Source organism: Watersipora subatra, chromosome 4 (assembly GCF_963576615.1).
Source record: "Watersipora subatra chromosome 4, tzWatSuba1.1, whole genome shotgun sequence".
NCBI classification, from domain to species: Eukaryota; Metazoa; Bryozoa; class Gymnolaemata; order Cheilostomatida; family Watersiporidae; genus Watersipora; species Watersipora subatra.
The window spans coordinates 56,082,228-56,226,406 of NC_088711.1; the positions used below are offsets into that span (position 1 = coordinate 56,082,228).

The window sequence follows — 144,179 nt, forward strand, 5'->3', positions numbered from 1 at the left end:
TCTATGTTTGCATTTATTTGTCAATAAAGGGTGAAATGAGGTCATTTTAGCCTTACCTCACCAAATAATATAGCCAAAACTTTTACTTATTCTATTGGGCTATATTTCATTTCTTCTGCTAGTTTGGAACAGTATTTTGTGGTTGGCAGCATCTTGGCCAGCATTGCATCCTTATATGTTGCAGCATTGATCACTCTTTCATAGATGTTAAGGTGGTTATTTCTATTTGCTGTAATATATTATCAAACCATAACCCTAGTACGGTGTTTGATAGTGAGCAAAATATACTGGAGACTGAACTTTTCAGATGGTCCTATTGTAACACAGTTATTACCCACATAGTTTTAGATTATGAACCTGCTTGACTTACTCCATCTTTGCCCGCTGCTCCTTCATCCATGTCATATGCTCTCTTGTCAAGATAAATCATGCCTTCCTCTCCCTCTCACTAGCCATTTAGTTTCCTTCTTTCCATAAATTCTCTCCACTAAATCTCCAGCACCTTGTTTTGACTGGTAAACAAGTTACATCAATATCATCTGCCTCTTTCCACTCTTTGCAAAAGTCAATTTTTGTTAAGCTATGTTTGAGCGAAAAGTTCTTCCAAGGTGTGTTCTTGGCATTTAGAAGTGGAACACTCTTTCCTCTTCCAGATTTCTCATATAGTAGTTTTTACACCCGTTTTTAAACACCCAACTTCTAATGCAATCATCCTTTATGCAAATTCCAGTCTCGTGAAAATAGATAACCAGATATCGCTGCTCTGAAGTGAAATTTTGATGTATATGATATCGCAAGTAGTTTTCTGAGTGTAAATACCTGATATACGTCACAAAGAAGTTAAGTATGCAGAGTTAACACTCCACATTGAACATAAATTGATAACAAGGCCATATTTTATCTCCAACAAGTTTTGTAATCTACTACTAAAGAGATAACTTGATGACTCTAATTATATCCATTTTGCTGCAAAAGGATAATAAAAGAATTTTGCTTCCATTTGCTAAAATATGGATCAATTCTGCCATCTAATAATTAGCAATACGTGGTAACTTATGGAACAACGTGGTTTAAGTAATGATGTGAAAATGAAGAACAAGAATGGGGGGTCTCATAATGTCTGACAGCACTCTAAGCAATGTGCTGTCAGACATTGCAAGGAATAAGCAATATAAGGTATACACCTGATTGTACCATTCATAAGCAATGAAAGGAACAATGAGGTGTATACTACTTTGTGTATTGTGAAACTAAATATGTTGAAATAACGCTACTGCCGTGTGTCAATATATTTAACTGATAAAACCTCAATCAATAAATTGAGGTGAGTTGCTGTCATTATATTCTGAACCTTTGTAGTATTAGTTTTGCCAATAGCCACACATTGTATGCTGTTAGGAAAGATGCTAGTTTCATGCATTAGTTGTGGCATCATCAGTACCTCAGTGATTAAACTCATGCTCCATAAATGATCATGATATAATGTAACTCACATCTGTTTGTTTTCTGCATTCGTGGAGTTAGTGTCACACGAATATTGAGAACTCATAAATGACTATATACATCTATGGTAGATTGGTTTTATAGCTTTAGTAAATTGAAATTCGACCTAGAATCATTGCATCAACAAGTTGAAAGCAAGAAGCAAAGTCTAGCTCAATCCAAGTTACTGCTGGCGTCTTCAGCTGCGTCATCAATCCCTCCACTTACCAGCAATGAGGATCTACTACTTATAGATTTTATATGATGTTAGACTCACATTGTCTCACCTTTCCAATTTTTGTTCAATTTATAAAGTACATTTTGTAATAAATGATTGTTATACTAAACATATATAATTGCTATTTGCATATAGATGTTATTGTTGCCACTCAATTATAACCTAGCTATTACTTTATATGGTGCAAACCTTTGCTAACAGTAGAATATGCTATCAGAACCATATCACTCCAAAAGTTGTTTAGTTGATTTGGAGAATATTCAATATTGTGTTAAGGAAATTTGTTTATTTTCACTTCAACCTTTTTTGAGTTAATTATGTTCAAAAGTTATTATTGTAATCAGGTTATTATATTACTGTTAAACAGGGATAATTGTAATCGGCATGTTTGTCGCTCACTCAATCCATCCACTAACATTTAGGCTTGGTTTTATATGTAGAAAAAGTGCTAATAATTACTGTTAAATATATTTATATTTATTTCCTTGTCCGCTAGTGGATACTATTCATTTCTATAATAAATGTCTACATGGGAGTCCTGCTGATGGTTTCGTCTACAGCATCACACAAGTGTTGTGTAGCTCTCTGCTACAACTGTTGAAAATGTATGATTAGAAATTGCATGGCACGGTAAAGGTATAACAAAGGGCTGAATTGTTAAAGGTATTTAATCATATGACTAGGAATGTTTTACCATGAATAGCACCATAAATACAGCAAAAATTATATTTTCCTACATGCAATCTTTCAACATGGCTTCAATTCCACACTGTTACAGCTATTATAGAATACCACAGATACCAGCTATCATAGAGGTACCATAGGTACCAGCTACCATAGAGGTACTAGCTACCATAAAGGTGCCACAGGTACCAGCTACCATAGAGGTACCACAGGTACTAGCTATCATAAAGCTAACACAAGTACCAGCTACCATAGAGGTATCACAAGTACCAGCTATCATAAAGGTATTAGCTAGCATATGGTACTACAGGTACCAGCTATCATCGAGGTACTACCGTTACCAGCTACCATAGAGGTACCACAGGTACCAGCTATCATTGAGGTGCCACAGGTACCACCTATCATAGAGGTACTACAAGTATTAACTACCACAGACACCACAATGGCCAATGACAAGCTATGCTAAGCTTGCAACGATTTGCTGAGGAACATACAATAAAATTAATTGTTACAAAGCTATAACCATATCAGCACTATAAGTACAGACTTAGTGGTACTTTACTTTTATCATATCTCAAGCTTCAAGTGGTTTCAACATTGTACATCTGACCAACTTATGATAGAAACTATTTTATGACTATTTCAATTGCAGTGTCGATCCATTGATTGCATGTAAGAAAGTAAACAGTATAAAGAAGTAATTCCTACGTATGATAGAAGTAGTACTCTTACATATTCTTATCCATCAATAACATGGAGAGAGAGTTGTTAAAAACATGACTAGCTAAAGTATAACAGAGCTGTTGATTGATTTCCTTTCGTGTTGTCATTTCCAAAACATCATCAACCACCTTCCTAACGGGAACCTCCAAAAGTGCAGCTACCGGAGATGGAATCTCATCGATCACGCACTGCTTGGCGATCTGTTTCAACTTCTCAACATCGTATTCAACGAGAGTTTCCTCCGTCTCTGGCCAGATAGTCTCTCTGAATAGTCTAACTAACTGTGAGAGTTCAGGGGGAGAACTGTATCACTATTGACTATTGCGTTCAAATTGCAGTGTTACGCATCTCTATTCAGTCGGTCTCTTGCTAGCTATAGATGTCATAATCACACCTCTGGTTAAATCTGAGCATTCTTAAAAATGATTTCACCCAAACTATTATATGTCTGAGCTGGGTAGGTGTACAGAGACAAATATTACATCAAATTGAAGCTTGATGTCTTAGCTCTATATTAATATTATTCTTATTTGCATCACTTCAAGGGTGTAAGTTCATCTTCATCACTTCAAGGGTGTAAGTTGATGCAGATTTAAATCATTTGCAGTAGGGAAATATTTTTAGAGTTAAGGCAGTTCGCACTCTGAACTGCCTTGTAGAGTGCATTGAGGTCAAAAAATAAGATTGGACTGTGTTCTTACATTTTTCATTACTCGACTAAAACCTCTGCAAATATTTTATTTGAAGTTCATTTCAAACTATGAATGCCACTACCCAAGCAATCCGGTGTGCTCTAAGAAATTATCATTTGGCACATACGTCTTTGGAATACATGCCAATCTTTCAAGGCTTCAAGTTAAACACTGCAGCTAGCTTTATGCGTAAAGCCATACTACAAAAAAGATCCGTGAAGCCATACCCGAAGAAAAATGCATGCCCATAAGTGAAGAACAATGCATAAACTCATATAGCCAACAAGACCATTGCAATCGGCATAGATCTGTAGATGAAATAAATACATAATATAATAATAATTCATAATAAATAAATAATACACAGAAATAAAAACAGTAAAAATAAACAGCACAGTTCACAGATATAAACAAACACCTTGACTTAAAAGTTAAAATAGTAAATGATAATGTTCATTAAAAGCAAACTTTTCTTCCAAAACTTTTTTTATTACCCATTCAACGTCGGGTCTCTCGCTAGTGTATATGTATATATCTCTATGACTCAGAGAGGAGATTGAAAAGCGCTAGAATTTAAGAACAACTGCAAGTTTAGTAGTCATCGGAGCGTTAGATTCGATAACACCTCAAATATGGCATGCCCAAATACCAGCAACAATCAACACAAGTGAGTCGCAGAAAACCGGGCTAAAGGAAATGGCTAAGATCCTGAAGTGAGTGCTTAAACCTCTAAAATTATAATGGAAATAAAATTTTAGTAGACTTTTACAGCGGATTTATTATATATACGATTAAAGTAGCAGGTATCAGTGTAAGAGTAATAGTAATAATTATAAGTAATAGTAACATAAGAGAAGGTAAAACAGTGTTGTTATGTTTATATAGTGACACAAGCGGATGCTCATCATGTGATTAGAAAGGAAAGTGGAAAGCAATGAAAGGAATAAAGAGGTGCATACTACTTTCTATATCTAACATTGTGCAACTAAATATATTGGAATAACGCAACACCTGCCTTGTTGCGGTGTTTTTGTTGCCTTGTTGTCAACGGCAACGCTTGCCAGTTGACACCTTCAACCAATAAAACCATGATTAAATGAATGGCTCCAATACATTAGCAACGCAGCATATCAACCTTAAGTTATTGTGCCAGCAGTTTGTGTGATTGAATAAGTGGGTACTAACCATAAATAAAAAAACACAAAGACAAGCTACTAGCTTGTTTTTGTCATTAATTCAGCTATAGCTAACTAGAAATTCCCCTGTCATACAGCCCACGACCAAAGAGATATTGGAAAAAAAGAAAGGGTACTGAAGGTTGAGAAATGCAATATTAGCAGTCAAATGGCACTGCAGTGCAATAGGATAATTGCAATGGTAGCTGTAATGTACTGGGTGTGGGTGTTATTATATACAACAAATAGCAATAATAAAAGGAAAAGATTATATGTTTATATCTCTCCCCCTGCAATAGGAAAAATGCAATATCGGCCAATATTAGAAATATTAGAAGTAAAATGGCAAGCTACTGTGTACTATACACAATTTGAAAGTTGTTTGTGCTGAATGTAGAATGGTATTGATAGCGATCTTTAACAGAGAGCAAGTATGAGCGTTCACGCGTCTCGAAGATTTCTGCAAACTGCAGCAAAATAAAAGCTGTTATAAAAGTGTTATAAAGCTGTAGGCCTAATCTACTGTAATGTATGTAATTTAACAACAACAATAAGGAAATATGTTTATTATAACTCTGAAATGCAAAATTAGAAGTAAAATGGCAAGCTACTGTGTACTAACTATACACAGTTTGAAAGTTGGTTGTGTTGAATGTAGAATGGTTTTGATAGCGATCTTTAACAGAAAGCGAGTATGAGCGTTCACGCGTCTGGAAGTTTTTTGCAAACTGCAGCAAAATAAAAGCTGTTATAAAAGTGTTATAAAGCTGTAGGCCTAATCTACTGTAATGTATGTAATTTAACAACAACAATAAGGAAATATGTTTATTATAACTCTGAAATTCAAAATTAGAAGTAAAATGGCAAGCTACTGTGTACTAACTATACACAGTTTGAAAGTTGGTTGTGTTGAATGTAGAATGGTTTTGATAGCGATCTTTAACAGAAAGCAAGTATGAGCATTCACGCGTCTGAAAGTTTTCTGCAAACTGCAGCAAAATGAAAAATGTTCTCGTCATAAAAGGGCATTGTAGTTCGGCCCTAGCTTGTACATAAGTTGTAAATAATTTTGGCTAACGTTTTAAATAATGAAACCTTCGGTGATTGGACAAAAAACATAGGCTGATGAACTGTGTACCACAATTTCGTACCTGTAAATCGGTCTACGCCTCAAACGGTCTACGTTTATTACAGAAACCTTTGAATAAATTCGATTACAAAGAAAAAATGCCATAGACTGGTGAAATGAGCACGGTTTTCTTGTGAAATGCGCACTGCTAATTAGTTCTACTATCTGTTGCACAGCTTTATTGGCGTATCGTAGGCCGGTCTTAACTTTTATTAAACCAAGCTTTTCAAAAGTTTTGTGGCAATTTTCGGCCAAGTAAATCTGTCTATTTGTGTATAATCCGTTCAGATGGGTAGGTTTTAAGAGACTGTCGACAATTTAAAAACACTTGATAACATATTTAAATAGGCTTATATGTGTTTTGTATCATTATTTTACTTTAACGACTCTACAAAATGATGGTTAAATTTGTTGATGAGATTTCGAGACAAGGGTTTGTGACGTTGTTGATGAATAATTTTCATAAGTTGTGTGCACATGCATTTGTCATAAAAACTCTCAAACTTTGCTCCCGCTCGTTTGGTCAAAAGTAATACCAAAGAGTTTGCGACTTTGTTGATGAATCATTTTTGTAAGTTGTGTGCACATGCATTTTTCATAAAAACTCTCAACCTTCGCTCAGCTCCTTTGGTCGTGGGAAAACCACTCTGTAGCCCTCATACCACAGTGTGTAAATTAGTTCATAAAATACCAGACAGTTCTACCAAATCTGAGTCTGGAACCATAAATTATAGCCTAAGTTTTACAATTGATGTTTGCATTGATTTGTCAATAAAAGGTGAAATGAGGTTATTTTAGCCTTAACTCACCAAATAATATAGCCAAAATTCTACTTATTATATTGGACTATACCTCCTCTTTTACTAATTTGCAACAGCATTTTGTGGTTGGCAGCATCTTGGTCAGCAGTGCATCCTTATATGTTGTAGCATTGATCACTCTTTCACAGATGTGGTGGCTAATTCATTTGCTGGAATATATCATCAAACCATAACACTAGTATGCCGTTTGACACTAGTACAGTGTTTGATAGCGGGTGTTTGATGCTACTGCGCTGTAAATAAATTGTAATCAATAAATTGAGGTGAGCTGCTGTCGGTATTTTCTGCATCTTTGTAGTATTAGTGTTGCCTATAGCCCCACATTGTATGTTGTTAGGAGAAATGCTAGTTACATGACTTCATTGTTGCATCATCAGTACCTCAGTGGTTATACTAATGTTCTATAAATTATCGTGGTATAATATAACTTAATTTATTAAGTTATATTAACAGTTTAACGTATTAACGTTTAATACTGCTAACAGTATTAGCAGTTTAACGTAATTTACCATTGTTTGTTTTCTGCATTGCATGGTAGAGTTAGTGTCACATGATTATTGAGAACTCATGAGATAACTACATACATCTATGGTTGATTGGTTTTATAGCTTTAGTAAATTGACATCCGACCTAGCGTCATTACATCAGCAAGTTGAAAGCAAGAAACAAGCTCTAGCTCAATCCAAGTTACTGCTGCCGTTTTCAGCTGCCTCATCTGTCCCTCCACCTACCAGCAATGAGGATCTACTACTTATAGATTTTATATGATGTTAGACTCACATTGTCTCACCTTTCCAAGTTTTGTTTCATTTATAAAGTACATTTTGTGATAAATAATTGTTATACTAAACAAATATAATTGCTATTTGCATATAGATGTTATTAAATTTAATGTTGCCACCCAATTTTTACCCATTTGTTATTTTATACGGTGCAAACCTTTGCTAACAGTAGAATATGCTATTACAAACATACCCTTCAAAATGTTGTATAGTTGATTCGTAGAATATTCAATATTGTGTGAAGGAAATTTGTTTATTTTCACTTCAACGGTATTTAAATTATTTGTTCAAAAAATATTATTGTAATCGGTTTATTATATTAATGTTAAACAGTGATAAGTGTAACTGGCATGTTTGTCGCCTACATAATCCATCCACTAGCATTTTGGCTTGGTTTTATATCTAGATAGAGTGCTAATAGTTTCTGTTAAATATATTTACATTTATTTCCTTATCTGCTAGTAGATAGTGTTCATGTCTAGAACTATGTCTACATGGAAGCTACTGCCCTGCTCATGGTTTTGTCTGCAGCATCGCACAAGTGTTGACAAGGTCTCTGCTACAACTGCTGAAAATGTATGATTAGAAATTGGATGACATGATAAAAGTATAAGAAAGAGGTGAACTGTTAAAGGTATTTATTCATTTGACTAGGAATGTTTTACCATAAATAGCACCATAGATACAGCAAAAATTATCTTTCCCTATATACAATCTATTAACCTATCTTCAATTCCACACTGTTACAACTATTATAGAATAACACAGGTACCAGCTACTATAATAGAGGTACCATAGGTACCTGCTACCATAGAGGTACCATAGGTACCAACTACCATAGAGGTACTAGATACCATAGAGGTACCACAGGTACCAGCTACCATAGATGTACTACAGGTACCAGCTACCATAGAAACCACAATGACCAACGATAAGCTTTCCCAACTTGCAATGATTTGCTGAGGAACATACAATAAATTGTTACATGGCTATAACCATTATACCAGCACTATAAGTACAGACTTAGTGGTACATTACTTTTATCATATCTCAAGCTTCAAGTGGTTTCAACATTGCAGATCTGACCAACTTACCATGATAGAAACTATATAACGACAATTTCAATTGCAGTGTCAGTCCATTGATTGCATATACGAAAGTAAAGAGTATAAAGAGTTAGTTCCTACATATGATAGAAGTAGTAATCTTACACATTATTATCCATCAATAACATGGAGAGAGAGTTGTTAAAAACATGACTAGCTAAAGTATAACAGAGCTGTTGATTGATTTCCTTTCGTGATGTCATTTCCAAAACATCATCGACCACCTTCCTAATGGGAACTTCCAAAAGTGCAGCTACCGGAGATGGAAGCTCATCGATTACGCACTGCTTGGCGATCTGTTTCAACTTCTCAATATCGTATTCAACGGGAGTTTCCTCTGTCTCTGGCCAGATAGTCTCTCTGAATAGTCTAAGTAACTGTGAGAGTTCAGGGGGAGAGGTGTAAACATCAACCTTTCTGGTGAGCCACTGGGTAAGGTAGGGGACTAAGAATGACTTGACTGTTGATACTATTCCCTTGTTTTTACTTGTTTCTAAATTCTGCTGCAGAAGCAGAAGGACCAGCTGAAAGATACTCTCTGCCAGCTCTTCACCTGTCTCTGCGTAACTGACACCATTCTGGAGGATTTGAGTTTGATTTCCTAGAGAGAACTGGGGAGGTATGATTTTATGAAAATCCGGATTGGATAGCAGACGAATGAGATCGGAAGGAATTGTCTCTTTGACGGAGATTACTGGAATCTTTTCATCGATTGAATGGGATAGCTCTGCAGTAGAAATATACCCTGGATTAAAATATTCAACTTTGAGTCCTTGTTCTCTGTAACTTGTTCTATTTAACCCATTCACATATTTATTCCTAATCAGGTACAGTACAACCTCAATCTTTGAACACTTCTGATCTCAAACAAAAACATTTCAGACAGTTTTTCCTTCAAAAGCTGAACAAAAGCTCAAAACTTGAACAACCTCAAGAAAGGTCAAAGATACCTGACAACATGGTCAGAGCTACCTGACACTTTCTCATTTTCAGTACTCAACTGCTGTGTCCAGATATGTTCACAGCGGTTTACAAAATATTTCATTTTGTGTGTAGCGCGTATTTTATTGGTGTATTATTCTATTTTTCTTTTACTAAAATAATCACATGAACTATTTCTACATGTTTTGATTTCATACAAACATCTGAGGAAATGAGACTGTGTTATGAGCTGCTACAGATATAGCCATATATTTTCCAATATATCCTCCTCTACTAATACTGTTTATGAGAAATTCATTGTTCATTATATCTGCTTTCTTATTGTATAGCACATGGTGCTTGAAGAATGCTTAAATATGGACTCACACAAAACTTTAGTATATTTGATCTGAAAGTATCGGGATTTTTGTATCAATTGCGATTGTTTTTAATGTTTTAGCTGATCTCACTGCCAGGATGTTTCAAGATTAAAATTGACCAAACTTAATTGAGGTAAAAAAGGTCAGCCGCAAAATATGTCTTTGCCAAAATGACGTTGCTAGATGCGCAGCAGCCTGTCTCTCTCATTATTGATATCGGTTTTTGCGTCCAAGTTGCGCATTACGAGTCCCTTTTCTGTGGGTCCCTTTGCTGAAGTGCAACTATTTCTAGTCTTGGAGCTGATTTAAATAATTTGAAATGTGAAAATAGTTTCAGAATTCAAACAATTCACTTTATGTATATCTATTCATTGGCTAAATCCTCTGCAAATATCTTTGTGTTTCAAGTTCATTTCAAATTATGAACACGAGTATCCAGGCAATTTGGTGAGCTGTGAGAGATTGTCATGTGTGCGTCAATAAAGCACATAGAATAAGTATGCGCACAAGACATCTAAAACAAAGGAGAATTATTGGAGCAGGTGATATAATGCTCAGCGGTGAAGCCCATTGTTATGGGTTCGAATCCCATATGATGCAATTTTATTCCTGATCTCCAACTGTGGTCCCACCCATATTACAGTATTAGCCCCACTCATATTACAGTATTAGCCCCACTCATATCACAGTATTAGCCACGCCCATATCACAGTATTAGCCACGCCCATATCACAGTATTAACCACGCCCATATTACAGTATTAGCCACGCCCATATCACAGTATTAACCACGCCCATATCACAGTATTAGCCACGCCCATATTACAGTAAGGATTAATACCAACTAGAGATGAGGAAGATGTAAACATGGCAAGTTACTACTGTACTCCTCCATTATTTTAGATGAAACACAAATGATGACTTCTAACTGCAGACTGATAACAATAGTCTCCTGCCCAAGCAGGCACTTATTTACAATGGATACGCTGTTTATATAGCATTACCTATACATTACACTAAATAATTAGATAGCTAGTTTTGTAAATGAGTTTTTATAAATGAGCCTACAGCTGCAGCCTTGGCCTATGGTCTTCACACAAAAAAGGGTGTTAGCACTGTTCTAGTCGTTGACCTGGGTGGGGGTACCCTTGATGTGTCCCTCCTGTTAGTCCAAGGTGGAATGTTTCTCACACAAGCCATGGCGGGTCAGTGTTTTATGTAGACAAGCCATGGCAGGTCAGGGTTCTATGTAGACAAGCCATGGCAGGTCAGGGTTCTATGTAGACAAGCCATGGCAGGTCAGGGTTCTATGTAGACAAGCCATGGCAGGTCAGGGTTCTATGTAGGCCTCTTGATTGATTTTTATATACAAACTAGTCTACCATGAGCCTGTAAGATTATTTATAGATAAATGGTTTTAGATAAGTGGTGTTGGTGGAAAACTCAATACTAAACCAATTTTTATATTTAGAAACTGTAGTTTTGTATGTATTTTATATTTATTATACATATATTCTATATTTATTATATATATTTATTGTTACATACATAAATATAACAATAATTAATTATGTATATAATTTATATAGCATTACCTATACACTACACTAAATAATTAGATAGCTAGTTTTGTAAATATTGGCTTTGCTTAGATACCGATAGATAGAAAAATATAACAATTCGCATATAACATTGACAATTAAAGGACATGTGTGCAATTAAGGCCAACGGCTACAAATTTTTGTGAAGCTTTTTTGGCATTCTTATCTTTTTTAAATCAATCATTTCAAGTTGAAATCATCAAATCAACATTGAAATAGGCGATTGTGAGACAAAGCATTACAGAAAAAAACAGATGAATCCTTGTAGTTGTCTGCACTTGTTATATACAGAATATACACTAACTCCTACTATATGTTACTAGCCACAGCAATCATAGCTGGTATTTTTCCATATTTCAGGCTTAACAATTACATCTCAATATGATGCAATGAAGGCGCTCTCAGCGTGCTGATACAGCTGGCTAAGTTACTTAGATGTTGTATAGGGGTGGTTCCCATGATGCCACCAACATTTAGTTTCAATGAGATGTATAAGATATTTTAGTCTATTACTAATGAGCAACATAACCAGCAACTTCATTCAGTGTGTCATTAGAAAGTAATGTCCTGTCGGCAACCATTTTTCATTTCTTTGCCAGTTTCAAATGCCCTCAGTATTTGGATGATATCTCGAGAATTAGTACTCCAATCGACTTCAAACTTCGGAATTACCGGTTTATGTAAAAACCTATTATGCACCAAATGATCAAAGCTTTATAATCCTACCTAAACTGGAAGTGGAAGGAAACAAAGCGAAAATACGCGAACAAGGTTTTTTCAGGAGTAAGGTGTGATAATAAAACAACTCAAGTATCTCAGGTCCCGGCATCAAAGTATTAAAGAAGAAAAGGCTCCATTATCAAAGCCTCAGCGTGACTAGTTTTGTATAACATCATCAGTAAGATTCGTCTGCCCTTAGACCTTTAGTGTCTTACCAAACTTTGGCCGCTTGTGTTCCTTTTTGTCCGATGACTGAGAATAAGGATGGGAGAGTTTATCAGAGACCTTGTCAAACACCCCTGTCACAGTCCTCATCACCTTCTGTTAGCAGACACAAAACTTATGGTGGCTAAATAATAATAAAAATGGCCAGTTAAAGAGCAAACCAAAATAAATTCAATCTAACCTGCAGAATTTTCTTAAGAAATCATTTATTCTCATACTAAAATGAACAACTAACATAATAAATAACATTTGTAGGTAATTAACCATGTAAACGGGATTAAAGAAAGTTTTTCAACATTTTAGAGATTTTGTAAACGCATGCAAACTAGGAGTTTGCTTTCCCATGAGCCCCACTTATCCCTTCAGCGTACTTGGGTATATATGGAGTAGATTTTATTTCCATCTGTTCTATTTTCATCATCGGCTAGCTGACCATTACGATTTTTTAAAAAGATAGACTAAATGTGCTGAAAGAAACTAGCTAAGCTTATAAAAAAAATAGGTCATTTAAAAATCATATGCACCATGCATAATAAAAATTTTTGCGTCACATTTAGATTAAAAATACTGTATAAAGTAAATTAGTAAAAAAAAGTGCAGCTACCAGGGTTTGAACCCGTAGTATCCGGCTTAAGGACAAGAAAAGGTTTAACGCAGTATCAACACTCTACAGTAGCTCTTCACAGATAGAGCAAGACAAGATTATATACCATATAAATACTACATGCAATATATATCTTCACAATCTAATAAAACAGATCTATTTTTAATCAACCCAAATCCTTCAAGGATTTATTGAGAAGTTTTGCAGTTCTGGATCTTCAACTAGTATGAATGACCTTATTGGTGGCACTTGTAATAACTACAGAAACCCATTTGTGTCGATATTGTGACACAAAATCATACCGATAGTTCGCATTGCGCTTGATTTTGAGAAATTACCTATTTTGAAATTAAGTAACAACACATAATGACTTTTCATTTTCATCCACCAGTGACAAGAACTGTTAGTAACTGGATAGGCTGACCTTTACTTTCCATTATTTTTATTTAAAGGCTCATCAATTTTTAATATTTGAAAAAACAATCAATTTAGCAGTTCGACAATGACTTTTATTGGCTAATACTTTAAAGTAAACCAATCAGACATCAAAAATCACTGGCGTATATAAAAATAACATGCCAATGCATAGTGTGACTTTGTTGGTAAATTTGGTATTAAGTGCCAACGCATAGTGCAATTTTGTCGATAGATTTGGTATCGATTGCCAAAGCGTAATGCCATATGATCGATGAATTCGGTATCCAATGCCAATGCATGATGCAATTTTGTCAGTAGATTTGGTTACAAAAGTCACCTAGAGTAAAATATCTTAAAAAATTAATTACTAACATTCAATGAATTTTATCCACATGAGTTTTTCCAATGAGGAATGTGAACATACTCCAACAAAGTCGTCAAACCCGATGCTGCCACCAACAACCAATTAACTAGTACTAGACTCGATGGGTAACCAACAAAACACACAGAGGCAACCTACCTTGTCTAAGCGAGCAGCTGGAGGAATTATCTCCACTTTCTCCTGAACAAACTCAATCTCAGCCCCACCATTATAACCAAGGAACTCTTCTAAATCCTTGGAAAGGTGCAACACTTGCTGCCAGACAAGCTGTAAAACATAATTGGACATTATAACCTAGTCTCAAAGGAATATGGGACAATACTACCAACCGAAAAAATAAGCTCATCAGAATAGATGCGTTAATGAACAAAATATCTACTGGCTTAATTACGACCTTCGTGCAATCCGCCCACCTGTATTTATGACCACATTCAGCAGATTTCGTGATTTCCAGATATTCAGATTTTCCAGATTGAGTGGATATCGTCATGGAAACATAAGCACAAACAGGAAATACTGTACGCAGAAGAGAAATGTAGATGGTGTGCAACTGAAAATTGTATTTTAATTTTTGGTCTTTTTAGTCTTATTTTCTAGTTTTAATATTATAATATATATATATTTAATATATATATTTTGTGTTAATTTGTATTTTCAATTTCTAACTGTAAACATTTGAGCCGGATTCACAATCCACATCACATGTGCTTGAGTAGACACCTTCAAGGTTATAACCATGTTGACTTACGATTGGTTGATGGGATTTCGATCTAGGTCATAACTCAGATAGTGAGTGTATACTACAAATACTTAACTAGCCGAGGTTAAGACAAACTTAGTCAAAACAGATACTTTGTATTCTTTCTGAGGAAAGTATATTAGGCTATTGTTTAATTCATCATTAGCGTATAACAATTCTTGACTAAATATCTAGCTAGTTTTTTGATTTTTGATTTATTTTCATCAACAATAGTAATTAAATAGAAGAAAAAAAAGTTTGAAGAGTGATGAAACCCATAATACGCAATAGCACAGCTAGTTGGGGCGTCGGGCTTGTCTTCATCGCGTACTCATAATCAATTTTTTGAGCAATTAGGTTTTATTCAATTGTTACAAGATGTAATTTAAGTTTTTTCTTGAAACTGGCCACATTATTTATGATTTTTATAGTTTTAGGGAGTTGGTTCCAAAAAATAGCCTGTTGGTAAGCCACTCTGCAATGGCTTGCATGGGAAGAAGATTGTGGGAGGTTTAGACAGAAATTTGAGAATTGGGTATGATATATTGTGCGAGGGATGTAATAACAATAAAATTCATGATGGGCTAAAAATATAATGCGGTATGAATATAGTGAACTGATAGGTAGTATGGATGGTGATTTAAAAAGAGGTTTGTTGTAGGCGAGACAGGGTTTTTTGCGAATGGTTCTTATCATGCGCTTTCGAAGTGTTATCAAATTTGTAAGTTGGGTAGGAGGCGTGTTGCTCCATGCCTCAATGCAATATGAAAGTTTAGAATTAATTATTAACCATAGAATTGTATAATAAAAGCAGAGGTTTGTGGGGTAAATACTCAGATGTGCGGTAGAGTAAGCCTGATAAGGGTCTCAGTTGTTTTAGTAAATATTCCATGAGTTTTTTCCAAGTGAGATTAAAATCAATGAGAATACCTAAGAATTTAGATAGATCTGTCTGACAAATTGGTTTGTTGAAAATGAAAAAGGAATGAGTGTTAGCTTCCAATTATATCATCAAACAAAAAGTTTGATGATATAATTGTAACAAGGATGCTGAATGGAATGGGCATAAAATGGAATCGCTATCATTCAAATCGCAAGTATGTTAACTACAGTAAATATTGTTCCTCCAAGAAAGCTGTTCAACGAACACAAACATTTCGCAGCAGTGCTGATCTGCTCAACACAACTAATTCTTGGTAATGTAGGAAAACCTGATGGGGAAGACAATTGCTGATCTTAATCTTGTCTCATCTTTCCGTGCCAGGCCTGCCTTGGATGTGAGTATGATATACCCTTAGGATCAGTTTAACAAGATACTATTATAGTTTTTGTATCTACTTGGTTTTTACATAAAAGGAAAAAAGATTTACTACAAACCCCTCTGATGAATTTCTCGAGAGAAACTCTTCTTTTTTCCACCTCTTGAAGCTTTCGAGTGTTTATTGTCACTTGTTGCCACCAAGATGGACTCTGAATAGCCCTAAGAGCACTCTGGTACTGCGGGTCTTTTTTTAATCGTGCCCGTAAGTTGATGAACTCTCGGAATCTCCTATAAACCATAAAACAACTAGAACTTATTTGCATAACTTAACAACCAGATTCATTTTAAACTGACACAACATGGTACAGAGAATCAACACCTGTTGGTTCTCTGTTACAACACAATCAAACATCTACTTATCTTCACCTTTACATTTGAATTTTTCAAACACATAGAGTAAATATTTTACTTTGCATCTAAATTAATTTTAAATGATTATGTGAAGGCTTTTTAAATATAGCAGTTTGGTAAGTGTAAGTGAAAAAGCTGGTGAGAAAAAGAAGAAAGTGGCCGTATGCCATACTATCATAGATGTACCATACTATCATAGATGTACCATACTATCATAGATGTACCATACTATCATAGATGTACCATACTATCATAGATGTATAACGTAAATTAGAGTAAACCTCATGCGGTGTAAGTTAGAGTAAGTTATGTAATGTACCTCTATCATCACATCTAATTTCAAGCCTACACTACCGTTTGCATGTCTCTAAAAACTAATTTATCCCTTTAGTTCTTACGCAAAATCATTTTTGTAAGAAATGTCATTTTTGTAAAATCATCTACTTCTATACATCTATATATATATTTTTCAAAGTCCGTCTGTTGGAAATCCGTCTGTTGGAAATCCGGCTATAGCTATTATTAGAACAGCTGAGCTGGACAACAATACAGACTCAAAGTCATGGCTTACCGGCATTGGAAGCCTAACCTTATCAACTAGCTTAGTGGAGTTTTCCGTTGGCAATATGCCAGGCTACTACTAGCTTGAAAGGTACACTTGTTTGTCAAAGTTTGAAAACCTTTACAGTTGTTTTTATTTTTCTCTTAATTTATTTCAACTGCACGACACACTTCTCTCATGATTTATAGTTTGAAAGTTAGAATGGCAAATGTTGTTATATGTTAAATTCAAATCAATTTTCTGTCCAAAAGCATTTTTTACTACCCGGGCAACGCCGGGTAGCAAAGCTAATATATATATAAATCTCAAAGACTGTTGTTCAGTTTGTCCAGCTATAGCTGATTAGCATCTAGCAATGAAAAATCCGTATCGCAGAAGATTTGATCTCAGAACTTCCTATTCACCAGGCGATAAACTAACCAGTTGAATGGATTTTGCAGTGGATTCATCCGGCAAAATGAGTCGTTATCTGGGTTAAAATACGCATAGCACTCTGTGTTACGGTGCAACGTCACTAAATCTTGCTCTCATGGCTCTTACTACTAAGCTTAGCAATAGGGATACTAGCGTACTCAAATTAGCCGTTGGCAATGGGCCAGGCTAACGGCAAATGGCAGGCAACTACATTACCTGCCACTGTTTATAAGCTGATTTTTAATACCCGCGCAATGCTGGACGTTCGGCTAGTAGTTTCTATATAAAAAAATACCTACAGTATTTATTTAGGAGCTTAATTAACAGCTGTAGAATATAGTAAGCAAATTACAAAGTACTGCTATGGGAATATTTACAGCAACATCAGATTGCTTTAACGTAGGAAGTAGATTTCGTAATGAACCAAGTTTTGTATAGAGGTCTTGTATAGATAATGACATCAAGTCAGTCTTGAAGATATCAATGAATCTATGAGCTGAATGTAAACCATACACAATTCATAACAAAGGCCGCTCTATGACTAGCTGAATCACTTGATAACAAACTGCAGCACTCTATGTGTAGCATTATCACTCTATGTGATAATGCTTTACTGATAGTACTCTATGTGTAGCATTATCACTCTATGTGATAATGCTTTACTGATAGTACTCTATGTGTAGCATTATCACTCTATGTGATAATGCTCTACTGATAGTACTCTGTGTAGCATTATCACTCTATGTGATAATGCTCTACTGATAGTACTCTATGTGTAGCATTATCACTCTATGTGATAATGCTCTACTGATAGTACTCTATGTGTAGCATTATCACTCTATGTGATAATGCTCTACCGATAGTACTCTATGTGATAATGCTACACATAGATAATGCTATACATGATTACACAGCGAATCATAAGAGTATAAATGTATTATCACCAATACAGCAAGTAGGCTGCACCAGAAGATACATACCGGTAAGTGTGGAAGGGAAGCATGTAGCGTATTCATAGCCAAAACAAGAAAAAACCCACTCATAACTGAACTTGCTACAATAATGGTTTGCTAGCAAATGGACTTAAGGTAGGGACACACGAGACAAAATTCTCACGAAATCGGCAAAATTTGGACGAAACGATTCGTACGAATTGACATTTGAACGAATTCGTCCATCGTTGGTTGCGCACGATGAACGAATCCTGAATTGGACGAAACATGAGAAATTCCTACGAATCGTTGTTTGATTGGTCGGTTGAAAAGGTTAGTTGAATGTTGAAGGTCGTTTTCTTTTGCGCATGTTTGTACTGGAGCAAATGATTGAAACGGAATCAGCTTCAATTTATCACCGCGTTCTGATTGGCTAGTTGAAAGTTAGTTTCGTACGAATCCGTGGTGGGGAAACTCCGTGTGGCAGGTCAGAAATTTCGTACGAATGGAATTTCCCAGATTAGTTGAAATTACACGATACGTGTGGCCTTACCTTTACTAAGAAAGATTGGCAAGCAACTTGGCTCACTGAAAAAAGATTGGCTAGCAACCGAACTCACAAAAAAGACATTGGCAAGCAAATGGACTTGCTAAAATAAGTTGCTTAGCGACCGAACTCACTAAAAATAAATTAGCTAGCAAATGGTCTCACTAAAACAGATTAACTAGCAAATAGGCTAACTAAAAATATTGGCTAGCAACTGGACTCACTGAAAATAGATTGGCTAGCGAATGGACTCGCTAGCAACTGGACTCACTAGCAAATGGATGGCATTTACCTTCATACTGGCACCATATGCACTGACCAACCTTGAAGAAATGTCGATAATGACGGCCAAACTTTGGTTAACATTTTGAAAAAAGTTAAAAACTTATGCAAAAGCTTCAGGAAGATGATCAAATATCAAAGTATAAACTAAAGTCAAAAATATTCTGCTGTAAATCCTGCGAAAACAAGGAAAAAATCTGGCAGTTATGTAAATGTGATTTAGTCAAGTCTTATTTTCTGTGGTGATAACAAAGATGAAAAGTATAGCATCACAAAAGTTTATCCTATAAATCATATATTAGCCTACGACTAGTTTTCCAGCAAACTGACTTGAGAAATTGCTACAAAAGTAAACACCAAGTTAAGAGTATCTAGCTGAACCTTATGAAAGACTGATTTTGGATCCATAAACTTGCTATTGCAACTGTACAATCTCTGCTGCCATACCAGTGACGGCATCATTGACACCTTTCTATAATTTCTACCCTGATCAGATCAATTAGAAAACTTTTGCCTTCACAAGGGGATGAAAAATAGTATAAAAAAAGGTCAAAGACCTACCTGAAGACTTTACACTCTTTGCTGTAGGTCCCAAGGCCATTCTCGTTGCGATAGACTCCCTGATAACATATGACATAGAGCGTGTACTTGGCAGAACTGCGTCGCTCCGTCCTCGTCACTGTCGACGGAATCGACAAATCTCGAAATTTAACGACTAAAGGAAGAAATATTTTTGATAAACACAACATTAACTTCTTCATTAACACAATCATTCAGTTTACAAAGAAGTTCAAGCCAATGTAAGAAGTTGGCAACTAAATGTATTCCAGGTCGACGTATAAATATACTGAAATATATTTTATATCTTTAATCTATATATATATATATATATATATATATATATATATAAACTTCAAAGTTTGTCATCTGTCATTCGTCTGTCCAACTATAGTGATTAGTATCAATGAAAAATCTGAATCGAAGAAGATTTGATCTCGGAACCTCCCGTTCACCAGCCGATAAACTAAACCATTGAGCTACGCAAAATGCAATGGATTCATTGGGCGGTATGAGTCGTTATCTGGGTAAAAATGCGCATAGCGACCTACATTACGCGCAACATCACTAAAGCTTGCTCTCATGGCTCTTATTAGTAAGTTTACCAATACGGATACTAGCTTACTCAAGATAGGCATTGGCAATGGGCCAGGCTAATAGCAAGTGGTAGGCAACTATATTACCGCCGATGTTTATAAGCTATTTTTTAATAACCGTGCAACGCCAGGCATTCATCTAGTATATTAATATACATCAAAATGACCACAAACACGCAAATAGCTATATATCTAGGGATTATATGTTTGTTTCATTGGCATCATGCTGTTCTACAAGCAATAATATGGCAACTTGCCAATGCTGTTATCTACCCTGACGACAGTAAATTTACATACATTTACAAAACTTTGTCACAGACATGTGCATCCATCTGCAAGAGTTACACGAAAAATTAAGAATGACCTCTTGATACTCTGCCTTTAGTAAAAACAAATGAAACTTTTATCGCAGAATTGAACTAGTAGCAATAAAAAATTGTTCAAGCAGTGCTTTCCTTTGTCTTTTTCATCCAACGCTGGTACTTTGGAGTTGTCTTAACGCATTCGGAATGAGGATTCTGAATGAAAAAGAACAAAAGACGTGTCCTAAAGAAAAGTAAAACAGGGATATTTGCGGTATAAAAATATTGCGATATATATCGCAAAAAATTTGCGATATACCGATTTTAACTCACATAAGTCATTTGATTGGGGAAAACTTGATCCAATATCACTTGATGGACTATCCAAAGACTTCACTCTTCTGAATGTATGATTTCTTGCTGGTACGCTGTCATTGTCTTGAACAAAAGCATGCGAAGAAGTGCGAGTTCGAGAGCTCATTGGGGCATTGCCAGAACTGTTGACATCAGTAAATGTTTGCACCGAACCTGGGTCATCAGCAATTGTATCAGTGTTTTGGACACTGACAGCTGGCATCATCATAAGTGCGGGCATGGTTTTCGGTCGCTCTGGCATCCTGGAATGTTTCGCTAAGTCGCTGTCAACCGATGCGTTTCTTTGTTCATTTGGTAAGCCTGCACTACTAGGCGCAATTTTAAAATATTTCATCAAATCCTCGGATATGTATTCGAATCCACCTTCACTGTTTTCAGCATTTACAGTCTCTACTTTTTTGTTATTTTCAAGGTCAACGTCATCATCGGATATCGGAGTGTCTGCCCTAGAAGAGTTTGAATCATAACTAGTTGACTCCCTCTCTGTATCTGAACTCACTTCCACTTTTTTTATTTCTGCTGACTTGAGCAAATTTTCAAAGTCATCGGAAAGAACCCGAATCAATAGCTTCAAGAGATTTTGTTGTTGACTTAAATATTCTACAAGTTGTAGGAAAACATTGTCAGAAATGATTGCAGCTATAGCTTCCAATGCAAGAGGGGACAAATCCTCAACTGGCAGATACTTCCATAGAACCTGGTACATGACTTCCCTAAAATAACCTTCTTGTTCTATGTCATACGCTAAATTCCAATCAGCCATCGAGGAGTTGAGAAACCTGGTGCTGACAGCGAGGCTGGCATCTGAGGGAGTGAGCTGCTTGCGAGGCATTGGATTAACACTGGCCTTCTGGTAACTGTAACAGAATAGCAAGCAACAAGATTAGCCAAAGACATGATAGTTTTGTCCTCTCAATAGAACGGAATTTTTACGGAAATACAGAGCATGGGCATTTCTGATTCTGACATAAATGCTAGTATGCTGTGTATAGTACTAGTATAGTCTATTACTGCTACTATTACTACTACTGCTACTATTACTACTACTACTATTACTCCAACTACTACTCCTACTACTACTGCTACTACTACTATTACTACTACTATTACTACTACTACTACTACTACTATTACTCCAACTACTACTATTACTCCTACTACTACTAATACTACTACTATTACTACTACTACTACTATTACTACTACTACTACTACTATTACTCCTACTATTACTATTACTCCTACTACTACTAATACTACTACTATTACTACTACTACTACTATTACTACTACTACTACTACTATTACTCCTACTATTACTATTACTCCTACTACTACTATTACGACTACTGTTCCTACTACTAATACAGTCATACCTTGACATAGGAGTGCCCAGACATACGAGAAAATTGAGATACGAGCAAATTTTGGCGCAATTTACTGCCTTGAGATATGAGAAACTATTGAGATATGAACACACGAGTTGGTTGTTTATGACCACTAACTGGCTGAGTATGCGAGAGGCCGCTTTCATTATAAACAGCTTAGTCTCTCTCGTTGTATCAGTTTGAAAATCTCTTTAAAAAGGTCAGCTAAACGTTACAGTGAAAGCGAGGCAAAAAGCGCTAAACCGGAAACTGATAACAACAAATTAAAACGATGACAAAATTAAAATAAGTAAAATATTAAAACTTAGCTTTAAATGTGTGTTTAGTACGCTAAATACATTTAATTTAAATTCAAAGTTTATACGGTGTTATGTAACATCACAAAAATGTAGTGTAACGAATGCATTGCTGTCAAGACTCTCTCACACCGCTGCTAGCCACAACTTCTGTTTCCAAGTTAAAAACTCCATGCAGTACTGTACATAGTATACATTTTATTGCAAATTATAACCACTAAATAGGTAATTGTTGCACTTTAGGAACATAGGTACCCAATCAAAACAATAAAAACATGTTTTTCAATCGTGATATCCTGTTTAGGTGGTTATTCATTGTATTGGAATGGATTAATTAGTATATGACATTGAGATACGAGCGGATTGACATGCGAGCTTAGTCCTAGAACGCATGTCGAGGTATGACTGTACCACTTTTAATGAGATTAATCTAAAGCACATGTCGTTTAACCTGTGAGTTCAGCTCATAGGAGATAATGGAAAAAGGGTAGTGAGCGATGCACCTACCACAAAATATGTAAATGTGTTCCATGGATGAGATCTCGGAGAAAAGTGAAAATGTTGAACTTTTTGGTAGAGACTAGAGCTAAGATCCGATCGATAGCTACAAATGTAGTTTCAGTAACTTTCTGTTGCGTCCGCTCGTCCACACCCAGCGGTTCAGTCCAACTTTCAATGAAGGACTTGGAAATCAATTTCTTGATCAGCTCCACCTCATGCACCACTCCTGGGAAATAGCAGAAGAAAAAAAGAGTATGAGATTAGACCTTTAGAATCAGTAAACTTCCAAGAGCCAATATTTTATTATTGTTACAGAAGGTTTTAATAATTTGACATAAGCTTGCAACCTCAAGAGAATTTTGACATGCCAAATTTTTGACAAGAGAGCTATCAGATCTCCATCAGACTTGCCGAAGAATTAACATTGATTTAATTTATGAGCAGTTGTAGCCAAAGAAGAGAGTGAGTATTTTCTTATAATAAGAGCTATCTATAAATATATAGCCCAATTCTCCAAACTCAGTTTCTTATTACAATAGAACATGCAAATATACCCACTCTACGCATAACCAATTTTGAACAATATATTTCTTGAAACTAAATAATCAACGCCGATGCATAATGTAACTTTTTGCAGTAGATTTGGTAACAAATGCCAACACATAATGCAATTTTTCGGTAGATTTGGTCACTAAATAAAAAGTAAAAATTCTATTCTAATAGCATTATATTTCAAGGAAACCTAGTACTTCCATGACCAATTTTGTTAATCATCAGTGATATTCAAAGACTACTATCTCATAGAAATTCTGTAAATGACACCGGCTATCTGTGAAGAAACTTGTGTACAAATTCTTGCAAAAACAAAGATTTTTAAATAAGCAATTATCTATTTTTGCCAATATAAATTTGTGTCCAATTTTTGAAACAAAAATATTATTCACTCAACTGAACAGAATATTTTGCATACTAAAAATCATTAAGAAAAATATATTGTCGAATAAATGTGAACATTAGCGATGAAGAAAGAAAACGCATCTTAGTGCGCCCTGCAAGCCCTGAAAAAATACATTCTTAAAAAAACTACAATAATAAAACCTGCATGTCCTGATTGTTTGACTTATTTGAGGAACGCTTCGATAAAACTTACAGATGGTAAAGGCTCACATTATTTGTATAAGCAAGACATATAATGCATTGAAACTGCAAATGCATAACATTAATACAATTGATTCAGGATATTGATATCAATTGATATCAAAAGTGGCAAATAATGACACAAATTTGAAGTCATCAGTAGAATGAGTACCTGAGTAGTTGCGATGTTTCTTTAAGCTGTAAAACTGAGGCCATGTGATCCAATTAAGGAAGCTGGTGAGGTTGAGGTGCCAGAAAAGAGTAGATAGAATGTAGCTTGCCAACACTATCCCAACAAACGTCAGCTGTAAAAATAATTCGAGTTGGCGATGAGATTATACTAACACGTATAAAAAATAAACAACTACCAACTTTTAAAACATTTCTGTTTCTGTGTCTTTTTATTTTCTCTCTCTTTTAGTATGTAATGAAAAGCATTATTTTGTTGATGATTGCCGATACAAAGTTATACGCACATAATAGCCAGACTATGCACTGTTTGAAAGCTCTGATAGTACCAAACTGCTTACTAAATTGAGAAAGGCTTTTTCTGTCTATTTTCAAAATTACATGAAATTAAATTTTTTCTTACATTAAGTTGCTGTAAGCTAATGCAGCCTTGCTGACAAGACTAAAAAGCAATTTGTCAATGGACAGTAAAAGCTAGATCAAACATACTACTAGATAAAATGCTGCCTCTGGCTGGGATTGGACCTGCAATCCTGCTGTTGTTAATTCCTATTTTTAGAATTATTTAAGCAATATTTAATTTCACAGCCATAATTCCATATAGTTAAGTATATGACCAGAAAACCTGATTTATACCTTGCTACATGCTATGACTTTACCTCTAATTCCACAAATTAACATTCAATTCCATGAAGTTACTTCTAATTCCATGAATTTATCCCTACTTCCATGAATGTACCTTTAATTTACCTCCAATTCTATAAATTCACCTCTATTAAATTAATTAAATTTAATTTATGGAATTCCATAAACTTACCTCTAATTTACTGATTCATGTACAAAATCACTTATACCTAACTGAATCTTTAGTTAATCGGTGAAAAGGCAGCTATAGTTACCCACCCCAAAAGGAATTGCCAATAGAAGAAGAATAATAGCAGAAATCAAGAGCAGCTGGGTTGTTGTATAAAGCATAAATGCATCCCAGATCTTGTTGCGGAGTGGCATAATGTCAATAAGCCAGCAGCGAGATGGTGAATGGCGAGGTGGTGAAAGCCATGCCTCTATAACAATATCATCACACTATAATATATAATTTTCATCGAAATTACAGTGATCCCTCGATACTTCTGCGGTTCAGCTTTTACAGTTTTAGTACTTTGTGTGGTAAAAATATTTATTTGAAATAAAAATGAGTGAAATATATAAATATCTCGACTACTAAAATATCTAGATCAAGTGAAATCGCCCCGCGAGTATCGTGGTAAAAATCGCTGTGGTGCACTATCTTTCTGTTTTGTGAAGTGTAAAAATGCAAAGCGCTTGTGAAACCATCCATCATGTCTCTTAAACACCCTGACCCCCCAAAATGGTTCATTAAACCTAAGAAGGGAGAAAAATGTTAACAATTTTCATCGGAAAGCAGAAAAGTTGCCGGTGCTGATTAACCTCGAAACATGAGGGATTACGCTAAATCTCTATTGTACAAAGTTCTTATGCAGATATTCTCAATATCTTCTAAACAAAAAATGTATAATATTCAAATAAAGATAGCTAAAAAAAACTATTTTTTGTCTCTTTAGTATCATCTCTTAAAAACATATTTTTATTCTAAATACAAAAGTGAATCAATGTGTGCCAACTGCAAAAGAGCTAAAAATATGCAAACCTTCTCCCGATTATACATAATTGAAAACAAGGTCACTATTTTTGCTAAAAGCATATTTTTGTGTTTATCAGCTCAAAGCTTGATCAGTCTTAGCCATAATAGGTGCATCGGCACAAAGTTCAATTACTTGGGGAAGCCAATGTAACAAAAGTATCTAAGATAATTTTAGTGCTGCAAGTTAAAGAGGATAATTTTAGCAACTAACAAAGTTGAGTGGCTCTTTCTGAAACTGATGAGTGAAAGGAGAGCAGTCAGTATTGCAGTTGCTCGAACAGACAAATCTTAAAAAATTGGAAATAGCTTGAAACTGATATCTCTTGCGATATATATGAAAAATGGTTTTTAAATAAAAAAAATTATTTTCTGATCAAAATTGCTATACATAAATGCTATACATTTTGTATAGCATTTATACAAAATCAGGTTGACTTACTAACTAACAATCTCAAGCAGATTTTTGTAACTAATCTTCTTTACTTTTATAGATTGTTACATAAAGAGTTCTTACAAAAAGCTTAAAATTCTTAGCCAGCATCATCAATGTTTGCAGGCTAAGCTATTGTTTTAAAGCGACATCACTTGTCAACCTATAGTCTATCTTTCATATAAGATGGAGGTATTTGATCCTTTGACAAAATGCTAGACAGCGTGATAGCAGACTGGAAAAACCTTTAAAAAATTAAATATCGCACATTGGTTAACTAGCAGTGAACCAAATACAATCTGGACTAATCTTTGTCTATTAAAGCTGGCAGTTTTCGAGTTAGAATGCGATGCAAAATTGAACAAGCAAAGCTTTTGAAGAAAAATGGTCTAAATAAAATTGATTTCTGTTTTTTTTACTACACTGCCCCAAAATATCGGCTATTTACTAGTAGTATTACTCAAAACGTAACGCACAGAAGTCGCTCAACGTCCTATATTTGCTGAGTTAAAGTAAGATTTGAATAATGATAGTTTAGTAACCGACAGTTTATTTAATTACAGTCAAAACTGAAATTCCTCCTAAAGCAGAGTTTCCAGTATTGTAATTTTAGTTCTAGCAAATACTGATGCAAATGCAAACATAAAAGGTATACATAATGAATTGATAAACTGCAAACGCAAGTTTCAGTTGTACATATATTAGGTACTTGCAAGAATCAAATTACAGCAATAAGTGATGGCAAGCAAATTTACCACGAGCTTTAGAACGCACGTATAAATAATTAATCGTTGAAGGTTAGATAAAACAGTCCTAACTCAAACAAACGCTGTTGAATTTGATATCAAAGTACGTATGTGCCACAGCAATATCAATTCTGTGATGATCGTGTGCATTAACTGCTGCAACTTTACCAACTTTTAATGATGAAAAACTTGAGTCGCAATTACGTTGACACTGATTGGTCAATAGCACTCATATGATGACTTTATTGGTGGAAGTTGTATCTATAGAAACACAGTGTTAAGGTTATCTTTATTGCTTTCTGAGTGCAAGGATTTAGAAATAATATTGGAAGTGAAAGCGTAGAAGATTTACTTCTTTAAACTCGTATTATTCGGTACAATTTTAATACAGAAGCTTGCGAAAGCAAGAAGGAAAATATGTCTACCAAGGAGAAAAAAGTTAAGAGTTCAAAAGGCAGTGATGATAAGAAACAGCAAAAGAAAGGTGAAGAGATCACGATAGTAGTAGATCGTTCTAATACCGAAGCTATACCGTCTCCTACGAAAAATGATTCTGACAAAACATTAGAAAACTTAAATCAAGTTGAACAAACTCCAGAAACCGACTCCCAGTCTGTCGTAGAAGAAGCTCCAAAAACTGAAGAAGAAAAACCGTTATCTGATGCCACAAAGCTGACAGAAATTCTTGTTGAAAGGTGATTAATTGACCACGATTGCCTATAAGCAGTTAAAATTAATTGCTATTATACCACAAACAAATGCATTTTTTGTAGTTTTGACGGGCAGCTTGCAAGAGGAATGTATGACGGACCTGGAAAATGCACATTTTATGGTGGAAATTCTTATGAGGTAGGGCAGATATAATTTATTTGTCATTAAACGATTACCTTGGCGGAAAACAGTCCCAACATCGACAATTCCGAACTTAGACAAGTCCCAATCTCGACAGAGGTTGGTCCGAATTGTAATGGACTGAACAAAATAGTTATACTTAGTTGTGTTACCAATATTGGAGTTGTGTGTTTTTGTTTTTAGTTTTTAACTTGACCGGAAGTCATGTTGTTACTCGGGCTTTTGAGCACGGACGTTTTTCCTAGCACGTGCTGACATTAGTGTTTCGACTGTAATTAGTTTACCAATTAAATAAACATATTGAAGTCAATCAACTACTGACTTTATTATGGCGTCGTAGGCAGGATCTAATGTCAATGACATTAGATTGTATAATATACTATTGGACAATCCTGTAGTTAATTTGGTTCCTATCGCTACTATTGAAAGCTGCCGGTGCACAGTGATCGATTGAAGTGTTGAGATTTGCATTCAAACAATCTCCAGACAAATTACTTCCAGACTACAAGATGCCAGGTGGACTTGAAATACCGAAGGGACTAGATTTTTCAAATACACAAAAGGCCTGGCCTGAGTACAAGCGCAGGTTCTTACGATATCGTAGTGCTTCAGGTTTATCAGAAAAGCCTGCACAGCAACAAGTTGACATGCTAATATATTGTATGGGTGAGGAGGCTGAGTCTATCATTCCACACCTACAAGTTCGACCTCCACAGGAAGCAGATGAAGACAACAATATACCTGCGGAGGATGCCGATGAAACCCTATTTGATCGAACTGTGGAAGCTTTTGATACATATTTCAATCCTAGAGATAATCATCTGCATTATGCAGTGCTTTTTGGCTCTCGTATGCAAGCTCCAGAGGAGTCAAATGATCAGTTTATTCGTAGCCTGCATGAAATGGCAGCAAAATGCACTGGCTGGGACCAAAATCACAGAGATGATATGATACGGACTCGCATTTTAGCAGGCATGAGAGACAAAGACCTGAGTCGTGAATTGCAACTGAATGCAAATATCACACTCCAACAGATACAGCAGCAACTAAGAACAAAGGAGATAATATTAGCCAATCAGAAAGCGGAGCAGGACGACCACATGGTGATGGCAGTACGCAGCACTAGGCCAAAGACATCACCACCAGCTAAGTATCAGCATCAATCAAAATCAGTAGAAACTAGGACAAGTGGTCGAAAGTCTGGTCAAATGATTGATAGTTGTCGATATTGTGGGAGCAGTCATGTGCGTGGTCGTTGCCCTGCCTATGGTAAGCGTTGCAAAAACTGCCGCAGGATGGGTCATTTTGAAAGGGTATGTGAATCAGGTCATGATAAATCGGATAGAGGCTATAACCAGTGTAGCATTTCTCTTGAACATGACCAGGCCTCTAATTCTGGAGATGATGATTATTTCCATGTTCAGGCAGTCAGCAACACCACTTGTCTAAATGATAGGTATGTCATTCCAATTACTATACAAGGTAAAACTATTAATGCAAGAATAGATACAGCTGCAGCTGTTAGTACTATGTCTAAGCCTACTTTCCTTAGCATTGGATGTACTCGTGTGACTCGTACTAAGGCTAAACTGACAGGGTATGGTGGGAGCCACATATCTGTCATAGGAAGGGTAAAGCTGCCCGTGGTAGATCCAAGTGGGAAAGAAAGCGTGGTAAAATTTTATGTAACAGATGATGATAATGAAACTCTGATTGGGGCCCCTGCAATTGATGATTTACAATTGATCAGAGTAAAAGGCAGCAAAGTAAATCAGGTTACATCAAATAGTCTTGAGATGCCAGCAGAGCTGTCGCAACTTATAGCTGAGTATGATATAGTTTTTTCAGGACTTGGTAGGTTTGGAAAGCCAGTAGAGTTAGAGCTCAAATCTACTGCTGAGCCAAAAACTGTACCATCCAGGTTAGTACCGCATAAATTGAGGAAACCCCTGAAGCGGGAGCTGGATAAGTTGGTTAAGCTTGGTGTGATAGTAAGAGACACAAACCCCTCACAGTGGATGTCTCCTCTAGTAATAGTTAACAAACCCAACGGTGATGTCCGCTTGTGCCTAGACCCCCACAATTTGAACCAAAATCTTATTCGTGCTCAGTGTGCAATACCTACCACTACTGAGATATTTTCCAAAGTGTCTGGCTCTAAGTATTTCACCACCCTCGACGCAAATCAATCTTTCCACCAAATTCCCTTGACAGAGACGTCAAGCATGCTTACTAGCTTCCTCACACCGTATGGTAAGTTTCGTTATAAACGATTACCAATGGGCATATGTAATGCCCCTGAGATTTTTCATCAGAGGATGGCTGATGCAGTTGAAGATCTTCAAGGTGTTGAGGTGTACATTGACGATGTTTTAATTCATGCTGCCACTCGTGAAGAACATGATATTCGTCTTAGGAAAGTGTTGGATCGTTTCAAACAGGTTGGTCTTACTCTAAATCCAGCCAAAGTGGTGTTTGCGAAACAATCAGTTGGTTACCTAGGTCATGAGCTTTCGGGTAAAGGCATTGCCCCGTGCCACTCAAAAGTAGAAGCCATACAGCATATGGTTCAACCTCAGGACAAGAAGGCAGTTCAGCGGTTCCTGGGATTTGTGACATATCTAGCTAAATTTATTCCCAACCTCGCCGACCACACACTACCTCTGCGAGAAGTAATGAAGAAAAATGTTCAATTCTATTGGGGACCTGCTCAATCTGAGGCTTTTGAAACCATTCGTAACCTGATAGTAGAAGCCCCAACTCTTAAGCTATATGATCCTGAAAAACCTGTCTATCTTTCAGCGGACAGCTCTAAGAGTAGTCTCGGAGCTGTCATTCTTCAAGACGGCCGCCCTATAGAATTCGCAGCCAAAGCGCTGACAGATTGTCAGAGCCGCTATAGTCAAATAGAGAAGGAGTTGTTAGCATCTCTCTTTGCTTGCAAGCGCTTCAAATATTATTGTCTTGGGCAAAAAACTATTGAGGTGGAGACAGACCATCTTCCACTTCTAGGCTTGATGAACAAACCGATTAATGAACTGTCTCCTCGACTTGCAGCTATGAGACTTGAGTTGCTGCCGTATCCAATTGCACTCAAATACTGTCCAGGTTCGGAGATGGTGTTAGCAGATACCCTCTCACGATCCTGTCCAGCAAAAATGAGCCAAGAGGATGACCTGGGGTCAGATCCTCTGTTGTCAGTTTGTTCAGTAGTCATCCGTAGCGCTGATGTCATGACCAAATATCAGAAAGCTACATTAGCTGATGAAGAGCTTCAGGTAGTCATGAGATATATTCAGGAGGGATGGCCTAGTCATAAGAAATCATGTGCATCGAGAGCTCTCCGATATTTCAATTTACGACATAGCCTAAGTATAGTGAATGATGTAGTATTTTATGGTAGACGACTAGTTGTACCAGTGTCCTTACAAAGTGAAGTTGTTGATACATTACATTGTGCCCACCAAGGGGTGACTAAGACTCTCCAACGTGCCTCAAATTCAGTTTTTTGGCCTGGCCTTCGTCATCGGCTAGAAGAGAAATGTCGTTCTTGTGAACCATGCATGTCTGTTGAGAGAAATGAAAGAAAGGAACCATTGATTCCGTTTGCTATTCCTGCTTATCCATTTCAGACATTAGGAGTTGACTTGTTTGCAATAGGAGGGAAATCGTATCTCATGATGGTCGATTATCTTACAAAATGGCCTGTGGTGAAACAGCTAGGCTCTGGTACTGGTAGTGCTGTGGTGATTGAGTGTTTACGTGAAGTGTTCTCTGATTTTGGCCAGCCTGAGTCAATAGTGTCGGACAATGGTCCTCAGTTTTCTTCGCAAGAGTTCAAGCGGTTCTGTTCTTTGCTTGGTATAGTACATAATACAAGTTCACCACTCCACCCTTCGGGGAATGGTCAGGTGGAGCGGGCCATTGGGACAGTGAAAGGTATGATGAAGAAATGTATAGAAGATGGATCAAGCTGGCTAACCGGCTTGACCACGCTACGAAATACCCCTATAGCCAGTAGTCTACCCTCCCCGGCTGAGCTTTTGCAGGGCAGATATATAAGAGACAGTCTCCCGGTATGTAGAGACCGATATCAAGTTACTGGTTATTCTTTGGAACACATAAGAGAAAAGTTAGGTGCTATAAAAAGTTCCAACAAACATTACCATGACTCGCATGCCGGCCCACTGAAGACAGTGCTCAAACCAGGCCAACAGGTCTATTACAAGGCTGCTCAAGGGAGGTGGAGACCAGGGGTGATTGCCAAAATCCTGGGTGAAAGGTCTTATGAGATTGATGCTGGGGCATTTAAGTTAAGACGTAATCGCAAAGATCTGCGTGAGTCACAGGTGAAAGACAAACCTACTAGATCTATCATAGGGTTAGGAGTGAGAGACAGTATCACTGATACACCTTCAAACTCTAGTGACAATCCCAATGACTTACTCACAAATATTGAACCAGAAGATACTTCAGCCATGAACTGTAATATTGAGCAAGCGGCTCCAACTGTACCTGTCATGCCTGCAGGCGAGTCACATGAGGCTAAACCAATGCGAGTTCATAAGAAACCAATCTGGCATAAGGATTATGATTTTAGATGGTGACGAGCTGGAGAGAAGAATAGATCACAAAGAGAAAAGGGAGATGTAATGGACTGAACAAAATAGTTATACTTAGTTGTGTTACCAATATTGGAGTTGTGTGTTTTTGTTTTTAGTTTTTAACTTGACCGGAAGTCATGTTGTTACTCGGGCTTTTGAGCACGGACGTTTTTCCTAGCACGTGCTGACATTAGTGTTTCGACTGTAATTAGTTTACCAATTAAATAAACATATTGAAGTCAATCAACTACTGACTTTATTACGAATCTAGACAAAGGTTGGTCCGAACATCGACAAAAGCTGATGCAGTTTTACAATAATTTAATCTTCAACAAATAATAAATGTCTTTTTGCAGTTATATCCTCACGTCAAGAAATAACGATCAAAGCTACTCACTGAAGTTTAGATTTCAAATAAAACATTTTGCTAGCTTAACAGTCAACCATATTTATGATTGTTACTTGTTTTAGCATTCGTTCTATATTTAGGTTGGGCAAAATATTGTTAGGCCTACAAAAGCTGGAGAGTGCTGCATCAAATGGATCACAAGATATTTTTGCACAAATAAATCTTTTACATATAAATCGCTCATTTATTATGAAAATAGTAGATGGTAAAATAGTAAAACTGCTGTCGAGATTGGACCAACCGCTGTCGATATTCAAACTCGTCGAGTTTCAAACCAGTCGAGGTTCGGACTATAAACCACCTTGGCTAGTTTAAATTTAATTGTTGAGCAATTAAAATTTTACTGCAAATTAGATAATTAAAGTAGCATTTATCAGTATTCAGTATTATTCACAATAATCTCAAATGTATCAATCTCTCATTTTGAGTTTAAAAACACAAATTCAGATTTATTAACTGTCAGTTTAGAAAAATAAAACAATAAGAGGGTGTGCTAAGTCACTCATTTTACATTAGACTCATTCTGTAATATTTGGTCTACCAAATATTAAGTCCATAATCAACTAAAGATCCTGGGTGTCTTTTGGAGGTAGTGTATCTAATATAAATTTGCTTAGAATATTTAAAATCTTAACAAACCTTGTTGTTATTCCAAAATCATTTTAACAAAATTTTTAGGACACTATAATTATTCTACAGTGCTTTGCAACTTTTTCAACAAGCAATATTATACATTTAGGGAGAGTTTAGTGAAGGAATGATGCATGGAAATGGAACATTCATTTGGGCTGATGGGTTGAAGTACGAAGGAGAGTTCTTCCACAATAACGTGACTGGCAAGGGAAGTTATACTTGGCCAAATGGAAGGTAACATGGTTGGCCAGCTATTTGAGAACGGCGTAGTTAGTGGTGGAATAACTTATGCATACTATTGTTCAACTTATAAAACTCACACTAATAGACAGCCAGTTTTAATTGTGCAGCATTATTGTTGAGTGGTCTCTGTCTGTACAAAAAACTAAAACTGATTACATCATTGATTAATTGTGTAATTATTCATATAATTAGGTTGCATTGTTTAAAAGCTTTTACTGAAGTCACTGCTTGTATTATGCTGTTTTAAATGATTTGATCGAACGTTAGTATAGGTTTTTTACAGATTGTTAGTATGCTCTAACTCATAAGTTGTGTGTTGGTAGGAGCCTGTCACCAATCTAAAATAACACAAATTGAATAACATAAATTGGGTGAGAGCAGGATGGAATGCAAACTAAAAGAGTATTTGAATGAAAAAATACAACAGAATATTCTAATGGTACATTGCTGACTTTCATAGCATTGCTGACTACATTGCTGAATTTTCATAGCAACCTAGCTGCCGCTTTTCTGTGATTAATGTGTTCTGGCTGTGTCAATTTTTATTCAAGATGGTTTGACAATGTAAAAGTGTTGTATTTAAACATTCTAGAATAACAAAATATTTTACGGTAACTCCGGTAGCATTGAGTTTTAGAATAAAATATCAAAGAAAAATTCATGCTTTTATGCATTAATAAAATATTGAGTCTCGTGCAATTTTTTCTGCTGAAAGGCCATAAATGGTAGTTGAAAAAAATAATGCATCGAGCGGGCTTTGAACTTATGCCCTTTTGCATCATCCCTTAGTGCACTACTATCTGTGCCAATCATTCACCTTTCAGGCATTAAGAATGGCTGTACATGTAGTTATTACATCGGACGATATCTCACGGCACACTAGACTGCCAGGGTACTAATTCTGGTTATAACGAGAACTTTAACAATAACTGAGAACCTTAAGCTGATTATTGATCTTTTCTGGAGAGGTTTCAATCTTATTTTTAGCACATATGTTGGAGACGTGAGCAATGGACTTCGACACGGTGTAGGAACTTTTGTGGATGCAACAGGCACATTGAGCTACACTGGAGAGTGGGTCTATGGAAAAAGACAAGGCAAGGTAAGTTCAGTGATTGGTACAGAGTGTATTCATAGAGAAATAGTTAGAAAACAACTAGCAAGCTTGTTCATGATTTCATAGAGGTGTACTGGTTGCTACGGTAATGGGTGTCTGTTGTAGGGTTGTATGAACTATGGTAATGAAGGCAATTCATACTATGATGGAGAGTGGGTGGATAATATTCGTCATGGGCATGGTACTAGACAATATCCTTCTGGTAACAACTATAAAGGGATGTGGTTCAACAATGTCCGACATGGTAAGTTGGCAGTGATTGACTCATTAGCTTACTGTACTTATTTGTTGCATTTGGCTAAACAATCAGCTAATTATCTGTGATTGATTTTTAATAAAAATGAATTTTTATTGGTTTTAATTGGATCACACAATCCCTGCTTAGTCATGACAAAATTTAATGTAATTGGTTATATTCATTGATGTTTTGGAATATGTGTTAGGTTTTTATTATTTGCTATTGATTGTTGACTATTATTGATTACTGAGTAGTCATTATTAATTATTGCCTTTGAGTTGCTTTTTATTGTTTATTGATTTTTGAGTATTTTTGGGGGTTATTGTTTATTGGTTTTTATCAATTGTTATTGTCCATCAGTTATTTGATATCGATATATCCTTGTTGACAATTTCTTATTGATTACTGATTATTGGTTTTTGATTATTTATGGTTGGTTGTTTAATTATGATTATTAAATATTAGCCATTTTTATTGGCTATTGCTATTTTGTTATTTGTATCTCACAACTTTAGCAGTTTGCAAGTTAGCTAATTATCGGGAGCGTATAAATACCACAATTTCAAAAACAAAAGGTTACATATCTTTCTTGATGTTTAGTTTAACCTGGTTTCACACTGTAATTTTTCTCGTACATTTATATTTATCTGAAAATCAGTTTTTAGGGAACAATTTCCCAATAAACCTGGAAAAAAAGTGAAATCTACCATAACACTGCTGACAAACAGCAAACCAAGGTTTACAATTGTTAATCCATTCTGCGAGTTTTAAATAAAAATGTTTCAACTCGGCAATATTTTTATAATGAACTTATCTACTTTTCAAACATTTCATCTTGATTTCAACATCCATATAGGTGTTGGTACAATGAAATGGGTCAACACGAATGAGATGTACATTGGCCAATGGGAAGATGGAATACAGCATGGGCTTGGACAGCATGTTTGGTTTGTGAGGCGTGTGCAAGGTTCTCAGTACACCCTGAGGAACGCATACAATGGAGAGTTTGTCAAAGGCATTCGTCATGGTTACGGAACATTCTACTATGCAAATGGAGCCAGGTACGAGGGATACTGGTACAACAACATGAAACATGGAAAGGTAATTTTGTTGTATAGATAGTTTATCATAAACCATAATTTATTGGTGAGGTATTTTAATTAATATTGTAATTCCTCGAAGTTCGCAGATAAAAATACACAAACTGAAATATATGAACATCAAATTATGTTTCTAAAAAATTGCTGAAAACTGTGGCAATTTTGCAAAATCATAGTGTCACATAAAAATTTTGCAAATGCGAAAGTTCACTTAAGTTGCTGGAATTTATGAGCTATTTAGAGAAATCACTTGTTTATGATTTACAAATGATACCATCTTGTTTTGTACCATCTACATTTTTGTGTAGTGCAGTAGATGTTCTCTCAGTGCTAGATATGGTAACTTATGTTACTAAATTGTTGAATTCAAAATACTAAATGGTTTAACACCTTCATACATCACTGATAGGTTTTAATTCTCAGGTGCCAGATATCCATGACATGATGATTTTATTTTGTACCTACCAAAATATGCACTCAACAATTATATTGTCAAGTTTTTTAATATTTTGTCAAAAGAGTCAAGATCTATCTATACCTATACTGAGTACTTTCAAGTTTTCCTTATATAATTTTTGTTTTTGCATTTATGACACAACATGGCTTTACTTTTCTTTTTATATTTTTATGGCAACTTTTTTGTTACATATTTTGCAATAATAATTTATATTGTTGCAAAATACTATTTTACAATCATATATTTATTAAAAAAACATTGTAAAATGTTTTTTTAATAAAAATAGTTGTAGATTACTCAAAAAAAATCAATTGATGGTTAGCATGTTTTATGTATCACAAATTTTGATATGTAATTCCGAGTTCGTGTGATTGCCATTTTTTCTGTTTATTTAGTAGAATTTATGATTTTGACAATTTTTTAAATGTTTATGAAATAATGTCTTTGATATAACAATCAGCCTAAAACGTTGAAGTATTATTTATTTTATGAAATTTCCAGGTTTTTAGTTGTAAAAAAAACACATAGCTTTTGCAAACTGTTTAAGATTTGGAAAAAATTTATTTTCCATTTTTTCAATTCGTAAAAAATACATTTTCAAAAGAAATCTTGGTCAAAAACTGATAACGGTAATTTATTTAGAATTTGTAGAGTAAAACCTTTTGCAATACGTCTATGTCTATGTCAAAAAAATACGTCTATGTCAAAACAATACGTCTATGTCAAAACAATACGTCTATGTCAAAACAATACGCCTATGTCAAAACAATACGTCTATGTCAAAACAATACGTCTATGTCAAAACAATACGTCTATGTCAAAACAATACGTCTATGTCAAAACAATACGTCTATGTCAAAACAATACGTCCATGTCAAAACAATACGTCTATGTCAAAACAATGACGGGAGTGATTTATTGACAAATTGTAGAGCATAACACTCTGTGATACATTTCTGTGTATGCCACGATAGGGGCGGTTCACTTTCAAAAATGGAAGGTATTACGAAGGACAATTTGAGTCAGACCACATCAAGGAGTATCCTAACTTTGACATGGATGGTAGGTGTACCCCCGACGAAGGAGCCATTAGAACTAGAACACCTCTACCCATGGGTAAGTTTGCATTAAATGAATGAATCTTCTTAGTTGACTCACCATCTCTAAATTTCACACAATCTCTCCTAAATAATTTTTCTCCATTCATCAATTATTGCGTTTATTTGAGCTACAAAAGTGTGTTACTGCTCCAATGATATGTTAGTATAATTACAAGTTCCATTAAAAAAATTTAACATATTTGGTCATTTTTCAAGTATGAAAAATTATTTTGTTAGACTATTATCATAATTATATTATGGTTTATTAATACATGTATTTTATGCTTCGTTTGCAGAAAACATGTCTGTGCACAGCAACATGTCCGCCAATACTCTTGGTCCAAGCTTTCGAATAGATCTTGGAGCTCTCATCTCTACTACTAAGTTTGTCTGCGGAGAGGATGATGGGAAACAAGTAGCCAATGTCATCAAGCGCCACATGTCTGCCCTCAAAAAGGTTAAACTCTCAGTTTTTATAGTAATGTCAGTAGAATCCCTTTTGCCTTATAAACCCTGGGTTCTTGCTAGTCAGTTATGTCAGCAGACAGGTTGTTGGTCTTGCTATCTACAAGGTTACGAGTTCATCCACAAAGTCAGCTTCTTATAGCAAAGGTTAACTGTAAGCTTAACAGTGCTCAAGGTTTCTTTTATGTTTTACCAAATAGCTAGCAGGTGGTTGTTTAAGAAAACAGTTCTCAGTAACCTGATTGAGTTTCGAAGACAAATATTTTAGCGATTTAACAGAAGGCGCGTGGAGTATGTGTGCGTAAATTTTAAATAGAATCGACAAAAAACTGTAGGAACGCATAGCGTTTATGTCAACTGTCACACACTTTGACATACTGAGACTTGGTAATATGATCTATAATATACTATACGGTCCATATTAATTATCTTTGATACCGGAACAGGCATACTAAGAACTGATTGACTATACCTACAGAGTCTTCAGTTTAAAAGTATAACTACTCTATGCAGGTGTATGACTACTATTTGCAGGTGTGTGACTACTAATTGCAGGTGTGTGACTACTATTTGCAGGTGTGTGAGTACTATTTGTAGATGTGTGACTACTATTTGCAGGTGTGTGACTGCTATTTGCAGGTGTGTGACTACTATTTGCAGGTGTATGACTACTACAGCTGTCTGGGCTATTATGAGTCATCAGATAACACATTCATTCTGAGTCACATTCAGTTCTGGAGAATGATGAAGGACTGTCAACTACACCATAGACATCTAACACTCATGGACATGGATAGACTTCTGGGTATGAAAGATTTCTTGTTCTTGTATACTGACATATAACACCATTAAAAATCTGGCTGTTGATTAGTTCAGCATCCTTAAGTCATAAAACCGTGTCTGGAAATACAGCATAAATTTATATTTTAATTGGCCCAATCTGTACAAGAATGTACAAATTCGATTTGAGCATGATGTCTTCATTTACCGAAACAGGAATTATCTATGGCCCTAATGACATAGATATAGTTTTGCTTTATCATTAAGAAAAGTCATGGCATTAGTAAAGCTTCTCATTTTTAATAAAAGAGGTCATGGTATTCGTGTTCAGTAGTTTCTCTGTCATAATGAAAATGGTCATGGCATTGGTATAGTTTGCATTTCACAATTAAAAGTGGGCATGGCATCAATATAATTTGTCTATCTATTGTCATGACATACAGGTTGCAGTAAAAATTAGGAATTAGAATGTTTACCATATTTGAAAAATGTTGTGGCTTTTACTTTTTTAAAAATTTTTAACAAAACCACTATAGCTACAAGATTCTGCATGAAACTATTGAAATGATTGTTGAGATATTTCACCAGTATCAATAAAATATATACATTAAAACAAAAATCATTACTAATCAAAAATAATTTATAACAAACTAAATACTTATCATAAAGTCTTTTGTTATCATTTCACAACCCTTATATTGATTTCTCTCTTGAGTTTTGTCAAGTCGTCAAACAAGTTATTTTTGCTTTAACATAGAAACTTTGCGTCGTATTCCACGGTGTTCATGCCTTACCAAAATGTGAATTTGCCAAACTTTTTCATCATTTGCCCCGCTGTCACTCAACGCGTTTTATAAAATACAACAGATTCAGTTATGGCTGTTTTATAAGTTGCTATTTTAGCTTTTATTTAGAGGTTTATGTTTTTAGTACTAAAAATACAATTATCAGCCATATTTATCAGACTATATTTCTGGTACTAACTGTATCAGCCATTTGGTTTGTACTTTAAAAGAAAGTTTTCTATGCAACTTACAAAATTCTATACAATTTATAGTTCAGATAAAGATTTGGTTGCGCGGATTGCTTCAAGTAACCTTTAACATATAAAACTGTTATTCCAGGACAGACAACCAGACATATGTTCAGTAAGCATAGAATAGTTATAGCATAGCTATTGGTTACAAAACTGCTCATATGCATCTTTCCTTTCTTTTGGCACAAGCTATAGCCTGTGGCACATACAGTTACTTTCCAAGCTATAGCCTGTGGCACGTACAGTTACTTTCCAAGCTATAGCCTGTGGCACATACAGTTACTTTCCAAGCTATAGCCTGTGGCACAAACAGTTACTTTCTAAGAGCTTCTTCTCATGAAAACATTTTTAGGTTCTTATTTGTTCTCTCTTTCTACTCTTGTGTTTTATGCTACTCGTGTGCCTTAGTTGTACCTGCGTGTAGATAGTATATTATTACATGTAGCCTGACATTGTGTGGGCAGTAGGTAATGCTATATGCTCAACTTATTGAGTGTTATATATATATATATCAGGAAGTATAACAGTGTATATATATATATAGGTATATATATAGGTATATATATAGGTATATATATATATATATATATATATATATATATATATATGTATATATATATACGGATATATATATACGTATATATATATATACATAAAACAAAAAGTTGTACATTATGCGCATATAGTTATTGTGTGATAAGAGTGTCTAGATTCTTCTGCTATGTTAATGAGCGATAGAGTAGCATTCTTCTGCTAGTTTTTATGGATTGTACTAGAAACTAAATTGTTTGTTTGTTGGTGTGCTTATATATTGTCTCCTCAATTCACTTTTTTAAATTGCACGAAAAGGTCATACCTATTTTGGTACCCTTTCCTCAACAGCGGCCCTCATGGTGGTTATATGAAACGCCTTAGGTCCTAGAAATTTCCACTTTTGTTGACCAGACTTTCTTACCACACTTCTACAAACTAAATTAGTTGTATGTCAGTAACAATCATAGACCTATTAACTATACATAGTATAGTTAATAGGTCTATAACAGTTAATAGGTTAAGTATAGTTAATCGGTCTATGACCGTTAATAGGTTAAGTATAGTTAATAGGTCTATGACAGTTAATAGGTTAAGTATAGTTAATAGGTTAAGTATAGTTAACCTATTAACTATACTTAACTATACATAGTATAGTTAATAGGTCTATGGTAACAATAGACTGATATCTCACTTGCGGACTTCTTCATGAGTTGTATTCGTTGATTGTTTGAACTTTTAACATACCGATGTTTCATGCGCCTGGTTTAACCTGTTACTTTGTTTGATAACTGAAGTGATCGTCATTGGTCACTCTGTATATTGAAACACAGTTAAATCAAGCGAATCTGTGTGTAACATTGATCACTTTTTTAGTTTGCTGGCTGTGTGCAATGTAAAATTAAAATGGCATTGCTTTATCAGATTTTAAGACGAATTCTTCCTGTAAATGTCCCTTACATTCATTACTAATATTGCTAGGATCCAGTGTTAAATTAAACTGACATCTTTAGCAGGTGTTTGTAAAACACTAATAAGAAATCAACAAATCTGGGTGGTCTGTGATGAGAGCACTAGCTTTCTGTGAATACCTTGTCCCAAATAGTGTAAGCAACCATGAAGATTTGATTGTCAAATTGAGGCATTTGGAAACTGATTTTTTCCACACTCTGTTTTCATAAATTGTGTAACCAGATTTGACCTGTGTCTGGCATGAAAACATTGCTCCATAGGTAAATTGGACTTTCAGCTTCAAGCTTGTACATTATATCTTGGCAAGAGTTTTTATATTCAGTAAGCTGCACATGTTATACTTTCATCCCTTACCGCAGACGTCAGATGTGGAGTGGACTGAAAAAAGCAAAAGCAAATATTTATACACCATTAGCGTCTTAGCAGTTGCACACTGCATGTAAATGTATAATATATTATATATATTTATATATATCGATATATATATATTTATATATATATCGATATATATATATCAATATATCAATATATATATATATATATATATATATTGATATATATATATACATCGATATAAATATATATCGATATATAAATGTACATTCACTATAAGCATATATATATGCACATAAGCGTATGATGTCAACATATAGGTATAATAATATGCATATATAAACATACAATACATGCATGTAAACATATGTGTCATTTATTATGTTTAGAGTATGAGAGTGGTGAAGCACAGAATCCACATGACAGAATTCTCTTTCGTCAATTCATAAACCACCTCATCACACTCTCTGTACATCTCTTCAGTAAAGACTACACGTGAGTTACACACTAAATACAACTTTTATTGTATGCCTCTACGAGAAGGACTACATGTGAGTTACACACTAAATGCAACTCTTTTTGAATGCCTCTAAGAGAAGGACTACACGTTTTGCTAACTGTACTCTATTTCAACAAGGACTTAGCTTCAACCACATTGTTATAACTACTCTTTAGTTGTTGGGTCGTATGACTGAACAACTAATTTTTAGAAATTGATACAATATAGATGGCCTTTTGAATAAAATAAACAGTCTTTTCAATTTTTCTTTTATTCAAAAATTTGCTTTAGATCATTAAATGTTTTGAAAAAAACAAACATTACAGCTATTTGGAAGCTTAGTATAATGCTTGGTATTTGAAGACACGTTTAATACTACACCTGATGTCCGTCATTAATTGCATACCGATTTGTCGAGTTTCTCTTAAAAGATGGCATAGCATTAATGTAGTTTCACATTGATATAAAAAGAGGTCTTGACATATTTTCTCTTCCATAACAGCAAACATCATGTCATTGTTATAATTTCTCTTTCATAATAAGAAGTGTAATGCCATTGTTATAATTTCTCTTTCATAATAAGAAGTGTAATGCCATTGTTATAATTTCTCTTTCATAATAAGAAATGTAACGTCATTGTTATAGTTTCTCTCTCATAATAAGAAATGTAACGTCATTGTTATAGTTTCTCTCTCATAATAAGAAATGTAATGTCATTGTTATAGTTTCTCTTTCATAATAAGAAATGTAACGTCATTGTTATAATTTATCTTTCATAATAAGAAATGTAATGTCATTGTTATAGTTTCTCTTTCATAATAAGAAATGTAATGCCATTGTTATAGTTTCTTTTTCATAATAAGAAATGTAATGCCATTGTTATAGTTTCTCTTTCATAATAAGAAATGTAATTTCATTGTTATAGTTTCCCTTTCATAAAAAGAAATGTAATGTCATTGTTGTAGTTTCCCTTTAAATAAAAAGAGGTCATGAAATTGTTGTAGATGTGTATGATTGCAGATCAAAATACAACATCTCTGCAGATTCTTTAATTATATATTTAAAATAGAAGTACTAAACCTAATTCTTTCTTGTTTCCTATTAGAACTTTCTTTTTTAAAGTGACTATAAAAATTTTATATTTTTTATCAACAAAGATTTATAAAGCTTAAAATTAAAGTTCCCTGCTAAAATTACTATGTTTTCACTATAAACAAACTTCAGATGTTATTAAATTCTTGTTAAATTAGTCCCAACTGTCTATTATAATGAGTTGAAGGAATTTATATAGTGTATTGATTAGATAACTCCATACTCGCAGTTTGTGACTTATCTGAAATGCTATCGTTTGCAAAGCTTGCCACCTACAGTGTTATTCTATATCATTCAAAAAGCTACTCTTTCCTTGTAAGTGGTTTAGAAGCAAACGAATTTGTTCATGTATTCTTTTTAGTGTTGATGGAGTCGTGCTCTACCCAGAATGCATCAGTCGTCTTGTAACAGAATTGATACTGAAGAATGCATGCAAAATAAGAGGTCCGGTGTTTGGCCAGACAAGACGAGCCGTAACTGCGTTGGACTACTTGGATGATTCATATCAAATGTACAAGTCTGCTTGCAAAGGCCACAAAGTGAGTTTTGTATGCACCACCCCTTATCTTGCTTTTTGATGGCATGGAACATAAGCTAACACAACAGGTACATTTCCTTTATAAATAAATTACCTTTTCAAACAAAATGTAAAATTAGAATAAAAAGTATTAGATGAAATTAAAGCTAACGAGGTTTGGAACATTTGGTGACCCACTCAGCATCTCAAGGTCGTTGCATCCACAAGCTGACCTTGTTTCTAAACCCTCGTTGTTAATCTCAGGCTAGAAGGCTGACACCTTTATTTTCTTTTGTGCTTGAAATGTGCTTGTTTTTATGCTGACGATATGACCAGCTACTTGACTAGATCGTGTGAAAGAGCATAGCGTGAAGGAGTAACATAGACAGCTGGATTTCTAGCAGGGTGCTACAACTCCCATCAGATTGGTATGAAAATTTATTTGACCATTTTGTCAACAATCATGGCTGTAAATTTTTTAGAACAACCAATCATGGCTGTCGATGAGAATGAGAGACTTCCTATTTCTAATGAGAGACCTGAAGCTTATAACTGAGAACTTAACTGCCAGACATATAGTTCAGATCCTCACTACTGATAACCCCAATGCTACAGACGAGCAAGATGGATACAATTTAGAGTTGGAGGTCTGCAGGCTATAAATTTGCTTTCAGTTTTTTAGCTCTCTCTCTCTGGATTGATCTTAAAAGATTAGCTCACAATGCACCTGATAGTTTCGTTCCGATGATAGCCATATTCATTATTATATGTGAGCAATCTCTCGAAGATCAAGTGTGATGCCTGCTTAGTGCAAGCAGAGGCTGTGCTTGTTTTAAGAGTATTGTTGCACAAGCAATTGCTATGTGATAATGGCTGGACATGTCTGAGTTCGGAGGTCAGGCAACCTCACTGACAGAGTTCAGTACTCTGAACAGAGGTAACTCAATTGAGTTCAGAGTTACCTCTGAACTCAATTGTTGAGGTTGCCTTACTACCTGAGCATGTGAGCATCGTTCTCAAGTGCAGAAAAAAATTTGAGGTTAGAAGTCTTTTTAGTCACCACAGGCGGTTTTTTGGGAATTGAACTTTAACATGGTATGCCAGGTGAGGTGAGATCCGGCGCTCTAGACCACTAGGCCAAGGCTGCTCATTATACCAGGAAGTTGTTGGACTATTACTTATATTAATGAAACAAAAATGCATTTTTAACTCTGTTACAAAAACATTAGTTTTTTTACTTGAATTAGACTAATTATTTAAATTGAAATTTCAAATGTTTTTATAATGAGAAAAATTAGAATTTAAGAAAAGCATCTGGCTTGAGGATACAGATTAAAGCGTGAAACAATTTTTCGTCAGAGCTATATTGATTTCTGACAAATCTAAGCATAGAGTTTAAATAGCATTAGGATGCAGGAACTGTATATGACAATAGAATTCCTTCTTCCCTTTTCCTTCATCTATTTTACAAGCAATGACAACTCCAAGTTCATTTGAAATTCACTTTTTGCAGATAACATTCCTGGAATTTTTCGAAGCTCTGGTAAGCTGTGCTGAATACTTTGTCACAGAGAGTGTGGCTAAGGATCCGACACCACCTTTAGGATCTTCACATGGACTAAAGTCAGCGACCCAAATAGGCAATGCAGAGCAGGGCAGCACTGTTTCTGATGCCTCTGATAAATCTGCAGTAAGCATTTGTTTATGTCATCAATCATTTAAGCTATAGATCAATAGAATGCTGGAGATGACTCGCTCTCTGTGCAGTTTTTAATGGCATATTTTAGTAAATCGAGTACGTCAGTGTGATCTCTACCTTTCCTGAGTGGTCAGGAGAATGCCAATGCCAACTTGTTTTCTATTGAATGGTCAATAAATAGCATATGACAACTCGCCCTTTCCTGAACGGTCCATAATCTATGACAACTTGCCGTTTGCTGAATGGTCCATAGTTTGACACTATCCTTTGCTGAGGAGTTAACAAAAGGTCAAGGATATCTTGCTCCTTGCTTAGTGGTTTATAGAATGTTTGTAATAACTTTCCCTCCACTGGTATTAAAATTAAACTTCTTTCTGTTGATTTGCTAATATAATATTAATGTTAGCTTTTCTTCAGTTGAAGAAGCAATACAGAATTCACATACATGGTTGCATTTTGTATTATCTCTTCATCATAATGTTCCATTTTGTTGAGATTGCTTGAATATACTTGTTACATGCATTGTATGTGTAAATTTTAAGTGATATGCCATTTTTCATGGTTCACTGATGTTGTTTCATTGTTAAAGATTTACCTTTTTTATTTACACTCAAAATAATGTAATTTCACACGCTTATTTTTAGTACTTTCAATGACAGATTGGATAGAACCATGTTTACAGTATGTCTTAATCTTGCTCTAACAAAGCATTTTTTCAGGCAAGCACCCATGCAATAATTTCAGGACAAATTATTCATTTCCGCTCTTAAGAGTTGGCGGAGATGATAGGATCAACAAATGAGCATCAGACGATAGCAGAAGAACTTTATGAATGATAACATATTTATCTGCCGAGTAGCTAGAAGTATACTCATGATAACTTGTGTGGTCTACCTACGTAAACTCTACCTGTGTGGTCTATAAAATATGTGCTTTCTTGCAGGCTGTTGGAGATGGTGATGAAGATGCAGACGGTAAGTCTAGTATGGCACCAATGATCTCTCCTCGGTCAATGACCCCTGCTGTCGTCCCTCAAACTGCCACTTCTACAGCTGATAGAGTCCAATCATCCATAGGTAAAACTAATGATGTATTTAACTCATTTAACTGATGAATTTTTGGGTGCTAGGCAGACCCTGGGACTGTTGGGTATCACCTTTTTAAATTGGTCGTTAAAAACTTTAGAGACATTTAAAGACAATTTTGTGTCTCATGTTCACATTAATGTTAAACATTGCTGAATTGCTTTATACTTGCATAATCTACCTATATATATATATATATATATATATATATATATAAATAAATCTCAAGGTTTGTCTGTATATAGTTGGGTTTGTCCAGCTACAGCTATTAAAATTTAAAAATGAAATCTCCGTTTCATGCTGGATTTGATCTCAGAACCTCCCGTTGGTCAGGCAAATATCTTACCAATTAAGCTACGCAAGATTAATGGATTCCTTGGGCGATATATGTTGCTATGTGGGGGAAAATACTTCTAGCATTACATTACGGTACAACGGCACTAAAACTTGCTCTCATGGCTCTTATTAGTAAGTTTCGCAGCACTAACTTACTCAAATTAGCCATTGGCAGTATGCCATGCAACTACAGTCAAACATGGATAACTCGTCCACGGATAGCTCGAACACATGGTTAATTCGAACATTTCCTTTGGTCCATTCCCACGTAATGATAAATTGCTATAGATAACTCGAACTCAACACTGTTAATTCGAACTGTTTTTTTGCTTAACGGCTACCGAAACGGTTGTTATCGCTTTAGAAAATCACTTTATTCAAAGCCATAGAGGTAAACTTCATCTTTTCGTAATTCATAAGCGTCGTTATTACCACCATCGGCAAAATATTTTTGTCAACGACTTTTCTAAAAGTTTGGTGAAATTTGATTTATACTGCGATACGATGAATAGCACGGGCTAGCCGGGTCACGCGCGCAAGGATTTTCGCCACGCACATACAAAACAAAAATCGCATGTTGTTTTGTATGTGCGTGGCGAAAATCCTTGAGTGCGTGACCCGGCTAGCCCGTGATGAATAGTTTTCCGACGTTGATTCCGTGTTGAATCAACGTCGGAATGTTGAATGTTTAAAACGTCTTAAAAAATGTTGTAATTAAACGTATATGTTGTCTGAGCTACAAAAAACTATTCATTGTTTGACCTAAACACAGAATACGTGTGTACATTCAATAAGTATCTATTAAAAAAGCGTGAGTGATATAGAATGTACCGTAAAACCTCGTAAAACGTCTAATTGAACTGCCCCGGAGTGTTGCTCTTAACGAATCCCAGGTAAAGTAAGGTAATCTGCATAAACTTCAAGAAAAAACGGCAAAATTGATCGTGGGTAAAACCCCCAAAAAAAAAGTCTTTTCTTTTGAGCATTTCAACAACGATCAAGTTTTGCCAATGTCAATCTGAAAAACGTCCTGGCAATAACATCACCTCAAACAACAAACCAATCTCAAGTGATAGAAAAATCTCTATACTTTTTGATGAAAACGTTTTAAACTTTACATTAGAAGCATTTAATTTGAAACAAGCCATTTGTGCTTTTGATTTATATTATAGTTTGTATATGTACATGTATCTACTAATAAATAAGTAAATATATGGACTTGTGACAGTGCTCTGATAACTTGAACGCTCTGATAATTCGAACACTTTTGCTCGGTCCCTTGAAGTTCGAGTTATCCATGTTTGACTGTATATTACCTCTCAGTATTTATAAGCTGATTTTTAATATCCGTGCAACGCCGGGCATTCCACTAGTCTATAAATCTCAAAGATTGTGTGTATGTACTTTGGTTTATTCAGCTATAGCTAGTAACATCTTAAAATTAAAAGCTCACACTCGGCTGGTTTTAACTCATGAAAATTGCAGCCGTATGTTTGTAAACCAATCCTCTAACTACAATTCTATGAAGGCTCATACAATTCCATGGCTCTTACTATATACTGTATACTCTTTTACTGATTTCACACGCTAAATGATGTAATAATTGATACATTACGCCTGCGGGTTATGATGCTCCTGCTATAAAATACTTTTCGCCAAACTTTATAAAACACAGTGCTTTTTGTCCTTGCCATACTAGGGCAAATTTGTTTTCCCGCCATACGATATCGACAAAAATTTCTCCTGAAATTAAATTTTGGCGATTTGCGTACTGATTATATACGCTGTTAAGAGATATACGTTGCTTGCCATGTGAGTTCAGCAATATCCATTATTGTGATAGCAGCTTCGCAAACAGATTAAGTGATAAAATTTTAGTTCAAAGTTTTAAGTTTACTAAAATAATACTTAAACCTCTTTTAATTATGTGTTTAGTAAGCTAAATTCATTTAAGTTGAATTCGGTGTTTATGTTACGCGTCTGTCTCGAAGATAAAAACTCTCCTCGGTATGTTTTGCACGTAGTACATTGTAATTTTACATTTTTTGCATATCATACCCACAAAATGCACTAAAGTTTTTGTAAGTAACTATAGTTACTAAGGATAACATATTGTTAGGTAACTATTTTTTCATGATTATGATTTTGATGATTTTTACCAAGTGTTTGCGTAAGATTATTGCTATGGGTTTCTATACAACTCTATACGATATTCTCGTCTTATGATGTCAACACTGAAACAAACTAAAATCATATAATTATATACCAAATAATATTTTATTGTAATCGTAGCAAAACAGACTATAGTTAGCCCTTACTTGCTAATAATTTGACATTTACATTTAAGCACCTTCACGGTTTTATTTTTCCTCCTAATTTATTTCATTAAAGCATTTCGTTCATAATAAGAAATTTAAAAATTACAGTTTTAAAATTTTTGAAAATCTTTACAGATGTTTTATTTCTTCTCTAAATTCATTTGAACTGCACAAAAACACTTTTCTCACGATATGAAGCGTAAAAGTTAGAATGGTAAATGTTTTATATGTTAAATAAAAATGAATTTTCAGTCAAAAAACTTTTTTACCACCCGAGCAACACCGGGTATTGATCTAGTATGTATATAAATCTAAAGGTTTGTTGTTCATATGTCTGGTTATACTCATGAAGCTTTAGGAACGAAAAATTTGCTTCGCACTGGAATTGAACTCAAAACCACCAGGTCTGCAGACAAGCATACTATCCATTACATTATGAGTCCAACTGACCATGCTAATGAATAGTTGTTCACATACTTACTACACCTGTTAAATCATGCGCACGTAAAGCGCTTGCAAAAATACTATTGATTACTACGAGCATGCTTGAAGATCATGATTGCGTGAGAGATCTGATGCGTAACGTAGCGGTTATAAGAACACTTACAGAAACAAGTTGACTTCAGACAGACAACACCGCTCTTATTATAGTAAAAATTTAGACTAGCTTTTGTTACTAGCTTAAGTTACTCAAATTCATTGGGTAATTATTCTATTACCCATGTAGTGTCGGGCATTCAGCAAGGATTATATATTAGTGACTGTTTTTAGGTGTTGCTGGCACCCCATCCAAAGCTAAGACCGAAGCCTCAGGCTCCTTGATAGATGAGACGAAATCAGGCTCTGCCAAAGCAGGCTCTCTACATCAGCAGTTTCTTGCTGACTGCATAAGTGAGGCTGTTACTGACTTGGATAGGGATGACACGGACATCCAAGATGCAGAAAATGGTGAGATTAAAATATAGTGTTGATAACTGCAGAAAGGATAAATAATACTCAATACAAATAAACTATTAATTAGTTTTGACATGGAATGTCTAGCATCGTAAGGCTGAATAATTACTTAACACATACCATTTTGTACATATAATGCGATAGTTAATTACAGACATGCAACAGTCTATAAAAATTTTGTGTTGATGTTTACTACCACCTGGTCAGTCCGGTGTGTTGTGAGAGAAAGTTAGGTCTAATAACTATCTGCATAATAATTCCATAACACAGCAAGGTGTTTAATTGGTATAGTGGTAAGGAGTCTGGCTGCAAAGCTGAATGTTCTGAGTTCAAATCCTGTTGGCAGGAGTCTTTTTTACTAGCCTATCAGTGTGGCTTTGGGTGGACACAGCACTTATTATAGTGAAGATTGATGTTTACCAATCAAAAGTATCTCCACTGCTTTAAGACAGTATTTGTGTTTAACACCTAATAAGGCATGTAACACTTTTTCATAAATTCACACCAGGCAAACACTTCATAGTACCACAGGCTATTCAACTGACTTCCATGAAGCTATCCTTGTATATCTATTATATCTTTGTGCTCACATTATAGTTTGCTAATGGTTCAGCACTAATCTGTTTTATTTCATGATGTTCATGACGTTATATTTTTTGAAAAAAAAGCTAGAATATTGAAGCACCTGAAATTTAAGCTCCAAAAAGCCAATAATATACTCAGCTTTAGGCAAGCTCACTCAATCTTGTGTTATTGCTTAGACCTGTGTATCTACTGATCTATGTGATAATAGCTCTATGATTACCATAAATTCTAATTGCATATTACTGAGCGTTTCATAGAGCTATCAATTATCACATAAGCGTTGGTCTGAAACTATAGCTATTCCCTTTTTATACTCTGCATTCATTGTGTTGTTTATCATGCACCTAGTTAAAAGAAATGTAATTTTATGCTACACTATATGTACTATTCAATGAGTTGTCTTGTCACGACTAAGAGAGCAGATAACCTCTCACATAGCCATTATTTCATTTAGTTCTTGTCCATGTACATGTAGTTAAAGGAACAGCTTTTGCTGTGGCGCCCAAATTACAGTACATAAAAAAGTTGTCTGTTCATGGTAAAAAAGCGAACATTTTTGTATTTTGTAGCACCAATATGTAATTCTTATGCGTTTCAATAAGGAACAGTTAATTTGGAAGGTTCCCTAGAATGAATAGTCTGTTCATGACAAAAAGGGTAGACAACCTTTCATAACGATAAAGTTTATAAGCCCATTAAATGTACTTTTTGATAAGAAAGTTTCAAGCTTCCCTAGTACATATTATATGATCTCAGGCTTTCCTAGTACATATTATATGATCTCAGGCTTTCCTAGTACATATTATATGATCTCAGGCTTCCCTAGTACATATTATATGATCTCAGGCTTCCCTAGTACATATTATATGATCTCAGGCTTCCCTAGTACATATTATATGATCTCAGGCTTCCCTAGTACATATTATATGATCTCAGGCTTCCCTAGTACATATTATATGATCTCAGGCTTCCCTAGTACATATTATATGATCTCAGGCTTCCCTAGTACATATTATATGATCTCAGGCTTTCCTAGTACATATTATATGATCTCAAGCTTCTCTAGTACATATTATATGATCTCAGGCTTTCCTAGTACATATTATATGATCTCAGGCTTTCCTAGTACATATTATATGATCTCAGGCTTCCCTAGTACATATTATATGATCTCAGGCTTCCCTAGTACATATTATATGATCTCAGGCTTCCCTAGTACGTATTATATGATCTCAGGCTTCCCTAGTACATATTATATGATCTCAGGTTTCCCTAGTACATATTATATGATCTCAGGCTGACTATGATGTTTGGTGTTTCTTGTTTGTAGAGAACCGAAACGAGATCGATGAAATTGATGAAACACGAAAGTTCAACTTTTGGACTCATCAGCTATTTATATTCTTTGTCATCAACTTCTTCCCAGCCTACCACAAGCATGCTACGCTTAAGCAGCTCGTTAAAGAGAACTCCGAAGCCTCGCCGGTGCCATGTAAAGATCATGCAAAGAACTGCATCTGTCGAGGAAAAGCTCCACCGGTACCACCTGCCTCAGCTGCTACTGTAGTAGACCTGTTGGCACTGCCTAAAGAAACAACACCAGCCCCCTCCCTTCCTGAAGACTGAAGAGATTTGGGGCTAATGTTTGACAATCAGAAACTGATGAACCTTAAAGTTTAAAAATAGCTTTGTGAATTTTTTTGCCTCAAATTTTATGTTTATTATTTATAATGCATATAATATATAAAGCTTGCTGAGTTATTAGTATCTTTTGTGTTAAATAAATCAGATACGCTCAAAACCTATAATGGTTGGAGTAATCATAAAAATTGGTTTATCTTCTGGCTAGTGTTACACTAGTAACAGCTAACTTGAAATACCGCACCTTTTAACCTGGCTTTAGTTGGACATGGAGGCAGAATACAATTGAGATTCCCTATTTATGTATTAGTCCTGTTAGTCCAATAAATATCTTTATTGGTGATTAATATTTGTATAAACATTTGCAATCAAGAAATAAATGAAAAAAAATTGCAGTTTCTGTTTTACTAGGATAACAATCACACAAAAATACAAATATTTTCACTAGTGTCCATTTAAACTGTTCATCTTGCTGTTAATAAACCAATTATCATGAAGAAGTCTCATGTTGAGGTAGCAACCTCCCAAATCATAAAAACTATGGCACTCAAGCTATACAGTTCCGTTACACTTTTAACGTTTCTTAGTGACTTTAGAAAGAATCACACCCACAACAATAATGAGAATAGCACAGAAACAAGCGATGGCTGAACAGGAAAGAATAAAGGCTGTTTTAGACTGAGATTCTGCCAGCTCCCTATTTTTTTGTACCCGAAATGACACTCCAGCTTTAACTACAACATTTCAAACAGAGGCGGAGTTAAGCAAAAGCAGGGAAATAAAATGTAAGCAAATATATTGGGTAAAAGGGTTTGTAAAGCTTCGGAGTGTTTGTGAAGTTAACAGTGATTGTAAGGGATTGCAAAAAAGAAAGGCAGTGTGAAATATAAAACGAGCTAGTTTCACACTTCTGGAACAACGAAAGTCCACCCGATACTTTTTTTGGTAAAAATGTCACCTCTATCACCTCCGCAAGTGAAAACCCTCAGAGTTCACCTTAAACTCTGCTCACAACAGTCAAAAAACTATGGCAGTTGCCATTTGTCAAAAAACTCACAAACTAAGGATTGTAATTACAGATATAGAATTTTCATCTGGTACAGTCAACCCTCTAAGATATGGAGGTTTGACTGTAATATAGAGACTTTGAATACAAGTACTTGGCACATAATTATGTGTAGACCTTGATCTTGTACAACATCACACGCAACAGTTGATATTTTGCCAAGATTTGAGCTATTCAGTGACATTAAGTGACATTCAGTATATAGGTATCTATATGTTGTTTACTAGCATGTTTTAAATGTCACACTGGTTTTTGGTCATATTTCTCTGGAGCGGATTTGTAGCTAACATTAATATCTGAACAAATTTGTTTCAAGGTATCATTTTTTAGAATGTTCAATAATGAGATAGTGCTTTTTGCCGGCTGCCATATTGCAAAGATTTAAGATTCTTTGTTTGAACAGTTCAAATAACTTACGTGCAAATAGCAAAGCAGGAATTCCGAGAGGGAAAAAGAAGAGAACAGAGAACGCTGCAAGAGCACCGTGTGTAGGAGGGGCTGCTTCATAGCTATTTCTCACTCTAACATATGTTGGGTCTGGTGCTGCCACAACAGGCCCTACAGAGAAGGCATAAAGTATATAAGAGTTGAAACACGTCAAGTTTCAAGCAGACTTCAATATCAGGCTGCCAAAAAATTAGTAAAACAGCAGAGAGCATATAACATTAATTCATAGCAAACAAACGAAAACAAACAAAGACAAGACAAATTTAGACTTTTTATTGTTATATGGGAAGAATAAATAGCTAGGCAAGAGATGCCAGTGAAATTAAGTTACTGTAGTATAATATACATTTATCTAATTGATATATAATTATCTCTTCCCCATAACATGAATAAAAGTAATAAATTGAACAGCTACATTAGATATTGCACCATTATTTTTTGTATACCATTCACACAAAAACCTTCACTAAAAACGTTCCAGTTGAACTAAGAAGTATCCTCATATTATGGTATGCTCGCTGAATGTTTTGTCTTGATTTGCTATTTAAAGTAGCTGATTATTATTATAACAGATTTAAATAGATGAAAATTCACAACTTTGCAAAACTCATGTTAATTTCAGCCAGGGTCTGAAGTTTTCACAATGAATCCAGCAGTATGAAGTTAGTATTTCCCTGCTAGCAATAGACCTGATCTACACGCAGGTGCTATTCAGCTTGTTCTACAAGGACATTACCGAGATAAAATCCCTTGAATAACAACATCTTTTTTGTCAATTCTTTGGGCTGAAAGGAAGACCTTTGACAAATCTTTGTTTGAAGTGACTACAGCAGATAAATCTTTGATGCCGGTGTGGCAGGAAAGGAGAGCAACTTGGCGTTCGCTGCCCTTCTGTGGCCTTTTGAAAATTGTACCATAACAAGTTGTTCGAGAGTCAAGCATTTTAGACCACTGCTGCCTTACTTGGTACTAAATGACTAGTTTGCTTGGATGCATTACTAATAACTTAATACATTACTATAACATTGTATTACTATAACATTGTATTTCATGTAAGGAACTATCCACAGCTACCAACAGTTTAACTACACCTGAACCCTGTAAAAGAACTTGTATTTAGCATAACATGCTGTTTTAAACACCACATAGAAGCAGTGGTTAATGCCATATAAAAGAAACTCATTATATTACATACAATATAGATACTTACGTTTTGTTGAGTGATGACTAAATGGTGCAACCGACATGCTGAGCTAGACAGGAGATCAGCCGGACTTTCTAGCGCAGCTCCTAACAATCCATGGAGACACAACAAGACTCAATGAAACTCAATGATGCCAAGTTAAAGTAAACACCATAAAGGCACACAATCAATAATTACTAGCACTTTTTAATTCAAGATTGCCAAGAAAAAATCAATCTTGACAAAACCAGAGGTACAATCAAATAATAATTTTGAAGCCATACAAGGCAGTGTGTTATCATTAACCATAATCGAACAATTTTATTCTAACATTTTAACGGACTAACTTTTACAAGTAAGCTAATACCTTTTTGCAATTGCCTGTTGTCATCAGGATGTAGACAGGCTAACTGTTGAAACTATTTTTGATGGTAATTTCGCAATAAACTTTAACCAATAAGCTATCTAGTCACACAGGAGCGCGGAAGATTTTCCCTTGATAATTTGATTTTTTTCAAATCCAAAGTCACTTTTATTTTTAAAAATGACATCTCAAATCTCTTGTTTTTGGCCAAATCAAATAAAAATCAATTGAGATTGGTTTCGAATACCTGCATATTTGAACATTCAAATTAATACCTATACTGTGAATCTACTTATTTGGTATATCAACCAAGTTGGTAAGATTTTACTTGCATAGTGGTGGTTGATATGGATAATTGTAAGTACACCTAATTAAATGCATGCCTACTTAATGCAGCAATAAACTTGCAAGATCTCAAAATTACTATGTTGGATAAAATAGGTATTTTTAAAATAGGCATCAATTGTGGCATCTCATAAACAGAATCAAATAACCTCGATGAAATTTGCACCTAAACTTTTACATTTCTGTAAAACTATGAAGACATTTCATCAGTATTTTACAAAAATATAATAGCATCAAAGCATTATTCAATGTTAATTGATCTTTTTGATCAATTTATGTTTACAATAAGTTTTTACAGGCTGCTGAACATAAAATGCCTGCCGATAATTCCAGGGGTTCACTCTCAACTTTCATCCCAAAGGGCTCGACAAAAAAAAATCACATTTTAGGGGTGTTTTTTGGTGGCCTGAAACTCTACATTGTTTTCATAAAAGGTATTTTTTTTAGCTTGGTATATGAATACCTCTTTCCACACAGTGGAAAGGGGTATTTTTGCGATTTGAAACGCAACTTGACACGCGGGGGAAAGGGGTATTCATGAGCAAAAAAAGGGGGCAATTAGTCTGTGGCGATCAAGCAATGAGGTAGTTTTTTTTATTAATGTGTAAGTCGGTAGAAAGGGTGCATTTTATAACATCTCAGACTAGCCCGTGGGATGAATAGAAGACAGTGAACCCCCTGAGCCAATAACCCGCTACACTTGCCGATGTGTAGGTTTTTGTCAACTACAAGCACAGGAACTTATAGAAACTCACAAGAGCTAAATATATTTGATCTATTTTTGATTATAGGAATCTCGACTATAAAATGGAAGGTGATTTGTCTGCAAGTAATTTCTTAACGGCAAATAAGCCACGGAAGAAGCAAGACAAGCAAATTGAAATGCAAACGCACAAGACCATGCATATTTATTGGTCACATTTATTTTCCTTAAACACAAAAGGTTATAAGTGTAGCTTATAATAAATGAATTCATCGTAAGTATTTTATTGTTGAGATTCACTGTATCTCATTGTAACCTACAAATTCAACTCGGTGTTTCCAAGCACTGTATATATGCTGAATTCATAGCATTTATATTCATTCTGAATTAGCCAACCAGGAAGTATCTCTGAACATATGCAGATGCTATGTCAATTAGTATTACTTACATGTATTTGAATGACAGAAAATTATGCATATGTTGAAAAACATTAACAAATCACCACAATAGAGCATACAAACATGTCGAGGATACAATAAGTGTACCCAGATGACTACATGCAGTATATTACATAATATAAGCATGGCACAACCAAATGTAAACACACTAGCATGTTTAGTGCTCACTGAGAGTATAACAACTAGACCATCTTTAGAATATTAAAGATATATATGTTTAGTTGATTAGAGATGGAGGACTAGCTAGTAAGACGGCTAGTAGTCTGTTCCCCTGCTTATAACTTCCTTGCAGGTCGGCCTCAACAGAATTGTATGCTCGTATTGTGCAGTATAACAACCCTTGCTGTCACACAATGGTGGGTACGCCTCCACGATGTCTGTAAACAGTAGATATGCCGCTAACAATCTTTCGATATCAAGTGACTTAAGAAAGCTTTCAACTTGACAATTTTACAAAAAAAACCTATTGAGATGTATATAATATAGTGAAGATGAGTAGGGAACCATTATAACATCGCTAACATGTCATACATGTATTGTAGTGGCAGCCAGTCGAGCACCAGGGCCGTGGAGACTGAGTCCCTGATTACCGGGCTGAGCCTTCCAATCACTGGAGAAGGCTCGGCCACCATTAGGAACGCTAGGGCTACCGAGACAACTGGTAAGACTACTAAAAACTGAACGTGGAACAAAGAAAAAAGGGCGGAACCTAAAAAGAAAAAAAAAGATATAAAAGGAGCACCAAACGATTATTTGAGAAGAGTTGTATGTGCACACTCTCCGCATGTCTGCATGTAGTTCATTGCCAATCTTACAAGTATGCCGATGTACATTTATTTATTTAAATATACATGCATATCGTTGGAGTTTAACACTCGGTGTTGTTGCTTGACTGTCTTGTGGAAAGTAAAGGGAACTGCGGCATTTTCCGTTCCAAAATGTCTGTAAATTATTCTTTCAAAAATAAACTATTCTCGCGAAAAGAGTCCGTAGAGTACAAATATTATAACAATTGAATAGCCTCAAATATCTTGGGCACACTTCGCCTGATAACAGACTCATCGACATTAAAATTAACAATAGCATTAGCCAGATGTCACAGATATTGTTGGAATTCCATATCATCTACTCAGAGATAAACGGGTTCCAGAGAAAGATAAAAGGATTTTGCATGAAGAAACATGACCTATAGGAGACATGGAACAATCAACACTAGAAACATGTCAAAACTAGCTGATGCCAAAATGAGAGTTGTCAGGATGATAAGTGGTGTCATTATCATTAGCAAACAAAGAAGTAAGAATTTATGCAAATAGTACCAATGAGAGAAATTATCACATCTAATCAGATAAGGTAATACGGGGACATAAAACGAAGACAGAGCACACATCCTACACAAGTAGAGGTTGCAAAGAGTAGTATGTAGTATGCAGTACGAGCATGTAGTACACAGCACTGTAGTATGAGCATCATACACACCCTACTGAAAGACCACAAAAAAGGTGGTTTTAAAATATCAACAACTAGCTAAAAGACAGGAGAACAACACTTACTGAACTTACATCACATTTTTGTAGATTTTATCCGAAAGTCTTAGAAGTTTCTATGATTTGTAGTTGTTTTTGATGTTTGTGGTGATCTTAAATTGCCAGAATGTTTCTAGGCTAAAACTGACAAAACTTGATCGCGATTCAAACGCTCGGAAGAAAAAGATGTGGAAAACGACGCCATTAGTTGTTATCACAGCGCATGTTGATATCGAATATTACGTTCAAGTTGAACAGTTAGGTCTCTATTCTGTCGCTCTCTTTGCAACTATAAACGTAACAATCGTACTTTCGATTGAACACTTTAATCTTAAAACACCCTGACAGTCAGATCACCTCAAACATAAAAACAATCGTAAATGATAGAAAAATACCGATACTTTCTGATAAACTTTACAAAAACTTTGTGTGTTCATCTTTAAACCTGATGAGAATTAAATGGAGGAGATTACGAGAGCCATTCAATTTATAAGGTGAATTTATTTATGTAAGTTCTATTATAAATACGAATTGCAAACCTGGATGGAAAGTCAATGATTTAACTAATCTTGTAAACTAAGACATAAATGTGATCAACAATATTAATCCAGGCTAAAAATTGAGATAAGAAAACCAGATGACAGAATGACACATCTTTTGCCAACAGTTGGAGACTACATCGTAGGTAGTAGAACTTGTAAGTGGATAATACTTACTGTTATCACAGAGATTTTTCAGTGCCATAAGATATCGCTCTTGCCCTAAACGGTCAAGCCACCTGCGACAGAATGCCAATGTGCCAAAGTTCTTGTTGATGACATTAAGCAACTGCTTGGACTTGGCCAACCTGGAAACACAAGCATCAACCAATTAAGGTCATACATGACATTACTTAAAAATACAATAGACTCAACTTTTTCATAATTAACCCTTTGGCTGGGTTAAAGCCCCCCAAAAACAACCGAAACCTGTGTAATTTATTTTCGGAAATTCAATAAAATCGATATTTTATGAACATGCATAGCTCAAATCTTAAATTTATTTCTATGAACAAAAATTTTTGTACATAAACATTCATTCACATATCTACTACTAAAAAATACAACCATGTGCAATTGTCCCTGTATGAAATGCCTGGAAGCATTTTTTTTTGGTAGAGTCAAACGCTATAACGTAGCCGTGCGAGCCACCATAACGATTGTTTTCTCTGTATAATCCAAGTATATTAAAAGTCCAAAAAGTTTACATCCCTTATATCATTTGAATTATTTTTATTCTGATCAGACAAAAAATCACTAACGATCGCAGGATCAAATAATCTTTTATTTTACCATTTTGAAAGTCGAGCCGATGTTGACTGGTTTTCCCAACTTTTATTCTTTTCCAAGGAGGTGTGATTTGTTTAGCTTTTAGCACAAAGCAACGCCTCTCAGATAATCGTGTCATATTGTAAATCATTGACCGATATCTTGTTGATGATATTTAAAACTTACTAGTGTTCATATCCTTTGTTTAACATTACTAGGCGACAGCTTTATAAACGTCTACCGAAATCGACATAAATGTCATTTCCCCATGCAACCGGTAAACGACATTTTGGTCGTTTTCCCTGCCAAAGGGTTAAACATGCTTCAAATTTTTAAAACTATCATAAGGAGTTGCTTTCCCAATACTTACCAAAAAGGTAGGTAACATAAAAACTTTAGACTACAATGAAGACATCTACAGCAACTAATCTATATACATATTTCTCAAAGTATGTCTGTATGTCGTATATCTGTCTGCATTCCAACTACAGCAATTATTAGAATAGCCTAGCTGGGCAACAATGCTGACGCAATGTCTTGCCCACTGGCATTTGAAGCTTACCAACTAAGTTAATGGAATTTTCCATTGGCAATGTGCCAGGCTATTTGCTGGAGAGTTGCATGCCAGCAAGTGGTGAGCAAATCTCATCACTTCTCATTGTTTATAAGCTGACTTTTAATACCCGAGCAATGTCGGGAGGCACAGCTAGTACACTATAAGCTGTAATTTCGATTATATTAGAAACTTACCAGACAGAAATTTTTACTTGGTAATCTTACATAAAAAAATTAATTCAGTGAGGAATGAATTTTTACTTTTCTACCAACCACCTTTCACACAAAATGTGACTAGTTTTAGCTAATCAGTATAAAACAAGCAACTCATTTTTACAAATGGTAAATACTCGTCAGATGTTTTCCACCATCTTGGAAGATTACCAATATGTAAAAGCACCAATAATACATCACAAAATGATAAACCACTGGCAGTACCACTGATCCTTTGCTAAACTAAATTTTTAACATCACTAAAAGGCAGACAAATTTATGTAATACCTGATACCGATTAGCTAGACCTCCACATGCTTTAACATGTTTTCATGACATGACAAAAATCGTATAAACCAGCTAAGGCGAATAGATTTGACATAAAACATGATATCTTACAGAAGTAAAACTCTATTTATAAAATCTGTTATGATGAAACTTATATGGCTTGTCTAGCATAATTAGAAAAGCCGCATTATCGAAAGATGAACTTTGGTTGAGAAGCATACACAAACGAGCAGCTTTGGAGTTATCCAACCACAGTGACAATGTTCAACTATTATCAGTTATAATACATTGAGAGAAACAGAGTAATAATTAAGATGTTTGGAATGCAGTAACCACCTTTAAACCAAACTTATATAATAGCAAAAGTAAACATGCCTGAGAGGAACGTGACCAACATCAAAATTCTTCATATAATGAGAGCATTCCATGTCATCATGTACAACTCCTTTACCAGTGCTGCCAAAGGTCTCTATAGCATAGAACTCCATCTCCTGCAGGTACAACGCTAGACATCACTAGCAAGTGATTGATAGGTAAAATAGCTAGCACCTCTCTGCTATATCAAACATGGGACAAGCCCCCGAGTCCGTAATCAATTTCATGCCTCCTTAAAAACGTCTGCTAAATTACATCTTAGGTGCCAGCTGAAAAATAACTTCCTAAATATTCATAAGTATAACTAGCTCAATTATTAACTTGTTGGAGGTCAGACAATTTACAACAGTTTTAGCAAAGAAGCAGGCTTATCATTTTATTCTGAAACAATAGTATCTATTGATACGATATGTAATACTTCACTACGAAGAACAATTACATTACTTGCTTATTTTTTAGCTCAATATTGATGCTAATGATGTTATATTTTGTAGTTATGAAACATTTGTTCTTGAATATTCCATTCACCTGGCCAATGAATTAGTATACAAAAAGTGACTATTGAGTAATTCTAGTGATTATGTTCACTCTCCAACTGGTAGTAAGTCTGTTTACTAGACCAGAATCAGCAAATACTAAATACTAAAATAATCATTAAGCTGCGTATTGTCTTTGGATGTTTATAACTACATTGTTATATAGTTCACGTTAGGGGAGAGTTGTCCTCATTTAAACTGTTTATTAAGGAGAGAGTTGTCCTACTTTATATGTTTTATCAAGGAGAGAGTTGTCCTACTTTATATGTTTTATCAAGGAGAGAGTTGTCCTACTTTATATGGTTTAAGAAAATAGTTGTCCTACTTTATATGGTTTAAGAAAATAGTTGTCCTACTTTATGTTTTATCAATGAGAGTTGTCCCACTTTATATGTTTTATCAAGGAGAGAGTTGTCCTACTTTATATGTTTTATCAATGAGAGTTGTCTTACTTTATACGTTTTATCAAGGAGAGTTGTCCTACTTTATATAATTTACCAAGTATAGAGTTATTTTAATTGAAATATGAAAGACAGACCTCCATTCGAGTGGCATCACCTCCCTTGACAATCGGCACAGTTTTGCCTGCGTGTATTTGATAGGGACCAATTGAGTGACCGTTGAGATTACGAATTGCTTTTACTGCAAACAGGCAAATACTACAGTTCAACAAGCAGCCTTAACTACTTGCACGACTAGAGCATTTCTTGAGGCAGATTGCAATAGAAATGACTGAAAATTTACCAACACTTTATTGGTTTCTGATTGGAGCACAGACTCGCAATAACAACAGGTCTATCACAACACTAGGCCTATAATACAATCAAGCTTGAACATTAATACGAAATCCTATCTGCAAAATAGCATATCATTACCATTTTTTTGAGTAGAACAAATACAAACCTAATTGTTGTCTTGACAGTTGAAGTAAAAAGATTAAATTAATAAGGATTGCCCATCAACTGACTCACTGACAATTCAAGTAATACAAATTGCCCGTTAACTCCAAGACTGGCCTCAACTGGGTGATATGTACAACAACAGACATGGTAATTTGTGTATAGCGTGTGTTGCATGTAATGCTACAGAGGAATGCAAAGTTATCACTCCTTACCAGGGTATGTCTTGCCATCTAGCTCTACCTCATACGACTCCATCACTTCCTGTATAGCTTCCCCAACATCACACAGTCGGACATCTATTCCTGCAGTCTAAAAGGTGCATAATGAACTCAGTCAATGACGGGACAAGTTAGTAAGTTGAGAGAGCACTAGCTACACTTGTATAGAATAAATAATTTGCAATACATGAATGACAGCTACTTCGGTAGCTCATGATTCCTGGCTTATTGTCACCTATTATTTCATTCCCTCGATGCAGTGTTCAATAGCCACATTTCCATCTAGGGTGACATAAGGGGTGGGGACCAATGTATTTGAGCAATTAGTTGAAAACCTAATAGATTAACAGCTAGATGTGGAAAGTAAACACGGTTAAACGAGCTTGTTGTCTGAAAGTCATTCACCAAAAACACATGGTCTCACCCCATCATTTGCCTTGCCATTGGAAAGATGAATAAACATATGAGTTTGAACTGGTTTCAGGTAAAGCACCACAATAAGCTATGTATCGTAGCTATTAGCTATTATTTGATGAAACAAACTTCCTCACTGCCAAACAAACTGCCATAACTAAGGGATTACTGTACAAACAATAGAAAGAAAAACAAGGAAACCTTATCTTGGAGTGGAATCCTAAAAATCTATTTCATATTCTTGACGATACTTTGTGTGCTTTTGCGTTAAACAACAATAAATACAGCTTTCAAAAGTCAAATTTTGTAGTTTGAGACAATTATTATCAGCAAGAATCAAATAAAAATGTGTAGACTACTGGAAGTGACAGGAGTTTTGCTGCAAGCTTAAAGAGGCCAGTACAGTACCCACTCTTAGCCGCTCCTACTTAAATGTACAATAAATAGAGAGCTTTAACTCTGACTAACCTTAATTCCTGTGTTTGTAGCATCTTTGACCGCCTTTAGCAACTCATCATATTTATCATTGAAGGTGAGCGTGAAGGCACAGTCGATTATTCTTCCTGCAAACAAGGAAATGGGGCTAGGACCATACTTTCATGGGTTGAGTCTGTGTATAATTTTCTATTCAGTTATGGTACATGTATGCTCTTTACTTCATCTCAATAACCTTGAGAAATATGCTGCATTGAATTGAGGGAGATGGCTATCACTACGTTAAGGCATTGAATTGAGGGAGACGGCTATCACTATGTTTAGGCATTGAATTGAGGGAGACGGCTATCACTATGTTTAGGCATTGAATTGAGGGTGATGACTATCACTATGTTCAGGCATGGTAAGAAAAATGTCTGTTAAATAATTGATTACCCCAAAACTCAAACTTAAACCTTTGAAATATTTTCATATCTATATAGCAATTGTAAGCTCCACAAGTTCCCTACACACGTGACTATTTCGAGGCGAGGTTTTCATAAATAACATAATTGCTTGGTGAAGAAAACATATATTCAAGCCGAGATTTTTAGAATTAGACTTTGTCAAATGGGACTCAGTCTAAATAGATAGACGCACCATTAATGTGAGTACCAAAGTCTATCTTGCACACATCGTCATACTGAATTACTGTTAGGTCTCCGGCATTGGGTGTGTAGTGCGCGGCGCAGTGGTTCAGAGAGCAGCCAGTGGGGAAAGCCAATCCTGCTTCTAGACCATTCTCTGCTATTGTCTTTCTTGATATGCCTTCTAGAGTTTCGCTGTAGCAACATGTGACTCTAGTCTACGAGAGTTCGATTTTTACAACAACAATATTACCTAAGACACAGCCAAATTTACTAGTCACACTATTACAACACCTGGCTAGCAAATATAAAAGTCTACCAACAGCTATTGACCACCTAGGAATAGTCATAGCAAATGCCTGCTACAACAACTCATCATCCGTCAATCATGGTAATGCCAGACCACCTACCACTACTGACAAACTGAGCATAGTAATACCGAGTACCTTCTATAACAACTAACCATATGTCAATCATTGTCATGCCAGGTTTGATATACTCTTGCATATATTGTCTCGTATGTCTATGAGCTTCAGCAGCTAGTCTTGCCTCCTTGTAGACATCCTCATTCATTCTGTCCAACGCCTTCTTTTCTTCACTCGTCATCCTATCTTTACCCGTCCTTTCATCTTGTCCTATCGGGTGTTCCATTAGCTCCCCTTCAGGATAGTTTCCATTTGGAAACAGGTCTTTAATCGCAATACTTGGAGGAACTGTTTGTTTGAGAGCGCCTGCAACAGAAAGATTTTCCGCGTTTGTTAGTCTATAGCAAACAATCCTTATCATTGTAACAATGAATAAAATATAGTAATTAAGTAATACAACTGAAGGTAGGTTAATGATAACAGCCGTTTTCTAGAACTAGCCATACACTCTGGCATTATAGAGAGCTAATTGGGTTGGACTGCACAACTAACAAAAATGTCAGTTGCAATTTATGTGCTAGTAAAACGTGTGAAGATCATAACGTGTGAAGATCATAAGCATTTTCAACCAATTTATTTTAATTTCAGTTCTAGGAGTCATTAAATATGGAGCCTTACAGTGCCTCGCGTTCCATGTTCTCAAACCGAGTTGTTGAACTCGAGTTGCTGTTCAAAGAACTCGGGCTAGGTTTTTGATGAACTCGAGTTGTATTTACAAACTCGAGTTTGTAAAAATAAGGCGCAATATATGGGTATTACGGTAACATAACCGTAGATCTGGTTATATTAACAACGGTACACCGACAGGCACCCGTTAGCTAATAGAAATTAAACTAAGTATGTATGTACTGTAAAACTAAAACTTATTGCTTTTACCAGAAACTTGAGTTTACAACGCACTAGTCACTCGACTCAATTAAATGTTAAGAGTTTAGATTCAAAAAGAACTTAGCAAATCTTGAAATTGTATCCATCCTCATTCCAGCTCTTCTTTTCCTAAAATCAGCTTTGCGATCACAATAGTTAAACAATGTGAGTAAAACTAAAGAAATCTCACTGCAATTTCTTTGTCCTTGAAAATAAAATTCAAATAATAGATGATTTGAGTTTAGTTATTACAATTGAATTTCTCATGTAAAAATTTATACTTGAAGCAATCAGGATGAAATTAACTCGGATAGATGCTCTGCCATATATAAGACTCACCACCTTTTTTCTTATTCTTTTTCTTTTTTCCTGTCTGATCAGCCGTTTGAGGCCTGGATTCATCGACGCCCAATCCTACTTCAGCGACACCATTGGTAAGTTCATCAACTTGCTTCTCTGACCCCGTTGTGCCATCTCCAGCTAAAGCAGATGCTGCAAGCTATTGTAACAGCATCAACTAAATAATATTTTTATCATTTCGTAAACCATGACACTGAAAAAAACGAACTAGCCATACCAAAGAAAACGAATTACATAAAGTTAAGAGGTCTAGTGGCAGTTAACTTGAACGAAGTTAGCCACACTGACGATCTTTAATGTTTGTAAAATGATACATTACATGTATTTACACTCAAAACCGTGATAACCTGATATAATAAGCACAACTAAAATAAATCAAGTAAATTGAGACGAAATTTTATGTTATTCAAGATGTTTATGGATGTCTAGCCATACAAAGTTACATAAACGGATGATCAGCTATGGTAATTAGAGAGTCAATTTTCAGTACAATTATAAGCAGCTTCAAAAAAGTAATTCAAAAAAATCCCATATTTGAAATTGCTGGTGTACGTTTACAAAGAGGATGACAATAATATATTTTTTTAAATAAAAACTACATTTGTTTGGCTTTTTCTTTCGTTTTCTCTTTTTCTTCGTGGCTTCATTAACAGTTTCCACATTCATAGCGTCGTTCTCTTCTTTTGATTCTAAATCACCGTTTTTATCTTCTACAACGACCGAATTGGTATGCTTGTCATCCAGCGTGGCCATTCTCGCTTTATTTATGGAAAAGGATAAAGCCTATTATGCGCATGACTTCGTAATTGGCAATAATGATATACTTTGTAAGGCTCGTTCTTTTAGACTCAGAACTACGAACTTCAATTTGCATAACGGAGCGCCTGAAAATTTGAAGGCTACATAGGTGACTTACATTGTGCCTATTTTACCGTCGAACAGTAACGCTGCAATTTCCGGCTATGATGATGCGCATCCAAATTCTTCAGAATACTAAATACATGTATTTTATGCCAAGTATCTTTATGGATTTATGCGTCTATTGTAAGAACTTTGACAAAACATTATTAAATAATTTAAACATACACTTACTTAGCATTCTATCGAAAATGCACATGTCATTAATGCATATGGTCGTAACCTCTACATAAAATGGGGAATTAACTTTTGAGCAATACAGAGAATTTTAGAAAATTTCCGTTACGAAGTTATACATGTTTTCTTATATATAAGAAATTTAAACAAACTTTTCTTTGGCTCAGTGTTGATTTCTTTAACTTAAATGGTTGTTTCTACTACTTCTACTGTTTTCAAACATGTAATGCAGAAATATCTATATCAGTCTTATTATTCCATATTGTATTGTGATAATTTTTTTGAGATCTGACATATTAATAATAAACGAATTTTAAATGATATGTGGTACGTCTTTGAGACTTGCTCAAACTAAAACGTGCAAGCATAGGCCTATATGTCACATATAGGATAGGAAAGCAGCTTGATTTTTGCGCTGTATACTAACGTAGTTCTTTCTGTATAATCATGATTCTTGCATCTGTTTTAAACATTTTTGATGCTAAATTTAATTTGATAGCACCTCTTACACTTATTTTTAATTTTTTTTATTTTCATGTACTTTGGGCTTTGGCAGAGTCAATCATTACAAAGTTAGAAGGAGGTTACCAAATAAAAATGATTAAAACCTGCAAGACACTAAAAACAATGCTAACTGAACATTCATTTGACTGCATACATTCTTTTAATATGTGTAATAAATCTATAAAACTGAGAGTCTTAAAACAGAGTTGAAACTTGCCTTTTGAAGTCTTACTTCTCGTTTCATCAGCTAGTTATTCTGTATTCTATCAAAAAGTTTTTAACCGCCCCAGTAGTTAAGGAAGGAGTAATATATTTAAATGCACTATTAGTTTAATCTTACTCTGAACTGCAGTAAGATTTTCAAGTTGGAAAGTTACAGTTGTTTGATTTGGCTTGAAAACCTTTACAGTTGTTTTTTTCTCCTAATTTATTTAAACTGCACTAAACACTTTTCTCATGATATGAAGTTTGAAAGTTAGAATGGTAACTGTTGTTATATATTAAATAAAAATAAATGTTTCGTGCAAAGACCTTTTTACTCGGGCAACGCCGGGCGTTCATCTAGTATCTGCCAAACAAGTGTTCACCTAAGAAATTCTATTCTACAATTGTTCTTTGCCTTCCATTGTAGATCCTCTTAAAATAGATTTACCTTTTGCCATTATACCTAGTTCATCTTTTACAACATTTTTGGGTAAAAGTTGGTTTTTTTTCTGAAGAATTTCATAAGACATAAATGACATCATAATATCTGTATCAGCAATCTAAGCTGGTGAATTAATCCTATTTGTCAGATTTTCTAGGAAAGCACTTAAACTTTGAATTGTATCGGAACTAATAAAGGTTAAGTGAATATATACGGTTAGTTTCCCATTTGTAGTCAGCACAGCTAAATGGTTTCATGCATTTTCTGCTGAAAAAACAATATAATGTTGCAAGTTTTTTGTAATAAAAAAGCCTAAAAATAACTCGCTTATTACATTTTGCTGTTAACTCTTTGAAGCCTAATCTTGCATATACAAGCAGGTTACCTGATCCTGATCGTATTAACAATGTTCCTTTGACTGTAAAAGTACTTTGAATAGCATAAATTTTCCTTTTAAACTGAATATCATTTGGAAGCACCAAGCTTGTAGGACTAAATGAAAAAACCAAAAATCAAATGGAATGAATAATTTTTTCACATTCTTTCAATGAAGTGATGTTTTAGAGTTACGCCGAGTCGAATAGAGAGTGTATTTGCTATGAACAGAAAAACAAAAAAGTTCAAACAAACAAAAGTTAGTGTAAAACTGTTGTTGCTGAGGAGAAGAAACTTTCTAGATTTGTCTAATTTTGATCTTTGATTATCAAGAATTTCAATCAGTGGATAATTTGAAACTAATGTCCCGTCAGCAGCCATTTTTCAGTTGATTAGAAGGGCTCTCGGTATTTTGGTGATATCTCAAGAACTAACAGTCCGTTGAACTTCAAACTTCGAGATTATACTAAAAATCTATTACACACGAAGTGTCCAAAATTCCAGAATCCATAATGTAAACTAAAAGTATGAAAAAACAAAGCAAAACTACACAGCCTAGTTTACTTGGTTCCATGATCAGGTGGGAAAACAACTCCCCAAATTATTTTGTGTTCAGACTCCAATATGTTAAGACAATGTGTTGTAAACGGTTTTAGTCTATCACTGAATGGAAGATTATAGATTTACTCTTTTTTTTTAGTTATTGCAAATGATTAACAATCGCTAACCTGTCTGACAATCGCTAACCTGTCTGACAATCGCTAACCTGTCTGACAATCGCTAACCTGTCTGACAATCGCTAACTTGTTTGACAATCGCTAACCTGTCCAACAATCGCTAACCTGTCGGACAATCGCTAACCTGTCGGACAATCGCTAACCTGTCCAACAATCGCTAACCTGTCGGACAATCGCTAACCTGTCGGACAATCGCTAACCTGTCCAACAATCGCTAACCTGTCCGACAATCGCTAACCTGTTTGACAATCGCTAACCTGTCCAACAATTGCTAACCTGTCCAACAATTGCTAACCTGTCCAACAATCGCTAACCTGTCCAACAATCGCTAACCTGTCCGACAATCGCTAACCTGTCCGACAATCGCTAACCTGTCCAACAATCGCTAACCTGTCCGACAATCGCTAACCTGTCCGACAATCGCTAACCTGTCGGACAATCGCTAACCTGTCCGATCGCAATACAATTAAATCACTCACCAATGATAACAATTGCTTGTTTTACAGAACTCGTTTATAAGATGGAACCTGCATATTAGACTCCTGCAGCTCTCCAGGAAAAATGTTCAAGCGATTCACTGGCATTCTCAATAGTGCCGTTGAAGCAGTAAGTCAAACTCTATCATATTTCTTCTCGTAGTTTCTTGCATGACTCTTATTCTTCATCCACAGTCGCATACAAGCATGATGCATCCTTTTACAGGAGACATCGATGGTGAGTAATCTCAGCTGATACCATAAACTTGTAAACCATTCATCCATCTTAGTTATCAAGTCCATGATGTATACCTTACCTTCCTTATGCCCATTTGACTGATAAATTTTATCCTGAACTTCTCCACATTCTTAATGTGAAATCTGCTTGTGAGTGTGATTTTTTTAACCTTTTTCATGGGCATCTCTGTTTCTTATGCGCCTTCTTGTTATCATTGTCTTTACTCTTTAACAGGTCATTGTTTTGTAATATAGTTTTGTATTATTGTTTTGATAGAGATGCAGTGGGGCTGTTGGATGTTTTTCAAAATAATCCACAACCAATGACAATAGTTTCTGAAAATGAGCGGTCTTTTATTCTGTTGTTGATTTTGATATTCCGATCAGTTTCATAATGTTTTAACATATTTACAATTCAGTTGCATTCCACCTGTGAGTTCTATAATCGTTGAAATATCTTACGATTTTAAGCAAAGGCTGGCTATCTTCTTAAGCTTGGCATCACCCCAAACAAGCTCAATTTTTGATGTATAACTTGAAAATATTCAATCAATACAATCACATTTGGTGTGCACATCGTATGTAGATTGACTGTTCCTTTTTATGATTGTTTTTATAGCTTGCACCGAATGCTCCCTTGCAAGATGGATTTATCTTCCACTGGAAGGCTGTCACCAATTTTTTTATGGAAAATCGAGGTTAGTAACTCTTTTCTTGATAAAGGGTACAGAGTAGGATAATTCTTTTCATAGTATGTTTAAGCCTGGTTTCCATATGATAGCGCAATGATCGTGCGTGGCACATTGATTGTGCGCAATGCATTTCTTGGGCTGCGATGCAGTGTTTCCATAGAGTGCGTATGCGCCATGCTTGCATTGGACAGAGTGGGTAATTTTCTTACTTTTTCGTAAGGGAGAGCGGTGTCTTTGGAAAACAGTCCTCTGTTGTGACCTTGCGCTGTCATAGGAAAACCAGGCTTACTCTTTCGTATGGGAGACCGATTTCTTTAGAAAACAGCGCTCCGTTTGAATTGTGGGATAGGTTGAAAAGGTCGAGCGGGTGTATTGTGGGATACATCATCGCGCGCACACGTCGCAAGGATCCATTTTGTTGGATCCTTGCGATCAGCGTACGCACGTCGCGCAATCGTTGTGTGTTGACGTTTCCACATCACAGCTGACCTACGCACGACATCGTGCGCCTTGTTGCGCGCCTTGCGCTGTCATATTGAAACCAGGCTTAACTGGAGTAGGACAACTCTATATTTACTAAACCACATATAATAACACTTTTATTTTTAAACCTTTCAGAGTTTGGCTCCTTTTTTCTATATATATAAACTTATTTATATATAAACTTATTTATATATAGTTAAGTTTATATACACCGCAATAAATCTATATAAGTTTATATATAAACTTATATAGATTTATTGCGCTATTTATAAACTATAATTATATAGAGCAATAAATCTTACTTGCTAAGAAAATATCATATAAGGAGTGTGCTGATTGACCTTAAAACATTTCTGAGAATCTAAAAGCTTACTTATAGCTTTCAGTTTCTGCTAACATTCTGGTTAGCTAAGACACCGGTTGATGGTAGCAATGATTGATTTAATGTGACTTAATCTTTTGTGTCTTCAGATGCCAAGAGTCCAATAGAAGAGACCAACATCCCTAATCACCTGCAGAATATGGTGGATATTCTGCTGCACGAGGAAGCGCAAGATGACAGTGGTTCCACCGGACCTTGCATGGAGTACCTACTCCACCACAAGCTTCTTGAAACACTGTATACCATCGGTCGTGCTGATGTAGGTGCTTGCTCGTCGTAATTTTTTTTCTTTTTATTTATGTTTCTTCTCAAAAGTGTTTTGATTGGACGCTCTCTGAATGTTTTGCTACTCCTGTCAGTGCATTAGTGGAGGTACTAGCGAGTGAAATTATTCACTTAAAGATGTCACCAGAACAATTGTCTTGTTATAATGAATCCAGGGTGTGCATTTATAGTTCGTCTCCGTGCTGTGAGCGCTCCTTTGATCAGTTCAAAATTGGTGAATCGTTTTTTTAACAGCTATGTATATATTCAACAAATATTTTTCGTTTAGTGTCATTTGAAAAGGATTTTTTGTTTAGTATCTAGAATTAATGGGCAGCTGTAAAGCTTTTAGTAAATATGTTAGTATTATCATATCTTTTGGTTGATGAGTTTCTATGCATGAAGCCTCTCTTTACAAACTGTTGTTTTTGCGGAGTTGTCCCCCATCGAGCGGGCGAGCAACACAACAGCTTGTCACAAGACGCACTGCACCTGATGCGTCAGCTGCACTTATTGGGAGTTGTTCTCTTCCGTCTATGCGGCTTGGTTGCGATGTTGTCGGTCGCACCATTGGTAATCATAACGAATTTCGCGCAAAAATTTATATAGAAAAAATAAGATTACAACGTTTAACCAGCGACCAGTTTCTGCGGTAAACTTTAGTAGAACTTGAGAACTTAGGCAACTACAGCGACTAAACATGTCGTTATTTGTGCGCTCAGTCAGTTTGATTTCTATTTTTGTATCATAAGCATACATTTTTAGAAAACATGATTCCCAGTCCCTGTAGTAGTCTCGCATGTTTTCCTTGCCAAGTACAACTAACTACAATATTCAATTTCCGATTTTTTATTTCAAAATATTGTTGAAAAAAAAACAAATTGTTACATTCGTTTGTTTTTAACTAGTTGCTAGTAAACGCTTTTAGAGAGCAGCTGGTCTAGCGGTCTAGAACCCCTGACCTGCAAGACACAGGTTCTGGTTCAATTACCAAAACAGTGGGATGGGAATTAATAACATCCAAACTTAAATTACTCTCTCCATCTGGGCATGTCTCCAGTCGCGAAGGTTCCAATGCCACTGGACTCAGACATGGCCAGCCAAGGCCATAAAGCCAATACTTTGTGCAACAATTCTTAAAAACACACGCAGTCACTGCAAGCAGTAGGCTACGCAGACATCATGCTTGATCTTTGATAGATTGCTCACATACCAGCCCGATCTAGTAATGGTTAGGTGGAGATAAATCATTATAGCTAATGCTACATGTACACTCTCAGTTCTGTTTCTGTTTACAGTGTCCTCCCGGCATGAAACAGAGAGTTCTTCTTTTCTTCAAAGACCTCCTCTCTAAGATAAAACAGCCTCTACTTCCACATGTTAATGTCTTCAAAGCTGTCCATGTAGGTTTGTCGTTGGCTTTTCACTAATGTGATTTTAAACAATCTTATATACTGGCCAAAATGATGGATTCTGGTCTCTTCTACTTTTTCTATATCAATTCCTTAGTGACTGTCTCTCTATATATTGAACAGGTAGAGGTCACCTCTGATTTTAGAGAACCGGTCTATAGTGATAGCTTATGTATTTTGTAGAAGCTAATAAGGGTATGCGGGGAGGTGAAAGCATCTCCTACCGAAGTCGAGGAGATGCAGTTTCTCTGTACTGTCTGTTCCAAGCTTAAAGCTCATCCGCATGTAGTCAACTTCTTTCTAGAGGTACACTTAATATATAATTGTACTTGTAATCAGAGTATGTAATATACTAAAACATGATTCATGTCAGTTAATCGCCATGTCATGAGCTGAAGAGTTCAAGGAAAAAAATCTTTGTCTCGCTCACCGAGCTTTTAAAAAAAAAGAAAATTCGCTGAGCTAGATAACTGCTAAATTTACTTGCTGATTCTAAAAAGGGTTCGTGATTTAGAATATAAAATTAATAATTGTTTGTCAAATCTCTTGCTTTTCTTGCTCCTTCATGCCTGTATCACTAGACTTCATTTATTTGCGGAAGTTAGTATAACGTATTCATGATGCTAGCTGAATAGCGGCAGCTAAGTTTAGTAAATGCTCCTCTGAATATTAAGGTGCCTAATAGTGAATCAGTAAAGTCAATAGAGAGTCCATAGGTGTAAAATTTTATATTATTGCTATGCGGCAGTGACATGGATATGGATGTGATTAAAAGTTACGTTTCGCTTGTTATTGATCCAATGAGAAACAAGCATTGTTCGTTGCAATAGTTTTATATTAGATGAGAAATTCTACAAGTAGCACATTGTTGAGATATGTAGACACGCTACAGAGTAAATGCAAGGAAGGTCATCATGTTAGCTTGTGTCTTAGCATATCTAAATGTTGTGAATACAATTTAATTCAAATTGAAGTTTGCCGATTATCAAGTTGAATTCACTGCGTTTCAATGCTTTGAATAGGTTCGGAGTTGCTTCCTCTCTAAATCATGGAAATGATAACATCTGAACACATACGACGCTATTTGCTTTCGCTGAATTGCTGAATTTGTGTGAAGGCATCTGCTGTGGGGTATTGTTCCACATCATAAAAATGCTCACTACTGATGGATCCAAACAAATAAATCCTTTACATGTCAAGGAATGATTGCTTTTATGAGGATGACGAGATAATTACTTTTTTAGATCTGTAATTGAGAACCATGTGACAAATTGTGACCATTATCCAAAAGTGAGCGTATTTTAACAAATTTTGTTTTGAAATATACATCGCAAATCCTAGAAAGTTCTCTATCCATCATTTTTTTTGTCATCACTCTGTTTGCACATGCACTCGTCCACGAAAAAGCCGTCATCTTTGTAGCAAACGATCGTCATTCTCTTGATTAATAGGATTTTTCGGTGTTGTTTTGACACTAAAATAAAAAATTTGCGAACAAAAGCATTGTTTGCAATAATTAATTGCAGAAGCTTTGTGTTTTTAAAGATAAAATGTGTCCATAAAGATGGCGGACAACGATAGAATGACGTCACGAAAAAAACGAAGGATTGTGCAACTCCGAATCGTTAAAACAATAGACTACGAAAATGTTGGCAGTGGGCAACTCCGTACCCCTTCGAAGCATGGAAACTGTGATTAAATCACTCAATGAGTCATGTTGAAATTTATAAATCGTAATTTAGGTTCTATGAAATTTGGTCAATAAGCTAGTAGTTATATTTGGCATTGTATCCCTCAGCTTTATTCTTAAAGTTCATTCAATGTGTAGACAACTATATTAACAGCAGGTTTTTAACAAGGGCAAATAACTCCTGAGTAAATCAAGACTGGTCAGCCCTGAATGATTTCATTAATAATAAAGTAATAATAATAATAAAAAGCGGAGAATGTGACTACATGAAAGAAGCTATTTATTATTATGTGATACTGTATTAAAAAAAAACGTTATTATGCATATTAATACATTTTATTGTTTTCATGATATTGTCTTGCAGTATTGCATTATATCCTGCTTCTCTCTGGCTGCGCTGTTGTTTCATATCACGCACTCTATTTCCTAGACATCAGTAAATTCTCGCTCCTATCGCAGTCCACAGGTCAGTAGCTGCTCCTCTGCATCATTTCCTGTCTGCTTTGCGATGTTATTGCTTGTTCTTTGTTTGCAGATGGGTAGGGATCAAATAGCTAGGCTTTCTAATTTTTATGCTTTCCCTAATGCTCGGTAATTCACGGGTCAGTGAGTTCTTCACTAAATATGGCCGTGAGAGTCATAGGGCCTCCTAGTCATACAGTCATAAAGTTACACATGGTTTCATATAATTACACAAAGTCATATAGTTACATAGAGTCGTATAGTTAGACTGAGTCATATAGTTATACAGAGTCATATAGTTACACAGAGTCACATAGTTGCACAGAGACATATACATGTAGTTATACAGAGTTATAGAGTCGCACAGAATCATATAGGTACATAAAGTCGTATACTTACACCGAGTCATATAGTTATACAGAGTCATATAATCACAAAGAGTCGTACAGTTTCAAGTTTTTGTGGTATTTTACTAGTTGAGGTGGGAGTTGCTACAAATTCTAACTATACCTACAAAGCACATTTTTAATATTTAATTAAACATTTAAATAACTTAGACTTCTTTTCATACATTTTTATATGTTGACTGTAACAAATGTCCGAAAGTGATTTTCATATAGCACTTATTTTTGGTTAGTTAACACATTCGCGCCATCTCACTAGATCATCTTTGAAACAACAGATATCTTACCTTTTGATCCACAATGATTTATCCTCTCATTTGAAGCACTTTTGGTCTCAGTGGTCATTGCAGCTCTAAAGTATTGAACCATAGAGTATTGAACCATAGAGTATTGAACCATAGAATATTGAACCATAGAGTATTGAACCATAGAGTATTGAACCATAGAATATTAAACCATAGAGTATTGAACCATAGAGTATTGAACCATAGAGTATTGAACCATAGAGTATTGAACCATAGGGCATTGAACCATAGGGCATTGAACCATAGAGTATTGAACCATAGAGTATTGAACCATAGAGTATTGAACCATAGAGTATTGAATCATAGAGTATTGAACGATAGAGTATTGAACGATAGAGTATTAAACTATAGAGTATTGAACCATAGAGTATTGAACCATAGAGTATTGAACCATAGAGTATTGAACCATAGAGTATTGAACCATAGAGTATTGAACCATAGAGTATTGAACCATAGAGTATTGAATCATAGAGTATTGAACCATAGAGTATTGAATCATAGAGTATTGAACGATAGAGTATTGAACGATAGAGTATTGAACCATAGAGTATTGAACCATAGAGTATTGAATCATAGAGTATTGAACGATAGAGTATTGAACGATAGAGTATTGAACGATAGAGTATTAAACTATAGAGTATTGAACCATAGAGTATTGAACCATAGAGTATTGAACCATAGAGTATTGAACCATAGAGTATTGAATCATAGAGTATTGAACGATAGAGTATTGAACGATAGAGTATTGAACCATAGAGTATTGAACCATAGAGTATTGAACCATAGAGTATTGAACGATAGAGTATTGAACGATAGAGTATTGAACGATAGAGTATTGAACTATAGAGTATTGAACGATAGAGTATTGAACCATAGAGTATTGAACCATAGAGTATTGAATCATAGAGTATTGAACCATAGAGTATTGAACGATAGAGTATTAAACTATAGAGTATTGAACCATAGAGTATTGAATCATAGAGTATTGAACCATAGAATATTGAACCATAGAGTATTGAACCATAAAGTATTGAATCATAGAGTATTGAACCATAGAGTATTGAATCATAGAGTATTGAACCATAGAGTATTGAACCATAGAGTATTGAACCATAGAGTATTGAACCATAGGGCATTGAACCATAGGGCATTGAACCATAAAGTATTGAACCATAGGGCATTGAACCATAGAGTATTGAACCATAGAGTATTGAATCATAGAGTATTGAACCATAGGGCATTGAACCATAGAGTATTGAACCATAGAGTATTGAACCATAGAGTATTGAACCATAGAGTATTGAACCATAGGGCATTGAACCATAGAGTATTGAATCATAGAGTATTGAACCATAGAGTATTGAACCATAGGGCATTGAACCATAGAGTATTGAACCATAGAGTATTGAATCATAGAGTATTGAACGATAGAGTATTGAACCATAGAGTATTGAACCATAGGGCATTGAACCATAGAGTATTGAACCATAGAGTATTGAATCATAGAGTATTGAACCATAGAGTATTGAACCATAGGGCATTGAACCATAGGGCATTGAACCATAAAGTATTGAACCATAGAGTATTGAACCATAGAGTATTGAACCATAGAGTATTGAACCATAGAGTATTGAACCATAGGGCATTGAACCATAGAGTATTGAACCATAGAGTATTGAACCATAGAGTATTGAACCATAGAGTATTGAACCATAGGGCATTGAACCATAGAGTATTGAATCATAGAGTATTGAACCATAGAGTATTGAACCATAGGGCATTGAACCATAGAGTATTGAACCATAGAGTATTGAATCATAGAGTATTGAACCATAGGGCATTGAACCATAGAGTATTGAACCATAGAGTATTGAACCATAGAGTATTGAACCATAGAGTATTGAACCATAGGGCATTGAACCATAGAGTATTGAATCATAGAGTATTGAACCATAGAGTATTGAACCATAGGGCATTGAACCATAGAGTATTGAACCATAGAGTATTGAACCATAGGGCATTGAACTATAGAGTATTGAATCATAGAGTATTGAACCATAGAGTATTGAATCATAGAGTATTGAACGATAGAGTATTGAACGATAGAGTATTGAACGATAGAGTATTGAACGATAGAGTATTAAACTATAGAGTATTGAACCATAGGGCATTGAACCATAGAGTATTGAACCATAGAGTATTGAATCATAGAGTATTGAATCATAGAGTATTGAACGATAGAGTATTGAACGATAGAGTATTGAACGATAGAGTATTGAACGATAGAGTATTGAACCATAGAGTATTGAACGATAGAGTATTGAACCATAGAGTATTGAACCATAGAGTATTGAACCATAGAATATTGAACCATAGAGTATTGAACCATAGAGTATTGAACCATAGAGTATTGAACCATAGAGTATTGAACCATAGAGTATTGAACCATAGAGTATTGAATCATAGAGTATTGAACGATAGAGTATTGAACCATAGAGTATTGAACCATAGATTATTGAACCATAGAGTATTGAATCATAGAGTATTGAACTATAGAGTATTGAATCATAGAGTATTGAACCATAGAGTATTGAACCATAGAGTATTGAACCATAGAGTATTGAACCATAGAATATTGAACCATAGAGTATTGAACCATAGAGTATTGAACCATAGAGTATTGAACCATAGAGTATTGAACCATAGAGTATTGAATCATAGAGTATTGAACGATAGAGTATTGAACGATAGAGTATTGAACGATAGAGTATTGAACCATAGATTATTGAACCATAGAGTATTGAATCATAGAGTATTAAACCATAGAGTATTGAACCATAGAGTATTGAACCATAGAGTATTGAACCATAGAGTATTGAACCATAGAATATTGAACCATAGAGTATTGAACCATAGAGTATTGAACGATAGAGTATTGAACTATAGAGTATTGAACCATAGAGTATTGAACCATAGAGTATTGAACCATAGAGTATTGAATCATAGAGTATTGAATCATAGAGTATTGAACCATAGAGTATTGAACCATAGAGTATTGAACCATAGAATATTGAACCATAGAGTATTGAACCATAGAGTATTGAACCATAGAGTATTGAACCATAGAGTATTGAACCATAGAGTATTGAACCATAGGGCATTGAACCATAGAGTATTGAATCATAGAGTATTGAACTATAGAGTATTGAACCATAGAGTATTGAACCATAGAGTATTGAACCATAGAGTATTGAACCATAGAGTATTGAACCATAGAGTATTGAACCATAGAGTATTGGACCATAGAGTATTGAACCATAGAGTATTGAATCATAGAGTATTGAACGATAGAGTATTGAACCATAGAGTATTGAACCATAGAGTATTGAACCATAGAATATTGAACCATAGAATATTGAACCATAGAATATTGAACCATAGAGTATTGAACCATAGAGTATTGAACCATAGGGCATTGAACCATAGGGCATTGAACCATAGAGTATTGAACCATAGAGTATTGAATCATAGAGTATTGAACGATAGAGTATTGAACCATAGGGCATTGAACCATAGAGTATTGAACCATAGAGTATTGAACCATAGAGTATTGAATCATAGAGTATTGAACCATAGAGTATTGAACCATAAAGTATTGAACCATAAAGTATTGAACCATAGAGTATTGAACCATAGAGTATTGAACCATAGAGTATTGAACCATAGAGTATTGAACCATAGAGTATTGAACCATAGAATATTGAATCATAGAGTATTAAACTATAGAGTATTGAACCATAGAGTATTGAACCATAGAGTATTGAATCATAGAGTATTGAACGATAGAGTATTGAACGATAGAGTATTGAACCATAGAGTATTGAACCATAGAGTATTGAACCATAGAATATTGAACCATAGAGTATTGAACCATAGGGCATTGAACCATAGAGTATTGAACCATAGAGTATTGAATCATAGAGTATTGAATCATAGAGTATTGAACGATAGAGTATTGAACCATAGAGTATTGAACCATAGAGTATTGAACCATAGAATATTGAACCATAGAGTATTGAACCATAGAGTATTGAACCATAGAGTATTGAACCATAGAGTATTGAACCATAGAGTATTGAACCATAGAGTATTGAACCATAGAGTATTGAACCATAGAGTATTGAACCATAGAGTATTGAACCATAGAGTATTGAACGATAGAGTATTAAACTATAGAGTATTGAACCATAGAGTATTGAACCATAGAGTATTGAACCATAGAGTATTGAACCATAGAGTATTGAATCATAGAGTATTGAACGATAGAGTATTGAACCATAGAGTATTGAACCATAGAGTATTGAACCATAGAGTATTGAACCATAGAGTATTGAACCATAGAGTATTGAATCATAGAGTATTGAACGATAGAGTATTGAACCATAGAGTATTGAACCATAGAGTATTGAACCATAGAATATTGAACCATAGAGTATTGAACGATAGAGTATTGAACCATAGAGTATTGAACCATAGAGTATTGAACCATAGAATATTGAACCATAGGGCATTGAACCATAGGGCATTGAACCATAGAGTATTGAACCATAGAGTATTGAACCATAAAGTATTGAACCATAGAGTATTGAACCATAGAGTATTGAACCATAGAGTATTGAACCATAGAGTATTGAACCATAGAATATTGAACCATAGAGTATTGAACCATAGAGTATTGAACCATAGAGTATTGAACCATAGAGTATTGAATCATAGAGTATTGAACGATAGAGTATTGAACCATAGAGTATTGAACCATAGAGTATTGAACCATAGAATATTGAACCATAGAGTATTGAACGATAGAGTATTGAACCATAGAGTATTGAACCATAGAGTATTGAACCATAGAGTATTGAACCATAGAGTATTGAACCATAGAGTATTGAATCATAGAGTATTGAACGATAGAGTATTGAACCATAGAGTATTGAACCATAGAGTATTGAACCATAGAATATTGAACCATAGAGTATTGAACGATAGAGTATTGAACCATAGAGTATTGAACCATAGAGTATTGAACCATAGAATATTGAACCATAGAGTATTGAACGATAGAGTATTGAACCATAGAGTATTGAACCATAGAGTATTGAACCATAGAGTATTGAACCATAGAGTATTGAATCATAGAATATTGAACGATAGAGTATTGAACCATAGAGTATTGAACCATAGAGTATTGAACTATAGAGTATTGAACGATAGAGTATTGAACCATAGAATATTGAACCATAGAGTATTGAACCATAGAGTATTGAACCATAGGGCATTGAACCATAGGGCATTGAACCATAGGGCCTTGAACCATAGAGTATTGAACCATAGAGTATTGAATCATAGAGTATTGAACCATAGAGTATTGAATCATAGAGTATTGAACCATAGAGTATTGAATCATAGAGTATTGAACTATAGAGTATTGAACGATAGAGTATTGAATCATAGAGTATTGAATCATAGAGTATTGAACGATAGAGTATTGAACTATAGAGTATTGAACCATAGAATATTGAACCATAGAGTATTGAACCATAGAGTATTGAACCATAGAGTATTGAACCATAGAGTATTGAACCATAGAGTATTGAACCATAGGGCATTGAACCATAGGGCATTGAACCATAGAGTATTGAACCATAGAGTATTGAACCATAGAGTATTGAACCATAGAGTATTGAATCATAGAGTATTGAACCATAGGGCATTGAACCATAGAGTATTGAATCATAGAGTATTGAACGATAGAGTATTGAACCATAGAGTATTGAACCATAGAGTATTGAACCATAGAATATTGAACCATAGAGTATTGAACGATAGAGTATTGAACCATAGAGTATTGAACCATAGAGTATTGAACCATAGGGCATTGAACCATAGGGCATTGAACCATAGAGTATTGAACCATAGAGTATTGAATCATAGAGTATTGAACCATAGAGTATTGAACCATAGGGCATTGAACCATAGAGTATTGAATCATAGAGTATTGAACGATAGAGTATTGAACCATAGAGTATTGAACCATAGAGTATTGAACCATAGAATATTGAACCATAGAGTATTGAACGATAGAGTATTGAACGATAGAGTATTGAATCATAGAGTATTGAACCATAGGGCATTGAACCATAAAGTATTGAACCATAGAGTATTGAACCATAGAGTATTGAACCATAGGGCATTGAACCATAGAGTATTGAATCATAGAGTATTGAACCATAGAGTATTGAACCATAGAGTATTGAACTATAGAGTATTGAACCATAGAGTATTGAACCATAGAATATTGAACCATAGAGTATTGAACCATAGAGTATTGAACCATAGAGTATTGAACCATAGAGTATTGAATCATAGAGTATTGAACGATAGAGTATTGAACCATAGAGTATTGAACCATAGAGTATTGAACCATAGAATATTGAACCATAGAGTATTGAACGATAGAGTATTGAACCATAGAGTATTGAACCATAGAGTATTGAACCATAGAGTATTGAACCATAGAGTATTGAACCATAGAGTATTGAACCATAGAGTATTGAACCATAGAATATTGAACCATAGAGTATTGAACCATAGAGTATTGAACCATAGAGTATTGAACCATAGAATATTGAATCATAGAGTATTAAACTATAGAGTATTGAACCATAGAGTATTGAACCATAGAGTATTGAATCATAGAGTATTGAACCATAGAGTATTGAACAATAGAGTATTGAACCATAGAGTATTGAACCATAGAGTATTGAACCATAGAATATTGAACCATAGAGTATTGAACGATAGAGTATTGAACCATAGAGTATTGAACCATAGAGTATTGAACCATAGAGTATTGAACCATAGAGTATTGAACCATAGAGTATTGAACCATAGAGTATTGAACCATAGAATATTGAACCATAGAGTATTGAACCATAGAGTATTGAACCATAGAGTATTGAACCATAGAATATTGAATCATAGAGTATTAAACTATAGAGTATTGAACCATAGAGTATTGAACCATAGAGTATTGAATCATAGAGTATTGAACCATAGAGTATTGAACGATAGAGTATTGAACCATAGAGTATTGAACCATAGAGTATTGAACCATAGAGTATTGAATCATAGAGTATTGAACGATAGAGTATTGAACGATAGAGTATTGAACCATAAAGTATTGAACCATAGAGTATTGAACCATAGAGTATTGAACCATAGAGTATTGAACCATAGAGTATTGAACTATAGAGTATTGAACCATAGAGTATTAAACCATAGAGTATTGAACCATAGAGTATTGAACCATAGAGTATTGAACCATAGAGTATTGAACCATAGAATATTGAATCATAGAGTATTAAACTATAGAGTATTGAACCATAGAGTATTGAACCATAGAGTATTGAATCATAGAGTATTGAACCATAGAGTATTGAACGATAGAGTATTGAACCATAGAGTATTGAACCATAGAGTATTGAACCATAGAGTATTGAATCATAGAGTATTGAACGATAGAGTATTGAACGATAGAGTATTGAACCATAAAGTATTGAACCATAGAGTATTGAACCATAGAGTATTGAACCATAGAGTATTGAACCATAGAGTATTGAACCATAGAGTATTGAACCATAGAGTATTGAACCATAGAGTATTGAACCATAGAGTATTGAACCATAGAGTATTGAATCATAGAGTATTGAACGATAGAGTATTGAACGATAGAGTATTGAACCATAAAGTATTGAACCATAGAGTATTGAACCATAGAGTATTGAACCATAGAGTATTGAACCATAGAGTATTGAACCATAGAGTATTGAACCATAGAGTATTGAACCATAGAGTATTGAACCATAGAGTATTGAACCATAGAGTATTGAACCATAAAGTATTGAACCATAGAGTATTGAACCATAGAGTATTGAACCATAGAGTATTGAACGATAGAGTATTGAACGATAGAGTATTGAACCATAGAGTATTGAACCATAAAGTATTGAACCATAGAGTATTGAACCATAGAGTATTGAACCATAGAGTATTGAACCATAGAGTATTGAATGATAGAGTATTGAACGATAGAGTATTGAACCATAGAGTATTGAACCATAGAATATTGAACGATAGAGTATTGAACGATAGAGTATTGAACCATAGAGTATTGAACCATAAAGTATTGAACCATAGAGTATTGAACCATAGAGTATTGAACCATAGAGTATTGAACCATAGAGTATTGAATCATAGAGTATTGAATCATAGAGTATTGAACCATAGAGTATTGAACCATAGAGTATTGAACCATAAAGTATTGAACCATAGAGTATTGAACCATAGAGTATTGAACCATAGAGTATTGAACGATAGAGTATTGAACGATAGAGTATTGAACCATAGAGTATTGAACCATAAAGTATTGAACCATAGAGTATTGAACCATAGAGTATTGAACCATAGAGTATTAAACTATAGAGTATTGAACCATAGAGTATTGGACCATAGAGTATTGAATCATAGAGTATTGAACGATAGAGTATTGAACGATAGAGTATTGAACCATAGAGTATTGAACCATAGAGTATTGAACCATAGAGTATTGAACCATAGAGTATTGAACCATAGAGTATTGAACCATAGAATATTGAATCATAGAGTATTAAACTATAGAGTATTGAACCATAGAGTATTGAACCATAGAGTATTGAATCATAGAGTATTGAACCATAGAGTATTGAACGATAGAGTATTGAACCATAGAGTATTGAACCATAGAGTATTGAACCATAGAGTATTGAATCATAGAGTATTGAACGATAGAGTATTGAACGATAGAGTATTGAACCATAAAGTATTGAACCATAGAGTATTGAACCATAGAGTATTGAACCATAGAGTATTGAACCATAGAGTATTGAACGATAGAGTATTGAACGATAGAGTATTGAACCATAGAGTATTGAACCATAAAGTATTGAACCATAGAGTATTGAACCATAGAGTATTGAACCATAGAGTATTGAACCATAGAGTATTGAACCATAGAATATTGAATCATAGAGTATTAAACTATAGAGTATTGAACCATAGAGTATTGAACCATAGAGTATTGAATCATAGAGTATTGAACGATAGAGTATTGAACGATAGAGTATTGAACCATAGAGTATTGAACCATAGAGTATTGAACCATAGAGTATTGAATCATAGAGTATTGAACGATAGAGTATTGAACGATAGAGTATTGAACCATAAAGTATTGAACCATAGAGTATTGAACCATAGAGTATTGAACCATAGAGTATTGAACCATAGAGTATTGAACGATAGAATATTGAATCATAGAGTATTAAACTATAGAGTATTGAACCATAGAGTATTGAACCATAGAGTATTGAACCATAGAGTATTGAACGATAGAGTATTGAACCATAGAGTATTGAACCATAGAGTATTGAACCATAGAGTATTGAACCATAGAGTATTGAACCATAGAGTATTGAATCATAGAGTATTGAACGATAGAGTATTGAACGATAGAGTATTGAACCATAAAGTATTGAACCATAGAGTATTGAACCATAGAGTATTGAACCATAGAGTATTGAACCATAGAGTATTGAACCATAGAGTATTGAACCATAGAGTATTGAACCATAGAGTATTGAACCATAGAGTATTGAACGATAGAGTATTGAACCATAGAGTATTGAACCATAGAGTATTGAACCATAGAGTATTGAACCATAGAGTATTGAACCATAGAATATTGAATCATAGAGTATTAAACTATAGAGTATTGAACCATAGAGTATTGAACCATAGAGTATTGAATCATAGAGTATTGAACCATAGAGTATTGAACGATAGAGTATTGAACCATAGAGTATTGAACCATAGAGTATTGAACCATAGAGTATTGAATCATAGAGTATTGAACGATAGAGTATTGAACGATAGAGTATTGAACCATAAAGTATTGAACCATAGAGTATTGAACCATAGAGTATTGAACCATAGAGTATTGAACCATAGAGTATTGAACGATAGAGTATTGAACGATAGAGTATTGAACCATAGAGTATTGAACCATAAAGTATTGAACCATAGAGTATTGAACCATAGAGTATTGAACCATAGAGTATTGAACCATAGAGTATTGAACCATAGAATATTGAATCATAGAGTATTAAACTATAGAGTATTGAACCATAGAGTATTGAACCATAGAGTATTGAATCATAGAGTATTGAACGATAGAGTATTGAACGATAGAGTATTGAACCATAGAGTTTTGAACCATAGAGTATTGAACCATAGAGTATTGAATCATAGAGTATTGAACGATAGAGTATTGAACGATAGAGTATTGAACCATAAAGTATTGAACCATAGAGTATTGAACCATAGAGTATTGAACCATAGAGTATTGAACCATAGAGTATTGAACGATAGAATATTGAATCATAGAGTATTAAACTATAGAGTATTGAACCATAGAGTATTGAATCATAGAGTATTGAACGATAGAGTATTGAACCATAGAGTATTGAACCATAGAGTATTGAACCATAGGGCATTGAACCATAGAGTATTGAACCATAGAGTATTGAACCATAGAGTATTGAATCATAGAGTATTGAACGATAGAGTATTGAACCATAGAGTATTGAACCATAGAGTATTGAACCATAGAGTATTGAATCATAGAGTATTGAACGATAGAGTATTGAACCATAGAGTATTGAACCATAGAGTATTGAACCATAGAATATTGAACCATAGAGTATTGAACCATAGGGCATTGAACGATAGAGTATTGAACCATAGAGTATTGAACCATAGAGTATTGAATCATAGAGTATTGAACGATAGAGTATTGAACCATAGAGTATTGAACCATAGAGTATTGAACCATAGAATATTGAACCATAGAGTATTGAACCATAGGGCATTGAACCATAGAGTATTGAATCATAGAGTATTGAACTATAGAGTATTGAACCATAGAGTATTGAACCATAGAGTATTGAACCATAGAGTATTGAACCATAGAGTATTGAACCATAGAGTATTGAACCATAGAGTATTGAACCATAGAGTATTGAACCATAGAGTATTGAATCATAGAGTATTGAACGATAGAGTATTGAACCATAGAGTATTGAACCATAGAGTATTGAACCATAGAATATTGAACCATAGAGTATTGAACCATAGAGTATTGAACCATAGGGCATTGAACCATAGGGCATTGAACCATAGGGCATTGAACCATAGAGTATTGAACCATAGAGTATTGAATCATAGAGTATTGAATGATAGAGTATTGAACCATAGGGCATTGAACCATAGAGTATTGAACCATAGAGTATTGAACCATAGAGTATTGAATCATAGAGTATTGAACCATAGAGTATTGAACCATAGGGCATTGAACCATAGAGTATTGAACCATAGAGTATTGAACCATAGAGTATTGAATCATAGAGTATTGAACGATAGAGTATTGAACCATAGAGTATTGAACCATAGAGTATTGAACCATAGAATATTGAACCATAGAGTATTGAACCATAAAGTATTGAACCATAGAGTATTGAACCATAGAGTATTGAACTATAGAGTATTGAACCATAGAGTATTGAACCATAGAGTATTGAACCATAGAATATTGAACCATAGAGTATTGAACCATAAAGTATTGAACCATAGAGTATTGAACCATAGAGTATTGAACCATAGAGTATTGAACCATAGAGTATTGAACCATAGAGTATTGAACCATAGAGTATTGAACCATAGAGTATTGAATCATAGAGTATTGAACGATAGAGTATTGAACGATAGAGTATTGAACGATAGAGTATTGAACGATAGAGTATTAAACTATAGAGTATTGAACCATAGAGTATTGAACCATAGAGTATTGAACCATAGAGTATTGAACGATAGAGTATTGAATCATAGAGTATTGAACGATAGAGTATTGAACCATAGAGTATTGAACCATAGAGTATTGAACGATAGAGTATTAAACTATAGAGTATTGAACCATAGAGTATTGAACCATAGAGTATTGAACCATAGAGTATTGAACGATAGAGTATTGAATCATAGAGTATTGAACGATAGAGTATTGAACCATAGAGTATTGAACCATAGAGTATTGAACCATAGAATATTGAACCATAGAGTATTGAACCATAGAGTATTGAACCATAGGGCATTGAACCATAGAGTATTGAACCATAGAGTATTGAACCATAGAATATTGAACCATAGAGTATTGAACCATAGAGTATTGAACCATAGAGTATTGAACCATAGAGTATTGAACCATAGAGTATTGAACCATAGGGTATTGAACCATAGGGCATTGAACCATAGGGCATTGAACCATAGAGTATTGAACCATAGAGTATTGAATCATAGAGTATTGAACGATAGAGTATTGAACCATAGAGTATTGAACCATAGAGTATTGAACCATAGAGTATTGAACCATAGAGTATTGAATCATAGAGTATTGAATCATAGAGTATTGAACGATAGAGTATTGAACCATAGAGTATTGAACCATAGAGTATTGAACCATAGAGTATTGAACCATAGAGTATTGAACCATAGAACCATAGAGTATTGAACCATAGAGTATTGAACCATAGAGTATTGAACGATAGAGTATTGAACGATAGAGTATTGAACGATAGAGTATTGAACGATAGAGTATTGAACGATAGAGTATTGAACTATAGAGTATTGAACCATAGAATATTGAACCATAGAGTATTGAACCATAGAGTATTGAACCATAGAGTATTGAACCATAGAGTATTGAACCATAGAGTATTGAACCATAGGGCATTGAACCATAGGGCATTGAACCATAGAGTATTGAACCATAGAGTATTGAACCATAGAGTATTGAATCATAGAGTATTGAACGATAGAGTATTGAACGATAGAGTATTGAACGATAGAGTATTGAACGATAGAGTATTAAACTATAGAGTATTGAACCATAGAGTATTGAACCATAGAGTATTGAACCATAGAGTATTGAACGATAGAGTATTGAATCATAGAGTATTGAACGATAGAGTATTGAACCATAGAGTATTGAACCATAGAGTATTGAACGATAGAGTATTAAACTATAGAGTATTGAATCATAGAGTATTGAATCATAGAGTATTGAACGATAGAGTATTGAACTATAGAGTATTGAACCATAGAATATTGAACCATAGAGTATTGAACCATAGAGTATTGAACCATAGAGTATTGAACGATAGAGTATTGAACCATAGAGTATTGAACCATAGAGTATTGAATCATAGAGTATTGAACGATAGAGTATTGAACGATAGAGTATTGAACGATAGAGTATTGAACGATAGAGTATTAAACTATAGAGTATTGAACCATAGAGTATTGAACCATAGAGTATTGAACCATAGAGTATTGAACGATAGAGTATTGAATCATAGAGTATTGAACGATAGAGTATTGAACCATAGAGTATTGAACCATAGAGTATTGAACGATAGAGTATTAAACTATAGAGTATTGAATCATAGAGTATTGAATCATAGAGTATTGAACGATAGAGTATTGAACTATAGAGTATTGAACCATAGAATATTGAACCATAGAGTATTGAACCATAGAGTATTGAACCATAGAGTATTGAACCATAGAGTATTGAACCATAGAGTATTGAACCATAGGGCATTGAACCATAGGGCATTGAACCATAGAGTATTGAACCATAGAGTATTGAACCATAGAGTATTGAACCATAGAGTATTGAATCATAGAGTATTGAACCATAGGGCATTGAACCATAGAGTATTGAATCATAGAGTATTGAACGATAGAGTATTGAACCATAGAGTATTGAACCATAGAGTATTGAACCATAGAATATTGAACCATAGAGTATTGAACGATAGAGTATTGAACCATAGAGTATTGAACCATAGAGTATTGAACCATAGGGCATTGAACCATAGGGCATTGAACCATAGAGTATTGAACCATAGAGTATTGAATCATAGAGTATTGAACCATAGAGTATTGAACCATAGGGCATTGAACCATAGAGTATTGAATCATAGAGTATTGAACGATAGAGTATTGAACCATAGAGTATTGAACCATAGAGTATTGAACCATAGAATATTGAACCATAGAGTATTGAACGATAGAGTATTGAACGATAGAGTATTGAATCATAGAGTATTGAACCATAGGGCATTGAACCATAAAGTATTGAACCATAGAGTATTGAACCATAGAGTATTGAACCATAGGGCATTGAACCATAGAGTATTGAATCATAGAGTATTGAACCATAGAGTATTGAACCATAGAGTATTGAACTATAGAGTATTGAACCATAGAGTATTGAACCATAGAATATTGAACCATAGAGTATTGAACCATAGAGTATTGAACCATAGAGTATTGAACCATAGAGTATTGAATCATAGAGTATTGAACGATAGAGTATTGAACCATAGAGTATTGAACCATAGAGTATTGAACCATAGAATATTGAACCATAGAGTATTGAACGATAGAGTATTGAACCATAGAGTATTGAACCATAGAGTATTGAACCATAGAGTATTGAACCATAGAGTATTGAACCATAGAGTATTGAACCATAGAGTATTGAACCATAGAATATTGAACCATAGAGTATTGAACCATAGAGTATTGAACCATAGAGTATTGAACCATAGAATATTGAATCATAGAGTATTAAACTATAGAGTATTGAACCATAGAGTATTGAACCATAGAGTATTGAATCATAGAGTATTGAACCATAGAGTATTGAACAATAGAGTATTGAACCATAGAGTATTGAACCATAGAGTATTGAACCATAGAATATTGAACCATAGAGTATTGAACGATAGAGTATTGAACCATAGAGTATTGAACCATAGAGTATTGAACCATAGAGTATTGAACCATAGAGTATTGAACCATAGAGTATTGAACCATAGAGTATTGAACCATAGAATATTGAACCATAGAGTATTGAACCATAGAGTATTGAACCATAGAGTATTGAACCATAGAATATTGAATCATAGAGTATTAAACTATAGAGTATTGAACCATAGAGTATTGAACCATAGAGTATTGAATCATAGAGTATTGAACCATAGAGTATTGAACGATAGAGTATTGAACCATAGAGTATTGAACCATAGAGTATTGAACCATAGAGTATTGAATCATAGAGTATTGAACGATAGAGTATTGAACGATAGAGTATTGAACCATAAAGTATTGAACCATAGAGTATTGAACCATAGAGTATTGAACCATAGAGTATTGAACCATAGAGTATTGAACTATAGAGTATTGAACCATAGAGTATTAAACCATAGAGTATTGAACCATAGAGTATTGAACCATAGAGTATTGAACCATAGAGTATTGAACCATAGAATATTGAATCATAGAGTATTAAACTATAGAGTATTGAACCATAGAGTATTGAACCATAGAGTATTGAATCATAGAGTATTGAACCATAGAGTATTGAACGATAGAGTATTGAACCATAGAGTATTGAACCATAGAGTATTGAACCATAGAGTATTGAATCATAGAGTATTGAACGATAGAGTATTGAACGATAGAGTATTGAACCATAAAGTATTGAACCATAGAGTATTGAACCATAGAGTATTGAACCATAGAGTATTGAACCATAGAGTATTGAACCATAGAGTATTGAACGATAGAGTATTGAACCATAGAGTATTGAACCATAGAGTATTGAACCATAGAGTATTGAATCATAGAGTATTGAACGATAGAGTATTGAACGATAGAGTATTGAACCATAAAGTATTGAACCATAGAGTATTGAACCATAGAGTATTGAACCATAGAGTATTGAACCATAGAGTATTGAACCATAGAGTATTGAACCATAGAGTATTGAACCATAGAGTATTGAACCATAGAGTATTGAACCATAGAGTATTGAACCATAAAGTATTGAACCATAGAGTATTGAACCATAGAGTATTGAACCATAGAGTATTGAACGATAGAGTATTGAACCATAGAGTATTGAACCATAGAGTATTGAACCATAAAGTATTGAACCATAGAGTATTGAACCATAGAGTATTGAACCATAGAGTATTGAATGATAGAGTATTGAACGATAGAGTATTGAACCATAGAGTATTGAACCATAGAATATTGAACGATAGAGTATTGAACGATAGAGTATTGAACCATAGAGTATTGAACCATAAAGTATTGAACCATAGAGTATTGAACCATAGAGTATTGAACCATAGAGTATTGAACCATAGAGTATTGAATCATAGAGTATTGAATCATAGAGTATTGAACCATAGAGTATTGAACCATAGAGTATTGAACCATAAAGTATTGAACCATAGAGTATTGAACCATAGAGTATTGAACCATAGAGTATTGAACGATAGAGTATTGAACGATAGAGTATTGAACCATAGAGTATTGAACCATAAAGTATTGAACCATAGAGTATTGAACCATAGAGTATTGAACCATAGAGTATTAAACTATAGAGTATTGAACCATAGAGTATTGGACCATAGAGTATTGAATCATAGAGTATTGAACGATAGAGTATTGAACGATAGAGTATTGAACCATAGAGTATTGAACCATAGAGTATTGAACCATAGAGTATTGAACCATAGAGTATTGAACCATAGAGTATTGAACCATAGAATATTGAATCATAGAGTATTAAACTATAGAGTATTGAACCATAGAGTATTGAACCATAGAGTATTGAATCATAGAGTATTGAACCATAGAGTATTGAACGATAGAGTATTGAACCATAGAGTATTGAACCATAGAGTATTGAACCATAGAGTATTGAATCATAGAGTATTGAACGATAGAGTATTGAACGATAGAGTATTGAACCATAAAGTATTGAACCATAGAGTATTGAACCATAGAGTATTGAACCATAGAGTATTGAACCATAGAGTATTGAACGATAGAGTATTGAACGATAGAGTATTGAACCATAGAGTATTGAACCATAAAGTATTGAACCATAGAGTATTGAACCATAGAGTATTGAACCATAGAGTATTGAACCATAGAGTATTGAACCATAGAATATTGAATCATAGAGTATTAAACTATAGAGTATTGAACCATAGAGTATTGAACCATAGAGTATTGAATCATAGAGTATTGAACGATAGAGTATTGAACGATAGAGTATTGAACCATAGAGTATTGAACCATAGAGTATTGAACCATAGAGTATTGAATCATAGAGTATTGAACGATAGAGTATTGAACGATAGAGTATTGAACCATAAAGTATTGAACCATAGAGTATTGAACCATAGAGTATTGAACCATAGAGTATTGAACCATAGAGTATTGAACGATAGAATATTGAATCATAGAGTATTAAACTATAGAGTATTGAACCATAGAGTATTGAACCATAGAGTATTGAACCATAGAGTATTGAACGATAGAGTATTGAACCATAGAGTATTGAACCATAGAGTATTGAACCATAGAGTATTGAACCATAGAGTATTGAACCATAGAGTATTGAATCATAGAGTATTGAACGATAGAGTATTGAACGATAGAGTATTGAACCATAAAGTATTGAACCATAGAGTATTGAACCATAGAGTATTGAACCATAGAGTATTGAACCATAGAGTATTGAACCATAGAGTATTGAACCATAGAGTATTGAACCATAGAGTATTGAACCATAGAGTATTGAACGATAGAGTATTGAACCATAGAGTATTGAACCATAGAGTATTGAACCATAGAGTATTGAACCATAGAGTATTGAACCATAGAATATTGAATCATAGAGTATTAAACTATAGAGTATTGAACCATAGAGTATTGAACCATAGAGTATTGAATCATAGAGTATTGAACCATAGAGTATTGAACGATAGAGTATTGAACCATAGAGTATTGAACCATAGAGTATTGAACCATAGAGTATTGAATCATAGAGTATTGAACGATAGAGTATTGAACGATAGAGTATTGAACCATAAAGTATTGAACCATAGAGTATTGAACCATAGAGTATTGAACCATAGAGTATTGAACCATAGAGTATTGAACGATAGAGTATTGAACGATAGAGTATTGAACCATAGAGTATTGAACCATAAAGTATTGAACCATAGAGTATTGAACCATAGAGTATTGAACCATAGAGTATTGAACCATAGAGTATTGAACCATAGAATATTGAATCATAGAGTATTAAACTATAGAGTATTGAACCATAGAGTATTGAACCATAGAGTATTGAATCATAGAGTATTGAACGATAGAGTATTGAACGATAGAGTATTGAACCATAGAGTATTGAACCATAGAGTATTGAACCATAGAGTATTGAATCATAGAGTATTGAACGATAGAGTATTGAACGATAGAGTATTGAACCATAAAGTATTGAACCATAGAGTATTGAACCATAGAGTATTGAACCATAGAGTATTGAACCATAGAGTATTGAACGATAGAATATTGAATCATAGAGTATTAAACTATAGAGTATTGAACCATAGAGTATTGAATCATAGAGTATTGAACGATAGAGTATTGAACCATAGAGTATTGAACCATAGAGTATTGAACCATAGGGCATTGAACCATAGAGTATTGAACCATAGAGTATTGAACCATAGAGTATTGAATCATAGAGTATTGAACGATAGAGTATTGAACCATAGAGTATTGAACCATAGAGTATTGAACCATAGAGTATTGAATCATAGAGTATTGAACGATAGAGTATTGAACCATAGAGTATTGAACCATAGAGTATTGAACCATAGAATATTGAACCATAGAGTATTGAACCATAGGGCATTGAACCATAGAGTATTGAACCATAGAGTATTGAACCATAGAGTATTGAATCATAGAGTATTGAACGATAGAGTATTGAACCATAGAGTATTGAACCATAGAGTATTGAACCATAGAGTATTGAACCATAGAATATTGAACCATAGAGTATTGAACCATAGGGCATTGAACCATAGAGTATTGAATCATAGAGTATTGAACTATAGAGTATTGAACCATAGAGTATTGAACCATAGAGTATTGAACCATAGAGTATTGAACCATAGAGTATTGAACCATAGAGTATTGAACCATAGAGTATTGAACCATAGAGTATTGAACCATAGAGTATTGAATCATAGAGTATTGAACGATAGAGTATTGAACCATAGAGTATTGAACCATAGAGTATTGAACCATAGAATATTGAACCATAGAGTATTGAACCATAGAGTATTGAACCATAGGGCATTGAACCATAGGGCATTGAACCATAGGGCATTGAACCATAGAGTATTGAACCATAGAGTATTGAATCATAGAGTATTGAATGATAGAGTATTGAACCATAGGGCATTGAACCATAGAGTATTGAACCATAGAGTATTGAACCATAGAGTATTGAATCATAGAGTATTGAACCATAGAGTATTGAACCATAGGGCATTGAACCATAGAGTATTGAACCATAGAGTATTGAACCATAGAGTATTGAATCATAGAGTATTGAACGATAGAGTATTGAACCATAGAGTATTGAACCATAGAGTATTGAACCATAGAATATTGAACCATAGAGTATTGAACCATAAAGTATTGAACCATAGAGTATTGAACCATAGAGTATTGAACTATAGAGTATTGAACCATAGAGTATTGAACCATAGAGTATTGAACCATAGAATATTGAACCATAGAGTATTGAACCATAAAGTATTGAACCATAGAGTATTGAACCATAGAGTATTGAACCATAGAGTATTGAACCATAGAGTATTGAACCATAGAGTATTGAACCATAGAGTATTGAACCATAGAGTATTGAATCATAGAGTATTGAACGATAGAGTATTGAACGATAGAGTATTGAACGATAGAGTATTGAACGATAGAGTATTAAACTATAGAGTATTGAACCATAGAGTATTGAACCATAGAGTATTGAACCATAGAGTATTGAACGATAGAGTATTGAATCATAGAGTATTGAACGATAGAGTATTGAACCATAGAGTATTGAACCATAGAGTATTGAACGATAGAGTATTAAACTATAGAGTATTGAACCATAGAGTATTGAACCATAGAGTATTGAACCATAGAGTATTGAACGATAGAGTATTGAATCATAGAGTATTGAACGATAGAGTATTGAACCATAGAGTATTGAACCATAGAGTATTGAACCATAGAATATTGAACCATAGAGTATTGAACCATAGAGTATTGAACCATAGGGCATTGAACCATAGAGTATTGAACCATAGAGTATTGAACCATAGAATATTGAACCATAGAGTATTGAACCATAGAGTATTGAACCATAGAGTATTGAACCATAGAGTATTGAACCATAGAGTATTGAACCATAGGGTATTGAACCATAGGGCATTGAACCATAGGGCATTGAACCATAGAGTATTGAACCATAGAGTATTGAATCATAGAGTATTGAACGATAGAGTATTGAACCATAGAGTATTGAACCATAGAGTATTGAACCATAGAGTATTGAACCATAGAGTATTGAATCATAGAGTATTGAATCATAGAGTATTGAACGATAGAGTATTGAACCATAGAGTATTGAACCATAGAGTATTGAACCATAGAGTATTGAACCATAGAGTATTGAACCATAGAACCATAGAGTATTGAACCATAGAGTATTGAACCATAGAGTATTGAACGATAGAGTATTGAACGATAGAGTATTGAACGATAGAGTATTGAACGATAGAGTATTGAACGATAGAGTATTGAACGATAGAGTATTGAACGATAGAGTATTGAACGATAGAGTATTGAACGATAGAGTATTGAACCATAGGGCATTGAACCATAGAGTATTGAACCATAGAGTATTGAACGATAGAGTATTGAACGATAGAGTATTGAACGATAGAGTATTGAACGATAGAGTATTGAACGATAGAGTATTGAACGATAGAGTATTGAACGATAGAGTATTGAACGATAGAGTATTGAACGATAGAGTATTGAACCATAGAGTATTGAACCATAGAGTATTGAATCATAGAGTATTGAACGATAGAGTATTGAACCATAGAGTATTGAACCATAGAGTATTGAACGATAGAGTATTGAACGATAGAGTATTGAACGATAGAGTATTGAACGATAGAGTATTGAACGATAGAGTATTGAACGATAGAGTATTGAACCATAGAGTATTGAACCATAGAGTATTGAACCATAGAGTATTGAACCATAGAGTATTGAACCATAGAGTATTGAACCATAGAGTATTGAACCATAGAGTATTGAACCATAGAGTATTGAACGATAGAGTATTGAACCATAGATTACTGAACCATAGAGTATTGAACCATAGAGTATTGAACCATAGAGTATTGAACCATAGACCTCTGTTTAATAGACTTTATCTTAATAGACTATCTATTTAATAAGGCTTTATCTGTCACGCAGTGTTAGCGGAGTATGTGCATGTTGCTACACGAGTTGAGGACTTTACATTTGGCCGTTCTTAGCATTTTTAAAAAAAAGCATTTGACTGTTACACTGTTGTTCCTTCAGCATCTGATTGGTAGTTGTCTGCACATTGGACTAATATTTTTTGCAATGTGCTCGTTTTTACTCTATATCATTGAATGTTATGTTATATTTGATTAAATCATGTTTTTCTTTTAATTTCTGAGTCCTGCATGTTTGATTTACTCTATCTAAGGGCTCTCTGTCTCAGCATGATACACTCCCGCTTCCCTGTTCTATCCTCTATTTATATCTTGATACTCTTCAATCGCTTCACTCTCTGTATCAACGATAATTTTCAGATTTGTTGATATGATAGGAACTTCCAATCTCATTGAAATTATAAAAAAAACATTGAACCAAGTTGTGATCCTAAAGCTTTCAGTTTGCTAAACTGAGGAAGTTATATAAGTAGCTATAAATATCATTTATCAATAGGTAGACTAGAGTTCTCTATTAGCTTCACGTCTGAAATAGCAGATCAGTGGATTCAATTCATTTGCTTAAATTCTGTATCCAGATCTTTGACTGCTGTTATATATTATTTAAATAGGGTATCTCAAACAAAAATGTATTTTTGTAGTCAGACCGTAAAGTAATTAAACCAAAATATCGATGGTCAGACCTTGTAAACGTGCATATTAAAATCTTTTAATTAACTACATGTCCCTTGAGTTAGTTACTCTCTACTGTGGGTGCTTTTATGGCGTCTAAAAGTTGTAGAGCCTTTTTTATACACTCGAATAAAAACATTAATGAAGATTTACATATCTAGATTTCCATTTCTCAAAGTTTGTCGTCTGTTTGGATGTCTGCCTGTCCAGTTATAGCTATTAAAATTCTGGAATGAAAAGCTCACTGCTTGCTGGATTTGAACTCACAGTGATTGCAACCATAAGGTACTAACCATGCATTTACCCACTGAGCTATATAGTCTTTAGAATCCTGTTGGACCTATCATACCGTATTCACATGCTAAATGCGTACTTTCTATTATTAATTAATAGTGTGCCCTCCTCGGGTCAGGATAACCTGTTATAAGATTTTCTTAGTATTACTATATGGAACACGATGTTTTTTCATCCTCCCCATATAAAGACGGTTTTTTTCAACTTAAGAGTCTTTCGCCACGCGATATCAACAAAACATTCTCTCGAAATTAAATTTGGCAGCCAGCGCACTGATTACAATGAAATAACAAAAATGCTGATATGCTTTTGTCGAAATCCCTTCACAATGCCTGAAAGAGATATACGATACTCGCTATCTGTTCTAGTATCTGTTTGGGATGTATGGATGGCGACAAACGAATAGGTAGGTGTTCTTGTCAGTTGATTTGGTTTATTCACTTTATTCGTTTAATTGCGCCAATAGTTAGGAGATATCCTCCAAACACTGATAAGACTTGCCCCAGTTTAAAGAATAGAGAAAGCATATTATTATTATGCTTTATTAGTTATCTTGAGGTGTTGACTGTTCTAAAAAAAGAATCAAGGAGATTGACCAACCAGAAGCTGAGATATAGCCAGCCAAACACAGGTCTACCAAAAGACATAAGTGTTTTGGTAATCCTCATATTAGCATCAATATATGATGTATGAAATCGACTTGTGTGTCATTGGTCAATTAAGCCAACTAATGCGCTCTCCTATAGCAATCACGGCATTTTAATTGGTTTAATCCCTGGTAGTATAGAACAATCAAATTGGGCCTAACAATCATTGCTCTGAGAATTCCGAACCAGTCCCTCTGACATGTAGATTAGTTTTAGCATGAAATAATTACACCCATCTATTATTTCGCAATATTTCGCTATCTTGCTAGTTCAGCTCAGTTTTGTTGTTCTCTCGCTTAGCTTTCCTATTCAGACTCATGTTTAGCGCTGTTCAGATTTTTTTTTATCTATAGCTAAAAAATGGAATCAATTAAATCAATCATCAATCTCGGTTATCATTTAGAATTTTCTACAAATTATATTAGTTACATCATTTATTCTATACACAGTTATATTATTATTTTGTATAATATGCATTATGATTATTATATTAATCATAAAAAATAAATTTTTAATTTAATCATAAAAATTAATCATAGATAATTAATAAATAGAAGAATCAAATCAAAAGTTATCGTTTTCTTTTCTTACAGCAAGAGCAGCACAGTCAAGTTATTCTTTTTAAAATTATGGCTGTAGTGAACTTACAGTCTGTTAATAGTGACGATAATCATGCAAATCAACTGAATGCTGCAGTAGGTACACAGTAGAAAGATGATGAATGAACAAAAATTCACATTCCCATTTCTTATTCAAAACAAACTGCAAATCACGGATATCGTATAATATAGACTATACACGCCCCGTTCGTTGAGCAGAGGATCTTCGGAGCATATACATGAAGATCGAGTTAAAATTTGAGGCACAATAGTGAAAATCTGCTCTTCTGCTTTGAAAAATCCTGGCAAGGAGTTGTGGGCAAATGCCTTTACCACATAATGTTTGCTTGGTTTTCCTGGGAAACCAGAGCTAGTCTGTAAATTCTTTGCTATCGCGAGAAGCATTTCACATCTCGTAGCCTAAAACAATCAGTATACGTAATGGCGGTAAGGGTGCGCAACTCCGGCACATCTCCAATAAGTCGATTTCATACGTCACAATTCTCGGGATTTTTGAAGGGTTTTTCCTCTGATTCGTTATTAGGTAGACCTGTGTTTGGCTGGCTATATCTCAGCTTCTGGTGGGTCAATCTCCTTGATCCTTTTTTTAGAACATCAGTCAACACCTCAAGATAAATAATAAAGCATAATAATATTATGCTTTTTCTATTTTTTAAGTAATTGAGATCTATTAAACACTAGCTGTTGTGAATCTGGCCAGTAAAGATGGTATTTATAAGTTCGGATGTTCTTTATGATGAGAAGTTGAAAAACTGGCAGACTTTCAAGTAATCCTTTGAGGTGGCCTTGCAAACCAATTAATGACCAGTGTTGGGAGCTAGTGTCTATATAAGCTGAAGTCATAGATAATCTTAATGCTTGTAACTAAAAGCTAAGCTTGTTAGTTTAACGACACACAATGACACTGCTTGTAATAAATCTGAAACACTATCTCAGTTCAGCGTTATTCATTATATGTAAGTTATAGTAAAAACAAATTTGAAAACAAATATTTGGTATAATTTTAACCTATGACAAAGTTAAAGTTTAGTGAAATACATACGAAAATTTAGCTTTAACTAAAATAGCTTAACACATGCTCAAAACTAAGTTTTAGTATGCATTTTACTAAACTTCAACTTTGTTATGGGCTAAAATTTTGTCACTTATGTTTTTGTATTTGTTTTTATTATAACTTATAATGAATAATGCTGAACTGAGATAGCGAGCATTGTATATCTCTTCCAGGTGATGAGGGATTTCGGCAATTAGCATATCGAGATTTTCATCATAATCAGTATACCAACTGCCAAATTTGAATTTCGATAGAAATTTTTATTGATATGGCAGAAAACAAATTAGCCCTAGTATGGCAAAGATGAAAAAGCATCGTGTTTCATAAAGTCTTTGTGTCATTGTCTTCATGTTTCGTAAAATCTTATTACAGGAGCATTAAAACCCGTAGGCGCACTATATTAATTATTAATTTAGCATGTGCATTTATGAAAAGGGTATGCAGTATATATGGTAACAGTGATGAGAATGATAAGAATGGCGTAGCCTTGTGGTTAGGTGCACTTGTTGGAAAACTAGACGATGTAATCTGCGTGAGTTCAAACCCAGTTTGAAGTGCATTGATTTCATTCCTCAATTTTAATCACTATATCTGGACAGACGAATGAGAAACTTTGAGATTTATAAATATTGTATACATATATACTGTAGTTATATTTTGCCTGAAAGGAACTTGTAATATTATTACTTCTGCTCACCAGCTCAGTACCATGTATACCAGCTGTCAGTGCAGTTACTATAAGATGAATGGTGTTACAGGAAGCAAAGGCAACCAGCCAGAAACTGGGTCAGGGTGATGCCAACCAACTGGAGTTTGGTTTAGTTGATGCCTTATTATCCATGAGTCACAGTGCAGTAAGTCAACAGTATTTATAGTCAGTATTGTTATATATTGGTAAGTACAGTTGTAAGTACAGTTGTAAGTACAGTTGTAAGTACAGTTGTAAGTACAATGAGAGCAGTTTGTTAGTGGTAGTACAGTTTATCCATGGTTGCTGCTGTTTGTGGGTCAGTGAAAACCATTCAATCGATTTGATGTATTTACCCTGATAAGGGATATTTATGACAAATGAATGCAGTGGAACATGGATATCAGCCACATAAGTTAAGATATGAGTCAGTTAACAACTGAGAAAAGTTGATAAAATCTATTAAAATAATGATTAAATGGTTGTCAGTCTTGAACATTATTTTGGACAAGTTTGTAGATGCTCTTGCAACTTTCATAAATATTTATTTAGGTTTCATTGAATCAAGTAAGGTAAATTTATTTTACGCAAATTTAATAGAGTAAACCTTTCAAGGTATAGAAATAATATTATATATATTACTGTTGGTCTATGTCTGATACTGCCATAAATAATTCTGATGTGTTCTGAAACAAATAACTTGTCTGAATTGGCGGGAACATCACAAAACGTGTCAAATACCATGTAGATCTTTATCTCTGTTCTGTAAGTACTTATAAAAGCAATGATTGTATTGAATACAGTTTGTGTTGTCTGACAGCTCACGTATAGGAGTCTGTTTATACCTCAGTCATGGTTGGCTCAATTTTTCGCTATAGTTACTATCTGAGTTACTATAGTTAGTAGCTACCTGTGTGACTTCTATCTGCTCATACATACCACCACATTTAGCGTATTCAGTCTTACACAAGTGTTCAGTAGTTATCGACATGGCAACAGCTATGCAGGAAATAGAAAACACCACTGCATGCGTGAAAAAGTGCAGATGATGGTTAATCTTAAAGTGAATTTTAAGTTTTTTGTTTTCGTTTGCGTGCATAATTTCTACTTTTTCATATTTTAATAAATATAAAAGAAAATATATTTATATAAAATATATATACCGGAAAATACTTATATTCACAGTAATATATATTTACGTATTTTATATATTTATAATTATTTATACAATTTATGTGTATAAAAGATGTTTATATTTGCAAAATGTAAAAATATGCTTTAATATTTGTGAAATTTTTATTTTGCGTTAAATTGTATTTTTTGTTTCTAATAATAAACACTTGTGCTGGATTTACATTCTGCATCATATGTCCCTTAGTATACAGTTTGATTTCTGACAAACTGGTCGGGATTTGTCTAGGTTATCAGTCAAATAGGGAGTCTAGTTTATTTATTGTGAGAGCACAACTTCGCTGTGCCATTAATTCTCTTGATACTAGCAGGAAGTAGCTACCACTAGAGTATTAATTAAAAACTGATAGAATTTACATGTTTGTATGTATGTACATAAGTACACACACATACATACGCATGCATGTTTGTATGCATTAGCTAACTGTATGCTCTATGAACTGAAATGCATGTAAGTTTTATACAAGATACAGTTGCAATCACTGACTGAGCACCATTTTCCTCTCACAGGATAGTCGTGTGGCTGTCAAGTGCTGTGAAGGGCTGATATTGCTCACTAGCCTACCCGAGGAGGCCGCTGCCAAAGCTGTGATTAACAACACAAAATTTCTGCATGAGATCGCCACATGGCTCAACACGGCCTACACAAACCTACCCAGGAATATAGACCCAGCTCGTGTTGACGCTGTGGAAGCAAGATGGGGGTGAGTGAGAAACTATTACGTTTTTGTTTTAAGGCGTTTGGTCAGCATTTGTTAGCACAACTGGCTGATTGTATGAATAGTTCATGTGTTTACTATTAACCTGATTATCTCCTGGTAACCGTCAGCTAGAAAGTTGTCTTCTCTCATAAAACATTAGGAGTTGTCTTCCTAACGACATAAGGAATTGTCTTACCACAAAAACTAGAAGTTTTACCACTGACCATTTTGTAACCAGACAGTGACAACTGACCATAGGTGAGTTGCATTCCCTCACCTATATCAGATGCATTAGTTGCCATCTTTATTAATAAGCACATGACTGAGTCATCTTACATCATATTATTTACCCCATATTAGGGAGTTGTCTTATCATAAATTTAGTCAATAAGGCTTGTTTATTTTGTAAAATTTTACAATGCTGTGTGTGCAGAAATTTTTATGGTTTTGCACCCTTCCTTGAGCCACTGGATGAATTAGTTATTACTGTCACTGGGTACAATCGTCTGCAACACTGCTCAAGTTTTATCTCTTATATTTTATTCTCTATTAAGTTAAGCTGAGATATCACTTATTACTTACACTTTTATTTGCTGACCCTTAGTTTTAAAATTAGGAATAACTTGCAACTATCATTCTTTTCCTCTTTTGCTTCCTTCAAAAAATCTTGCGATGCCCATTAATCATGAATGTTTGCAACGTTGAGGTCTAGCCTGACATTTTATTTTTACCTTATCACCTGTTTTTTATTTACTCTCATCATTACATGGCATAATTTTTAGCCAAATTTAAAAATTGTTTACTTATTAGGCAGTGGTTTATGATAATCAGCTATTACTATGGTGCGAGGATGTCTGTGTGTCTCGTGAATTAGCCAACAGATCACAGGCTACTCTCTGTTACAGAATGGACCACATGAAAATAAGTGAGTCAGCGTTTCCTGGTCAGCGACACATAGTCAACTTCCTGTCACTGTTTGACTACTGCAATATTCTCATAAAGGAGGCTCACCCACTCATAGCACAGCATCTTGTGATCACCATTCGCCGCCAGTTCCTCGAGCCCGCACTCACGCCCGACCTTCTCAAGGAGTAGGTAGACTTAACTACAGGGTGATCATTCATTAGACTCCATGTCTATGCATTTATAATGACTTAAGTTTGTTCAAAATGTTTGCTCAAAACCTGTTTTTCTAGCATTTTGGAGGTTAATGTTTTGCAAAGATGCAAGCCCGCAAATAAAAATGTTTGATATGTGATTCCGATTTGCCTGCATCATATCCCATGATCCATTACCCTTGTTCAGAGCATTTTTTATGTCTCGTATATGATAGGCTAATTCGGTTATCACCCACTTTTTATATTTTATAACTTCCTGAAAATTACAAACCTGTCATTATAACAATTCATTTTTATAACTTCCTTAACAGTATCAGGTGTAATCAGTCATATGTGCATGCATATGCTTTAGTCAACTGAATCTAAACCTCATGGTAATTAAGTTATATGTTAAATTACTTATTAAATTATATGTTAAATTAGTAATTAAGTTACATGTTAAATTAGTAATCTATATATATATATATATTTCTCAAGTCATCTGTTTTCCTTCGGTATGTCCAGCTATAGCTATTATTAGAATCTTGGAATAAAGAATCCGTACCGAAGAAGATTTGATCTCGGACTCGCCCGTTCACCAGTCTAACATTGTAGCGATTGGGCTACAGAGATTGATAGACTACCTACGCCATATATGTTGCTATATGACGCAGTCATGGTATTTGCGTCATGGCGTACCGTCATTAGAAGCCCTAGCTATTATTAGTAAGCTTACTGAAATTTTCCATTGGCAATGTGCCAGGCTGATAGCAAGTGGCAGGCAACTCTCATTACTTCTCATTGTTTATAAACTGATTTTTAATCACAGAAGGGAAGCACAGCTAGTTAAGTTATACATGTATGTTAAAAAATAGCCAGCTTTTTGTAATCTTATTGTGATCATATGGCTACTCAGGCTGATAGTAACTACGCAGGACAATCATACAAGTCAATGTTTTAGTATTGTTTTATGTTTACTTGTTTATTGTTCAGTAAAACACACTGGTTTTATTTTGTTGTAAAGGCAGGCTTACTATCTTTGGTAACCTATTAAAATGCAAGAATTATGCTCATCAGTATAATAATTAGCCTCAAGGGTTAGAGCGATACAGAAGCTTTACAAATTGATACCAATGTGATGCGCATGGATATGCTGGTTAGACCAGTGTTTGCGCATATTCTTCTACAATTTTGTCAAGTATCTGCCAGTTTAGCCAACCTTTATGTTGTGTTGTGGAGTTGCACTACCTTGATTGGTTGGCACATTGCTCAGTGGTTAAATTCAATACTTACAGGGGGAAGTTTGTTGGTTCAATCTCTAGCCAGGTTATGCTTATTATCTAAAATTAGCTTTTCGCAGTTGATGCTTCTCATTTACCTCTTGCTACAGAATATTTCGCTCATTCTGACGAAATTAATTCATGCCCAAATTTTTTTTGCCTACTCACACTCTGTCTGTCTGCTGACTCTGTATTTTTCCTGTAAAAGCTAGAGTTTCTGTCATAAAACTTTAATTTAAATATTTTTGGTATCAAAAAATCCTGCAAAAGCATCCTATCATTTGGCAAACAAAAGCCATGTTTAATTCTTGCTTCAGTTTAGTGAAACTGACTGGAAAAGATAATGCTATCGTTTTCGCATTTTGACAAAAATGTATTTCCTAGCAGAAATACATTCAGGTCGCTGTTTACAATTTTTTTCTTCGTCTATCCTAAAATGAAAAAAAGTTTAAAAATCGCGATTTTATGCTGTGATGTCTTAGCATAGACCTATTAACTATACATTATAGTTACACATTATAGTTATAGTTACAGTATAGTTAATAGGTCTATGTGTCTGAGTAACAGAAAAACTAACTAGTTCATTTGCTTTGAAAAAGTGATAGCCCAATATCCTAAATTTATTGTTGCAAAATTAGGATGAATCTGTCAACTCTGTGGTCCGTGATCAATGCTTTTGTATAGGTACTAAGGCGAGCTGCTCTAAAATAGTAACTCTTTCTGTAGCAAGTTAATCAACACTTGTGAGGTTTGTTAAATATGATTGGGCTGTAGATCTAAAAATCCATGATAGTTGACCTCGGCGGTTGCCAGGCATCTCTCTTTATGCTCGTAATTGCTAGATTAGTAGTATCAAGCTTTCAATGTTCAAATGACCTTTAGCCTATGTTCCTTAACTTGTGATTTACTACAAGTTACTTATATGCAATATTTTGTGATGGCAGCTCTGAGGAACACTTCATGGCAGCTACAGCTTATCTCTGTAAAGCTCTCCAGTTTGTCGACACCGATCTGCTGAATGAGGGATTTAGTGACTATATCTTCGAGGTAGATATGGAACCTAGCCTCAGGACTCTTAGTCGCACGCTCATAGAGCGCTGTGATGACCCCTCTGAAACGGTATGTTGAACTCGTGGGATGTGGAGAAGGGTAAATTGTCAGGTCATGGGGCGAAGTGTCGGGACTTTTTTATTTAATAAATGTTTTGTTTAGCTTGATTTTTAGCTTGGTTTAGCTTGAATTTTTGTACGTTACTTTGGACAGAAGTGTCTTACCAACAGAGTCACAGCATCTCTTACCTACTGTAGTTCATGTATTTACTGGTTTCAATTTTATATTTCAAATATCAGTTTGAATCTTTTCTTCTGCTAATACAAATCGATTTGAAAATTTTATTTGCAAAATTCACAAAAGATTCTCAAAAATTATAGTCTGAGAAAGCACGCTGTTTGTTGGACAGGTAGGAAGTTTAAATCTTAAGCTCTTCGATCTGCTTCTGCAAAAGCCTGCTGAACTGACTGTCATGGAGCTATTTGCTAAATATCTTGTGCCCAGAGGCTATTATGACGAGTCAAGGTTACCAGAGGATAGTAAGAAAGAGACTACAGAACCTACAAAAGTCTCCACTCCTTCAACTCCAGTTTCTCCAGGTTCAGGTGAGTTGATAGTTACGGCATGGCTGTCTGTGGTCATCTCGAGTCTGATTGTGTTTAATCTTACAGTATGATCTCAGCAAAGTATGATGTCAGCAAAGTATGATGTCAGCAAAGTATGATGTCAGCAAAGTATGATCTCAGCAAAGTATGATGTCAGCAATTACATCATCAGCAGCCCGTTTGTACCACTTACGTCTTTTGAGTTTGAATGACTTTTTCAATAATTCTTATGCAAGTTTCGTCGATAAGATTTTAGGATTTAAAGGTAAAAAGTGGCTCAAATTTTTTTACCAGTGTTGACAAGGTTTGTTGTCTTTGGTCGTTATTGTGGTGTTTCGTAACCAGAAGAGTAGTCAGAAACCGGCTGACTACTAAAAGGTTACATTTAATCTCTTTTTCAAATCAACATTTTTAGAGATTTCTGCACGCTGTTAGCCTAGATTCAATGGTGCGTTTAAAAAAGGCTCTATGATTCTATTATGTATTACACTGAATATGGCAATTGGTCAATATAGCCGCAGAACCACAGTTAGACTGGATTTTCATTATGCGGTTTAAGTATTTGCTGCACAATTTAAAGTGATTTTCAACATACGGTGGCCGAAGTTTCTCAAAACATCTTATCTTTGTAAATAAGTACATATGTACACAGCGCTCCTTCATATGGTTTAGTTCTCAGCTAGTGAATATTATTAAGCAGTGCTTCATGACTTACTTTAGTTTTAAAATTCTGGCAGTCATGCGCTGCCCTAATCGGTGGTTAGTTGAATATTTGATTACGCAACTATTTCAACCGTATCCAATCTATAGTGATTTATGTTATTGAGAATTTGATTTGAAAAATAAATGAATGATTTTGGATTTGGACTTCGTAATTGAATAGGAGTATTAAGAGACATGGTCTCATTGAGTCTGGTACTATTTGGTGTCAAAGTTTGGCACCAAAGTCGAGGTACCATTTCTTAATGCTATCAACCGGATTCATTCAGAAATTTATGAGTGATTTGTGGTCTTACCGCATTTTATTTCTATTCTTTTTTGTCATAGTTTTGAATAATTAATCTCTTGTTTTTAGTTTCCAAAGTTTTATATTCTGGTCCTTACCGTGTTTCTAATAAATAAATATAAAAAAGCATTTATTGTGAAAAAGTTCATTTCTGTTACTTAAAATATGTTCAGCCATTTCTGTATAAGGTTTGAACATGGCTGCTTGTAGTCTGGCAAGTAATGAAGAGTAAGTGCTTTAATAACCCGCTTAAAAACTCTTGAATGAACCCAGTTCAAAGCATTAAGAAGTGGAGCCTAAACATTGACAAACAAACCAAATAGCATCATTCCGGTTCTCATGTATTTTTGTTACTGAATAGTTTTTAGAATATAAAACAAACTTTCAGTTAGCCTATTATTGTAAAATTACTTTTGCCAGTAACTGAGACAACAGTTATAAAATGTTGATGCCTGTTAACAGTATTACCATATCATTATTTAGTGATTTCAGGATTTGAATTATTGAATCTGAATCATTAATATTAACAAGACTAGGAGTAGTAGTTGTAGTGGTGAGAAAAGGGAGGTCATACTTCCTTCAAAATTAAACATGATAATTCAAGAACATGCGCAAACAACTCTAAAAAAATCTTGCAGAGTCAATTAGTAGCTATTATGAGGAAGAAAGTGATAGTGATGCCAAGAAAAGAAAATAACCTGAAATTAAGGAAAGCGGAGAAGCAGGCTGTGATAGTAAAAAATGGAATACTAATTAGGCTATAAATAAACAGGAAAATATAAAAAAGTTGTCAAGTTAACATTTGTGAAGTTTAAGTAAAACTAGCCTCATATTCCTCTCACTGTTTTTACATATGCCCCCTCTGTCTTTCGTATCACGAAGGCTACAGGTCTATGCGTCTGCCTCTTGCTTGAATCCTTTATGTAAAAAGAAAATGTATTACATAAAGCTATATGAAAAGAGCTTTTTGTAATGTGTTTGTTTAAATGTCATATACATGCATATAATTGCGCTCAGGCCTGTATTCCCTGGTTGCAAGTTGGGGCGGCTAAGCAAGTTGGGGTGGCTAATGTTAGGCGATGAGTTATGAGCATCTGGGGGTTTGGAGGGGTCGTGTCAGCCCCTCTCAACAGTTTCTTTTATGTAGGGCCTCAACCGGGCATCTCATGTAAAGTTTTAAAAAATTTTATCGGAAAGTATAAACATTTTTTCTATTATTTGAGATTTGTTTGTTTTAGGTGATGTGGCCGCCAAGACGTTTTCAGATTAAAATAGGCTAAACTTGACCGCAGTTGAAACGCTCAGAAAAAATACATCTTTTTCTTTTGAGCGTTTCAACAAAGATCAATTTTGCCAATTTTATTTTAAGTTCATCCTAAGGTTTCTACGCTTTCGGGGGGGCTATTGCCAAGCGAATGTTTGTTAAAACATTATCTTTTGCAAACCTTTATAAAACTCGTTAACAAGAATATTTTGCCGATGATGATAATAATGACGCCCAATAATTATTAAAAGTTGACATTTATCTATATGGCTTGTAATAAAGTGATACTCTACATCGATAAAAACGAATCCCGTAGCCGTTGGGTAAATAACTGTTCAAGTTAATGCTGTTGAGGTCGAGTTATCTAAAGCAATTTATCATTACGTGGGAGCGGACCAAACAAATCCATTCGAGTTAACCAAGTGTTCGTGGTAAAATTTTACATTTTATCCGAGGGCGAGTTATCCTAGTTTGACTGTACTTAGCCGCCAAAAATTGCTAAAAAGTCGGAACGGCTCAGCCGGCCAGCCGCCCCAGGGAACACGGGCCTGATTGCGCTAGATTTGTTACAGTTTATATATAGATAACTTGTATGAAGTTTTAAAGCTCTTGAATGCAATAAATGAAATAAGTTTTTTTTATAAAAATATTTGCTCTCGTGTACAACAGTTGGCATGCCAACATTATATGGATTAATTTGGTATGTCAAGGCTCGGCCATGAAAATATAAAGTACAATTTCCATGTTGACACCTAGCTAATGACGCTGTAAAAGCAATTGTCTTCTCTTGTGATTAGTTTCCTCTCATATTTAGCATTGTCACTCTTTGATTTCTGATTTACACGTTTATTGTAGATCTAGAGGCAGAATACGCAAAGCTGTTTAACACTGAAGAAGATGATAGTGAACAGTCCATGTCTGCTGGCAGCATAGCTGACTAGTGAGTAGTGAGACAACTTCACTTGAGTCCAGTTAGTTTTGTCATTATCCAGTCACTACCAGTCTTCTGGAAGGCAGTTATTATGTATGGATCTGATGGAGTTGTTGTATTTTAGTTACATTAATCTCCTGCCAGAATCAATCAAGTCTTCGTATCAGCTGGCTGATTCTGGATATGACATCTACCTGAATGACGCTCATAAACAGGTGATCTATGATTTGGGAATTTTTATCCGTTCATTTATGACTGTACACCTAACATACCTAATCAAACTGATTATAGATGTATTGGCATCTGCTGCCTGCTGGTTCTTGAGTTCAATTTGGCAGTTTGAGTATTCGAGTTGAGTTAAACTCAATACTTGAGTTCATTTCAAACATTTATGTCAACTCTTTTATGATGTTTGTAGGTCAACATTGGTCCATTGCAAAGTGTAAAAATCATTCGATCGCATATCTTTAGTCATGTGACTTTACGCATCGTGTATACCTAGGGTGTTCTTATATATTATTATTGTTTGTTGTATTCATTGCTGTTATTAATTTCTATTTGAAAAATTGTAGAGCCCAATGCTAAAAGTGCTCAATTCACTTTCTTAAAAAAAGTTGAATCATCAAAAGTAAGCACTATTTTAGGCCAAGTTACTTTTTACATATTTTTTGTGTTCAAACTAATAAAATCCATAAAGTATTTGTATTGAACTGGTGTTTACATATGATACCTCAGCTTTGTGAGAATGTGACTTAAGCACTTTTACTACTGGCTTCTCAATTATAGTCTTACTTTATTGTTATGGTTTACTATTGGAGTCAGTCAATGATTGAGAAGTTGTTTGTTCCTCTGTGAGTCATGCTCAGTGAGTCATGAGGGTTTTGAGGATTTGTCCCATCCTTCAATCAATGTCAGCAGTACTCTGCCTCCTTAAATCAAGGTTTTTGAGTTTAGCGCAGGAGATGCAACATTTTTAGTAAAATGGCCTGAAATGATTTTGTTGTAACCAAGCTAAGCATGTTGTTTACCTGTTTAAACAAGGAATATTTAGTGTCTTAGTTTTCTAATTTTAATTAACTAGCTGTTACTATTAAACTTAAAACAGCTAATTACAAATCTCACCATTCCACTTTTATCTAGCAATTTATTCTAAACTGAAGTATTTGCGAGCAGATTCGATGCCTTTTAGCAGTGTTTAAGATTGGGGCAATAGACAGTCAGCTATCACCATTAGCAAAATTGATGTAGTTCGCTATTTAAAATTCTACACAGAATCTCTTAGTGTAGACTCTCTATGTAGATGGTATAGCCATGTCAGAGTGTGCAGCAATTATGAGTCATTAGATGAATACTGCTGACAGTTATATCTCTACTTTTGTCCAGTTCGCTGCCATGAACCTCCTCTGTTCCTCATGGGTGTGGCCAGTAGCTCCTCAACCTCTCACGTCTAGTACAGAATTCTTTGAAGGCTATTTTCTTCGGATATTGTTTGGGCGAGTTGCTCAGATGACAGAACAGGTGAGTTAAGTCGTGGCATCACATAGGTAACTTTTAGAAACCAGACCTAACAGGTAAGATGGGTAAAGATAGTGAAAAGATATGATGTGGTTTACACTGGATGTCATCTGAATCAGGAGGACAGCTTTGAAATGTGAACCTTATTATAAAATGCAAATGGGAATGTTTGGTTTAGCTCCTTTTTTCCATGCAGCTTAGCCGGTATTTCTTGTGGTGAATTTATGTTGTATTTACTAAATTATAATGAAATTTAATTTTCCAAAGGTTTTCAAATATATTTGTGAACAGTTATTGAGATTTTAGCAATTTAACTTCACCTATCTTTTCGTCTATCAACACTCAACAGATCATATAAACAGTTTAGACTCAGTACTATCACTATAAAACCCTTCTTCACTGGGTCACGGCTGACAAGTATGTCGATCATCAAGCCTCAGCTCTTATTATGGTTGGTTACATTGAATAATATTACCATGTCTGTGTTGCCATGGAAACTGTACTCATGCATAAAGTTTTGTTTAGTAACAAAATTTTCAAATTTAAAAGGTGAGTTGTGATGATTTTCATCTCCTCCAGGTTTGTCTCGAACCATTTCTTATCGGCAGAGTCTAGGTAAAGCACTCAAATCTTAGGTGAAGGTGAAGATAATTTCTCAAAGGCATAGACAGAAATTTGAAGGGGTTCATAAATAGGTATAGGATGCAATTGAGCTCATGGGTGAGTGAGAGATGAAGTGAGTGATTTATGTTACTCCAATACAAAGCTCAGATTGCTTTTGTTCGATCCAACAATTCAATTCGTAATGTTTCTTGATTCGCTGAATAAAAGTTCGGAGAATAAAGCTTACAGTTTGGTACTTTGAAACAATGCCTAAAAGCATCGCACATTTTTTTCAGTTTTTTAAACTTTGAATTTTTCATGCCTCCATTAGCTATTCGCTTCATTTATTATTAAGTGAAGCCAGTAGTAGTATACAGTGGTCGACTCCTCCTCTGTTGCAGTCATACAGCACCAACCTTTTACTGACTTCCATTATCTCTAAGGTAGCCTTGCTTCCTCATAAGCATATACACGAGTATATGCTTAACCCATTCATTCCACTGCGGGACGGGGTCACCAACCTTCGCACTGCATTCAAAGAGGTATGTTTTATGTTACTCTGCCTATCTTTACTATTTACTTGATTTTTCACTTAACTGATGCTCTCTAGGATACATATGTATAAAATAGCAAATTCAAAGCCATAGTTCTTAAACAAAAATCCAAAAACTTGATAACTTTTTGTTCTTTTAAAATACAAACAGCAGTAGTTGACTCAGCATAAGTTCAATGTCCAACCAGAAATAAGTGATGTACGAAAATTCTCAATAGGATTTGAAAAAATCTTTTCATTTGTCCATCGTATTATCATGTGTGAGTCTTCCATTATACTAAACTAGTACCGTGCCGGTCTGATGCACTGTAAAAGATCGTCATGGCTAATATGTAAAATTAGCCATGACGATCATGGCTAAAATTTTTGACTACATGTAAAATTCACTGAACGATTGCATGTATTCTGGGCAAGGTGGTAGATTGGTGCAGTTGGTAGAGTGTTGGTTAAGCAAGTCGAAAGTCATGAGTTTGAATACCGGTTTAAGCATTCCTTTTTCTAACCTCCATTTCATCGTACAGACGAACGGACATGTCTCTTATGGTAGTAATTGGCACCTACTGCAGTACAATGAACTTGGTTTTATTTTGCTAGCAACTGACAGCTAGAATATATGAGTTATAATACTTTTACATGTTGTGTTGACAGCTCCTGGAGCTGGTTACAGTTCACTGTAAAAACTGCAAGAATATTAACCAGAAGCTCATAAAGAAACGTAACCTACTCATGGGAGTGTTTGGAGGTGATTTTAGGTGAGTGCACAGCTGATTGGTGGTTGGTCCGTGTCATTTGTGTGGTTTATGGTTTGAGCCCTGAACTGAATGAAAACTCCCTGACCACAAACATTGATAAAAATTTTTTAACTTAATTGTAATGAAGATGTTTTGCGTTTTAATAATATTGTTTCACAGAACAGATAGTTTTGGTATTTGCTGATTAACGATCATCTGTAAGACAAAACTGAATTATTGACTGTTTAATTGCGCTGTAGTTGGTCAATTATTCTTTATTTTAGTGACATTACAGTGGATGAGGACAGATTTTTAGGTGCAATTATTGTCTTGGAGGAGTTCTGTAAGGAGCTAGCTGCCATCTCATTCGCAAAGCATCATATTCTCATGTGACCAACTCAACCTTTCAACAGCATTGTCCATTGTATACGATTACTATTACTCCTTCCCATACGCGTTTTGCGTTGCGTATATTTTTGCATTCTACATAAACATGTGCATCTTTATGTATCTGCGCGGTTTTATTGTGGGTTGAGCTAAAAACTAGGCTATTTTTACCAGTGGTGTAAGAAAGTGGTTGTATGAGGAGTTGTCTTTTTTTCGTATTTGCAGAAGTAACAATGGTCTTTAATAGCAAATCTTTTGAAATTAACTTAATAATTTCATCTGAAAAACAATTTTCAGTTTTAAAAAAGCCTGCAAAAGTCATGAATGTAATTTTTCGAACCCAATTCCAATGATCTGTCGAGTGCACAAGTAACACCATTTCCAATTGGTTGATCTCTCTTGTGGACCAGAGAAAAATTGATTTAAACTGAAGGCTTTTTGTCAAAAAATACCTACTATTTTGGCTTTCAAAACTGACAGTTTCTGTATAAAGAAAAAGTCGGCGGTATACCTCATGCAAATAGTCGTCTTTTGTTAATAGTTTCACAAGTATAGATACTCAGCCTGCCCTATAAATTATATTTTACTACACAGAATAATTAATTTTATTTAACTGTTGTGATACTCCATGACAACAATTCCATCCACCGATTTCTTATTTCCAGTTCAAGATGGATGCATGTAAATGTATTTGGCTACATTCAAAGCAACATGAATATATTATGTAGTCATCACCTTATATAAACTTATGAGAATTATAGTCAAGCACTGCCTGGTAAGTGTCGGAGTACCGCCTGCTAGGTGTCACTAATTTTTATATTCACGAAATGTGATGTTATTTATGGGTGGTACATTCAAGCCTTTATATTTATATTTGTGTATTCTTGTTTACCTGGCATTGTTTGGGTTTTAATCTGTTTATGGAGCGTCTTCTTTAAAAAGTTATTTATTTTGTTATACTGGCAATAAATATGTTACAGAACATAACGTCAAATATCAATCTAATCATTCTTGTAATGTTTAGCTATAGTTTAGTCGCTTGTTTTAATTAGATTTCTTGTCATATCCCTCCTTTGCACTTGCTAGAAAGGTTTCAGATAATTTTAGTGTGAAACAAAACTAGGTTTGACTTATTTTATGAATAACAGATGTTATATAGCTAAAATACAGTTGAAAAGACGGGCATCTGCGAGCTACGTCAAACTTGTTACTAGTGTTTTGAAGTCATCTGCACAGCTCTATGAAATCAGTTACTGAGACAGTAAGGTAAAATATTCATTACAAATATTGTGGTCATAAGTGTGAGATATAAGCAAAAATTACTGTTGTTCCACACATTCCTGACACAATGCCTGCTACTGAAATCTAAAAATGATGATTTATTAAATGATCTAATCATTAGAAAAGCTTTGCGTTTGTGCTTCACAGCAATATTAGCTTTACTGCCTATGAGACCTCGAGTTATTATCTGTTTCATAGAAGTCTTGTAATGTTTAGTTAAACTTTAGAGCATGTATTTCGAGTTCTACAAAGTATAATTTTTACAGAAGCATTCACTATACTGCCATGAAATATAGCAATAAAATAAGCAGAGGCTAGGCTTGTTCTACATTAAGAGTTATACAGCAGAGTTTACTGTATAACTCTTAGGGTTATATAAGCGTCCCTACTTGCTCTAAGTGTTTGTCGAGTAAATGCTCCTGCAATATAAATAATGCATTCAGAGAACTTTCACACTATTTGGATTTTACGTTATGTGAAGTGTAAATACATCTCAATATCCTAATCCATTCCAGGATCTCCCCAAACTAAGCCCTTTGGTCCTATAAAATGAAAAAAACGAAACGTCTTAATTTAATGACTGTACAGTAACTATTGTACTATTAGTTTGTTTCGACAACTTTTCTCTTAGCACTTTGACATAGTTTAGGGTCCATGATTACCTTGAGTTAAGGGGATCCCTACAATGACACCCTTAAGGACACCTTCAATGTCAATTTTTAAGTAGATGCTCTTTACTTCTTCCCTCCCCAACAAAGTTAATGCTGCAAAGAAAAACATAAAATATTGTATGTCTAAAACAAAGCAAAGAAAATATTGTAGATACTCCTATTGGTCGTTTTTCATCCCAAGTGCAGCAAGAAAGAAAATGATCTTTTTAAAGCTAACTATGCACCTCACTATTGACATTAAATTTGCTAACTTGGACTGACATTTACTGCTTTACTGCTATTTACGTTAGATATTAACTCTATTTACACTGGACAATGTTGTTCAATGCAAATTAGACCATAAGACAAAATACAAAAATAGTCGAGTAAGTTATGAATATTGGCAGCAAAAGCTATTTTGCATAGCGCTGCTCTATAATGTAAATTGTCAAGGTGCTGCTGTTTGATATAGGGTGTAGTGATTTTGTAGGGAAGTAAAAATGTATTGGATGGTCAGGCAGTTTGATGATATGATCTGAGTATCTTAGACAGCAAATATCTAATAACACGTTTAGCTCCTGAGCCTTAGGGGCTATTGAGACGTGGGTCACAGCTGTTCATATCAGGTAGCTTAACTCTGAAGCATAAGTTTTGAAAGCGGTCTAATTATATCCTATTGATTTTCAATACAAAGGGATACCAGCTTGGAACAGCGCAAAACCAAACAGACAGTATATCAGGCATTTGTTTAAAAGTCAGTTTTTAAACAAATAGGTTGGTACTGCAGGTGTATCACTTTGCCATCATCTAGTAAGCATTTGACTTTAATCAAATAGCTGTTGTAAGCGCACAGCAAGGAGTACCAAGGTACCTGCACAGTCAATAGAACTGCTATGGCAATGAAAATAGGCAATTGGTAAAGTGGTATTACATCAATGACCTGGTGCCTTGTTGATTTGGGGCTTTGTGTTCTGCTTATTTGCTGATTTATTAACTCACTGACTTGGAGATTTGCTAATCTGGCGCACAAGCTAATCTGAAATAGTGTGACACCATCTGAATGGACAAACCTCTACGGACAACTTGTGTAAATTCATCCTCTGCAATAAATCTAGGCTTTGCTTTCACAATTGTAAAGATTCCTTAAACAGATACGACGTGTGGAGCTCTAGTTTCAAAGAGTCTTTTTAATTTCAGAAATTGAAAAGTTTTCGTCATGCTATTTTAACAAATTTATTTAAATTAAGTCTAATCCCTTCTTGATTCAGAGGTTAAACACAGCTGATGACTCTCATATTTGTATGAAGCAAAATGTGATTATGGTATATTACCTTGTTATTTTAGTGGTTTAAATATTAAATTAAAAAAGTAAAAATCTGATGTTCGATCAAACAATGGAAAATTTCAGCTGTTTTCATGAAGATTTACTTCTATTAATCCAGAAACCTTTAGAAAATTAGTTGGAATGCAAAAAGTTGGCTGAACTCAAACTCTTCCTTATGATAGCAAATTTCTGGTTAGCAAAGAAACAAGGTGAAGGATGACTTACTGAGCTACTAACATGCCATGAGTTACTAACATGCCATGAGCTACTAACATGTCATTAGCTACTAGCATGCCATAAGCTATTAACATGCCATGAGCTACTAACATGTCATTAGCTACTAGCATGCCATAAGCTACTGACATGTCATTAGCTACTAGCATGCCATAAGCTACTAACATGCTATGAGCTGTTAGCATGCCATGAGCTACTAACATGCCATGAGCTACTAACATGCCATAAGCTACTAACATGCCATGAACTACTAACATGCCATGAGCGACTAACATGCCATGAGCAACTAACATGTCATAAGCTACTAACATGCCACGAGCTATAGCCGGCGACAAATAGTAAACAGAGACTGCAGAGCATAGCTTTAGTTTTAGTAGTAAGTAGTAAGGTATTGGTTGTCAGGACTACCTTAGTTTGGTCTATATGTATAAATCTCCATGTTTGTCTGTATTCTGTTTGTCCGCTTATAGTGCTAAAGTTTTAGAATTGAAAATCTGCTGTGAACTGGTTTAAACACAGTATGCAGAAATAAAAAAACACCTTCGTTTAAAAGTTACAATGGTGAAAGTACATGTTGACTAAAGGTAAATTCTCTGTGTAAAAACCTTTTTATTACCCGTGCAACGCCGGGCATTCATTAGTTTATATATAAATATCAACTCAAATTATATCTTAAAGGAGTATCTTGCAAAACAAACAACAAACTTTAAAAATGAAATTTGTTCCTCCGAATCCTTAAAACAAAAATATTTAGCAATTTACTCGTTCATTCATTGCTTTTTACATCAGATTGCAAGTTTTCAAGGTTTGCTCCAATATGCATTGACTCGTGATTAATTTGCTTGAAACTATTAATAGCAAAATATAATTGATTTATTTTCTTTACGATGAGCTCACCCACTGAAAATGCTAGAAGCATTGTTTACTGGACTTGAGTGCTCTAGATCTATATATGATTGCAGTCATAAAGACTACAATCATTAATGTTGCATAGAAGTAACCAGCATCAGCTACATACGGAGGAGACAACTACATTAAGGTAAGAAATCCACCACAATATATATAATGCTAAAGTTCTACAGTAGTAATTGTAGGGGTTACGAGTCATCGGCTTTGAGACCAATAAAATTATGTTATTACACAGTTTTACAGCTGCATTCTTGATGGAATGTTTTCTTTTAAATTGTAACTCAAATTAAATATAAAAAAGGTTTGTGCAGATATTTATAAGTTATTCACATTTGATGTCATGGGCTCATGTAGTTCCTTAGTGTATATATACACACACAATTTTCAAGTTGTCCTACCATTTTTCATAGATAGATTATTCTTCATCATGTTGTAATCATGGTTGTTTTCTTTCTGCTCATTTCCTTCTCGTTCTTCAATGAAAGATTGCTAAATAGTTCTTCAGAACACATTACTCATAAATATTGTGACATATAACCATTTGATGATGAGGTTTTGGTTGGTCCAACCAGTTACATTATAAAAATGTTTGGTTAACAGGCATTAATTATCTGAATTTTCAATTTATTGTGAGTAACTTTTCTCATGTAGACATTTGCTGCAAGAATGCACATTTACAGTAGATTTTCTGACTTGCTATTTTAACTTTTATTTCCAACTAATGTATGTCACCATAACATATTTGTAAGTTGAAAGTTTTAAATATGCTCTTGTGTATGCCAGTCAGTCTCTCTACTGCATACAAGTGTATGTATATCCTTGGGGCAAGTTGCATATTTTAATCTTATCCTTTTATGCATTCGAAGGTCTATATAAATAAAAAGACTTACAGAAAATTTTTATTTCCTGCCTATGACTCTATCCAGTCTCCTTGTGAAGTAAGGAGAAGATTTAAGGTGGTAGAGCTAATATGCATAGCACATTTTTGCCTTGCTTTCTCATGATTGGCCAATCCTAATTTTAACTTTCACTTTGACTAACCAATAAGCTTTGCCAACCAATATCCAATAAGGCACCAGTTTTTGTCCTCAAACTTTTAGTTAAAAACCATATAGATTTACACGGGTGTTCAATAGCGGCAGCACCCTCTTTCAACATGAGAAGCTCAGCTATGCACAGGTTAATGGAACTTTTCCTGTTTGTTTTGTTGATCTGTGTGGTAGAGCCTCTGCCTTTGGTGAGCATAGCAACATTTCCTTTCATCTCTTTTCAGTGTTTCTTGTTAAGAGTGCCGTAACCTAGTGATCTAGAATTTCTGGCTTGCTAACAACAGATTGAGATTCAATTCCTAAAAAGGCCACCAGTGGTGACGGGAATGACATTCCACCTTGAATTGCTCCCTGCAACTGGTCACGTCTCAAGGTTCTCTTGTTACTAGACTAAGACATGGTCAGTTGAGACTACAAAGCCATTGTTTGTGCACTAATGCTTTTAAAACACACACAACCTCTGCTTGCAGAGGTTTGCATACTCAATATTCAAGGAATTGCTGATATGTGCAATGCTTCTTATTACTTCATATGAACACAACCTTTAAAAAAGTTTAAATTCCATCATAAAAAATTGAGTCAATGAAATGAAAGTTTTTTGGTATACGTTAACTTTAAAGACTGCATCTACGGATAAATGTTTTGTAGTTTATAGATAAAATATTTTTGTTTTTCAAGTTTTCAGCTCAATTTAGTTTCTAACATTTTATTTCATTACGCACTTATTTTTAAGAAATGTATTCTATAGAACAGAGCATTTTTACAAAACGTGTATTGCTTAGTTCAATGCTTTCTATAAATCTGCTATAGAAGAAACAGGAGTGTGCGCTTATCTATCAAAATGTAAATCTTTTATATGCAAACTATAAGAGCTTGATGATCGCAACTTTCAAAAGCTTTTCCCTTTCACATTGATTGATTGAAAATGAGGAAGCTTCATAACTTAATGTTTTTATATATTTTTAGTTAAATTTATCTTTTTAAAATTCAAATATTGTAAACTGAAAATCTTTGTTTCATTTGCTAAATCAATCTAAAAATGACAGATTTCCAGGTTAGTTTAGGGAAGAGTTGAGAGTTTAGTAACTAACTGCTCAGGAAGATTTGCATTTCCTGCAAGAATGCAGCTGAGGTCGGCTCAATTGTAGACTAACAGGTAATATATAATACTATTGAATGCTTGGCGTTGCACAGGCAACAAAATAATTACCCAATGTATTTGAGTAAGTCAAGCTAGTAAAACTGGTTTAAGTTACTACATCTGAAGCCAGCGCTTGTGACATTACATCATGCGTAATAATCTCTCACTCAAACATGATTTTCAAGCGTACTAGTAATCAATAGTATTTTCACAAACGCTGCATAAGTACGCGTACTATTTATCCACAGTATGGCAAAGCAGCGAAGTTTATTGAATTAGCTCTCTTGTCTGCAAACCTGAACGTTCCGAGTTCAAATCCTCCGCAAAGTGGATTTTTGATACTTCAAACTTTATCGCTATAACTGGACACCCTGAGGACAAACCAAAAACACTGAGATTTATATAACATACAAATCTCTTATAAATCTTTTTTATATTACATTAAATATTTTTATTAATCTAATCAATTGTGTCATGCAGAACTCAGAAGGGAACGACAATGACCTCAAAGTTCACAAGAGAGAAGTGATCAGTCCAATTGAATTTGGAAGCCTACCATATGGTGAGTGTAACCACTGCGCAGTAACTGTTTCATGTATCTAATACTGCCATTAGAGAAACTTACTAGAAGAAATGGATTTGTCAGGTGGTTATACTAAACAGCTAGAGATTGTGTAATCAAATATAAAAAAGACAAGATTTTAAAACTTAAATTTTTAGCATTTAAATGTCAGACTTGGGGCGGTTTACCAAATTATTAGTTTAACTTTAAAATGAACAGTAGTGCTTATAAAGCTTAATATCTACTGCACATATTCACATCTCTAGCAATAAGTACTCCCTATTAAACAAGTTGTAAAATGTCCCCTAACTTAGAGGTTTAGCTGATGTGAGATATTAAAGTATTGTTGTTTCTGTTTAAGAAAATAGACCAATAGGCATCCTGATACCAATTGTCAGCATTGTGTTTAGTACAAACAAATGTCATACATTCATGGTAAAGAAATATTGCTATTATGAATAGACATTGGCCACACATTGGGTCCAACCAGTTGTCTCCATGATAGGTAGTTGTGCTTGTGGCCTCAGCTCCTGCAATAACTTTAGCTGAGGTGATTAAAGGACTGTATCCACCCCACCCTGAAAGGCAATAGATTTTTCTTCTGATTGTGTATAAATGTATTTAAGATGTATCTTATCTAACCAGCTTATATCTTAAGCTTTCCATCACAGATGAAATCACATGCATTAACTCGTGCTTGCCAATGCGGGGTGAATGGTGGTGATGCATGAATCAGGGATGGTGTTGTGACGATGCATCCAAAAGGTGCTTTTGATTGTTCTAAAAACTTGGGCTATAATTATGGAAGGTATCTATAGTCTGTTAGTTAAATGCTTAAACTAAAAACTCTATATTATATAGGCTCAGCCAAATTTTTATTTCAATTTTACATAGGGCAATCAAATGTGACTTAAATCCAAAGAGTTATCTTTTCGTCTGTCCTAATATTGGTTAGTATCAAAGAAAAGGCCTCCTCCGTGTACTTCATAATGGGCTACTCCTATATTTTGTAAAAAGTCATTTGCAAAGTGTTGAAGAGCAGGTAATAGATATGTGTTTACAAATGTTTTTGGGCAGAAAGTACTTTTCGAAATGTGTTCAAAGGAACAACTATAGCAATTCTATGTTTGATGATGAAATTGTTTTTATTTACAGGCAATCTCTGTGAAATGTGCCAGCCACAGAAACCGAAAGGTAAATTAAACCATCAGTTAAAATAGCATTGCAACAATAGATTCAGTTTCATTTGGGACAATTTAAAGCCATCACACTCTATGGTAGAATTCAATAAAAACCGCATAATTAAAAAACTAAACTCTTTTTTTGTAGAAAAAGTGATGTTTGAGCGATTTGATAAATTTGGAACTAGTAATAATTAATGTTTTTTAGAATTGTCTCCTCACTGTTTATATACTTTAAATTTCAGCTGTCACATGCAAACAAGGTTACATCCGTAATCCGTATTCCAACAGATGTATTAGATTAGTGTCGCTTGTCACAACTTGGGATGATGCTAAAAATTACTGCGAGGCTAATGGTGAAACATTGGCAACATTTGAAACGCTGGAGTCAGCGTTCTGGCTTATAAATTTACGCAAGATGAACTCGGGTAAGTTCTAACAACATCTAAACAGTTACACGAGTACATAGTATTTCAATTCAAAGTGGTATAACTTGCATTGACAATTTTTTCATTGGCTGATTGAATGATTTACAAAGTTTGGATGTTTCAAAGTTGCAACCATGTTACGGTAAATTTTGACTTTGTCTGTAAAGTACTCATTTTATAGCGCTATGAATGCGTGTGACTGCGTGCAATTAAAATATTACATAGTTTAATACAAAGCTATATATATATTTGTCTTTTCAAATAAATTCTACATCCAACGCTGAAATACTCACATTTCCTTCATGTGACACGTACATTTGTATTACTATATATTCCCGTATACAAGCCGAGTGTAAAATGTAAAGTTATCTGTTGTATTCTTGTCAAGAATTGAAGCCTGAAGTAGTGTAGATTGTAATGTAGTTTATTCACTGACGGAAACACACAACTTGAACTGAAAATGTTGTGGGTAATTATATGGAACCAAAAGTAGCTTTATAAATATTAGCTTAGTATATGGTAAAAATACAATAGAGTGCTATATGACCATCTTGCTTCAGGTGTAAACAGAATTGTTATAAGCAAAAGGATTACTATAGCCATAAACTATTATCTCATAATTGTCACAATCCCTTATAGCTCAATAGCCATAACATTATCATACTAAGGGGTCAGTTTATACATGCATAACTCAAATAACATAATATTGTGCTGACTTAATTCTGAAAACTACAACTTAAAACTGTTGGCCTGTTACTTACAGTTTATCTACTGTAAGTAGATAAATTGTAAGTAACAATTTACAAGAATAATTTACTTACCGCATCGAAGGCTTGAAGAAAAGCTGCATGCCAAGGTTGCTTGAAAAAGGGCAACAAAACACATGGATTTCACTGTTTTTTGTTTGGTTTTTGTTCTCACAATAAGAGCACACACACAGCCATGCTTGGTTACTAATAATATGGTATGACAGCAATAACAGTCTGTGATTGGTTGGTCATACACCTGATTGCTTGAGTGTTTACCCTTGTCACAAGCAACTTTACATTCAGTTTATTTGCATTAATAGCACCGCTAGTACATTTAAAACAATTTTACTGTTATTATTGAAAAAAGTAAAAAATAACAATAATGGTTATTATTTTCATTATATCTCTTTTGCAACCTTTTGCTGTGATAAGCGGTACAGTGTTTTACGATTGGAGGGCCAGTTTATATGCGAGTTTTTTTATAAATTCGTTGATTTACGGCCTTTTCTCTAACATCAGTTTATATGCAAAGATGCTCAGTACATCATAAGAGTGTCTGAATTAATTACATAATATCTTCATGATCAGGGCTAACATGGTATGCTAAAATAACATCTGAAGAATCATAAATTTTTTTAATTATAAGACGAATCGTCAGTTAATAAATGTAAGTTTTAGTATTCCTTACTTGAAAAATACATTTTCATATGTTTCTGTGAAAACTCAAAAAATATTTAAAGAGAGACAAGTTTTTTAAGAGCTTGTGAAGGACCCAACATAATATCTTTTACAGCTTGGAGGAGTGATAGCCTTTGGGTTGGAGCAAAAAGCTTTGGTACTGAATGGAAATGGACTGGCAGGTTCTCGGGGCCCATCGAGAATTTACCGTGGGGAGGTGGCCAACCCAACAGCTACCTTAAAGGAGGCGAATGTGTATTCAGCTATATAAAAGATGACTTCAAATTTCATGATTTTGCATGCAATATCAAAATGAAATTCATTTGTGAAAAGTAAGCGCCCATTGCCCAGCTACACAATGATTTTTAAATCCAAAAATCGCAAATTATTTATTATACTTTATTGTGTTATTTGTGAACAGAATATTAATACATTGAATAAAATTGATTTTTTATCTGAAGCAGAAAAACAGCTAAAATTGTTATTTCGATCACTTTTGTTGGAGAAGAATATAACATATATGAACCTGTTGAGCCCATTGGTTACAATCAGTGTCAAAGTTTGCATTTTAGCTTTTTATATATTACATGTAGTAACTGGCAACAGCAGGTTGAACTGAATACTGCAGTACATCAACAATTAAGCAAAGAACACAGGAAGATAAAAAGAACATAGATGTATGTGTGATAAAGCCATCAGCAATAGACATCAACGTTGACATAAGTTAGAATTAGTTGAGTAATTGCTTAGTTCATACCTGTACATTAGAGCATACCTAGCATCATATGATGTATGTTGTTGTGTCTAGTTGTACTTGATAATAGAGTTTGAGATTTAAGTTTACTCAAACATAAAACTCATACAAAACCATAAAACATTCCCATTATAGGGCTATAATTTCAGGCATGTGACTGACACTAACAAGAGAGAACAACTCCATCTTATAAGTAGATGCATAAATCGTAGCCTGGGCATGGCTCTCCTGGGGATTGAGAGAGAGCCTGGGACACATAGCAACACGCGGAGAAGACAACTCTAAAAGTCGACTTCTGAAGTCGCTAATATCACCATCGTTATTTCCGAAGGAGTATCATGTGACGGTCTTATTTATGATCTACGCGAGTATTATGTATTATTGTTAATCTGAATTGGCAGCAAACAAACGCTGGTTAGTAAGTATGAAATGTTGGTTGCATAATAAATCAATCATGAGAGTTATATTATTTCATATGTTCAATTCATTATATTTTAATATGATTTAATAAAAAATTAAATCAATTGAATAAAAAAATTCACAATAACAATACAAACATAGCAAACGAATATCAATAGAACAACAAAAATGAATCGCACGCTGCTAGTAAAGAAAAGTTTGTCTAGTAAAAAGTAATCTCAGTTTTATTTTACTCGCGAGTATTATGATTACTCGCGACAGTTATTATGAACAACTCGGACCTAACACTGCAAAACGGTGCCATCTGAAAGCAAATACTCTTTCCCAAAGCCAGTAGGAAGAACTATAAATTGGTCAAAACCTGCGATAATAGGTTGTAAAGTTTGAAACTGTTTTGGTCTCAGTGTGACAATGCCTAGCTTTGATAGTAATTTTTGAATCGTTCCATTTTGTATCAGTATAGTGCTAACGTACTAAATAGTGCTATAGTACTAACGTGAAAACGCAAGAGAATAGTAACCTATGGCTTTTATTGTTTTATTATAAACGGGGTGTTACGTAACCACCCAGTCCATCAAAAATATAGGGCTTTTTACTGGATCAAGTCACGTGACCGTGACAATAGGCTTTTAAACGCGCCACATCTAATACATCGTGAGATCCGAATCTAACGACACGCTTCCATTTGTATCAGTCTGAGCGTCATATGTAACATATGTCGCTAGTTTTGCAGAAGTTATCTTACCTTTTTTTCGCTATGTGTCCCAGGCTCTCTCTCCCAATCCCCACGAGAGCCATGCCCAGGCTACATAAATCGTATTTGAATGAATTTTGAATGCATGAAATATTTCATCTAGTGGCTACCAATTTTGACATAGCTATGACTGAAGTTATCCTCTCTTGATGGTCACATTTGCTGAGAGTTATGCGTAATGTCTATTAGTTTTTTTTCTAACGAAAGCTTTTACTGTAGATGAAGATTCTTTCTGAAATATACGTTAGACTAATTTTTAGCTCTAAAACCTTTAATAAGAACTAGAGTCTGGCTATGCCTAGAGTTCCTTTAAATACGATTGTTAGTAGGTGGGTGTTAAGGCTGCACCCATGAAATGGACCTTTGAAACCAAATATTTCAAATTATCGGTATCTGGCAACAGGCACTGAGCATGTCTAAGGTGAAATTTGGATGAAATCTGCCAAAAATGTGGAAACATAGACTAACAGACAGACACGCACACAAGGACTAAATTAGATTTATTGATATAGATTATACTTCCATTTGAAATAGTTTAACAAAAGAATACTAAATAAATGCATTAAACTTTTAATAAAACAATTTTATAGGTCAAAATGACTTCATTGATTGAACTATCCATCTTCTCTGTATTATTCATTATCAAGGCAAAAAATATGCACAAACTAAATTTAGAAATGTATTAATAAAGATTTTAATGAGTTGGTGAATTTTTTTTAGACATATTCACAAAACAATATAAATCATATTGAAGGAAACCTTTTTGTTTATAATATTAAAATAGTAAGAAAATGTGAAAGTTGAATTATTTTACTAATCTTCATCTATGATAAACTTATATGTTGAATCTGTATCTAGTAATGCATCATAAATCATTCATCAGTAATGCATCATCAGCATTTCATCAGAAAAATGTTCATCTTTTGTGTACTACATTACGATCAGGTTGTTGTTTTTGGCACCAGTCTAATTTATTATTGAAAATTTACCCTTAAAATAAGCAAAGAAACATGACCAAATGACCAAACTTCAAAAAGCTAAATTTATCGGGAAAACAAGTAACCCTCAAAACACCAGTTATAAGCTGAAAGTTGACTACTACTGAAAATGAAACTCCAAATCATGATGGGTTGTGTACCCAATCGTAATGAAATAAGATGTGTAACGATCAGCTGTTGTTCTCCTTGTAAGAAATCAGCGACTGCAATCAATAAAACGTAAAAGATTACAAGTTTCGCACAAATAATTTGTTAATAACTTAAAAGCAAAGATGTGAAGAGCTAGCGTAACAAAATTTTAAAATATCACACTTGCTCCCAACCTCATTCTCGGTCTCACCTCCTAGCTCGAGTTCTGACTAAAATACAGGCTGATATCCTGATTCCCTCGCCCACACCACACCGTGTTCAGATAAGTCATTAGTACTATTCGCTAGTAATTATAATTATTATAATATAATTACAATTTATAATATATTATTGTATTATATTACCATATTATATATTATTATAATATATATTTAATATAATATAATTTCATCTATATATCATAGCGAAGTATATGATTTACCAAGACTGATTAAGAGATTTGTCATAAAGAGGTAGATTCCCTTCATGGTTTTCCTGTCTGCTGGAATGGAATAAGCTATTGTTAACAGCCCTGTGTACAGTGTTTATTAAGAAGAGTTTGTAACCTGTGCAAATTAGAAATACAATAAATGTGCAATGTCAAACATAAAACAGTAAAGAGACATGTAAAACATAAATAAACAACAACAATTTACATACAACTAACGATGGAAGCAGCTACATGCGCTTCCATCCAGAAATTAATAGACAACTGTTGTTTATTTGAATACGGTGTTCAACTGAGCGTAGTGATCAATCAAGGTGAAGATATTCATTACATCGGTTAAAATATGCATAATGGCGTTGCGTCGCATGTAACAATTACAAGCTGGCCTCACTAGGTGAATGTCTGGCATTGCACAAGTAATAAAAAACACCTTATAAACAGTTGCAGCTAGTGTAGTATAAAGGTGATGAGAAGGTCAGGTAATGTTTATAAACTGCTTTTTTACCCGAGCAACACAGGGCATTCATCTAGTTTCTACTATAATAAGAGCTGAGCCTATCTGTCCAAATCCACAGTTCAAGGTTAGAAAAAAGATTACTCCATGTGAAATTCGAACTCACAACTTTCAGCATGGTAGACCAATGCTCTAACAACTGCATCATCCAACCACTCCATGGTTTTTCAAAATAATTCTATGAATAGGTATTACACCTGTTGAACTCTCATGGTGCACTAGACTACCAAGATACCAACTCAGATAAAATAGGCTATCAAACTTAGGCATTTTCAGCGCAGATCCTACTTCTCCAACTGTATTACTTCATCTTGGTTTGGTTCCTGTGACAGCTAAAAGCTAAAGATTGTATCATGTATGGCTGAAATACCTAATATTTACTATAGCAAGAGTAGTTTCTGTCTGTCTGTGTGTCCGAAACTATGCTAGGAGCGTTAGAAAAGATAATTACTTTTTTACATGAGAATTGAACTCAGATATTCCAAGTTGCAGACAGGCATACTGCCAACTGCGCCACTTCACCTTCAAGCAGGTTTGTAGAATGTTTGTGCACACACTTACTACACATGACAATTTGTCACGGCGCATGGGACTGTCAGCATACTAATTTTTATAAAAGAAAATCAATTTTACAGCCTCGTGCACACTCTAAAAAACCACTGATGTTTAGAGTTAGTCACAGTGTTGTGCAATTGCAATGGCTCACGATTTGGTATCTTGAGTGTTTTGGACAACTCCATCCAGAGACAGCAGATTTTTAAGAATTACTAAAATGTGCTAAGCCGTATATGCTGTTTGAAAACTACAAAGATAACAATATAATAACTTGAAACAGCTAACACCTCAAAGAGAAGTTTTTAAACTATTTAATGATCTAACAGAAAGTATTTTATTTGTTTATAAAAAGTTTGTTAATAGAGCTATACCAGTATAAGACCGCCATATCTCAACATATTAAGTTAAGGCTTCTATAAAAAAAAATTATGACTTGTTAATCAATCATTTGGGTGTTTAAAGTATTTGCTCAACCAAGTTGGGACATATACATGCATAAAAAACTTGTAATACAAAAAGTTGGCTTCTCTTTTCCTTCATGATTAAAACGAAAGAGAAAACAATTTCTTAATTTATATCCTCATATTTCCAACAAAGTTTTTTAAACCGCTGCAGTATTGTAAGTTAAATTGGAAGGGCTGATGAAAATTACAAAAAAAATAATATAGAATAGTGAAAAATACATAAGCTAAGTGAGAAAACATTCTCCTGGTCGAACTAGGGTAAGTTAAGGTAAGTTAAAGTAGGCTAGGGTGTGAATAAGTATTACAGCCTCTACCTTTTAACTCATTAATCGCTGAATCTAAATTTTAAATCTATTTTTTTATCTTAAAGATAAAGTAACAATATAAACCAGTTATTAATTTTGTTGTTAATAAATAATTTAGTTTTTTGTATTCAGGTTACACATAATTTACAAAATATTCTTCTAATACAAGTTGGAATTGTTTGTAATATTTATTAAAGAGTTATTTCAGGTTTTTGGAATGCAAAGAACTAAACTAATTACAGTGTATTTATATTATTCTTATGACGGTATTCGCTCAGAGATTACACGATACACTGATTTCTCAATGCTATATTCTGGTTGGGTACTTGATTCAATCTTTATTGTCCAATCCTAGCTTGTCTATTAGAGATGACGCGTAGCATTGCTCACTGTTGCGTTTGAGTTCTCTAGTAAAGGTATAAAAACTGAACAATTTTTCAAAGAAACCTTTTGAAAGTTTCCATTGTACCAAGGTACAAGCATCTGCCTTTCTATATAGCCAGAATAAAATAGAACTGTTTAAAGCAGCATGATTATAACAGATAATATCTATTGCTTTAGCTTTATTTAAAGAAGTTCAGTAAACCTCCCTAGTTTAAGTCCAATGAAGATGTTTACCTACTAATACGTGTAGTTTGATCTCGACCTCAATTTGCTTTGATGCCATTATAGTCATTTTTTATCGTCTGATTCCAACATGCCTATTCCAGTTAAGCTGCATAACTGCAAATGTTATTCTTTGGAATATTTGGAAGGTTTAACAAAGAGAAAACAACTACAATACATAAGTAGCTAACGATCCTCATTTGTATGCAGATGAACTTGATAGGGCTGATATGTGATCAAAATCTTTGCGCTGCGACTTCATCATTGGTCAATCTTAATTTTAACTTTCACTTTCAAGAACCAATAAACAGGCAATTCCTTCAAAGTTTCTTCAAGAAGCTTCCACAATTCAAAGTGGTCCAACATCTGGTGGTAGCAGCAACAGCAACTCGAAGAGACAAGTCATGCATAATTTAGTTACACTTGCTCTGCTTGTTGTCTTTGTCTGTGTAGCAGAGTCTCTGCCTCCGGTAAGAGCTGAAATAGTTTTTTACAGTTAATCGCAAAGAATAAAGTATACTTCAAAGAAATGTTTAGATTTTTATCTCAAGACATTAAAGCACTAAAGAGCAACAACATTTATATCTACTTATTAGAATAAAACTAGTTTGGTTGTGGTGATTTCATGTATAGAGCACTCATCTGATGGTTTTAGCATCTGATGAGTCTGGTTTGCTCAGATTTAAAGCTTTGCTTTTAATTTTAGTGTGAACCATACGGCATAAACTCTGCTGCCTTTATTTTTATCCCTAGACAAATCTCTTGTAAGCATCTGACACTTTGGTCACTTTGGCTAGAGTTTGACAAATTTGGGTCATCAACATGGGTAGTACTTGTTTTGTGACAGCCACCCATTGCAAGGGACATAGTATCCCCGGCCATCAAGCATCTTACCAGCTATAAACAAGTGTTCATGTTTACCTTTCTATCTTGTTACACATTTTCTTAAGAAATGCATATAAAATTTTTACTATAGCAAGAGCTATGTCTGTCTGTCCGTCCATTCGTTCGTCTGTCTGTCTGTCTGTAAAGATACGCTGAGTGCTTCAGATGAACTTCTTAAATTATTCAGGAATTTCCAAAAAAATCCAACCAGGGGGTTCAGATTCTAAGCCTAGAGCATTACCATCTGCGCCACTTGTGTACCTTTACACATATAGGAATAATTGTGCACATAGCTACTACACATGACAGTCTCTCACGGCACATGAAACTGTCAGAGCGCTAGTGTTTTATAACGCATGTTTTAGCTGATATCTCTATTATACTTTCAGCATAAAAGTAACAGCAGTCAACTGAGTAAAAAGATATTACCTTTTTACAAAGATATAATGTGGTTTGTTAAGAAGGAAACTTTGATAAGTGATTTATGCCCTTATGTGTTTCTTCTAAGAACGCAGCTGAAATAGTCCAAATTATATATTAGCAGGTAGTAAGTGCTAATCATACTGACTTAGTTGGTTGTCTTCTGCAGACCTCTAAGGAGAAATACGAAGATGATGGAATTGTCAAAGCTGATGTGATCAATCCAATTACAATTGATAACTTGCCATATGGTGAGTGTACAGATTTTATTGGTATTATGACTAAATGCTTGATCGGTTTGTTTTATTAAAGGTTAAAGTAATATAATAGTGCTTGCTATGCCTATACTAAATGTTTATTTTATGTTTATCATAAATTTCAAGATTTTTTATGATTTGTGTTCTCATTTTTTACATGATAGTAGCAGGTTTCAACTTATTTCAGCTCAGATAATTTGAACAAAGTTAATATGACTTCTGATAATTACTTTGAAAATATTATCGCTAGCATTTTTAACAAAGTTCTACTTAATATCAGCTCTATTGACAGAGAAAAGTAATTTGAATGCTATATGTTAAAATTATTAGTGCGACTGTTTGATGATTCTTGTATGGCATATCTTGATAAACTCTTCTTATGAAATAAGAGTCTAGCCAACAAAATAATAAAAAAGCACACAAAAGAAAAAATGATTTTTCAAAAATTTAGTTTGATTCTTATACTCTCAATATATTTTACACTGTCAAAATGCAATAAAAATGTTGAAGTACGTAGCGCTCTAAACTTTTAGTTATCAGGTATTCTTGCTTTAGGCTTTCATCTCAACTAACTAGCACTTTTTTAGGCTGTTTATCCACCTACTTATATAAACATTGAGCCAACAGCTATGTGCGTAGGGCTTGATATCTACCGCATAGATTGAGCCTAAAGCCTTAAAATCTCTAGCAATAAAAACTCTATTAAACAAGTTGTAAAATGTCCCCTAACTTAAAGGTTTAGCTGTTAAAGTATTACTGTTTCTGGTTATGAAAATAGACCAATAGGCATCCTGATACCACTTATCAGCATTGTGTTCAATACAAACAAATGTCATACTTTCAAGGCAAGGATATATAGCTAATACAGATAAACATTGGCCATACATTGAGTTCCCCAGTAAATGTCTCCGTGATGGCTAGTTGTGCTTATAGCCTCAGTTCTTACTACAAATTTAGCTAAGCTGATTAGAGGACTGTATCCACCCCACCCTGAAAGGCAATAGATTTTTCTTCTGATTGTGTATAAATGTATTTAAGATGTATCTTATCTAACCAGCTTATATCTTAAGCTTTCCGTCACAGATCAAATCACGTGCATGAACTCGTGATTCAGTGTGGAGTTTTATGACAACACAGTTTTTATGTGAAACTCTTGCAACTTTACAATAGCCATAAATCCAAATAGCAGCTAAAAAAAAGGTTGGTTTGAAGAATGTCAGCAATATTTGGGCTTCATAGCTGTACCCACGTAATGCATTTCAGTTGTTCTCTGAAATGAGGCTACTATCAGCAAATTCATGACCTGTTTATCAAGCCTTTGAACAATATTTAAGGTATTTGCTCAAGCAAGTTTGAACTAAATCCACACTGTAATATAATAGAACTTTGCAATACATAGAGTTGGGTGCTCTTTTTCTTCCAAATTAGAATGAAAGAGAATACAACTCTTTAACTCAAACTTATACACTTCCGTCTAGTATATTTAATACACATTCACCAACCACCACCATAACTTGCTAAAAGCTATTCTTCTTGTGAGGAAACGTACAGAAAAAAAAGAAAAATTAATGAACAAAGTGATGACCACTAGTCTGATTGTGGCCTGTGATTGACCTTATGCTGATAATGCTGTTTTGTTTACAGGTAATATCTGTGAAATGTGTCAGCCACAGAAACCAAAAGGTAAATCAATGACGTGATTAAAATTGGTTTGCAACACCAGGTTTACTTCAATTTGTCAAGATCAAAAGTTGACTTACTTTAACATAGTCAGGTAGCCGGTACTGGCAGCATTAGTAAGAAATTAATAAGCTTCTTATAATAAAATGTGAAGTTCTAGCAATGTAATATTTGAACAGTTTTTGCGATCCAAGTTTCCTAGACACATTGTCTCTACCTGTTTCAGTCGTTGAATGTGAGCCAGATTATATCCGTAACCCCTATTCCAACAGATGTGTTAGACTAATACAAACTACCAAAGCCTGGAACGATGCCAAAAATTACTGCGAGGCTAAAGGAGAAACACTGGCTACATTTGAAACATTGGAGTCAGCAGTTTGGCTCATCAATTTACGCAAGACAAACTCGAGTAAGTTCTAACAAGGTCTACATAAATTGCTACATAAATCGATAAATAGCTGTTTAGCATTTTTACAGAGTTCAAACATTCTAACTGCTGTTGAACCAATCAAGGGTAAGTCGGTAGCAGTAAGTACGTAGTTCATTTATGGAGTCATCTATCTATAGAGTTATCTATATAGTCATTCATAGAGTCATTCATAGAGTCATCCATAGTGTCATCTATAGATTCATCCATAGAGTAATCTATAAAGCCATTTATAGAGTCATCCATATAGTCATCCATAGAGTCATCCATAGAGTCAACTACAGAGTCATCTATAAAGTCATTTGTAGAGTCATCTATAGAGTCATCCATAGAGTCATTCATAGATTCATCCGTAGATTCCTCCATAGAGTCATTTATAGTCGTCTATCGTGTCATCTAGATGGCTGTATAGTATCATCCATGGAGTCATCTATAAAGTCATCTATGGAGTCATTCATAGATTCATTTATAAAACCATCTATAGATTTATTCATAGAGTCATTTACAGAGTGTAAAGTTCAATTAGTCAGCACTCTTCAGCTAATTAATGAGAGTGCTGATGGACAATCTAAAAAAGTAACTCCAATTTGTTTTTGATTAATGTAAATTAAATATTAGCTGAAAATATTTACAAATTTTAAACAAAATTTTAAAGATAGTCTATACGGGTTCATTTCCAATTGCCTACATAGGCTGGTTTTTTGAGACGTTGATTTTTGACAAATATTGTCGTATTTACATTTCAGGAAAGTAGAGTTAAATTTGGTACCTCTTTAGATATTTGCTACAAAACACTAGCTTTCAGTAACACCTGCTCGACTATCTGTGTAATCAGTTAATTAAAGTATTAATTATCTTGTATATGATTGGCTAACTAAATTACCATTTTGCGCATGATTGGCTGACTACACTACTATCTTGTTTATTATTGGTTAACTAGGTTTTTACTTAAAGACAGTTATTATCTATTCCCTTGTGTTTTTTTGTTGTGAAAAGAATTATCACAAAAGCAGATTTCTCATTCTTAATAACATTAAAAATTTGACTTCTAAAAATGTAAAATAATATGAGCACCAACTTACTCGAGTTTGTCAGAGCGCTCCAGCGCAGCACTGATATGCAACACATAACACTGGTACCCTGGTAGTCTTTGAGAAACACTGTTGCTAGGAGACACATCTGACTCTGCACCCAACTAGATTTTTTGGTGCAATTCACTTTGAGAAAAATGGTTTTTCTAATAAATGTGTATAACGGATCTATAATGTATCTGATGAATCTTTCAGCATGGAGGAGCGACGAAAGGCTCTGGGTTGGAGCCAGAGGTTACGGCGTCAATTGGCGATGGACTGGCAAGTCGACAGGACCTGTTGACAATTTACTCTGGGGAGACGACCAACCAGATCACTACCGTGATGGAGACCAATGTGTATTTAGCTATCCTAAAAGTAAATATAAATTTCATGATTACTTTTGTACTGAAAAGTGCATGTTTATTTGTGAGAAATGAGCGGATGTTACATCATGTATCTGTTAACTATGAATAGTGAATAACTCATTCTTTTTTCAAATGGAAATGTTTAAGGGAAACAGGAACATTAATTTTTATTCCTACTGTTGATCTTAATCTTTGAATTCAGAATAAATTACTTCTGAGCATATATACATTTACTAAATAAATGTTTGATGTTGTATGGGTGATAGAAAAAGATTTTTGCACAAAAAGTTTATTTTTAATTGGCTAAGCTTTCTTTACCCAATGAATTTGAGTAATTTGAGGTCATGTTTAAGCTCTTAAATACAAGCCACTGTTATAACTTAAACCAGCATTAGAAAAAATATTGCGTCAGGTTCTTTAAGCTTGCCAGTTTAATATTCTAACCGATCGACATTAACGATTGACAAGTGCAGTAAGTATGATTTGCTATTACATTGTAGAACAATGTGATTGCATAGCCTACTGGTTTAGCAGGCCTATCTGCAGACCTGTAGGTTGTGTTTTCAAATCTTGTATGAAGTGTATTTTTTGTTTCTAACACTTTATCGCTATAATTAGACACATGAATGACAAATGACAAACAGACAAACACTGAAATATATCTAGTTTAATGCACAATATAAAGAGTACTTACCTCTAAGTTAACCGCTACAGACCTGTTTCAAACAGGCTTAGGTCTGCTCTCATCTGGTGATAACTTCAGAAAGCTATATATATACTGTAGCTTACATTTACATGTATATGTGAACGTATATACAATCATATCAGAGATGGGGTTTATTTCCCTTGGCAGCTCTGAGCTGCACTGATGAGGTTTAAATAGCTGAAACAGTTCTGTCTGTAGCACGAGATAATATGTAGATATACACAAATATATATATGAATACGTATACATGTGTACATATATATCGATATATATATGTATACACAATCTTTTTCCTCCTTCACAAATGATACTTAAGTTTTATAAAGAAAGCACTGGCAGTCTAATTTTGCGACTAAATTCTTTATCAATTTCGGTATTACTTGACATGGTACTCTCCAATTATCTGAAATCTGGACAGAATGTGAGTGATTCGTTGCCTGTCAGAATATCTGTAAGATCAGGTGGTGGATGTAAAATGCTTACAGGTTGATATAGATATCCTGTTTTCCTTATTATATTTATATATAGGTTAACTCTTGATGCTACTCTTAAAGATCGATCTATAAGCTATCGCTTGTCCTAATTCAAGTGGGCAACCCAAGCCCTGTCATCCGTGAACAGAATTTCCCTGACCAGAAAAAATTGGTTGTTCGTGATTTGAATTTAAACTGAAAGGCCTCAAAGAGATTGGCAGCGTGTCTTGTTTGTTTGTAGAATTGTTTAGATGTCTTTAAAAGGAACTTCAAGAATAGCACCAAGATATAGTACGAATGAGGTTGGTGTAAGACACAGCCCTGCTCGACACCATTTTCATTAAAATCTTCTCAAAAGTCTGATTTGTCTGAACTACTTGAGCCTGCATGCCATCATTTAAAGATCTCATCAGGTTTATCATCTTATCAGTGCAGCCAAACTTCTTCAGAACTCTCCAGAGACAATGTGTAAAGAGTATATCAACATTCTTGCTGAAGTCAACGAAAGGAATGTACAAAAACATTTCTGTTCTAAAAGTTAGTCCTGTACCTGGTAGAGGCTGAAGAGAAGAAACGGAGGGTAAAGAGACTACAGGTAGTCATGATGAGTCAACTACACACTAAAATGAATCTCACCAGGAAAGATAAGGTCTAAACCACCAAAAATTGGCTTGCATCCCATTCGAGGCAAACATTCTGATAGAAAGGCTTAAGATGGCTGGTATATGCGCACAATATGGGTTATGAGCAATTACCAAAACCACTGTTATATTCACAACTCTACGGAGGAATCAAGGCAGAACCAGACTAAGATGCAAAGATGGGGTTAAACATAACATTAAGTTGAGAAAACTCTACACGAACTGATGGCAAGACAATGCTGAAAACAGAGTTGTATGGAAGTCACCAATAAAACCCAAGCCATAAGACAGTCAGTATCAAAATGACCTACTACAAGAAATCTGTATGCACATGAGCATGTATAGACATATATATATATATATATATATATATATATATATATATATATATATATATATATATATATATATATATATATATACCCATAGAAATATGCGCCCACACGCATGTGCAGACGCATATGCACACATACACGCATGCATGCAGACACACCCACAAATGCGTGCTCATGCTCACACGGGCACATACACAACACGCATGCACACACACACACGCACGCACGCACGCACACACACACACAAAACCCATTTACGATCCAATACATGCACACAAAGGTTTGGTATACAAATGCACAATGCTCTGCACAAAATAGCGCGCACAAAAGCATACACACAATCGCACGCACACAAACTCTCAATGAACAAGCTGCACAAACACAAATGTGTGCGCAGACGCACACACCTATATCTATATATTTTAGTGTTTGTCTTTTTGTTAGTCTGTCACGGATGTGTCCAGTTATAGTGAAATTATTCAAACTTGAACGAATTTGAACTCGGAACCTCCAGGTCTGCAGTTAGGCAAGCCTGTTCACTAGGCCAAGTAGCTACATTGCTATACAGTGAGACAGTTGTGCACATACATGTACTTATGCAATGCTTGCAAAAATACTATCGTTACTAATAGCACGCTTGAAGATCATGATTGAATGAAAGATCATTACACGTATAGTCATGTAAAAACTGGCTTTAGATGGAATACATGGCTCTTATTATAGTAAGTTATTAGCTCATGTTAATAGTTCAAACTCATTGGCTAGTTATTTTATTACCCGTGTTATGCTGAGCATTCAGCTAGTCTATATATATTTTAGAAACATTTTACTACGGGACTTTATAAATCTTTTGTTAAAAACTTTTTTATTAAATTTGTGAAAGTTGAGAATAGTTTTTTTAAGTTTGGTAAGCTTTTTTAAGTAGCCTTTGTAATAACAAAGTAGCTAAGAGGACTTAACAGCCAGCCTAAACAAAGTTTCATTATCAGATTAATATGAACTTAAAACTTCTTATTAGCCTAGTAGTTTATTAACTTTTTAACAGCTTGGTAGTTTTTTCTTAGTATAAGTCATCTGGTAATTTTGTTTGAAATAGTTTGTAGTCACAAGAAGATCAGTTGAACTATAATTTTTTTATAAACATTAATATTTCACATTGAACATCAATAAAATCACAACTTTCTGTGAGCAGCTTTGCTAAAATCTCTGAAAACCATTATAGAAATTGTGAATGATAAAATTCCAAACACACTTTCACTTTAAAATCTTTGCTCACTTCTCACAAATGAATTCATGTACAAGATTGCAGCGGAAATCATGAAGCAACTTGTCGCTAGCCATTGAGCCGAGGCATTCTTCCCATTGGGTCGGATATTCAGGCTGGTCGACTCCCCAGGGCACATTGTCAATAGGTCCTGTCGACTTCCCAGTCCATTGCCAATTGCCGCCGCTAATTTTTCCTCCAATCCAAAGATTTTTTTCTTTCCAAGCTAGATAATATATTCAGAGTAAGATGAGGTGTGAACCACATGTAAGTTGAACATTAAGGGTACCTCAAGGAAGCCGTTTCTACATGTATCTACGCCCAAGTCAATAAAACACATTCGGCAGATTTGTGCTATAAAATATTTTAGTTTTCTTACTAAACACACTATTTAATAACAGGAAGTTTAGTCAGCAGGGCTCTGTGACAGGTCAGTTCAAATAGCAGCCTACTGAACATTGCGAAAGGCATTGTAATTTTTCAGCACTTAACTTCACGACTATTTTATAAACTGTGAGAAAGTTAAAATCAATATTTAATTTTTCTGACTATAACTTGTGAATCAGGTCAAATTAGATTTTAAAAACCAAACAATTTGCAACTAAAAATGTTAGATTGTTACATCGGAGTAGTTGTAAGAATTATAACCATATTCTGACTAAATTTTAAATATTTTAGGCATTAGAAATATTTGAAAGTCTATTTTAGTGATATTTATATATATTTTTAGCAATATTTGTACATTGAACAAAAACAAATCTATTTTTAATTTTTGTTACAGCCTTGTTTTAATTTTGCTTCTAAGACATTTTGGGTATAGTGTCTGTATATTCAACTGTTTAGGAACATGATTATTAGATAATTATTAAATGATTTTCTGACTGCAGTTTGCTTAAAGTTCAATGCTTAGTGAGACAGTCTGTTGATATCATGTTGTTCAGCAAAGTCTTAGATATAAAACTACTAAATTTCAGTTTATTTGAAGCATCAGTGTTCTTGTTACTGATTAAACTGTACATACATATTGGACAATGTGTATAAAAATTGTGTGTTAGTGCTTACAAACTCAGCTTAAACATGTGATCAGACCGAATTTCCATTTCCATTTCATCAAAAAGTATAAATATTTTACTATCACTTGAAATTTTGTTTGTTGTTTTAAGTGAACTGCCTGCCAGGATGTTTGAAAATTAAAAGTAGTAAAACTTGGTTGCATTTAAAATGCTGGGAAGAGAAAGATGTGCTTAGATTTTCCCTGACATGACGTCAATAGTTGCGCTTCCTGCTTGTCTCACTTGTTATTTACATAGACTAGCATTCGAGGTGCAACGTTATGAGGCTCTATTGACATATATTTTAATTTGTAGTTGCTCATGATTGTTGGAATAAAACCTCAAATATAGCCTGAAATATATTGTTATAGATGTCACAAATATTTTAAATGGCTGGTTAGATTCTGTCCAATAGTTTTTCTGCGTAAACATATGAGTAACCTTCTCTATGTTAATAGGCTAAATAGGAGGCTGTTTACTTATCTTTTTCTTCTAAATATATAAACCCAAAAGTTTGTCATCTGTCATTTGGTGTCTGTCTGGTGATTAAAATCTAGGAATTGCAGATCCACTTCATATTGGTTTAGAACTCACTAAGTTTGCAGCCACAACTTTGTAAACACGCACAACTAAGCTAAGCCGTTCTTATCATTACCATTGTTATTATATAATGCATATCCTTTTTGTATATCCTAAATGTGCACTTTTTATTATTAATTAATTTTACTTTGTGCATTTGTTATTTTCTTAAATATTTTAACAGCTAATCTTGCTACAATTACCTGTTATTTTAATTTGTTTTTTTCAATGTTTAATTACAATCCTATTTTTGGTTTTCTGAAGGCTCAATTGCTAAATCTGTAAAGGCTAAATATTTTCATGTAAATAATTGTAATATCTCAGTTAGTAATAGCCTCTAAATTATTTTCCTGTTCTGTCAGATAAAGTACCAGACAAAGACAGTACGATGTCTCGTTTTTACGTTTGTCCCAGTATTAAGAGATACTAGTATCGCCGTATTCAATTTTTTGATGGATAGCTTCTGGTGGAACAGTAACCTTCTTTAACCTTGGTAAATGACTAAGTAATTATGATTATTATTTTAACATATTTAGGATTTTTATTTGGTTTTCTCAGTTTGTGATTGTATCATTGCCAAATAATTTTTCATTGTAATCGTAGCGAAATAGACTTTATTTAGCCATAACTTGCTAATTATCTCACATTTACCTTTAAACACCTTTACAGTTGCTTCATTTTTTTCTTATTTGTTTGATTATTTTATTAAACTGCACAAAACATTTTTCTCAAGATATAAAGTTTGAAAGCTAGAATGGTAACTGCTGTTATATGTTAAATAAAATCAATTTTTGGTGCAAAAACCTTTTAATTACCCGGGCAATGCCGGGCATTCATTTAATCATTTATAAGTAAAAAACACAACAATTGACATCGTTGTAGAAAATTGACTCGTTGTCTGGACACATTTTTTACTTATGAAAATTTTAACTGCAAGCAAGTTTTGTCAATTTTAATCTTGAAACATCTTGGAGTTCAGGTTACCTAGAACAACAGAGAAAATCTCAATGTTAGAAAACATCTATAATTACTAATTAATTTACTAAAATTTGATATGATTACATCATTAAGCAGAGGTTACATGTAATTAATCACCACAGGTAATTCAACATTACTTTAAATTAATTAGCGTAAGATAAGAAGTTGTTGAAAAAAGCCAACTTATTTGTTTGAATATGACTGTTTGAATTTTGTTCTCTAAATTTGAGTAGTGTACTAAAAAGGTCACCTGCGTTTGTCTTGCATATGTTAGTGAGCCAGTATGCAGACTCCAGTGTTTCAAATGTAGCCAGAGTTTCTCCATGGTCCTTACAGTACTTTTCGGCATCATTCCAACTTTTCTCTATTTTCACATGTCTTAAGCATCTATTGGAGTAGGGGTTACGGGTGTAACCTTGTTCACACTTAACGGCTGAAATGAATTGCATATCCACAATCAAGGAGGATATACAGATTACAAGATGCATCAATAGTAAGAATGTTTCTACATAATTCCAAGCCTAGAAATATACAGACATTTTGTGTTTGCAAACAGGTTTTAGTTAAAAAGAGCAAATTTATAACGCTTTGATTTAAATAGAAAATATTAAACTTTTATTTGTGCGTCTTGGTAAATCTGTAAAAAAATTTTCTTGCAGTTATTAGCTACAGAGTGTTGTTACAGGTGGCTCATTAAGAGCATTATTTGTTGGGACCTTTTACCACTTGTACAAATAAGATGACATGGAGTGTAGCTGAAGTGCCGGGGAGAGTAAGGTGAGACGTGAGGTGTTGAGGTAAGAGAAATACAGTACAATAAATTAAATTCCTGCATTTTTTTATTGGAATTTAAAGGATATACAGGCATTTTATCTCCTTATAAGATTTATTATTCGCGAAGAGGGCACGAGGCAGCAGTATCCGCCACTGGCAGAAGTATCACAAAGCGTCCTATAGAACAGCCTATCATGCTGTTAGTAGTGCTCCTTACAGGAATGAAGGAAAAGCGAAGATGCACAAATCAAGCCATACAAGATCAGATCTACTAATATTTCTGATGGAACAAGTTATGTCGAGGTAAGTGGTGATGCCAGGAAATTAGCTGGACCAGTAGTCATAGTGGGGAAGGTATGTTTGCTGAGAAATCCTTCAATGGACAGATATGATTATCAGAGAAAAATAGCTGAGATTGTAGAAGAGGAAGTAGAGAGAAAGCTTGAGGAAAATTTGGCTAGGCTGAAAGCTGAGAGAGAGTCATCACAAAGTTGGGAAATGCTGAGACACTCGAGTTGGCTAAACGACAGTTGGCTGAGGTCCAGAAGAAGATTGTATGGGGTAGACCTGCACCACATCAAGGTAAGGATGGAATGAATAGGTCTGGAACTATACCAACACCCAGTTTTGTGATGCCAGCTTATGTGCAGTCGGTCACACTTGGGAGGTCCAATCCCAAGAGATGACTGTCATGCTCGCTTCCCTTAATGAGAGCAAAGCGAAGGAGAAGGAAATGGTAGCTGAGAGCCAACCAACAGACTCCAGGCTACTCAGTGGTGCTGATGGTACTAATGGTCATGTGGTTGAGAAGAGATTAT

General features: G+C 34.5%; 6 protein-coding genes across 8 annotated transcripts in view; 4 read left to right on the top strand and 2 right to left on the bottom strand.

Annotated features, from left to right (window-relative positions):
• The window catches only part of LOC137394788 (uncharacterized), a 15,963-nt gene extending 14,202 nt beyond the window's left edge, over nucleotides 1–1,761 (top strand). Inside the window, exon 5 of the mRNA XM_068081557.1 lies at nucleotides 1,588–1,761. Within this exon, the coding sequence (XP_067937658.1) occupies nucleotides 1,588–1,747 (160 nt within the window). The 3' untranslated portion in view covers nucleotides 1,748–1,761. The remainder of the gene's footprint in view (nucleotides 1–1,587) is intronic.
• Nucleotides 1,762–8,695: 6,934 nt separating this feature from the next.
• LOC137393976 (sorting nexin-19-like) lies at nucleotides 8,696–27,444 on the bottom strand. The gene is made up of 10 exons (XM_068080693.1): nucleotides 27,420–27,444; nucleotides 25,475–25,635; nucleotides 24,555–24,687; nucleotides 23,252–23,471; nucleotides 21,019–21,917; nucleotides 19,791–19,944; nucleotides 16,198–16,369; nucleotides 14,220–14,348; nucleotides 12,669–12,774; nucleotides 8,696–9,559 (listed from the first exon to the last, which is right to left on the bottom strand). The coding sequence occupies exons 2-10, from the start codon at nucleotides 25,577–25,579 to the stop codon at nucleotides 8,934–8,936; spliced, it is 2,544 nt and encodes an 847-aa protein (XP_067936794.1). The 5' UTR covers nucleotides 25,580–25,635; nucleotides 27,420–27,444; the 3' UTR covers nucleotides 8,696–8,933.
• Nucleotides 27,445–27,827: 383 nt separating this feature from the next.
• Nucleotides 27,828–53,161, top strand: LOC137392950 (radial spoke head 10 homolog B-like). Its single transcript, XM_068079312.1, has 17 exons — nucleotides 27,828–28,105; nucleotides 28,184–28,259; nucleotides 34,015–34,142; nucleotides 35,139–35,253; nucleotides 35,374–35,512; nucleotides 36,363–36,607; nucleotides 38,038–38,179; nucleotides 38,460–38,620; nucleotides 39,289–39,433; nucleotides 39,720–39,725; nucleotides 42,670–42,775; nucleotides 44,233–44,410; nucleotides 44,871–45,035; nucleotides 45,902–46,078; nucleotides 47,031–47,163; nucleotides 50,598–50,774; nucleotides 52,696–53,161. The coding sequence occupies exons 1-17, from the start codon at nucleotides 27,828–27,830 to the stop codon at nucleotides 52,989–52,991; spliced, it is 2,667 nt and encodes an 888-aa protein (XP_067935413.1). The 3' UTR covers nucleotides 52,992–53,161.
• A 4,153-nt stretch (nucleotides 53,162–57,314) lies between these two features.
• On the bottom strand, nucleotides 57,315–67,420 carry LOC137395090 (methionine aminopeptidase 2-like). Of its 2 annotated transcripts, none has more exons than XM_068081882.1 (10): nucleotides 67,219–67,420; nucleotides 66,602–66,739; nucleotides 65,431–65,698; nucleotides 64,981–65,162; nucleotides 64,375–64,469; nucleotides 63,487–63,583; nucleotides 62,911–63,014; nucleotides 61,837–61,952; nucleotides 59,815–59,945; nucleotides 57,315–57,949 (listed from the first exon to the last, which is right to left on the bottom strand). In XM_068081882.1, exons 1-10 carry the CDS (start codon nucleotides 67,370–67,372, stop codon nucleotides 57,828–57,830), a joined length of 1,407 nt encoding a protein of 468 aa, XP_067937983.1. In that variant the 5' UTR covers nucleotides 67,373–67,420; the 3' UTR covers nucleotides 57,315–57,827. The 2 variants fall into 2 exon arrangements, with proteins under 2 accessions (XP_067937983.1, XP_067937982.1); XM_068081881.1 differs by having other exon boundaries at nucleotides 66,599–66,739.
• Nucleotides 67,421–67,571: 151 nt separating this feature from the next.
• Nucleotides 67,572–116,301, top strand: LOC137393022 (FHF complex subunit HOOK interacting protein 2A-like). Of its 2 annotated transcripts, XM_068079403.1 has the most exons (18): nucleotides 67,572–67,663; nucleotides 70,483–70,582; nucleotides 71,309–71,387; nucleotides 72,336–72,505; nucleotides 73,809–73,913; nucleotides 74,106–74,228; nucleotides 76,043–76,078; nucleotides 102,476–102,571; nucleotides 104,107–104,300; nucleotides 105,203–105,388; nucleotides 107,619–107,793; nucleotides 108,134–108,329; nucleotides 111,455–111,539; nucleotides 111,655–111,745; nucleotides 112,914–113,048; nucleotides 114,050–114,190; nucleotides 114,850–114,953; nucleotides 115,217–116,301. In XM_068079403.1, exons 2-18 carry the CDS (start codon nucleotides 70,538–70,540, stop codon nucleotides 115,323–115,325), a joined length of 2,070 nt encoding a protein of 689 aa, XP_067935504.1. In that variant the 5' UTR covers nucleotides 67,572–67,663; nucleotides 70,483–70,537; the 3' UTR covers nucleotides 115,326–116,301. The 2 variants fall into 2 exon arrangements, with proteins under 2 accessions (XP_067935504.1, XP_067935505.1); XM_068079404.1 differs by lacking the exon at nucleotides 76,043–76,078.
• Nucleotides 116,302–121,805: 5,504 nt separating this feature from the next.
• LOC137394376 (uncharacterized) lies at nucleotides 121,806–135,114 on the top strand. Its single transcript, XM_068081089.1, has 8 exons — nucleotides 121,806–121,820; nucleotides 122,388–122,469; nucleotides 123,625–123,663; nucleotides 123,896–124,078; nucleotides 125,621–125,760; nucleotides 132,927–133,008; nucleotides 134,659–134,697; nucleotides 134,921–135,114. The coding sequence occupies exons 1-8, from the start codon at nucleotides 121,806–121,808 to the stop codon at nucleotides 135,112–135,114; spliced, it is 774 nt and encodes a 257-aa protein (XP_067937190.1).
• The last annotated feature ends 9,065 nt before the right edge of the window (nucleotides 135,115–144,179 follow it).

What these genes read in the sequence shown, in the direction of transcription:
- LOC137395090 (XM_068081881.1), bottom strand. Translation starts at nt 67,372, where the DNA reads ATGGCCACGCTGGATGACAAGCATACCAATTCGGTCGTTGTAGAAGAT. An exon ending in CTTTGGTACTCACATTAATG is followed by an intron (nt 64,470 to 64,980) that starts GTGCGTCTATCT and finishes CCTTGTTTGCAG; the next exon opens with GAAGAATAATCGACTGTGCC. An exon ending in GTGATGCCACTCGAATGGAG is followed by an intron (nt 61,953 to 62,910) that starts GTCTGTCTTTCA and finishes TTGTACCTGCAG; the next exon opens with GAGATGGAGTTCTATGCTAT.
- LOC137393976 (XM_068080693.1), bottom strand. Translation starts at nt 25,579, where the DNA reads ATGCCACTCCGCAACAAGATCTGGGATGCATTTATGCTTTATACAACA. An exon ending in ACACATTTACATATTTTGTG is followed by an intron (nt 21,918 to 23,251) that starts GTAGGTGCATCG and finishes ATTCTGTTACAG; the next exon opens with TTACCAGAAGGCCAGTGTTA. An exon ending in TCGAGAAATTCATCAGAGGG is followed by an intron (nt 14,349 to 16,197) that starts GTTTGTAGTAAA and finishes TATGTTTTACAG; the next exon opens with CTTGTCTGGCAGCAAGTGTT.
- LOC137392950 (XM_068079312.1), top strand. Translation starts at nt 27,828, where the DNA reads ATGTCTACCAAGGAGAAAAAAGTTAAGAGTTCAAAAGGCAGTGATGAT. An exon ending in ACAGAAATTCTTGTTGAAAG is followed by an intron (nt 28,106 to 28,183) that starts GTGATTAATTGA and finishes CATTTTTTGTAG; the next exon opens with TTTTGACGGGCAGCTTGCAA. An exon ending in CATCCAAGATGCAGAAAATG is followed by an intron (nt 50,775 to 52,695) that starts GTGAGATTAAAA and finishes TCTTGTTTGTAG; the next exon opens with AGAACCGAAACGAGATCGAT.
- LOC137394376 (XM_068081089.1), top strand. An exon ending in CCAGCCACAGAAACCGAAAG is followed by an intron (nt 123,664 to 123,895) that starts GTAAATTAAACC and finishes TTTAAATTTCAG; the next exon opens with CTGTCACATGCAAACAAGGT. An exon ending in AATTGATAACTTGCCATATG is followed by an intron (nt 133,009 to 134,658) that starts GTGAGTGTACAG and finishes TTTTGTTTACAG; the next exon opens with GTAATATCTGTGAAATGTGT.
- LOC137393022 (XM_068079403.1), top strand. Translation starts at nt 70,538, where the DNA reads ATGTTCAAGCGATTCACTGGCATTCTCAATAGTGCCGTTGAAGCA. An exon ending in TCAATAGTGCCGTTGAAGCA is followed by an intron (nt 70,583 to 71,308) that starts GTAAGTCAAACT and finishes TTGTTTTTATAG; the next exon opens with CTTGCACCGAATGCTCCCTT. An exon ending in ATGTCTTCAAAGCTGTCCAT is followed by an intron (nt 73,914 to 74,105) that starts GTAGGTTTGTCG and finishes TGTATTTTGTAG; the next exon opens with AAGCTAATAAGGGTATGCGG.